This window comes from Camellia sinensis, chromosome 1 (assembly GCF_055761805.1).
Source record: "Camellia sinensis isolate YWXY chromosome 1, ASM5576180v1, whole genome shotgun sequence".
NCBI classification, from domain to species: domain Eukaryota; kingdom Viridiplantae; phylum Streptophyta; class Magnoliopsida; order Ericales; family Theaceae; genus Camellia; species Camellia sinensis.
The window spans coordinates 20,797,271-20,941,449 of record NC_138961.1 but is presented as its reverse complement, the minus strand read 5'-3'; the positions used below and the strand labels follow the sequence as shown (position 1 = coordinate 20,941,449).

Here is a 144,179-nt window from a genome sequence, read left to right as displayed (position 1 = left end):
TTTTGCGCACCGCAATCGCACTGTTTTGTGTAGTTTATCATTCACGCTATTTTGCGCACTGCCATCACACTGTTTTGTGCAGTTTATCGCTCGCGCTATTTTGCGCACCACAATCACACTGTTCTGTGCAATTTACATTCGCGCTATTTTGCGCACCTCAATCGCACTGTTTTGTGCAGTTTATCATTCGCACTATCTTGTGCATTTCAAATCAATCGTGCTGTTTAGCGTATCGCACTGTTTTGTGCATTGTATCATTCGCGCTATCTTGCGTGTCCCACCTGCACTTGTTAGTGCATTACATTTCACTCGCACTATTTTGCGCACCGCATTATTTTGTGCCCATTACTTGCATTGTGCATGCATTTTATCGCGCTATCTTGCGCATTTCACCTGTACTTGTTAGTGTATTGCATCGCGCTATCTTGCGCCGTGACCATTACTTGCATTGTGCATGCATTACATCGCGCTATCTTGCGCACCTTATCTGTATCGCACTGTTTTGTGCATTCACCCTGCTCGTACTATTTTGTACACCTTTAGCATCGCACTATTTTATGCATCTGTTTAGCACTGTTTTGTACATTCACTCTGCATCGCACTGTCTTGTGCACATTGTATTTTTGCATCATTTGCACTGTCTTATGCACTCTTCGGTCTAAGGAGACCTTAAATCCTGCATCATCACTCGCACTGTTTTGTGCATCGCACTTGCATTTATTCGCATTGTCTTGTGCACTCCCCGGTCTAGGAGACCTTAAATCCTCTAAAGGTGCAATTCCTTTGGTGTTTGTCGTGCCCGAACGACTCCCAGTGGTTTGGTATAGCCACTTACCTATGTTAGCAGTGAGTTCCTAGGAGATCAACTGAGACGGTGGAAATTAGAATTCGAATGGCTCTTGCCTAGAACGCAAAGGTTCGGGATTTTCGAGACTAAAGTCTAGTTTAAATACCCAGGGGTATATCCTCGGCTTGAAATCTGTATGGCAGCCCCATAGATTGAGATAGCATCTGTATGCACCTCAATTCTGGATACTGATCCAACCTAGTCTGTCACCCTGTTGGAGAATAGGGAAAGCTGCAACCATAGTCAGGGAGAAAAGTAGTACATGTGGTTCAACTGAGAAGAAGAAGAAGATTCCCACATCAGCATGAGGTAGGACATTGCCGAGGTAAGTCATTACCAATTGCCCCTGTAAGATACCTTTACCTCTTAGCTATTACATTGCATCTTAGCCACTACATTGCAGTGCATTGCATGAGTCCCCAATTTTCAAACCGGCTTCGCGTAGCGTATAAGTCCAATTATCAAAATCTTCCTGCATATCATTTTGCATCTTGCCCCCCGCCTGCGGGCACATTTCTTTGTTATCTAGTATGTTTGTCTAAGTCTTCGGCCTTGTCAAAAATGGGTCGTCTCTGGGCTTTGACATTCACTCCCGTCACTTACGACTTTCGAGTTCTGTCAAAGAGAGGCAACTGTAGACACCCCATTTTTGACCGACCTTAAGACTCAGACGTCACTGATTGAGCGCTCGGTGATGTTGCATATTGTGCTCGTTCAGAGGTCGCGGAGCCTCGGCCGTGAGCCTTGCTTCCGGACTTCCGGACTCTTTTGTGCTTTGTCTCAGTTTGCGAACCAGGTCCCGTTTTCTCCGTCTTCTCTTCCCGAAGGGAGCGAGAGTCTCGTAGATCATCTCTTAGTGGCCGTAGGCTATGTTTCGTGGTCGTAGGCCGTTTTTCCCGTTTCGGAGCCCGGTTCCCGGTTTTCGAAACCGTCAGCCGTGTGCCTCGGTTCGGGACCGCTTAACCACCTCCGTTTGCTCCGGTTTTTGGTATACACCCCACCACCATCCATTCCAACGACTTGGAGCTATTTTTCAGAGCTTAGGAGCATCATTTCTCAGACCAAGAGCTACTGGTCCATTGGTCTTCAAGGGTAAGCTTCTTTTCCTCTTTTTTGTTCCTATCTTGCTCTATATCTAAGCCTTACTTGCAAGCATTTTTGGGCTCCGACCCAAACTGTAAATAGTCATATTTTGAGCTCCTTTTCATGTTTGATTAAGGACCTTTTGCTGTTTGAGGTCTCCTACTATCACTTGCCTCTTTAACTCTCTTTTAGGCCTATTTTTGCATGGTATTTTAGGCTTATTTGTGAGCTGTTTCGTGGCTTGATGTAAACTGTAAAGTGTCTTGTTTTGAGCCCCTCTTCAACTTTGTTGAAGGGCTCTCTTCGGTTTGAGGCCAGCAGCTACCACTTGCCTCTTTATCTCTTTTTTAGGCCTATTTTTTGGGGGAAATTTGAATTGATTCCCCCCCCCCCCCATTTACCCCCCCTTTTCCTCCATTCCTCCCTCTATAAAACCAGCAGCTCCAGCTGCATTTTGGGTTAGAAAAAATTTTTGTTTAAGCCTCCTACATTTAATTTTTCTCTCTCTATATTCCAAGCATCAAAACCCTTTTGTTTTTTTTTGGCCCCTTTCTACACCACCACATAGCACCACCTCCCCACCATCCTTTCCAACACTTGGAGCTGGTTTTCCAGAGGCAAGAAGCACCTTTTCTCAAGCCAAGAGTTGTTGAAGTATCGGTCTTCAAGGGTAAGTCTTCTATCCCTCTCTTTGGCCCTATTTTTGCTCAATATATTAGCTCCTCTTACTTGCATATTTGGGCTCCGACCCTAACTGAAAATAAAATTATTTTGAGCTCCTTTTCATGTTTGTTTAAGGGAGTCTCCCTGTTTGAGGCTTCCTTTTTACACTTCCTTCTTTACCTCTCTTGTATGCCTCTTTCTTGCATAGTATTTTAGGCTCATTTGTAAATTGTTTCGAGCTTGGTTATGAACTGTAAAGTGGCTTATTTTGAGCTATTCTTAAACATTGTTGAAGGGCTCTTCACTTTTTGAGGCTTCCTTTTGTCACTTGCCTCTTTATCCCTCTTTTGGCCTTATTTTTGCATGTTTTGTTAGCCCCTTGTGCTTGTATTTTTGGGCTCCGACCCAAACTTCAAATAGTCATATTTTGACCCCCTCTTCATGTTTGATCAAGGGTATTTTGATTTTTGAGGCTACCTTTTTACACTTTGTGTTTAAACCTTCTTTTAGGCCTATTTCTTGCATAGTATTTTAAGCTTACTTGTGCACTGTTTTGGGCTCGGCCATAAACTGTAAAATACCTTGTTTTGAGCCCCTCTTCAACTTTGTTGAAGGGATCTTCATTGTTTGGGGCCAGAAGCTGCTACTTGCTTCTTTATCTCTCTTTTGAGGCCATTTTTGCATGTTAACTTAGCCATATTTGTGTTCACTTTTTGGCCTTGCTTAAAACTGTAAATATGCATGTTTTGGGAATTCCTTGATTCTGTCTTTATTCTTCATATTCAAATAATGCATGCTTTGTATAGCTATAAGTCATTCCATGCGCCTAGTTTCGAGTTTCGGGTCTCATTTCATGCATCGGGTGCCATGTTTCCATGTTTCGGGGCTGTTTTGCATCATATTTTGGTACTGAAATTTGCATGTTTGCATATCATGTTTCATACCTTGCCATGCTTTGTTAGAGTGGCATTTGTGCCTTAGGTTCGGTCCTCGATTTGCGTGCACGTGTGCACGCATCTCGAGTGTCTCATTTTCATCTAATGGCCATTGATGTGAGTGCGGCTGAGGTCCACTCATGTTGGTGTAAGTCCATCGTGCATTGTGTACGCCATTTCAATTCATAGCATTGCGTATGTTAGGTTGTATGTTAGAGCATCGTGTATGCCATGTTACATCGCGCATTGTGTATGCCATTTCATAGCATTGCGTATGCTGGGTTGCATGTTAGAATTGAATTCATGCATGTCATGCATATTGCATTGTGTTTGGGATAGGCGTTAGCCCGAGCACGGGAAACGAGGGACGTTTCGTACTCCGAGTGACGGAACGTGTCTCAATTCCCAGTCACCGACACTCCGGATTATCCATGATGGAGTTTAGGTTTTGTTGTGTTTATATGTGCATTCATTTCATATTGAGTCGTGCAATTCAACTCCTCGGCCATCATGCATCGATATGCGTGATTAGTGGCACGAGGACCGAGGACTACACTCCTTGAAAAGTAGTCATGCATACATATGTGAAAATACTTTGCCATGCCCCTTTGTTGCTCTCTGTTGCAGCAAATCAGAAATCGACAGCCTTCTGGAGCTTGGCACGCATTCCAAGAACAATTACAAACAGAGGCAAACCAGGGCATCGCGAGAGATTCTCCGCACAAGGCGACTCAAGCATGCATCATCCATTATCTGGAGCAGAGTTGAGGCAGTCCCTGACTTGCATGCCAATTTATTACTTTCCTAATTTAATTTGTTAATTAATTAGGGTTTTGTACATATTTGGACTGTAATATTCATTCCGGACTGTATATTATTTATTCGGACCCTCTGCGCGAGGGCAATGTTGTAATAAGTGTGCGTGTGTGTGATGTATGTCTTCCAACCCCACGTCTTTCTCCCTTTTATTTACCCGCTTATGATGGTTAGATTAGGGCATATTTCAATTAGCATACAGTATGATAGCATGTTTGCATTCATTCATCTGTTTTGCTTGCACCGGGCTCGGCGCATCATACTAACTGCATTGTATTTTCAATTCCAAGTTGAATACATGTTAGCTGTAGCATTTCATATGCCATGTTTAGAATAGCCGAGCCTGCTATAGTTACATTTTTTCATGTATTACATTAGGCACTTCTGTATAGTTAGGATCATGCATGGATTTCTAATCAGCTTCTGTTTCCGCTTGGAGTACTCGGTAAGTTTTATGCTTTAGCATCCTTGCATGCGTGTGAGTGACTGCCATGAACAGCATGCTTACCATGAGGCTAATTGCTTATGTGATATAACTGTCTGAATGCTTGTGGGTGAGGGTTGGGTAATTTGAATTGGAACAATTCATCAAATGTGTGTTTTAAAGGCCACTAGATAGTGGCAAAATCATGTTTTTCTAAAGCCCACCCGAGGGTGGCAAATCCACGTCTTAGCCTACTTGCGGGTAGCACCATCAAACCATTTTCAAACAAACAAACATGAAATGTTTTGTTCCAATTCAGGCGATCCAGTCTATACTTGTATGCTGTGCGCATCACATAGTAAATCTAGGCTAATAACCGGAATAAGAACGCATAATGTTTTCAAAAATAGATATCATGGTTAGTAGAGGCCAATCTTTGATTGAGCGAGCGGGGGTACTCACGAAGTGACCTTCCCCAATCATACCCAAGTTCCCGAGCCGAGGCAACTTTGGTGATGACAGACACGTGGCCTTAGGCAAACGAGTCAGGTTTCCTAAATTTCTCCAAAATAAAATATTTAGGTGGCGACTCTGTATCTGGCAAAGCAGTCCATGTTTGGCACTTCTTTCAAAATCTGTTTTCTCAAAACGATTTGCCGGATTTGGACTCTTTGGTTCAGATTTAGAACCGCGACAAATTGAGAGTCCGAACTGTAGTGAGCCCAATATTGAACGGAACGGGGGACTCGTTCCTCCCGGGGGCGTTCGGGGACGTCTACAAATAGGACAAGGAAATCCTACCCCACTATAGGGGTGTTTTGGCTCTCACTTGCTTGATGTGTGCTGTTAGGGTGTATCTCTACAGGATATATGTATTAGTTGCAAGTCTGAGTATCGGCCTGAGGGTATCAGTTTACAGGCAAAATTTTGGGCAGAATTCAGTAAAGAGTGCAGTCATTCAGTTGTGCTCATATCTGTTTTGGTAAAATCAGGCTGAGATGCTGTCTGTTTTCTCTTTTGCAAGGTAGTCTTGGAACCATAGCTTCAGAAGGCTCCAATATCCCCCGGCTACACCGAACTTGTGTTGATAGACTTTGTCAGGTCAGAGATTCAGTTCAAGGGCAACCAGTGTTTTCTTCGCTGAGGCGAGGCAAGGCAAAGAAGGGCCAGCCAGGGCTCACCAGTTCAACAGATCCGATAGTCACCAGTCACATCACCTCCGTTCAACTCACCGGACTCGTGATGACACAGGGTTCGAAAGAATTTGTGGCCATGATAGCCGCATTAAACCAGGGAATCGCCATGCAGGGTGAGGTCAATGCTAAAATGCAACGCCCATCTGGGGCACCTACCACACATCTAGCCTCAGGACCCCAGCCGAACTTTGACCCACTTCCTCCAGCTAAAGATTTGCAGGGTCCAAATCCCCGAGAAAGGTTGACTCAAGCTCAGGTGTTCAGACCCCTAGTGCAGCCTAATGAGAGGCTTTCTCCCCTTGATGTTAATGAGCTCAATCCGACTGCAGTGAAAATTGCGAACCTTGAGAAGCAATTCAAAAAGGCACAGGGCCTTACCTTCATTCCCGACATTGAGGATGGGTACACCGAGGCTGCCATACGGCTCCCAGACAGATTCAAAATGCCACACATTGACCGTTTCGACGGGTCTAGAGATCCTATGGTACATATTCGGCTTTTCTTGGATGTCCTGAAACCGATGGGTCTGATTAAGCCGCAAAAACTTTCTCTGTATGGAAGAACCCTGTCGGGTGTAGCAGCCACTTGGTACGCCAAGTTGAAGGATACAGTGAAGCAGAACTGGGAAGGATTGGCTGAGGCCTTTGTTGATCAGTATTTTTACAATACCCAATGTAGACACCCCATTTTTGACCGACCTTAAGATTCAGACGTCACCGATTGAGCGCTTGGTGATGTTGCATATCGTGCTCGCTTAGAGGTTTCAGAGTCTCGGCTGCGAGCCTTGCCTCCGGACTTCCGGACTCTTTCATGCTTTGCCTCGGTTTGTGAACCAGGCTCTGTTTTCTCTGTTTTCTCTTCCTGAAGGGAGGGAGAGGTCTCGTAGATCATCTCTCAGTGGCCGTAGGCTACGTTTCGTGGTCGTAGGCCATTTTGCCCGTTTGGAGTCCGGTTTTCGGTTTTTCGGAGCCGTTGGCCGTGTGCCTCGGTTCGGGACCGCTTAACCACCTCCGTTTGCTCTGGTTTTTGGCATGCATCTTATTTGCTCCATTTTGAGGGACACTGTGGCTCGAGAGACCAACTTCGTGGTCGAACACCACTTCCGATGCCTAACAGTCAGTTTTCGGGGCCTCGGGCTGCGCGTTTCGGCCCCCGAACCTCCATTTTGCATCGTTTTGAGTTCATTTTTGGCAAGGACCTCTGTTTCATTGTTAGGAAGGTCGTAGAAGGGTGGGAGGCCAGTAATTTTTCTGACAACCAGTTTCATTCCTCCATCGCCCTCCGTCGCCCATTTTTTTCACTTGAAAGCCAATGTTGACCACCCTAAGGCCACTTTTTCTTGCCCCAAACCACATATTTGTGTTGTACACACCTGGGAGGCCACCAATATCATATGGCCAGCCAGTAATTCTGTGTGACCCTTTTGAACCCCTCCAGTTTTTTACCACACGGTTGCGTTGTGCACACATGGGAGGCCACCAATCTGGGGTGGTCGGCCACTAATACTGCTTGAACCTTTTGACCCTTGGCCGGCCGGCCATGGGGAGAGCCGGCCGGCCACCTAAACCCTAGGAAACCGGCCGGCCATGATCCTCTCTCCAGGTACACTACAAATATGTATTTTGTTTCCCCCCAGATTGTGTATCCGGGAGGGGCCAACTTTTAGGGAGAAACTTGAATTCCATTTCCCTCCTTTTTTCCTCCCTCTTTTGCCTATATAACATCACCTCCAGCTCCCATCTAGACGGTTACAAAATTTGCTTTGAGGCTCCCACATTGTATCTCTTTCTCTATACACTCCAACCCTCAAAATCTCCCAAACCCTACACCATTCCTACACCACCACCTAGCACCATACCACCACCATCCATTCCAGCCACTTGGAGCTGTTTTCTAGAGGCAAGGAGCACCTTTTCTCAAGCCAAGAGGCTGTTGAAGTTTGGTCTACAAGGGTGAGCCATACTTTCCCTCTTTTTGAGCTTATTTTGCATGGTTTCTAAGCCATACTTGCTTCCATTTTTGGGCTCCGACCCTAACTGAAAATAGCATTATTTTGAAGTCTTTTTCATGTTTGTTTTAGGGTCCTTCTATGTTTAAGTTCTCTAGCTACCACTTGCTTCTTTACCTCTCTTGTATGCCTCTTTCTTGCATAGTATTTTAGGCCTATTTTTAAACTGTTTTGAGCTTGGTTATAAACTGTAAAGTGGCTTATTTTAATCCCTTCTTCAACATTGTTCAAGGGCTCTTCACTGTTTGAGGCTTATTTTTGTCACTTGCCTCTTTATCCCTCTTTTGGCCTTATTTTTGCATATTTTGTTAGCCCCTTGTGTTTGTATTTTTAGGCTCTGGTCCGAACTGTAAATAGCCTTATTTTGACCCTCTCTTCATATTTTATCAAGGGACTTTTGCTTTTTGAAGCTCCCTTTTTGCTCTTTGTGTTTAAACCTCTTTTTAGGCCTTATTTTGCATAGTATTTTAAGCTCGCATGTGCACTGTTTTGGGTTTAGTCACTAACTGTAAAACACCATGTTTTGGGCCCCTTTTAAACTTTGTTGAAGATCCCTCCTCTGTTTGAGGCTAGAAACCATCACTTGCTTCTTTGTCTCCCTTTTGGCCCATTTCTTGCACAATAGTTTATCCATACTTGTGTTTGTTTTTGGGACTTGTTATCAACTGGAAATATGCATGTTTTGGGACTGCCTTGAATCTGTCTTCATTCTTCATGATCAAATAATGCATGCTTTGTATAGCTATAAGTCATTCCACGTGCCTAGTTTCGGGTTTTGGGGTTCATTTCATGCATCGGGTACCATGTTTCCATGTTTCGGGACCATTTTGCATCACATTTCAGTGCTGAAATTTGCATGTTTGCATACCATGTTCCATGCCTTGCCATGCTTTGGTAGAGTGGCATTCGTGCCTTAGGTTCGGTCCTCGGTTTGCGTGCACGTGTGCACGCATTTCGAGTATCTCATTTTCATCTAATGGCTACTTATGTGAGTGTGGCTGAGGTCCACTCGTGTTGTGTAATTCCATTGTGCATTGTGTATGCTAGGTTGTATGTTAGCGCATTGTGTATGTCATGTTACCTCGTGCATCGTGTATGCCATTTCATAGCATTGTGCATGTTAGGTTGTATCTTAGTTGCACTCATGCATGTCATGCATATTGCATTGTGTTTGGGATAGGAGTTAGCCCAAGCACGGGAAACGAGGGACGTTTCGTACTCCGAGTGACGGAACGTGTCTCAATTCCCAGTTGCCGACACTCCGGATTATCCATGATGGAATGTAGGTTTTGTTGTGTTTATATGTGCATTCATTTCATATCGAGTCGTGCAATTCGACTCCTCGGCCATCATGCATCGATATGCGTGATTGGTGGCACGAGGATCGAGGACTACACTCCTTGAAGGGTAGTCATGCATATATATGTGAAGATACTTTGCCATGCCCCTTTCTTGCTCTCTGTTACAGCAAATCAAAAGTCAGCAGCCTTTCGGAGCTTGGCACGCATCCCAAGAACAATTGCAAACAGAGGCTAATTGGGGCATCGCAATGGATTTTCGTGCAAGGCAACCCGAAAATGCATCATTCATCATCCGGATCAGAGTTGAGGCAGTCCCTAGCTTGCATGCCAATTTATTACTTTCCTAGTTAAATTTGTAAATTAATTAGGGTTTTGTACTTATTCAGACTGTATTATTCATTTGGGACTGTATATTATTTATTCAGACCCTCTGTGCGAGGGTAATGTTGTAATAAGTGTGCATGTGTGTGATGTATGTCTTCCAACCCCACGTCTTTCTCCCTTTTATTTACCAGCTTATGATGGTTAGATTAAGGCATGTTTCAATTAGCATAGAGTATGATAGCATGTTTGCATTCATTCATCTGTTTTGCATGCACCGGGCTCGGCGCATCATACTAACTGCATTGTATTTTCAATTCCAACTTGAATACATGTTAGCTGTAGCATTTCATATGCCATGTTTAGAATAGCCGAGCCTGCTATAGTTGCATTTTTGCATGTGTTGCATTAGGCATTTCCGTATAATTAGGATCATGCATGGATTTGTAATTAGCTTCTGTTTTGGCTTGGAGTACTCGGTAAGTTTTATGCTTTAGCATCCTTGCATGCGTGTGAGTGATTGCCATGATAGCATGCTTACCATGAGGCTAATTGCTTATGTGATATAACTGCCTGAATGCCTATGGGTGAAGGTTGGGTTATTTGGATTGGAACAATTCATTCACTGTGTGTTTTAAGCCCACTAGATAGTGGCGAAATCATGTTTTCTAAGCCCACCTGAGGGTGGCAAATCCACGTCATAGCCTACTTGCGAGTAGCACCATCAAACCATTTTCAAACAAACAAACATGAAATGTTTTGTTCCAATTCAGGCGATCCAGTCTATACTTGTATACTGTGCGCATCACATAGTAAATCTAGGCTAATAACCGGAATAAAAACACATAATGTTTTCAAAAATAGATATCGTGGTTAGTAGAGGCCGATCTTTGATCGGGCGAGTGGGGGTGCTCACGAAGTGACCTTCCCCAATCGTACCCAAGTTCTTGAGCCGAGGCAACTTTGGTGATGACGGACACGTGGCCTTAGGCAAACGAGTCAGGGTTTCCTAAATTTTCCCAAAATAAAATATTTAGGTGGCGACTCTGTGTCTGGCAAAACAGTCCATGTTTGGCACTTCTTTCAAAATCTGCTTTCTCAAAACGATTTGCCGGATTTGGACTCTTTGGTTCAGATTTAGAACCGTGACAAATTGAGAGTCCGAACTGTAGTGAGCCCAATATCGAACGGAACGGGGGACTCGTTCCTCCTGGGGCGTTCGGGGACGTCTACACCCAAGTTGAAATGACCACTCAAGAGCTAGAAGCTACCCACCAGAATCCTACAAAGCCTTTTGTGGAATTTGTTGCGAGGTGGAGAGCAAAGGCAGCACAGATGACAGATCGCCCTTCTGAGAGGGATCAAGTGCGGAGAGTGGTGCGAAACCTCGAGCATGATATGTTGCAAAAGTTGATAGTCGCTCCACTATTCACTTTCAAAAGTTTGCATGAACTGGGGGTTCAGATCGAGAATGCAATCAACACAGGGATTATCCCCAGAACAAGTGAATCGATAAGGAGGGTTTTTGCAGGGAGTACCAATGCTGGTAGTAGCACTATTCCCAAACCCACTGAAATCAATACAGTCGCCACAGCCGACCCTTTCGCCAATCCAAGCCTACAAACAGCCGGCCCAGCCCGAGCTCAGGGTAGAACTTTCATCCCCCTCTATATGAGCCTGACTAGCGCACTAAAAGTCTTGATGGAAATAGGGTATCTTAAATCCCTCGATCCTCAACCTCTGCCTGACCTATTCCCGGCCAGACATAACCCCACCAAATACTGCGTGTATCATCAACAGCGCGGTCATGGCACCGATCGTTGCTACCGTCTTCATCATGAGGTCCAGAATCTCATCAACAACCAAACTATAGCTCCACCTCAAGACCCCAATGACCAAGTAGCTCATCCACACCTCAATCTAATCAATACAACGCCATCTGGCTACGACCCCAGCATATACATCACCCCAGCCCATTTATCCAAGCCGGAGGTGTTCATTCTAGTCAGCATGGACTTATGCATGATGAATGCACTCGAACCGCAATCATCTCAAACCCGTGAACCCACTACTTCTGAGCTGATGAGAGTGATCGAAGATCTTCAGAGAACTGTGGCAGATCTGGCCTTTGGGATATTGGCTCCGTCATCGACCACATCACATGCCAGAAATTTCACGCCAAGAGGCTCTCCAATCTTGGGGCAAGCTGCAATTAAAAATGGTCAACCTGAAGCTATCTCAGATCTGGGTTGTGGCATGTCGACAACAACAAGGCCCCACTCTGATATAGCAACCCAATCCTTGGCAAAGTGGAGGCGAATGACAAGAACAAGGTAGGGGTAAGCATTGGTCCCCATGAACACCTTCAGTGGGCTGTTGAGGCTTTGAAAGCCGAAGACTGAACAAACAGCAAGTGCTCGCAGTTGTTGCAAAAACTGTGGATGACACTTTCGCCACTCAGAATGAGAGCAGTTTGAATCAAGGGGCAAGCCGGGAGAAGAGTCGTCGTACCAGAAACGTTCCTTTAAGCTCTAATCTGGCACTCGGAAGAGATCAGCAAACCCAGTCAGTGCCCATCAATCCTTTTACTGGTGCATCCAGCAAAACTCCACAAACCTCGAAGTACCAACCCTGAGGTCAGAGGGTCTTCCATGCCCTCTACATGACTTTATCCAAAGCTTTCCAAATCCTCGTTGGACAAGGCCATCTCGAACCCCTTGAGCTGCAGCCATTACCGAATAAACTTCATCTCTCCCACAACCCAGCTAAGTCCTGTGCCTTTCGTCAACAAGCCGGCCATGACACTGACATGTGTTTTCGTTTTCACCACGAAATACAAGATCTGATTGATAAAGAGGTCATCGTCGCACCAAGTCCTGCAAAGTCTATTGGCACTGGATCGATGAATGTGGGGGATAATGTGATGTGATCGGGGAATGAACCGCCTGTTGATGGCGCTTAGATTACTCCAGCTGTGATAGATGGCACGCACTGTTTTGAGTAACGTGCAAATGCTAGCTTTTGTACTTTTTAACTTGGGTATTGGGTCAGTTTTGCTGTGTTGTATTGAGTCTATCTTGTTGTATCGAGTCAGTCTTGTTATGTTAGAGTCAGGTGATTTCGGGTGTGTTACCTCGGACATCACCATCTTGTTTTGTGTTTGTCTTTTACACTCTTTCTTTTGAGTCTGTTTCTACCTTAAGCCAGTTGTGCTAGAAGATTTGAATGAAACGACAGTGCTTTTCACCTACTTTTCTGTGCCTTGAAATCATTGCATTGACCTAAGTTTTTCAAAACTTTTTGAACAATGTAATGAAAACAAAGAGGGAGGAATTCCTCGGGATTTGTAAAAGTTTGATCAATTGAGAAAAAGAGAGGCATGCTAAGCCCTTAATGAATAAGATCATGTTTGTTAATGTGAGTACTGAGAAGGATCCTGGCTTGATCCAGATAGGTTCCGCATTGTTTTCAGCGCGAGCGACTAGTCGCTTTCTTAAAAGATTTCAAAAAATGTTTTGCGTGGTCCTACGAAGACCTGTGTGGAATTGCTCTTGAGATTGTGTAGCCTAGAATCGCTCTCAGCCTCAAGACTTGACCCATTTTGCTTTCAAACCTTGAACTTGGATTCAGAATGTTCAATGATCAATCACAACATAAGGCTTGTATGGCCAGATCAGAAGCAACCGTTAGACTAGGGGCAAGAAGGTCAGATATGATCAAAAGAAAGCTTGCAAAGCTGGATGAGAAGTAGCCCCTGAACTAGGGGCAAAAAAATGTCAGATGTGCTCGAAGAGTCAAAAAATTGGGGACATTTCTCAAGCTAACGAAGATCGGCAAGAATGCCAAATCCCAGAAGGGAGGAAAGAAGAAAGTATTGTTGAAGGATAATTGAGTTCTTATCCACAATATTGGGGGCAATTCAGCCCCCATTGGATGGACTCCTACATCATCATCGAACAACAGTCATTCTCCTGGATTCAGATGGCTTCAAGATCTCAAACCAATCAACATGGACAAAGTTACACTTTTTTTATCCTTGAGAGGCTCGTTGGGCCGAAAACCCAAAAGGGTGACCCAGGCAAAAGTTAGAGCAAGAGAAAAAGAGCAAGAAAAAAAAATGAAGAAAATGAAAGAAGAAAAGAAAAAAAAAAGAATGAAAAGAAAAAAGAGAAGAAATGAAAAGAAAAGAAAAAGATAGCTCGCAAGGTTGAAAACCCAGAAAGGGCGGCCTTGGCAAAAGTTAGAGTGCAAAAAGAGAGGTTAAATACCCGAGTGTACCTTAACCCCGGAACTAAGTCAGACTTGATTCCCATCTTGGGGATACGTAGGCAACTTCATTCTGAAGTCCAGCCGTAAAACACTTCAAATTTAACTGTCCTGTCTATGAGATTGAATGGGTCATCTTTGTCTTCGTTGTACCTGAGTGTTCGGTGGTGATTGTCACTATGAGAACTGGTTACAGTGTGCTGTGGTACTATTCAAACAACGGACAACTTTTCGTTGCCATACAGTGTGTTATGGTGCTATTCAAACAAAGGGCAACTTTCCGTTGCCGTGCAGTGCCATTTAGACAAGAGGCAATTTTCCATTGTTTTGGATCTGAGGTTGTGCATCTCAAGAGTAAATTCTGTGTTGGTCGAGCAGTGGCCATTGGTAAAAATAGTTTTTGAGAATTTTTAATGAGGTTGACTAATTTTCTCGAAAATTATTTCATTTTTTCCAAAACTGGACCATTTCTTGGACCCAAAAAAAGAAAATTTTCAATACTCATAGCTTGACTTGTATGATTTCAAATCAGAAAATCGAACAAATATGTTAATCTAACTCTCATATTGGTCAAAATTGTTTTAGTGGAAAGCAAAAACAAAAAATGGTCAAAATAATGAACTAAGGGCGCAGTTGAGTCAGGCTTTCTGTCTTTTCCCCATTGTCAACATACTTGCCAGAAAGGGCACCATTGAAGCTAACAGCAAAGGGCTGAAAGCTCTCTCATCCTCCAAGTAGCGAGGTATCAACCTAAGTGCGAAGCACGAAATAGAATGGAGTAGGATGTTCCACTCCCTCGTCTGGACAGATTTGATCACATCCAAACTGGCCAAGGGGATCGTCAACCGATGTCAATTGCAGATCTGCTGCACATCCAGTCGCATCACAATCCCTCTGTGGGAGAACTCACTAGTTGTGAGCGAAAGAAGGAGCATCTAATAGAATACTAGGGGCAAAAGCCCACAACTTCCTGTTTATCCGTCAACCACCCAGGAGAGGGATAAAAAAAAAAGAGAGATTAAAGAATAGAGAGATGTGCGCTGAGAAAAAAAGTGAGAAAATGGCTTTTCAGAAAAACAGAGCCTGAGGGCTAAGTGATGTGAGAATCACAAATAAGGAAGGATGGGAAACATTACCTGGAGAAGCTATGGGCTTCCCGTAAACCAAGAGGTCTCTCGCCTTTGTAACACATCCGAGTGGTGTGTGTGTGTGTGTGTTTGTTTGTCTCGATTCTTGTTTTGAGTCGTTTCGAGTGTCAATAGATGTGTTTAGGTTGTTTACCTTTGCCTTTCCCTTTATTGAGTCGTTTTGACTGTGGTCAGTCGTAGGCTCAATACCCGGTTAAAGACTCATTCTCAATTTCAATTTCAAAAAGGAATCGTTTTATGCTCAGAGTGCTGTGTCGTTCTCCACATATGTGCAAAACAGGATTTGTTCTTTCATAAAACTACTTTGTTCAACCCAGGTCATGTGAGAACAGTAGAACAAGGACCTATCTGAAACTATATAGGTTCCGGACTGCAAAGCAAAAGAAAAGAGAGAATATTTAGAGCATCTTAGTGTGTTTCAACTTCAGCAAATTCTGAGACTGCATTCTAGGTGCACCTTCTCAGGCCTCGCCATTTCTCTGGAGTATGAGTGTATCTCGACCCCAAGCTTAAGCCTGCTTCAAGTCAGAATGGCAGTCCAAGCAGCACTTGTGGTTTTCACATGCAGATGTTATCTCTCGCCAATATAGACAGGGTGTACCCTTTTTGAGCTGAGCGTGTTGCAAAATCCTCTGAGAGGTAAATCGGAGGCACCAAAGTACATATTTGATGCCCCTCTATTGCATAGAATGTGCACTTTCATATACACTTCTGTTGCATGCGTGCCGCGCATCGTTATGATTCATGCATAGAATATGCTTTGCTTTCAATCATGCATAGAATATGCTTTCAATGTTGTATAGAATATGCCTGTCTCATGCATAGAATATGCTTTCCATTTTGCATAGAAAATGCACTCTTCCATACTTGAATAGAAAATGCTCGTATCTTTCGCATAGAAAATGCACCTCATTTGCATAGAACATGCAATTCATCGCACTTTTTGTGCACCTTACTTGCATAGAACATGCATTCTATCGCACTTTTTTGTGCACCTTACTTGCATAGAAGATGCATGTTATCGCACTTCTTTTGTGCACCTTCCTCGCACTGTCTTGTGCACTTACACTTTGTATCTCACTCGCACTGTCTTGCTCATCTTGTGGTTGTGTTTCACTCGCACTATCTTGTGCATTGCATTACACTCGCACTGTTTAGCGCATTGCACTATTTAGTGCATTTCAAATCACTCGCGCTGTTTAGCGTATCGCACTTTTTGGTGCATTTCAAATCACTCGCATTGTTTAGTGTATCGCACTGTTTAATGCATTTCAAAATTACTCGCGCTTTCTTGCGCATCGCACTATTTTGTGCAATTTACACTCGCGCTTTCTTGCACGTCGCACTATCTTGTGCATTTCATTACATGCTCCTATACTTACATAGAAAATGCTCATATCTTTTGCATAGAACTTGCTCGCGTTGTTTTGCGCACCTTACCTGTTCTTGTTAGTACATTGCATCGCACTGTCTTGTGTATTTCAACCTGCATCGCACTGCTTTGTGCATCTTCTTCGCACTGTTTTGTGCATTCACTCTGTATCACATTGTCTTCTGCACATTGTATTTTTGTATCACTCGCACTGTCTTGTGCACTCTCTGGTCTAGGAGACCTTAAATCCTCTGAAGGTGCAATTCCTTTGGTGTTTGTTGTGCCTGAACGACTTCCGATGGTCTGGTATAGCCACCTGCCTGTGTTTGCAGTGAGTTCCTAGGAGATCAACTGAGACGGTGGAAACTAGAGTTCGAATGACCAATGCCTAGAACGCAAAGGTTCGGGATTTTTGAGACTAAAGTCTGGTTTAAATACCCAGAGGTGTATCCTCGGCTTGAAATCTATATGGAAGCCCCATAGGTTGAGGTAGTGTGCGTGCGCCTCAATTCTGGATACTGAACCAACCTAGTCTGTCACCCTATTAGAGAATAAGGAAATATGCGACCATAGCGAGGGAGAAAAGTAGTACCTGTGGTTCGGAAATGCAAGATGCAGAAGAGGAAGATCCCCAACAGCATAAGGTGAGTCATCGCCGATTGCCCCTGTAAGGTACTTTCGAGAGCATCGCTTTCTAGCTGCATCATCGTATCTATCATAAGTGTTGCATAACATCTATCGCATTGCATATAACATCTATCGCATGCATCTATTGCATCTAGTGCATTGCATCATTTCCATGTTAAGCCTGGTTTGGCATGCGTCCATACTTTCCTTCATTGAAGCATGGTTCTGTGTTAATGTGTATGTGCCTATTCCACTAAGAGAATTGTGGTCTGAGGGTGTCGGCACCTTTTTTGTGTCAGACGTGGTCTGTTTTGTGTTCATGCCTTTTTTAGGCAAAATGTGGTTCGGTCGCGCGCCTTATTCACTTCATCCGTTTCATCTATTGCATCGTATTTTGTTTTGTTACATTCAGCATGTAGGATCACGATCTTTCCTCAGTAAATCATTCTTCGCTTATATCATCCCACCGAATTACTTGTATCTTGTTTTCTTTCTGCGAAACACATAGTTCTGCATGTGCATGCACCTATCCCACTAAAGAGAATTGTGGTTTGAGGTTTCTGGCACCTTTTCTGTGTTAAACGTAGTTTGATTTTGTATCTCCATCCCATTATGATATTTGTGTGGTTTTGCACTGCTTGTGGTTTGATTATTTCATTGCATTGTATATCATTTGCATTGTTTTGTTGCATTGTGTATCATTTTGCATTATGCCCCCTGAACTACGCTGGTTTGATTCCTTGCAAAGAGATATGTAGGCAGCCTGTGGACACAATCATTTATTTATCTGCATTTTGTTTGTTTGTCTAAGTCTTTGGCCTTGTCAAAAATGGGTCATCTCTGGGCTTTGACATTCACTCATGTCATTTCATGACTCTGAGCTCTGTCAAAGAGGGGCAACTGTAGACACCCCATTTTTGACCGCCCTTAAGACTTGGGTGCTACTGATGGTTTACTTGGTGATGGAAGTTGTGCAGTGCAAAGGTTTGATTTCTTCGACAAGGAGAGAGTCAAATCCTAACTTCATACCCCTTTTGGACCAAAACAATCTTGATCAAAAGATTTTAGACCTTGAAACTCTCTCTTTCAAATAGTGTTTGAAAAAGTTCCTACGATGTTCCAACGCTCGCATTTTGTTAAATGTTGCGCTTTTCGGTAAACCGAGCAAAAACAAAGTGGAATAAATGAAGAAGAGGTGAAATCTTTGAAAAATATTTCAAAACACCTTGTCTAGGGGTTTGAAGTTGAAGAAAAGAGGAGTGGAGGGAAGAAACCTAGTTGAGGAAGAAGTTGGGTATGAATCGTTAAGAGAAAGACGAGCAGTCCTCGCTAAATCAGGCCTATCCTTTTGTATACTTGGATTTAAGCTATGAGGCCACCACCGTTGGAAATAAGACTTCCGGGGCTTCATTTTACACTTAAGGATCTCCTAAAGCCGAGTCCAGATGGGGGAGATATGATTGGTTGAAGTTAGGCATCAATCCAATTGAACCGAAAATGATCAGTCTTCACTAAAAGAGGGATTTCTCTAAGCACACTTGGAATTTTTAGGTGAGGTTGCCACCATTGGAAATCTTACTTTTGTGGCTTCATTTTAGACACAAGAATGACCTGCAAAGGAGTTCATATGAAGGAGATATGCCCATTTGAAGTTGGACCTGTAGAGCAGAATTTGCAGTCGGCCACAAATGTGCACAGTCGGCCGTGGAGATGGCCGGTCGGCCATCACAAGTAGCAGGTCAGCACCAAAGATGGCCGGTCGGCCAAGAGTGACCCAAATTCATATTTTTTTGAAGATATTTCTCCTCCAACTGTTTCCAGCTTGTGCCAGCTGTCCTAACTCAGATATTTTCGACCAAGCTCTTGCTTTTTGCTATATATGAAGCCATATCTCATATATTCATGAGGTTAAAAAAAAACATTTGGAAGGCTTAGAGAAAATTTGAGAGCTTCTCACTCCAGAATCCTCTCTCTCTAGAAGCTTTGTGAGCAAATCCTCTCATTTCTCTAGAATTCTCCATCTCCCCTCTTGATTTAGGCTTGAAAGTGAGAATTCCTTACATTTTTGCATACACTTCCTTCATCAAACTTGAATATCATTGGGCTAAGGTCCCTTGGAACTTATTTTTGGGTTGTTGAAGGATCATTTGAGCCAAGAAAGAGGCTGTTTTGCTGCTGTGCATCAAGAGATATAACTCTCCTCTTTTGTATTTGTTTTGCACACTTGCTTCACCATCCTTTTTCCATTGTTTTGGACTGTTTTTGGAGTGGTGTTGAACTACAAAAAAGTCTGATTTTCAGTCCTAAAAATGTTGGTTTAAGCCTTGACTGGCTAGGGGGTGTTTCCTCCTTTTTGCTTCTTGGCTTGTAAGGCCTTTTGAGCTATCTTTCAAGCTTTTCAAACAACTTCTTCTTGGCCTTAAAACCACTAAATTCCAGAGGAATTTCAGTGGTAGAAAACTTGTTTTGAGGCTCAAAATAGAAGGGAGTGGTCCCCCCTCCTCTTATCTTGTTAGCATGTGTTGTTGGCCTATCAAATGAGCATGTATTTCTCCCTTCTTGAGGCTAAGTTTGAGCATGTTGTTGTGCCTTTTTTAACATGTTACAACTCTGTTTTTAGTTGGTTTGATCACTTGTTGCATGCTCCTTACACTTGTAGTGCAAATCCTCTTTGCTAGCCTTGCATGCCTAATGAGTTAGCTTGTTATTCGAGCATGCGTTGGCTTAGTCTCAACAAATATTTGGTGTTATTTTGGCGTGTTATTTTGGCATGTTATAACTATGATTTTGATTGGTGGACTCACCTCTTGCATGCTTTATGCACTTGTAGTGTAATCCTTGCTAGCTAGCCTTGCATGCTTGTCTCTTTAGCCTACTATTCTAGCTCATTTTGGCTATACTCCAGCATGCTTTTGTTCATATTTTGACATACTTTAGATCTGTTTTGATCCTTCTTGGTCGTATGATGCTTGTTATGCATGCTTGTAGTGCAATAACCTTGACTAGCTTTGAGTTTTGAGGTATCTTGCATGCTTGGCTTGAGGTATTTGCATGTCTTGGCATCATTTGGTATGTTATTTCAGAGCATATAGTGTTGTCACACTTCCATATTTTTCACTCTTTAAGTGCTCTTGAGAGTTGCACCTTTATGCCTTGTTTGTGAGCCATTGCATGAGCATCGTTTTCTTGCCTTTCATGCTATCATCTCAGCTCATTTTGGCCACTGTTTTGGCATGCATGAGGTCTGTTTAGGGCTGGTTTAGTCCATTGAGCATTGTATTGCATAGTTCTAGTGTTGTGTTCTTCACTAGTTTCAATGTTTAAGCCTTCTAGCATGTTGTACTTGAAGTGTTTGCATGTTAGAGTCTTATTTATCATGCCACTTTAGCACTGAAAAATCTGACATCTCCCTCATTTCTTCATTTTTGATTTGTTTTGAGGATTGGTTAGTCTTGAGGTTGTGTTTAATGCTTGGGATTGAGGTCTATGCTTAAATGGCTTCAACCCTCTTTTGAGGGTTACTCCTAGTCAAAGGCATTGGTTTCTTCCATGCTTTAAACCATTCTCTTTGATAGACCTCTTTCTCATTAGAGGACTCTCATATTTGGAGAAGTTGATTGATGAATGGATTGGTAATATTAAAATGTGTAAACAAAATCAATCAAGTAAAACATGCCAAGATAACATGTTTGTGTTACATTGCATGTGTTTAGATCGGATGTTAATCCAAACATGAGAAACGAGGGACGTTTCATACTTGAAGTGATGAAACGTGTCTCATTTCTTAGTCGTCGACACCTTTGATTGTGCATGATAGGGTGGAGGCTCATCGAGTCTATTTGTGCATTCATTGACTTGTACAAACTTGGCTTCTCGGCCATCGTGCATTGCGATGCTCGGTTGGTGGCTCGAGAGTCGAGTGCCACACTTCTTTGAGCTTGAGGCATGATAAGGAGTGTGGTGGTACACACATTCCCTTGCAAATACACTATCATGCCCATGTTTGTGCTCTGTTGCAGCAAAATGAGAAATTACAGGAAGCAGTGGCCGACCGACCATCAAATTTGCCGACCGACCACCAAGGCTGCCGATCGGCTATCAGAAGTGGCCGATGTCTATCAACTCTGGCTGATGGCCACCATCTCTGGCCGATCATTCCTCAGCATGTTCCTGAGATGGGTCAAAAGCAATCTAGGAGTTGGCACAATTTTCAGAAGTCCAAAAGAGTGCAAATAGAGGCAATTGGTGGCATGGCAATGGATTTACAAGCCAGGCAATCGAGCATGCATATCTCCCTCCCCTCGAGGTCATTTTAACTGCTTTGTTTAACTAGTTAATTAGCTGATTTTGTAATTAATTAGTTAATATATTTAGCTAATTTATTTCATCTTTGTAATATTCTAATTAGCTTAGTATAGCTAGTTTCAATTCGATTTGTAATTAATTAGCTTAGCGTAGCTAGTTAGTTGATTTATTCGGACCCTCCGTCGAGAGGGCAAATGTTGTAATAAGCGTCCGTGTATGTGATGCATGTCTTCCAACCCCACGTCTTTCTCCCTTTTACTTATCCGCTTTTGATGGTTAATTTAGGGCATGTTTCAATTAGCATACTCATGTTTACATGCGTGCATCATTCATTTTGTTTTGCATGCACCAGGCTCGGCACATCATTCAAACTGCATTGAATTTCAATACTTACTTGAATACGTGTTTCAAAGCATGTTATCAAGTGTTGCATTCATATGTCATCTTAGAATAGTCGAGCCTACTTAGTTGCATTTTGCATATGTTGCATTAGGCATTGTTGACATAGCTAGGATCATGCATTGATTACTAACTAGCTTTTGTTTTGGCTCGGAGTACACTGTAAGTGTTTATGCTTTAACATCTTGCATGTGTGTAAGTGTTGCCATGATAGCATGCTTGCCATGAGGCTATTTGCTTAACTGCTATAACTGCATGAATGTCTATGAGTGAAGGCTTGATTGCTGGAATTGGAACAACTCAATGATTGTGAGTTTTAAGCCCACTTGAAGTGGCAAAATCATATTTTTCTAAGCCCACTTGAGGGTGGCAAATTCGCGCTTTAGCCTACTTGCGAGTAACACTTTCAAACCACTTTCAAAAGCAAACATGAGTTTTTTTGTTCCAATCTGTGTGATTAAGTCTATACTTGTATGCTGTGTACATCACACAGTAATTCTAGATTAATAACCGGAATAAGAACACATGTGTTTTCAAAAACAACATATCATGCTTAGTAGAGGTCGATCCTTTGATCAGGCGAGCGGGGGTGCTCATTTCATAACCTTCTCCCTTCGTACCCAAGTCCCCGAGCCGAGGCAACTTTGGTGATGACGGACACGTAGCCTTAGGCACGAATTAGGGTTTCCTAAATTTTCTAAAACAAAATATTTAGGTGGCGACTCAGTAATCTAGCAAAGCATTTTATGTTTGGTACTTCTTGATTAAAATCGATTTTCTAAAATAATTTGCCGAATTTAGACTCTTTAGTGATTTGTCAGTCTTACATTGCACTTTGTGAGATTAGATTCAGAACCGTAACAGGAGTCCAAACTGTAGTAGCTAAGAACTACAATTCGCGCCTTCGCGCGGAGTGGAGTTTCGGGCGGTCTACACCATTTAAGTAGCAAAACTGAGATTATGTAAATAAATAACTATAACCACGGTACCGAACAGAACAGAACAAAGGTCACAAGAGTGATAGTCAGAACAAAGGTATGGATTCAAGAGGTGGCTCACACAATAGTGTAATACTTATCTCCGCACAGCACTTTGCTCCGCACAGAACAGAAGCCAATAGATCCATGACAATAGAAGGCCACAAAGTGACCAAACAGAAACCAATGGTTATTTAAGTCCCCCAAGGCGTGGTACTTATAAAACATAATTGTTTATAAGGTTATAGTCAAATATTCTTTAAAATATAAATAAATATATCCATGAGTTTCATTTTAAACAAATAGGGGCCAGGAAATAATTCACGTAATCAAAATATTAATATAATTTATAATAATTTATAAAACATAACTTGTATAAAATAAATATGGTAAGTAAAAATATACTTAAAATATATTATGGTAACTCAACGTATAATATAACTCACCTTAACTTTAATGCTTCACTCTTTTTTTCCACTATCAAAAACCCTCTCAACTTTCATTATTTTTTTTTCCTTTTCTTCTTTTCTTTCCTTTCTCCTTCCTCTCTTTCTTTCTTTTCCTTTCTTTCTTTCTTTTAAGACCGTGACCCGCGTATCTTCCCTAGATTTGATTTATAAATTATATAAATTTATACTTATTTTTAATAGATATTTAAGATAATTACACTTTGACCTAGTTTTCTAATATAATTATATAAATAAATTAATCTCTAATTAAATTATACTCTATCGTATACCAATAGTAAATTAATTATTTGTTTTACTACTATACCCATTATTATTATTATTATTATTATTATTATTATTTATTTAATAATATATTATTACATATAACCATAATACTAATATAAAATTTAAAGGACAACTTAAACTTTCGAATTGTTACAAATAGGATACCATTTAACATTAACAATAATACAAAAGCTAAGAAATCAAATGTTTAAACTAGTCACATTCTAATATATGATATAACAATAAAATAGAGTGAATTATAATCATAATAAATTACAAACGCATAATTAATACCAAAAAAAAAAAAAAAAAGAGTAAAGCATCAATAAATTCGAAATTGTGATCTTATGAATTATTTGATCCTCTCTTTTTTTTTTTTTCTCTTATGGATCCAAAGGTCCCATTCTCGCATGCATTACATAAAGAATCAAATATAAACGCGCTTGTATTCTGTATTGAGAAATAAATGAAGATTTTCTTATAATGTAGAAATTACTAAACATAACACTTTAAAAAAACTCTGTACTGTACTTTTTTCTAAACATAACACTTCAATGTAACACTTCAAAAATGTAACACTCTAATGTAATACACTAAAAACTCCTTAGTGTATTTTTTAAAAACATAACACTCTAATATAACATACTAAAAACTCCTTAGTGTACTTTTAAAAAACATAACACTCTTATGAATGTAAAACTAAAAAACTCCAGTGTACTTTTTTCCAAACGTAACATTTCAATGTAATACACTAAAAAACTTATTAGTGTACTTTTCTCAAACATAATAACGAAACATTTCAAAAAAAAAAAAACTCCTTAGTGCACGCAACACTCCAATCAATGTAGCACACAAAAATTTCTTAGTGTATTTTTTTCAAACGTAACAACGTAACAACGTAACACTTTAAAAAAACTTTTTGTGTATTTTTTTTTAAACGTAACACTCCAATCAATGTAATACACAAAAAAAAATTAGTATACTTTTTTTAAACATAGCACTCTAATGTAACCACTTTAATATAACACTAGAAAATTACACTAACAAAAATATTGTAGATTTTCACACTTAAAAGAATCTTCCACAATCTCACATTTCCATTCCTATCCCAAAAGTGAATCAGAAAATTTAAAAAATGAATCACAAAAAAGGTATTCACTTAAACTTTAATGACACCAAATCAAATAGAAAAATGGTAGAAATCCCGAATATTTTATCAATATTTCTACCAAATGTCTCATGTGGGTATAAGACCGTACCCATGTAAGATATTTGGTAAAAGGGTCATGATTGAGACCCCCTCCAATCACCACCCTCACCCCCTCCCCACGCACATACGTGGCAGGTGGTGATTGGAGGAAAAAAAAAAAAAAAAAAAACTGGCCAATCATGTTGAGACGGGGTCAAAGGGAGTGGGGGAAAAATGGGGTCTGGAACATTATTGTTGGTAAAAAATGTTAGTAAAATATTTAGAATCTCTAGTATTATTCAATCAAATAATATAACTTTTCACGTATCCATGTGAGATATTTGATAAAAATATTAATAAAATATTTAGAATCTCTAACATTATTCAATCAAATAATATAACTTTTCAAAATAAAAATAATTAATTGGTTCATAAAAAAACCCATAGAATTAAATGGATCAAATTCTCCCCTATAAAATTTATGAGTAAATTTTTCCAGAAAAAAAAAATAAATGAAAGAAAAAAATTCTAAATAAACATATGAGAAGTAATAAGATCATATGCCAAAAAAGATTTGAATCTCTGACGTCATTATGAGGCATAGGCTTTCTCCATCATACTAGCGCAATTGGTTATTCACATTCAATTAGAGTACCAACTAGTAGTCACCCGTGCGAGGCACGGGATTTTAGAAAGTCAATAGTCATTAAAAAAAAATTTGTTATTTGATTGTATTTCTTAATATTTTTATTTAGTTTGTGTATAAATCTTATATCACATCATTAAAAATATTAAATATATCACATTATTACAAATTTTAAAAAACTATCATCTATTAAGTAAATCATAACATATATAATAGCTAATTTATCTAAGAATTATTTCAGACAATCAAAAATAGAGTAACAAAGGCATATTATAATTAATCACAATAACTAATATATTAAATAAAAGTAACACTAATTTTGTTTAATCAATAGTAGATATAATATAATAAATTAAAATAAAATTAATTTTAATTCCCATTATATTCAGTTAGTGGTTAAAATTTTTTTGCATGCTATTTGTTTTTTTGGTTATATTGATTCATTAAACACAAATGGTTTGGAATGATTAAAAAAAAAAAAAGTTTGGAAATGCGTTAAACTTGAATTGACAAACATAAAGAATATAAATATTTAAATTATTCAAAAAAAAATTAACATTTTAAATATGTGATATTTTTCATTTGCTCAAACTCTGAATCTAAATAAAAATAAAAATAAAAATAAAATAAAATAAAAAAAGAAAAAATTTGTGGTTTGGTTCTCAAAGGAAATGAGTTCCTAAAAATAAATTTAATCATAAGTTATTTTAACAGGATAATCAATAATAAAAAATCAACTGATGAATACATTTAAAGTATAAACCCATATCCAATAAATTTTGATGTGTTCTTCATTTTCAATCTAACATCTGCACCAAAAAAAATTAAACACAAATAATCAATAAGTGAGAGAGTTACAAATTGATAACAGTAGCGCTTTTATAAATATATTAAAAAAAATCTCAATTAAATGATACATTATTAACAAAAAGAAAGAAATAAGGAAAATACAGATTGTAAGAAAAAAATTTAAAAATAAAATAATAATATCCATTTACATAAACTCACTTTCTCACAAATGCAAAAACTCATGTAAGTACACAATTCAAATGTAAAGCAAATATTTAAGATTTTTAGGCACCGAAAGGGATCAAAAATGGCTCAATGTTGGTTGTTTTCCTCCTAATCTTCTGTTCATGGTTTCTTTTGCAGGAACTTGTTTTTATATTGAAAAGATTATGCTTAAACAAAATATATATATATATATATATATGTGGAATTCTATCATTTTTAAAATTTGTATGGATAATTAATTGATGGTTTTAAAAGATAAATATTAAGTTCAACTTGAAGATAAACTTTCAAAAGATTAAGTTGAAATATATGAAAATTCTATAACAAACTAATAAAAGATAAATATAGATCGTTAAAAAAATTATCTTCTTTTTTGGGATATTTATATCCCAATCTTAATATTTTTATTTAAATATTTTGTTATTTTTTATTTGAATTTTCATTTTGCAGTTCAAATCTAAATAGTTATATTTTTATTTTTGTATATTTCTTCATCTCTATTTTTTTTATTTGACTCTTTATATTATTGTGTGGTTGAAATTTGAATAGTTATCTTTTTAATTTATTTTACTTTTTATATTTTTATCTCTACCTCTTTGTTGTTCATATCTAAATATTTATCATTTTATTTAAATATATATAAGGGGAAATCGGTCTAAGGTCCCTATCCAACTTTTAGTAATAGATTAGGTCCACATTCTGTTCTTTTGTAGTCTAAGGTCCCTCACCCCATTCCCACTCCTAAACTCACCCATCTCACACCACTCTCACCACCACCACCACCGCCAGAATCTCGCTACTTTCTTCCACTCCTCCAAATCCCCATCACCGCCTCCAACCTCTCTCCCCCAATCGACATCCTAATCTTGTCCGGATGCATCTGAACCCTCCCGCCTTCACAAATCGAGCTCCGCAACGTCTCACTGTAGAAGCACCGAAACCAGCCTTCAGTCCGGTGATCGGAGAGCGAGGATTTGAGGAGATCGATCCGACGAGTGAAGCCGTTGCCGAAGTAGGATTCGCAGGATCTGAAGGGGACGTTGGGGTTGAGAGACCATGGGAGGTACGACGGAAGGATTGGCCATGGTTTTGAGAGGGAGAAGTTGTGGGGGTTATCCGTGAGAGTGTGGCCGTTCCCGGTGAGAGATTGGTGGTTTTCCGATGGGGGAGAGTGAGGGGAGTGGTCGGGGTGGGAGGATAAGTAGAGGTAGAGAGAGATTGAGTTGAAAGCGAATAGGAAGATGAGGAGTCCAAGCTTCGTTCTGCTCATATTCTTTCTTTCGATGAGGAGGATTACAATTTACAGTCTCTCTCTCTCTCTCTACTCTCTCACTACATTACAGAGCTTCGTTCCGGTGTGTGTCTTTGTTCAGATAAATTTCATTTTTCTCTAGAGAGAAGGGAAATTTCTCTGGATTGGAGAGGAAGAATTTCTCTGGTTTGGGTTGGAAATGGAGAATTTCTCTGGGTTAATTGAATTTCTCTGGATTGGAGATGAGATTTTCTCTGGTTTTCAGTGAATTTCTCTATGCAGTCCAGAATTTCTCTGGAAATTTTTTTTGAGAAGTTGCCTTTCTTTCTCACCTTTGAGAAGCAAGGAAGTGAGTTGAGGTAGGGGAATTCCTATGTTCAAAAAAAAAAGAGCAGAGAAATTTAGAAAGTTTAGGGAAGTCCGAAACCAATTTTCTCTGACTTGAATTTTCTCTGGACCAATTTTCTCTGGATCAATTTTCTCTAGATTGATGTTGAGGGGACCTTAGACATCATGAAAATATTTGATGTCCTTTATAATGTAAAATCATAATATCAGGGACCTTAAAAAAAATACCCCTATATATAATCCTTTTGGCTTTTGCAATTTAGATAATTGACAAATGATTAAAAATTAGAAAAAGTGGGAGAGGAGACTTGAGAAGTGACACATAGGAGAGAGAATCCATAAGAATTTAGTATTAAGATAATGAAAAATTCTCATACTTCACCACATTTAGTATAGATTCAAAATAAAAAAGAATAATATGTGACAGAATGAGAAAAAAATATAAGTAAATCAAAACAAAGATTTAGATAGATATGTTTTTCATAGATAAAGATTAACAAATCATATATTTATTTAAATTTTATTATTTTAATTTTTGTAAATCAATTATTTAATCTTTATCTTTATCTATAGGCCACGAAATTAATTTTTATGAATTATTTATCAATTTTTATATGTTTATTTATCTATAAGTCATGAAATTAATTTTTTTAAATAATTGTTTTAATTTTTTTCTTTATCTCTAGGTCATGAAATAATTTTCATAAATTATTTATGAAATTTTATATGTTTATCTTTTATTTTTTTAAATCAATTTTTTAACCTTTATCTGTAGGTCATGAAATTAGTTTTTATAAATTATTTATCAATTTTTATAAGTTCATTTACGGGAAGAAATTTTAAATTATCTATAAGTTGTGAAATTAATTTTTTTAAATTAGGTATTTAATTTTTATCTTTATCTATAGAACATGAAATTAATTTTCATAAATTATTTATCAATTTTTATATGTTTATCTATATGGAGAAATTTTGAAATTCAAATCTTTATCCATAAACCATGAAATTAATTTTCATTTTAATTAGTCAAACAAATAGAAAATAGAAGAAAATAGAAAATATGAAAGACAATTAAAGAGGGTTGCCACGTAGGAAAAAGAGAGTTTTAAAATTATGAGAATTTAATAATGAATATTTAGAGACTTTTTCCAATACAACTATTACAAAATGAAGGGCCAAAAAAAAAAAAAGAGTAATTTCATTTTTTTAAATCAATTTTTTAACCTTTATCTGTAAGTCATGAAATTAATTTTTATAAGTTATTTATCAATTTTTATAAGTTCATTTTTGGGAAGAAATTTTAAATTATCTATAAGTTGTGAAATTAATTTTTTTAAATTAGTTATTTAATTTTTATCTTTATCTGTAGACCATGAAATTAATTTTTATAAATTATTTATTAATTTTTATATGTTTATCTATATGGAGGAACTTTGAAATTCAAATCTTTATCCATAAACCATGAAATTAATTTTCATTTTAATTAATCAAACAAATAGAAAATTGAGGAAAATAAAAAACATGAAAGACAATTAAAGAGGGTTGCCACGTAGGAAATAGAGAGTTTTAAAATTATGAGAATTTAATAATGAATATTTAGAAACTTTTGCCAATACAACTACATTTGATTGAAATTTTAAATTATCTATAGGTTGTGAAATTAATTTTTTAAATTAGTTATTTAATTTTTTTCTTTATCTGTAGACCATGAAATTAATTTTCATAAATTATTTATCAATTTTTATATGTTTATCTATATGGAGGAATTTTGAAATTCAAATCTTTATCCATAAATCATAAAATTAATTTTCATTTTAATTAATCAAACAAATAGAAAATGGAGGAAAACAGAAAACATGAAAGACAATCAAAGAGGGTTGCCATGTACAAAAGAGAGAGTTTTAAAATTATGAGAATTTAATAATGAATATTTGGAGATTTTTTCCAATACAACTACTACAAAATGAAGGGCAAAGAAAAGGAGTAATTTCATTTTTTTTAAATCAATTTTTTAACCTTTATCTGTAGGTCAAAAAATTAATTTTTATAAGTTATTTATCAATTTTTATAAATTCATTTTTGGGAAGAAATTTCAAATTATCTATAAGTTGTGAAATTAATTTTTTTAAATTAGTTATTTAATTTTTATGTTTATCTGTAGACCATGAAATTAATTTTCATAAATTATTTATTAATTTTTATATGTTTATCTATATGGAGGAATTTTGAAATTCAAATCTTTATCCATAAACCATGAAATTAATTTTCATTTTAATTAATCAAACAAATAAAAAATGGAGGAAAATAGAAAACATGAAAAACAATCAAAGAGGGTTGCCACGTAAGAAAGAGAAAGTTTTAAAATTATGAGAATTTAATAATGAATATTTAGAGACTTTTGTCAATACAACTACATTTGGTTATATATATAGTATAGATACGATATAAAAATAAATAAATAAAATAAAATAAAAATCTCTCGCCAAGCACACTCCACACAAAAAAATAAAAAATAAATAAATAAAAATAAAAGAAAATTACTTAGCTTTGGTTTGACATAAAAAGTTTAGGTTAAAATAGTCAAAAAAAAATATATATATATATATATTAAAAGACTAATAAAATAAAATATCATATTTAAATTATAGTCACCTTATTTTTTTCTCACAGATATAGAAAAGTCAAAAAACCTATTCAAACGATACTTTTTAACTCTAAATTAAAATAATAAATAAATAAATAAAAATTAACTCACCTTTTAAATGAAAACTTATTAAGGACTATTTTGAAAAGATAATTATAATTAATTTTTTGATTAAAAGTTACTTATAAGTAATTTTTTTTATAAGAGAGGAAGTGGGTTATAATCCGACAAGTGAATTATAACTCACTTTCCAAAAGAGGCATAAATTGTGATTTTTTCGTGTGTGGTTAGGCCAGCTCCATGATGAACAAGTGTTCCCTCCACAGTCCACACATCTAATTCACTGATTAGTCCAAAACACCATGCTCCTAATTATGTTTTACTTTTTCTATTTCCCTTTTTCAACTCATTGACAAGCCACATTTCTCTTGATGTGCTTTACGCTTCGTTTGGAAAGTGGGTTAATTTTTTTAATTATTTAATTTAGAATTAAAAATTTTGATTTGGAAAAGATTTTTAATTTTTTTGTGAGAGAAAGAATATAATGATTATGAGTTAGATGTGATATTTTATCTTATTAAATTAAAAAGTCTATTTTTTTTTTATGACTATTTTAACCAAAAAAATCTTCAAACCCAATTTCCCAAACATAGGCTTAATGATACTATAGTTCAGTTAATTTATCATAAAAATCATTCTTAATTACTATAAGCAAAAAAGGCATCACAAGCTATTGAAAAAACTTATTTGCAAACATATATCAAGAAAGTATTAAAAAATAAATAAGTAGGACTTTAAAAATAAATCATTTATGTTTTTAAAGATAAACGCGTTGAAAGCTTGTTACTATAATTATTAAATTAATTTAATTTTTATAAATAATTTATACACACAAACTTTAAAATTTGACAGATTAAAACCATGATAGAGCGCACAAACACGACAAAATAGCAGATTGGAGAGAAACCCAGTTAATGTAATTAATCATAACAATAGTTTTATCAAAAGTTCCTAATTTTCTATTTGTTACATGAATTGTTGTTCAGTAAATAAATATAAAAAAATAGCGTTGAATATAAACAAGTATAATGAAAAAATTAACATTTTCTTTAGTACACCAGTTTGGTAAAGTTTGTTTACAATTTATTTAGTTTAAAATTTAAATTTTTGTGCTTAAATGTTATTATACTTTAAAAAGAAAGGATGCTTGATAAAAGTTCTTATATTATTAGCTTATTTATTTTCATAAGCTCAAAACAAATTTAAACATTTTTTCATTTATAAAGCACATAGTTATAAATTAATTACAAATTAATAGAAAACTTCTACTAGTTAATTGCACTACATAATTTTCACTCATAGTGGGAATAGTTTTACTTGTATTTTATTAATTTTGATTAGTTTATTCATATTTCATAAAAATGATTTTAAAAATAATAATAATAATATCAATTGAACAAGACTCTCCATTTCGTTTTTATACACTCAGGCCTCGTTTGGCAACCGAATTTTTTAGCCAAAAAATTATTAAATTAGTCAAAAAGTTAATAATTCATACTAAAAAGTTAAAGATTCTCTTTTCTCTTTACTTTTTGCACATCTTTTCATAAAAATTCAAAAAGTCATCCAAAACATACTAATTTTTTTAACTCATATTTTGGCTAAATAGTTACTAAATTAGTCTGTTCCCAAACGAGGCCTCAGGCCTTATTTGACATAATTTTAAAAAGTTAAAAAGTCGCTATCTTATCTAGGTTACATCACCTCTTATCACATTATTTCAAACTCAATCCATATTTTATAAAAATTCAAAAAGTACATTTATTTAGATCATCCCAAACCACCCCTCAATTTCTTGTTTCACTAAAAACAAAAAGATTAGAAAGTGTAAAATACTATAATTATTTTTTAATTCTAATAACCTAAAATAAATCTACATTTACAAATGAGAAATCTGACACATATATACACATAGGGGTGTTTGGAAAGAAAAAAAATAACCTAATTTAGGTTAAAAATTCTAAAAAGATAAAATAGGCTAAAATAGTTAATAAGACAAAATATCACATCAAACCCATAATCATTTTACTTTTTCTCTCACAAACATCACATCCAACCACAAAAAAATCTAATCATCTTCCCAAACACAAAAATTTTAACCTATTAAAATAGTTAAAAACTAAAATAGTCTACTAAAATAGTCACTTTCCAAACGAGGCCTAATGTGAAGTCCATATTATTATTATCTTATACTTTTCTTCCAACTTCCTCTTAGGAGGATTTTTAATTATTTTTATTTAAATTTATTGGTTAAAATATTTATTTAAAATATTTATATATAATGTTTATTTTTTTAAAATAAATATAATTTAAATATATAATTATTAATATTTAATCATCTTAATTTTTTATAAAAATATTTTATTCAATTAATTTAAAAATAAATATATAATTATTAATATTTAATTATCTTAATTTTTTATAAAAATATTTTATTCAATTAGTTTAAAAATAAACCATAATTAATCCACAATTTAACCATCATTCTATCTTCTCTCTCTCTCTAACCTTTCTTGTGTGCACAAGAAGAACTTCGTCTGTACATGCATATCTCTTCTTCACCGCCGTTTTCTCTCTCATCCCATCCACTTTGAATTTAAACCAATTTCCTCAATTAGGTCTCTTCCATTACCCTCAGAAACCCTAACTTCATGGCTTTGATCATCTTATAGACTTTTTTTTTTCTATACCCAAGGATTTTTGGGCGAGTCAATTCGACCCACATAAAAATTGTCAAAATTCGACGAATTCTCTCATCTGGGTCTCTCTCAATTGCCTTCAAATCTTAAGTTCTCGGGGTTTTCTAGTGATTTATAGCTTGTGATCCATATGGGTCCGAATCATCCGATGGAGGACGATCCAAAGGACACGTTGGTGAGTCAACTCGCTGTAGCCATAAAGGAAATCTCTGGGTCGCCCGAGTGCCAGAACTCTTCTAAGAAGATGTACAACAACTTGGTTCGGAGAGTGAAGCTATTGAGCCCTTTGTTTGAGGAATTGAAGGACAGCGAAGAAGAGCTCGGACTCGATGAGGTTCGAGGTCTCGAGTCGTTGAAGGTCGCTTTGGACTCTGCTAGAGAGATTCTCCGATCTATCAATGAAGGCAGCAAGGTCTTTCAGGTACTTTTAGTTGTTGTTTAATCTGATTTTGGGTTTTGATTGTGATTTTGTTTAGATTGTGGTTTGTGATGGAAGTGGTCTGTTTGGTTGTTGAGAAAATTGAGGACAAGAAAGAAATTCCATACCCATGATTCTAGTTGTTTTGTTTTCTTAGAAACAGAAACAATAAAACCTTTTAGGATTTGTTCATTTACCTGCTTCACACAAAGATGGGTTTTTTGTATGAAGGCAGAAAAGTAGAGAATTCTAGCTTGATTTTACTTGATTTTTCTGCTAATTTCTAGGCAAGTTTTTGGTTCAAATTCTAAGTCAAACTCTGTGTGTGTGTGTGTGTGTGTGTGTGTGAGAGAGAGAGAGAGAGAGGCAGAGGCAAACTGGAATGTGCTAGTTATCCAATCCTGTGGTAACTTCTGAGGCAGAATTGCAGTAGGTGTGGAGTCATAGACGGTAATTCAATTAAATTAAGGATGTTTCAGCATTATGGGAATTAATAGCATTGAAGAAATTTCGGCATTTTCTATCACAGGTGCATCGACCAAAGGGTCATTTTGATCCTAGAGATATGCATTTGATTCATTTTTCTTTTATCAGGCTTTGTAGGAGAATTTATGATATTTGTTATGCGGGAATTAAGTGATAAATTTTTTTGATAGAGGGCTATCACAAAACCAGTTGTCACTCTCAATAAACAACAATGGCCGCCCTAAGCAGTTCCATTTCATGTCTTTGCAAAGCTAAGGGATTTAAGATTTCTGAGCTTACATTTAGGTCTCACTATTCTTCAGCAAGTTTAAGTTCTTGGACATCATCTGTGGAGGTTCTTTTGTGCAGTGTTAGTTTTTAAATCTCCAATCGACTCTTTCCTTTTTTAATCCAATCTTTAACATTTAACAAGATTGATAGTCTTGTGATATCTATCTATTATCATTCTTTGTGCTTAAGTTATGTGATTGTCTTGTTTACAAGTCTCTTGTCTAATTAACATTTTAGTTTTAAGGTAAGTTGTATTTTCCATGTCGCAGGCTCTGCAGAGGGACAAAATTGCAGCTGACTTCTTACAAGTGACAGATCAAATTGAAGAAGCATTGAGTCAGATTCCTTATGATAAACTTGATATATCAGAGGAAGTTAGAGAACAGGTAGTTTAGGATCAACCTGTTTGAAGATTTTTATTGAAAATAATTCAACATCTATCCACGCTATTTGTTTATTTTACTGATTGTGGGTATGATTTGTTTTAATTTTTCTATTAGATTGAACTCGTGCATGCTCAATTCAAAAGAGCTAGAGGAAGATTGGACTCACCTGATCCACTACTAGAGATGGATTTAGCCACGGCACAGAAGGAGAAGGACCCTGACCCTGCAATTTTAAAACGGCTTTCAGAGAAGTTGAATATCAGGAATTTAAATGATCTGAAGAAAGAGTCACTTGCTATCCATGATATGGTTATCTCGTGTGGTGGAGTTCCTGGGGATTGCTTAGAGGTGGTGTCGTTTCTGCTTCGGAAGCTGAAGAATTTTGTAGCGAATGAAAATCCCGACACTGATACGTCTGTGGTTGAAAAGGGCTTGATTAAGCACCGATCTCCTGTTATCCCAGATGATTTCCGGTGTCCGATATCTCTTGAACTGATGAAAGATCCTGTGATTGTCTCTACTGGACAGGTTTAAACTTCTCTCTGTACTGGTAGCCATTTATTTAACAAACATGATTGATTGAAACTTAATTCAATTCGTACAATTTGACACAAGTTTCAACCGAAACGATTATATTTGTGCTGTTGAATCTTAATTTGAGTGAATCATACAATTCAATTGCAATTCACTTTGATTTATTGCTATTCAGTTCTGTTTGTATAATGCATGAAACAACTTTTTCGCAAAATAAAAAAAAACTCTTTAATATATGTGATTTTATATATATATACATATACGAAATTAGTTATATATTGATATTAATTTCATTTAAAAAACTATGTATGTGTTTTTATATGTATTTACATACATAAAATTGTATATTACACTAAATAAGCGAATCTTACGATTCATGATTTATTATTTTAGCAAAACAATTCACGATTCAATTCACGATTGACAACAATGTTAACAAAGATTTTATACTTTTCTTCCTTTTGTAGACGTACGAAAGATCATGCATTCAAAAATGGCTGGATGCAGGGCACAAGACCTGCCCCAAGACTCAGCACACTCTGTTGCACACAGCTCTAACACCCAACTATGTTTTGAAGAGTTTAATTGCTTTGTGGTGTGAGAGCAATGGTGTTGAGTTGCCAAAAAAGCAAGGGAATTGTGGTAACAAAAAATCCGGAACCAGCGGTTCAGACTGTGATCGAGTCGCTATTAATGCCTTGATACATAAACTTGCAATCGGGAATCAAGAACAGCAAAGAGCAGCAGCAGGTGAGCTGCGGTTGCTGGCAAAACGAAACGCAGATAACAGAGTCTGTATTGCTGAGGCGGGAGCTATTCCGCTACTTGTAGACCTTTTATCGTCTACGGATTCTCGGACCCAAGAGCATGCCGTTACGGCACTTCTCAACCTTTCGATAAACGAGGCAAACAAGGGAACTATTGTGAATGCCGGAGCTATACCTGATATAGTAGATGTCCTAAAAAATGGATGTATTGAAGCAAGAGAAAATGCGGCCGCAACCCTTTTTAGTTTATCTGTTGTTGATGAGAACAAGGTAGCAATTGGAGCAGCTGGGGCTATCCCGGCTCTTATTGATTTGCTCTCTCAGGGGACTCCAAGAGGAAAGAAAGATGCTGCCACGGCAATTTTTAACCTTTCAATCTATCAAGGAAACAAGGTTAGGGCTGTTAGGGCTGGGATTGTGGTACCGCTGATGAGATTCCTGAAGGATGCTGGGGGTGGAATGGTGGACGAGTCACTAGCAATACTGGCCATACTTGCAAGCCATCCAGAAGGGAAAAGCGCGATCGGTCAGTCTGATCCGATCCCAGTTTTGTTGGAGGTGATAAGAACCGGTTCGCCACGCAACCGGGAAAATGCTGCGGCTGTTCTATGGTCATTATGCACCGGTGATGCGCATTATTTGAGTATAGCAAGGGAGCTCGGGGCAGAAGAGGCATTGAAAGAACTTTCAGAGAATGGCACCGATAGGGCCAAGAGAAAAGCGGGGAGTGTTTTAGAACAACTCCAACACGTTGACGTGCCAGTCCAACCATAAAGTTTCAGGTGAAATGTTTTTATGATTGAAACTATGTAATTTACAGTAGACATTAGAATGTTGAACCAGAAGATCAGGGATCTGTGTGAAGTACATGAATCTACAGTTGATAATTTCAGTGTTTTCAGTGTCTCGCTTTGCGGGTTTTCTGTACAGAAGGATATACGATGGAAGTAGGTGTTGTGGTAAGTTTGTATGTTAGAAATGTTATGCAAGTTACGAGGAAGCGAGAACGTCCTTCATTGAAAGCGGGAAAAGCCACCAATCTGTTTGAGCTTCCAAGGGTGGACTTGCAGACTTGGGCTTCTGCTGCCAGGTACTGCTCTACTTCTTACATTTTCATTAGTTTTTGAGTTCAAAGTTTGTAATGTTGTGTCGATGATATAAATGAACAAAATGTATGACATGTACTTTCCTGTGCTTGAAGTTTTTGATTTGTTCTAAGAGGATGTTATTATACTTTCAATTGAACTTCATTAGTCATTAGTGGAAGAGTAACTAGCATTTATTTCTTTGCATCTACAAACTGTCTTTGTTTTGATCAGTACATTTGTGATAACCTTTCACAATATCTGCATAATTTTACCTTATCAGACTGGTTGATTCCCGCACATTATGCGACAGTTGATGAGAATTACCAATGACATAAATTGATTTCTTTACAGAGTAGATAGTAAACCTTGACATCGCGAGGAGTGTTGTTATGTTTTGAACATGGATCATTCATCAAATCAGTAGAGGGGAATCATTTCTAGGGTTGTACTGTCTAAAACTTGCCGGTTGTGCTAAATGATTGGTTTTATACTGTTGTTCTTGTATCTTCCAACAATTTTTTTTTAAAAATAAAATTCGTATGCAGTTTCAGCCTGATATTTAATTTCTGATTGCTTATTTTGTAGCCTCAAAAAGGAAATGAATATGTTTCGAACACTAGACAAAAGGTTTTTTGAACAATGCATAAAAATCAGGCTCCAATTTCACTTATTTCTGATTAGTGATTAAGAACTCACCACAAGAACAAAATTTTCTGGACAATTGTGTTTTACAAAATGCAGCATATGGCTGACACAAGACCCTATCTCGACAATAACCATAATTCATAACATCATCAAGTCAAGCCTGCTTGGTTCCGAGTTCATATTCATTGATCTTCTGTAAAAGTACGTATAGAATGTTAACGAGTTTGAACCAGAGAAAATTGAAAAATAAATGATAAAAAGACGAGACGAAACAAAACAAAACGGCGACTATTTGCTTTTGTACAATACCAAAACAAGAACAATTATAAGGATAAAAAAAACAAGAAATGATGCTTGGGAGTGTTGGCATAGAATTGGTCGAAACTTAAAACAAAATTTGTTTAAAAAATATATATATCATTTACAAGTCATTCCAAGTTTTCAATGAATGTTTCAGTCTAATTAATTGATGATTTTTGGTCGGTCAACAATCAAGTCATATGCCATCCCTGCAAAACAAAATTACTATTTGAAGATGGAAGAAGAAGATGGAATGCTTCAGATCTTCATATGGGCTTAAATTTGCACACTGGGGTTCCAGCCTTCCACCATGAACGGGGCCAAATTGATCTTTTTGGGCTCAAAATTGGGCTTGGATTTCCTTGTGGCCCATGGTCATCTTCCTCTTATCTACAATTCTATTTTTTTGCATGTATCCATGTTTATTAAGAAAAGAGTATTGCTACATAAGATTAAAAATTAGATTTAATTTTCAATTTCAATTTTGTGACAATGAATTAGAATATTAAAAGTAATACTTTCTCTCATAAATTTTCTAATCATCAACCAATCATATTATTTACACATCATTAAGTTAAAAAATGAGTCTAGAAAGTGAATTTCTATGTTATTTTCCTTAAGAGACGGGTTATGTATTAACTTTTAATTAGTTACAAAAATTGTGAGTTTCTTACGTTTCTGATTTATTAATTTGGACAATTTGTGTAAGAAGTTTCTATACTTTATTCATTATGTTAATTTGGTATCTATAATTTCAATTAACTTGATTATAATCTTTCTTTCTTTTTTTTTTTTCTTTTTTTTTTTTGTGTGTGTCTATTGACTTGATCCAATCTATAAATCAATTCAATTTTTTTTTTTAATAGAAAATTAGTCACATATGCAACATATGACCATTTTTCAAAGATAATATGGACATTTTCATTACTTTTTTTTTTTTTTTTTTGAACACATCATTACTCTCTCTTCATTCTGTCATTTTCTTCCCTTTTCTCTCTCTATGCAACGCCCGCCCCCCAACACCAAATCCAAATCCACCGAACAGGGGAAGAAAAAGATAAAGGATTGGTCTTATAAAAGAAAAAGATAAATGATTTTACAAAGAGAAATAATCCATGTAATTGGTCTTATATTCATTTTGAAAAAATGATTAAAAGTTAATTTTTTTTATTTTTTTAAATTTTTTTTTATAAAAAATGTAAAAAATGATAAAATCAAAATAAATTAAAAATTAAAAGATAACTTTTAACTATTCTTTCAAAATAATTGTTCAAACATTACTGTCAAATACAATTTGACAATTCAATTCAACATATTTATTGTTCAATCACAGTTCATATTTTCCAACCTCTTTCTTTCAAACTGTTGCGACTCTTGTGACCAAATTGATGATCACAAGATACAATACAATATAAGGGTAAGAATGTCCAATTAACTCCAATGCATTGCCATAATGGTAAATTCAAAGTCAAATTGTATTTTAATATTTATAATTTTAATTTTATTTAATTTTAAATTTAAATTTATAATTTTATATTAATTAATTATAATTTGAATATTTTTTAATAAAAAATTCGTATATAAATGACCCGTATCGTAAAAAAATTATAAATTTATTTTATTTAATTAACTTCAATCATTTATGTGATAAAAAAAATTTTGGTTAAAAATAATAACAATATTGACCTATTTTGAGAAATAAATTAAAAGTTAAATTTTAATTTATTTTTAAAAAAAAAATGTATAAAATATTAACATTTAATCAAGGTGACAAAAATAGGTCAATACCAATAAAAGAATAATGTTATATGTATTAATTGATGATATAATATAATTTAAGAAATTTTTAAAATTTATAATATGAATAGAATCGATAATAATATTATAACTAATATTAATATACTAATTAATACATTAATTAGTATATGTTATACCACCCCATAGATAATAAATTATCGCCACGAGTTTCCTACTCCCAACGCAAACTTTTTATATTTTATATTTTTTTTTATAATTATTTTCGGAAGTCGAGACTACAGAATTCTTGGATCCATATCTCCGAAACATCCATCGCCATGGCCACCTTCATTCGCCTCCACCGCTTCCGCGCCGCCGCCGCAGTCGCCGTCGCATCCGGCGGCATTTACGCTTGCCTCCGAGACCCCTCCGTCTCCGCCGCCGACCGCGGCGGACCTGCTCTGGAGGCAGTCCAGAGGAAGATCGCCGACCCCTACGCCGTCCTTCCTCCGAGGACCGTACAGGAGTCTGCTCTGATCGGCTCCAGCCCCGCCAATCCCCTCGACATTCTCGTCGTCGGCGGCGGCGCCACCGGATGCGGCGCTGCTCTCGACGCCGCCACCAGAGGCCTCCGTGTCGGCCTCGTGGAGAGAGAGGACTTCTCGTCTGGTACTTCGTCTCGATCGACAAAGCTAATTCATGGAGGTATGTGTTTCGATTGCATGTAATCTTTGAATTCCTGAGTGTTGAACCTTTGAGCTCGGTTTTCACAGTATCTAGAGATTAGAGTACCACTCATTATGCTAGTATATATGTATAATGTATTGATACATACATATGTTGATGTAGAAAGTTTGGCTAGGGCTTTGAGTTTTGAAGAAGCTCATTGTTTGCTATCAAAAGTAATTATTGTTAGGTCATTGCTATTTGATACCAGATTTTTTTGGCATTTAAAAAATTTGAAGTTGAGTTTCTTTAGTTGATTAATTTGATATGTTTTGCACTTTTTCAAAGTTTTTGCTCTGACTTGGAAGAAACAAAGACTTTATCAAGGCACAAAGCCAAAAGAAGGGAGGATAAGGCATCAGCTATAAAAGATTATAAGTGAAAAATGACAAAACAACAAAAAGAGACAAAATCCAAAACAAAGAAAGCACCACATATCACAAACTGGCACCCAATTTGCTACAATCAAAAAGAGAGGAATTCCTTTGAACAAAGGATTTCCCGACACTCAAAACGAAGCTAAAAATCAACACCCCAAGATACTTACTCGAAGACGCGCCCGTTTCTCTCCAACCAGATGACCCAAAAAATCGCAAAGATAGCAAAAAACCAAAGCACTTTGGCCCTCTTCAACCAGCCCAATACTCGAAAATCAATTAACATCATTTGTGTGCTCTCTTTTGGACTTTGTTGGGTTGGGATTACTTGAAAAGAATTTAGTATTGATGCATTTGTTAAATATTGTGGGAATGACATAGCATTTTGGCCTAAGTATAGGCATTTGTTGTGCTATAACATCATCATATAAGTTCTGTACATGATGCACTTGAAATCGGTTGTTATGGTTTTGAGTAAATTCATTCTAGTGCTATAATTTATTTATTGTTTGATGTAAAATAGATTATTAGATATCGTGGTAAAGTGCTACATAGGCAATGTTGCATTTGGATAAATTTATTTAGAACTAGAATAGTAGTTATGTTATAAAAAATTGCTAGGACTCAGAGATTTTATGGAGAGCCATAAAAGATTGTTTAGAAAATGTAGAATAAGGGCTAGATTAGTTTTGCCTTGGTTGGAAAATACAAAACCAAGAAAGTTGGATGAAGTTTGTGGGAATCTAAAAAATGGGGGACTCAATGCACAAGGCTCTCATTAAAGCGTTTATTAATTTGTCAAGACCTTTTTCGTTTTTCTCCTAAGAAGCCATTTTGAGGGAATACAAAAACCCTAATGACAAGTAATAAACATATAAAACTACCCTACCTAATATGGATTTAGGCCTAAGATTTTGATCCTAAAATCGTAAAACATCTAAAAATGTTTTCAAACACTATTAATAGCTCAAGCCTCAAGCTTTTGTCCCTTAAAACCTAAGGACATTTAGGCTAAGTTTGGCATGATTGAAAAAAGACAAAAAGTCAAAAAGTCACTATCCTATTTAAGTCACATCATCTTATTTAAATCACATCACCTCTCTAACACTTCACTTCAAACCCAACCCAAACTCAACCCATATTTCATAAAAAGTCAAAAAGTGCACTTATTTAGTCTTCCCAAACTAGGCCTTAAAAGTAAGAAAATAAAGCAATATATTTTGAATGACTTTTAATCAAATTCTAATGACTAAATTGACAATCTTCGTGTGAATATTCCACCAACCACCTACGTCATGAATGTGGTCGTGGACTATGTCTCAAGAAGGCTGAGATCATGAGTTGGAGCCTAACTTCTATAACAGGCCAGCTTATGGGGTCTTCATGATTTAGTTACAAAGGGGAAAAACAAATCAAGGTTTTGAAACCCGGACCGGACCGGCCGGTTCAACCGGTTGACCGAATGGGGTTCCGGTCCGGTTAGCTCTCTTAAACCGGCCAATTGCAAAAACCGGACTATTTATTGAGAACCGGTGAACCCACCGGTTAAACCGGTGAACCGGTTGACCCGGTCACGGGTTGATCGAACCGGTCTGGCTCCTTTTTTTTTTTCAGTTTTTTTTTTTTTTTTTTCTTTCTTTCTTTCTTTCTTTCTCATTTTATATATATAATATTTATATATATAAAATATAAGAATATAAGAAAATTTTAATTTGAAACTCTTTTTTAAGGGTCTCCTCTTGTGAGGAATCCCATTAAGAGTTTTGATGAAATTATTGTGAAAGTTTTCACCTATTTATAAGAAAAAAATTCTTTCAAAAAGACTCAAAAAATCCATGTAGGATTCAATCAAATGTATTGGAGGGAATATTGAAATTTTGATATCCCTCCAAAATTTTTGCTCTCCTTTCAATCAAATTATTTGAATTAAAATCATATGGAGGGAATATTAAATATTTGATTTCATCTTCCAAAATTAAAATTAATAATATTTCAAAATATATTATTATATTTTTCAGTAAAAAAAATATTAAGACAAATATTTAAGATAATTTAATATTTTTAATTTATAATTTTATTACTTATATTTTTATTTAAATATAATTTTAATATATTTATTACGTCACGGTTCAATTCCGGTTTAACCCGACGGTTGAACCGGTGACCTGTCCACCCGATCCTTTTTCCGGTTCGTTCACCGGTCCGGTTTTTAAAGCATTGAAACAAACATCGTAATGGTGTCATAGTATCTGGCATCGGGCATTACGCTTTGTATATGTGGATTATCTAGTCATTATTTTTTTTTTAGTTGTTCTTGGAACTGCTTTATTTTGAAGTGTCAAAACTAACATTGATTTCTTTCTCTTTTGCACTCTAATATATTGCTTTTATCTATAACAAAATAAATTATGAATGTAGTGAAAGTTGTTCATCTTCTACTAATAATTCTTTATTACTCAGGAAGTTTTTATTCATATCGTTCTTGTATTTATTTTGTTGTTGTTTGTTAACATTCTTTAATATTGTCAAATTCATCATTTATTGTTAATACTCATTTAAACAACATTTTTAGGAGTTCGGTACTTGGAGAAAGCAGTTTTTAATTTAGACTATGGACAATTGAAGCTGGTATTCCATGCTCTCGAGGAGCGTAAACAGGTTATTGAGAATGCTCCACACTTATGCAATGCTTTGCCATGCATGACACCGTGTTTTAACTGGTTTGAGGCAGTGTACTTCTGGATGGGCTTGAAACTGTATGATCTGGTCGCAGGACCACGCCTCCTGCACCTGTCCAGATATTATTCTGCGCAAGAGTCTGTTGAACTGTTCCCCACTCTTGCAAGGAAGGGAAAAGATAGAACCTTGAAGGGCACAGTGGTTTATTATGATGGACAAATGAATGACTCGAGAGTTAATGTTGGGTTAGCATGCACTGCTGCATTAGCAGGTGCAGCTGTGCTTAACCATGCTGAAGTCATATCCTTTCTAAAAGATGAAGGTAGCGACCGGATAATCGGTGCTCATATTCGAGACAATCTGACAGGTATGATAAGCACTATGTTTTGGCATCTTATTGTCAACATGAATATATGAACTTCTAAACTTTGTCTCATTCTTTTTACCACTGTGAAATACAATAATGTTTCAAGCCTCGAGATTTGCGCCATTATGATATTTTGTCACCATTCTGCTTCATGATTTCCAAGTATGTTTCACTCAATCACATTTGACCCTGCCCTATGGATGTAGCAACATGCAAGTTTAATTATTAATTTTTTTGTTTATCCTATTTTAGTATGTATGTCAAGACTTAGGGGTACCAACTACATATCTGGATTAATTAAAGAAAATCATTAACAGCTTCTATATGTGCGTGAGGTGTTCTTCACACGTGGTGATTATGCTCTTTTGCATATTGTTATTCAACATTGTTTTGGAAGTGGCAAGAGTGTTTGAGCTTTAACTTATTTGGAGAAAATTAAAAGAAAAAAAATATCCCCTTCTACACACAAATGATTGTTGCTTGTTTATTTAATGGTTCTCTCCCTCATTGGTTTGTTCTTGCTTTTGTGTTCATGGTTTCAATGCTTAGAATTTTGGTTTAAATAGGGTAATCAACATGATTAATTCAATTTTATATGATCCTTATTGCTCGGTAAATTGTGCAGGTAAAGAGTTTGATACATATGCAAAAGTTGTTGTGAATGCGGCTGGGCCATTCTGTGATTCTGTGAGGAAAATGGCTGACAATGATGCAAAACCTATGATCTGTCCAAGCAGTGGTGTACATATTGTGCTACCTGATTACTATTCTCCCGAGGGAATGGGTTTAATCGTTCCCAAAACAAAAGATGGACGTGTTGTCTTCATGCTGCCGTGGTTGGGAAGAACGGTTGCTGGCACTACGGATTCCAGCACCACCATTACAATGCTTCCAGAACCAAATGAGGATGAGATTGAATTTATACTGGATGCCATCTGTGATTACCTTAATGTTAAGGTTTGTGCATTTTTTTTCGTTTTGTGTGTGCACGCTCATCTATAATCTGCATGGAATGCTAATTTTCCAAATATTTGTTGTTGTAAAGTTATTTTTTGTGGGATTCTTGGTGAAGTTTGTTCATAATAATAAAAAATAAAAAAATAAAAAAAATTCTGGTCATCTCGGTAAATCTTTGTGGAATTATGAATAATAAAGCCTGAAGATATACCCTATTATCTGGTTGTCTCTGTGTTATCGTATTCTAAATGGAGTTGGACTGAAGACTATAAAGTTACTTTCTTTTTGTTGGTTGAAGTTCAACTTTTGCTATCTGTCTGATATCATTTTCTTTGATGGGAGCCTCAAATTTTTGCGTCAAGATTATGCTGTGCAGTCCTTACCATTTGGACTGTAGGCCCAGCTTTAAATGTTGCTACCTGTCTCTTATTTTTAATGCAAACTCCATGGGACTTAAGGCTTGGTTTGGTTTGGTTTTTAAACTCCATGGCAGATGTCTTTTGATCCCATAGCATAATGTAGCTTATTGACTGGAATGCTTAAGATATGCATCTCAATTTTTATTTTTTATCAAATGAAATGCCCATTGAAACCTCAATATCCACTGTTGATGCTGAAATGTTACTATGTAGAGGATCTTATAGTAGTTTTTTTGCAGTTTGAACCCTTTCAATACTTAAATATCTCCGAGTGATGAAAGTTGATAGATTCAGTAAGCATCTCCCTCACCATTTTATATGGCTAAGGCTTCCTAGTCTTTGGAAACATGTTGCACTCACATATTAAACAAATGCCAGCCATTTCTGTGCAGATTTAGCTTAAGACATGTCCTCCTTCAATCCGTTCAATTTGTATGTAATTGGTATGCATTTGAGATAATGTAACCTAAATATTTTGCACCTACATTAACCAAAAGAAAATATTGAAGCATAGCTAAGGATGTAAGAAGTATGCAAGTATGTGTTGGCCTGTGTAGCCTTCTGAGCATTGTCCGACTCTCTGCATCTTTGCATGTGTTCTTGCTGACACTTGTAGGTGTAAATAGTTTTGTAATGCTATCCAAGTGATCCAAATACTCATTGATTTATAGTTTGTCACAGAAGATGAGAAGAATATTCTGTGGTTTTTCCAATTTTAGTAGCTCCTTCCCATACTAGAAACCTTCTCAAGTCTAGGCTAACCTCAAGAAGTTGGGATCTCAAATTTATGAATTAACTTGCTTATTTGGTCTGGTTGCCTTCCAGGTCTGTGGACCAATTAGTTTTTTTTGTATTGGTGGATATTTGCCAATACAATCATGCTGTTAAGAAGCAAAAGCAATAATGGTTGATGTTTTAAATATTTTTCATATACATGTCAAGACATCATCACAAATTCATTAGTTTCTTGCTTCAATTTTGTTTTCTTAGGGAGACTTTAGTATTCTTCTGGTCCATTTATGTTGATGTGACTCAACCTAGGTGTCATCTATTTTGTTTAATTATTCAGTTTTTAGTGGATACTAAAACTATAGCAGGACAATTTAGGTACGGCGTGTAGATGTTCTTTCTGCTTGGAGTGGTATTCGCCCATTGGCAACAGATCCTAGAGCAAAGAACACTGAGAGCATTTCCAGGGATCATGTTGTATGCGAAGATTACCCTGGTTTAGTCACGATTACTGGTGGAAAGTGGACTACATATAGAAGGTACATTTTATATTGGCTGATCTGGGTTTCCCTATAGGTTGTAGAATTTGTATCAGTTTTTGGAAACTGAAACTTGTATGCACTGGGATCTTCTTTTTTATGCTTTTGTACAATCATGTACCTGAATTTAGTTAAATACTTATTGTGCTAGCACTTCTAGTTCTATGCCCCTTCTTTATGGCTTATTTGTTGCAGATATAACAGCATGTTATGTTACCTTAATTTATAGTGAAATCAACATTAGAAGTGTGAAGCAACTTTTTCCTCAGTCTATTTTAACGAAACTTCTGTTTTCTTTACATGAGTAAGCATGGCAGAAGATGCAGTTGATACAGCTATCAAGTCTGGTAAGCTGAGTCCTACCAACAAATGTTTGACATACAACCTACATCTTATTGGTGGAGATGGATATGACCCTGCATCTTTCACGGTGCTTGCCCAACAATATGTCCGCATGAAGAAGTCGTACAGTGGTAAAGTTGTGCCAGGAGTCATGGACACTGCCACAGCAAAGCATTTGTCCCATGCATATGGTACTTTGGCTGAACGGGTGGCTGCCATAGCTCAGGTTTGACACCCTTGGTTGATACTTTTTCCCGTACTTCTAGCATTCTTTTTCCCTATGAAGTCTTAGGCCTCGTTTGGGAACAGGCTAATTTAGTAACTTTTTGGCTATTTGGCTAAAAAGGTAGGTAAAAAAAACTTGTATGTTTGGGATGACTTTTTGGCTAATTACGAAAAGATGTGCAAAAAGTAGAGAGAAAAGAGAATCTTTGACTTTTTGGTATGTGTTGTTGGCTTTTTGACTAATTTAGTAACTTTTTGGCTAATTGGCTAAAATAGCCTCTTGCCAAACGAGGCCTTAGTTGTTTACTGTAATTTTTTCTGCAATTTATTTTATATTCTTCTAGAAGTTTAATCTGTTAGTCTGACGTAACTTTGGCAATTGATATTTGTTGTACTTCACTATTTTTTGTTTAAACACTTTTCAATAAATAGATCAAGATATTCTACTCAATTACACTTTTCAAAAACTAGCACATGAGAAACACTTTTCTCATAGTTTCTCGTGTGCTAGTTTTTTTATGGGAGATACTCACATGCAGAAGAAAGAAGTGGTTTGAGTTGATTTATATGTAGTTCATTAATTTTCTTGGAATTATTTAAGCAGAACTAGTGATATGATTCTCTACTATCTGTTTTCTCAGTCATCAAGAAGCTTGGCTAGAAATTAATTGTTTGTGGATTGATACAGAACCTACATGTAGCATCTTAGATACGTTCCCATCCATTTTCTCATGATGTGGATATAACAAACTTCATATTGAATTGTTTCTAAATTCAGATCACTGGCTAATGAGTGTGGTGGTGGACACCTGGGGTTTATACCTGGATTCATTTACATTTCAATTAATGGTTTCTTACCATTAGAATATGGGGTTTCTAATTATTTATCTTTATGGGGTAGCAAACATCATGTTGACACTGGCTCATTCTCAATTTATTTGTTTTGCATTGGAAGAATACCAAATCAAGTTCAGGTGAATTTTTTTCTTTTCTCTGTTTTTGATGAAATCCTATCTATAGATAAATCCCTTTAATTCATTGAGCTGGAATACTTCTTATAATTCCGTAATGACAATCCTATGCAATACTTATAGTTATGCATGACAATCCTGCTAGCAGAGTTAGATCAGTTTCTGGATACTTGGGGTGTACCGTGATGGAATTGTATCTCTGATGCATATAATTTGTGGTTCCTGCCAATTGACTGTGTAAACCCTTTATTTATTTATTTCTAGAATGAACATTTGGGAAAGCGACTTGCCCATGGATACCCCTTTCTAGAAGCTGAGGTGGCATATTGTGCTCGGCATGAGTACTGTGAATCTACAATAGATTTCATCGCTAGGAGATCTCGGCTTGCTTTTCTTGACACTGATGCAGCAGGCCGGGCATTACCCCGCATAATTCAAATACTGGCTGCTGAACACAATTGGGACAAGTCAAGGCAGAAGCAAGAAGTACAGAAGGCTACAGAATTTTTGAAAACTTTCAAGTCATCAAAAAATGCTCAGTTCTATGACGGGAAACACAATTAGTAAGTATAACTGTCTTCCATTAAAATTATTGTCTAATGATTCAACAAATTGATCTCGTGGTTTACATTCACTTTCACTCTGTTCCAGGTCATGCACACGTTGCGTTGAATGTTTGAGGAGCTGGATCATTTCACCTTAAAGTTTCGGGGAATTTCCCCAGCTTGCCCTTTTGATAAGAAAATTCTTCTTCTTCTTTTTTTAAATAGCCAGCTAGGTGATTATTGACTCCTTATGGTTATTGCATACACATCTTTGGAATGATGTTTGATTCTCTTAAACTTAATAAATAGCAATCAGTTATAACAATAATAATTTTATTTTTTAACAATTGATAGCTGCTGAATGCTTCAGAGCTTTGGTGCAAGGAGCTTTAGATTGCTGAGAATTTTACATAGATGCACACTTGAAAAAACAGTGTGCTTGCTGGTTTATATTTCATATGGTTGAATAGTTGATCATCTTTTGTAAATTTATGGAACAGATTTTTTGTGGTTTATATTTCCTTTTTTTCGTAACATAAGGTTGTGCTTGGATCTTGATTTGCGAAGGAAATAGATTCCCTTAACTTGTAGGATTCTTTCTTCTGTAACTTTGCAAAGTGAATTTTACCATTGTTTTTTGTTTTTTTTTTGTTATGCAAATAAAGTAGGGTTCTTTCCCGTATCCCTACCAAGGAAATGTTGGCTAACATCAACTACATTTTAGTCATGTTTCTCCATTTTTCCTTCCCTAAATTGACATGGTGATCTCACTGTGAACCACCATGGCATTTGAATTTATTGTCTATTAAATGATTTCCCTCTCGTGTCTATGAATTTATAGGCATACTCATTCTCAATCTCTAATCTCATTGTGCAGGTTTTTTCTTGGTTTTTTTTTTTGGATTAAAAGTGGATTCACTCGGATATCTTGGATTTGACTCCTATTGTCATACTAGGTGCTTAACTGATACTCTTGGTTTGACAAGGATTCTAAGTATTCGAAATTTACTTGTTAAGCTAAGTTTTAAAGAAAAAATTGATGCCGAAGTAAAGCCTATGGACCTCCCCAAAGTATCAACACTGTTGCAAAGTTGAAAATTTAATAAAGTATGATTTACAATCCAACCCCCAAAAGTGCCAACTATGCAAAAGGTTCAAAGGTTTAATAATCAACTCCTCCCTTCCATAGAAAGATCTTTGGTATGAATTATTTGAACTTGTCTTTATCTGAATACGGTTCATAAAAGTGTAGCTAAAGAGTTTTGTTAGCATGATGATCCTTGAACTCAAAGCAATCAAATCTGAGGGGCTTTTGTGCAATTTTCTCATACTCCTGCAATACAGTGCTTGAAGGTACAAAGAAGATTCTGATCTGATAGAATATAAATTGTGTTGCAGTGCTCAGCTGTGAATTATTGGGGATGTGGGTCCCAAATCTATATACAAGCAATGTTTTGAAATATTTTTAAAAAAAATATTTAAAAAGTTTGTATCAAAATTTTAAATAATTTTTCTAAAATTTCAAACATTTTTTAATAGAAGGGCTTTACACTCGGTAGAATACCATGTGTACGTTGACTATTAGGGATGGTAATTTAAACCTGGCCCGACGGAGACTCGACCTCCCGTCCCCGATTACAATGGTTTTTTCTCGAAAAATATTCCCTACGGGCCAGGAATGGTATTAAAAAATACATTCTCGATTAGTTTCGGGCCGGGGACGGGGATAGCTTTCCCGGCCCCGGACTCGACCCGCTCCGTCCCCAAGGCCCGCCCCGTTTCCTCCCGGAAATAAAACTACCTTTATGCTCCCTCTATCCATTTATATATATATATATATATTTAATATAACCCTTCCCTCACAGATTTGCATCTATCTCAGATTTGCATCACTCTCTAGACTCTATCTCACAGTCACAGACCTGGATCACTCTCTCTCCCTCTCTGACCTCTGTCTCTCTCTCTCTCAGACCTCTCTCTCTCTCGAAGTCGATCACAACTCCTCTCCCTCTCTCTCACCCGCTGCTCCACCCCACCACCGCCTCTGCCATTCCACCACCACCTCTCGAAGTCGATCGCATCTCCCTCACTCACTCACGGACTCATGCAGACTCAGAACAGATCTGAAGAAGTGAAACCGATCTGAACAGATCTGAAGCGAAGAAGCCCTCCGTCGATCCACCACCGCCTCTCGAAGTTGACCGCATCTCTCTTTCTCTCTCACTATATATATATATATATCTGTTGTTGAAGAACATTTTTTTTTTTTTTTTTAAAGTTGTTATATATATGTTGTTGATTGATGATTGCTGTGATCTGAAAAGTTGTTGTTGTGTGTGTGTGTTGAACAGATCTGTTGTTCGTCCATTATACAGATTTTTTTTTTTTTTGTATTGAACAGATCTGCCGGGGATGTTTCGGGGTCGGGGAAACCCGATCCCCGTTAGGAGACGGGAGTGGGGGAGGTGATGGGTTCCCCGCCGGGGATCGGGGGCGGGGACGGAGATTTTTCTACCTTCGGGGATCGGGGACGGGGAGTGTCATCCCCGGCCCGTTGCCATTCCTATTGACTATTACGGTCTCCACAAAAATTAAGCGACTTGTTTGGCAACTCTCTAAATAAATTATTTATTTATTTATTTATTGTATATAAATTATCATATTATTATTTTTTTTGTATATTTTCTTGTAAAAAATTTAAAAAAAAATATCAAATAAATAAATTCCAAACCAGCCCTTCATATGAAAATTGACCTATTATATGTATCATCACTTTTAATCGTTATATGTTTAGAAAATAAATCTGAATCATTAATTTGAACATCCTTCCAATTGCATGAGTATCATTGCCCAAGTTAATAAAATTATGGGCGCTTTATACGCAAAGTTTAAAATCCATCTAATCTCAAAACAAAATACTTGTATTAATTAATTTTACATATTTTTAATTGTTACCAAATATTTTATTTTTTTTTATAACTTTAAAAATGCTATTACATCCAACGATTATTGTCAGACTCACCGAAGACTCGTCAGAATATGCAACATCACCGGGAAGTCGCTGGAGTATCACCGGAAGTTCGCTAGAGCGTTCTAAACATCACTGAAAAATGTCAAGAACATCATCGGAGACTTATCGAAATATTCAGAATATTGCCCTAAAAAAAAAATAAATGGAGAAATTATAGTTAAAAAACATGACAACAACAAACAATAATGGGAAAAAGTATATATATTATTTTTTAATTTTTGTAGAGTTTAAGCAAATAATCTGTAATATTGATCAAACTGAAATGTAAACTTTGAAACTATAAAATGTTACAGTTTCAAAATATTATTCTATTAAGCTGGAAAACATGTTATGAAACCGCAAAATTTTACAATTCTAAAGAATGTTATGAAACTGTAAAATTTTGTAATTTTAAAGCATGATTCATTGCAACACCAAGCTGAAACTGTAAAATTTTACAGTTTTCACCGCTTGTAACTAAAACTTAAAAACAACTTATTCAGAATTTGAAAATTTTCTCCATTAAAATAGAAAAATAGACGTGTGTAACAGAGAAAAGATAGAAAAATTAAGAAATCGAAGGAAAGAATAGATATAGAAAGAATATTGTACTCTGGCAACTATTTTTTGTTTAAATCTAGTCGGATCTCATGTAGATCTACTCAAATCTAATGTAGATCTTATCTTTTTCGCCATCAATGAGAATGAAGTCACAAGTTGATGTTGGTGGTTGGTGGTTGCCGATGAACGCCAATCAATGGTAGTTGTCGATCACCAGTGACTATATATTAGAAAGAGAAAGAGAATAAAAAAAGTGTGTTCATCGGTCGTTGGCACGACAAAGAAAAGGAAAAGAAAACCCAGAAGAGAGAGAGAGAGAGAGAGAGGAAAACGTAAAGAATGAAACAAAGAGCAGAGAGAGGAAAACATATAGAACTTTTGAGTCTACTCAAAAAGTTGTTGAATTAAATAGTGCACACATTTCAAACAAGACCTACGAATAATTTCCCCTAAAATTATATACACATACCCTTTAAACATTTAATTATATATGAAAATAATGTATGTGTTGAACAATCTTCAATGTATTCAAATAAATGATTAAAGAAATGAGAGAGACTGTTTGATTACAAAAATCAAATCAGTATATAAAAAAAAATTAAAACAACAAATTCTTATTTTGTTACAAAAAACAAAATCTGAATCTGAAAATGGAAAAATAATAAAATAGAAAACCAAACTAATCACTTACCTTATTGTTTTCTCAAACAAAATTCTGATCAAGTTTAGTGTTGAACATTGTTTCCTTAAGACAGATTCGTCCTTTCTCGGGTGCTAACGGATTATGGACGTCTATCTCCCAAGATAACATGATCAACAACGAACAGTAGCAGCACTACAAACTATTCACATAACGAACACGCTTTGTGTTTATACATTTTCTCACAGAAAAATAAATGCAGCAGAATAGAGATTAGCAGCAGAGGCATGGACGAAAATTATTGAGTACAAAATCCAAGTGAGGGACTGTATACTTAATAAAAAACCTGGTGGCTTTTTAGAATAGGTAGAAAACCTGTTCGAACAGGTTTGAACAGGTACAAAACCTGTTTAGTTTGAATTAAACAGATACAAACCTGTTCGGTTTAAATTTAAACAGATATGAACCTATTTGGTTTAAATTTAAACATGTATAAACCTATTCGGGTGGATGAAAAAATATGGATAAGTGTGTTGGACCAAAATGCCAATTTGGAGTTGAAATTCAAATTCCAAAAGGTAACAATTTAATTTTAGAAAAAATAAAATTCAAATGTTTTTGGCTAAAAAAGACATGCAGTGGACTAGACAAGCCCAACTCAACCTCACATCCCGCGCCCGAGGCTTATAAACCTAACAATGTTAGGTTAGCCGAACAATGTGGGACAAGCTTTCATTCCTCCAAATTTGGGAAACCCACCACAACACCATTTTTATGGAGCTTACTTTGGCATTAATTTTTCATTCACTTAATAATGGTTTTGAATAACAAAATATACTACGTGAATCACAACGCAGCATAGAACATATTACTACCAATACCCGCCAACCTCAGCACATGAGTCCCAATTAAAAATTAGACCAAAGTTTTAAGAAAAATCTATTTTTGCCAAACTATTTTTCCTTTCCAAACCATTTCTTACAGTATGATGGTTGAACACAATAATATAGTTCATAAAATCTACACTAGCTAAATTATAAATTCAGCCTTAAGTCATTACACATTTGAAAAAACAGATTGAATCTCTTTATATAGAAAGATATGACACATTCAAACTGAAGAAAACAAAGAAGTTAATGACTTGTTGAATGTTTCACCCATTTGGATTAAAATTATGTGTGCAAGATGATGCAAATTTGAACATGGCAAATTAGCTTAAATTTTTTATCAAGACCAACTCCATGGATTCTAATGGGCTACTTGTTCGGGAAGGGCACATATGGAAGATTTAGAATATATCACGATTAGGATGATGATTTAGAGTATATACTATGGTGGGGATGAAACATTATAATATAATTGAATGTTCAAAATAAAATAAATAAAAATTATTGTCTCATCCAGTTACTATTTCTAATTTAATTTCAAGAAGCAATGATGCATTGTCACTTGTAAATGTGTTATACCTATGAGGTAAGCCAAACCCAATTTAAAAAGGATTCAATTTGTATCCAGTTTTTAGTGTTTGGATATGTGGATCCACCATGGACTCCATTTTATAATATGTTATTCAAAAATTATAAAATTGATCCAATAATTATAACCACATATAATTTCATCACATTTGTCTTGAAAAAATTTGATGGTAAGTGTGATTTTAAAAATAGCTATTCATTTTTTTTAATATGAATATTATTGAATCCTGTGGCTACATTAAGATCGATTTTATTTTATTTTTTTATGAATAATCTATATAGATGCCTAAAAGATTAACAAATCGAATTATTAAAATGGGACTTGGACTGAACAATCGGGTTCTCAAAATGAATTGAACAGAAACATTGTCCATTTAGAAACATCCATCTCCCAACTTCAAAATAATTAATTTTTTAAAAACTTAGGTTATATTTATAACAGAAGTTGTAAACATAAGTTAAAACACACATAAAAAAAAAAAAAAAAAATTATAGTATTAATTTCAAACTGCACCATACAGACAGTGATCTATAGTAAAATGTAATTAACCACTCTAGGAACTTATAAAAGGAATTCAGAAATCTACTATTCAGAATTAATAATTAAAGATCAAGATTTGTTCATGGTGTGACTCATAATAACAATTTTAAAAGCATATCATAAATTTAAAAATGTTGAATCATTTTCTAATTTATTTTTTAGGTTAATAGAATTTCTGAAATGTGATAGTCATATGGTAGAAAATGACACAAAAAGCTAACGCCTGCATGAATTGTGAGTATGACCATAATTGATTGGAGCTCTTTATTATTTTTGGAGATATGAACAAAAAGGTCACTAGTCATAAGGAAGGTCTTTAATAACTTTCAGTTATCTACACTCCATTGCGTATTGGATTGTTTGACACTCATTTTCAACCATTTTCTCATATTTAAATTATTATTTTTTCAAAAAGGAGAGAAATAACACCGAATATTCTTGAAATTCAAAAAATATATATAATGTCTCATAAATTAATATAATTTCTTTTTTAAGAAGATTGAAACAACTAAAAGTAATACATAATATGAAAATACAGAGATAAATAATGTAAAATATGTATTCAATACGTGAAAGGCATTGAGATGTTTTATTGAATTCAATGCAGCTTTTGCACCCCAATTCTAATACTAAATAATATCCCAAGAATGTCATTTAACAAATTAAAAATCACAGGACGTTCTTTTTATATTTTTTTATTTGAATAAATTTTCTTAATTACATTGAACTGGTCATATCCACTACCCTTTAAACTTCAAAAATAAATAAATAAGAGATGGTGATGTTTTTTTTTTTGACATCCTGTTGAGGACGGCAACCCACGTTGAAGCTCACATGTGCTGCTACTCTATATGTATATGTATATGTAGGACGACAAGAAAAAAACACTCATAGAAGATTGGATTTTGATTAGTTAACTTTGTTAGTTGTTGTGTTGTGGCAAACTCATAATCCCAAATGGTTTCATGACTGGCAAATCCCCTTTTTTCAATAGTCAATTTAGTAATGCCAGGGGTTCTCAATTGTCATTATTGTCCTACTTGAGCTTGGCTTTACTAGTTCCCATTAGGGGTGAGCAGCGGATATATCGATCCGCCAAAATCGACCGAACCGAACCGATCCGCCGCAATGTGGACGGATGCGTGATGACGAGCGGACGGTTGCGGATTGATCTTCTCCAATCTGCCAATTTGGCGGATGGATGGCGGATTTGAGATTTTTTGGCCGCAACCGAACCGCCAAACCGCCAAATCGCGAGCACCCCTAGTACTTTATAAGACTTTGTATTTTCAATTTGTTTAAATATTATGTTTGTGTTTTCAATTAAAAAAGAATTTAAATATTCTGTTGAAAAAAAGTTTTCAACTTGAATATATTTTTTGAATTGAAAAAAATAAACGCATTATTCATCTATATTTTTTAGTTTTTAAATCTAACTCTAAAAATAATAAATAGAAAATATGATATATGCTGGTTGGTTTTTGTTTTCAAAAACATATGTAGATGTAACAATACAGAGACATTCAATCTCTACTACTGCTCTGTTCATGGTTTTGGTGGTTTGAATTGTTATTATATTTTAAGAATCACAGATTGTAATACTTTATGGGGATGAATCATGTTGTGATTGTAATATGTGGATGAGGCATGCAGTGATCATGATATTCTAAAGTTTCAAACTTTCTTTCTTTGGATAAGGCATACAGTGATTGTAATACTTTTTTAAATCATTGACTGTAATACTTTTTTTTTTTTTTTTTTTGAGGAAGTATACAAGTTGAATTATGTTGAAAATTTATAAAATTTTAAACCGCTAAACCGATTCGCATCCATCCGCCAAACCACCAATCCGCTCAATCCACATCCGCCGGATTGGCGGACGGATGCGGATTGATTTTCTTCAATCCGCCAATCTGACGGACGGATGGCGGATTGGAGGTTCCGTGGCCGCAACCGACCCGCGCCCACCCCTAGTTCCCATTATTCTAATAGAATATACCACCAATATATATGTTAGTGTGTGTATATATATAATGTATAAATGAATTAGAAATTAGATTAAAATTATAAGTCATCTTATAAAATGAAGAGTACTTGGATTAAGATGTAGTTTAATTGATTGATATATGATTACTTTAAAAATCATGTGTATTGCAAAAGAAACCGAGATGACACAATGGAATCTTTTGGCAACAAGCTAAAAAAATCAGCTTTTTGTCTTTTTAGTTTTTTTAGCTAAAAATATCAGCTTTTTGTCAAAAAAGTCAAAAGTCAAAAATCTAACTTTTTACCAATTTTTCAAAACACTCCAATATAAGGACATTAAGGCTAGTTTTTACTTTTATTAACGATGTTAATCTTGCATTTTAATTTGTATCTGTATGGGACTTATTTCATTGTTTTTGACCCAATGAGGGTATAGTGCTCCAAAATAATATTTTGGTAGAATGAATTTTGTTCTACAATTTTAACAAATAATTTAGAAACAAATGCCAACAAAATGTTTTGACCAGTTGAATAAAGAAAAAAATAAAAATTAAATCTTAAAATAATTATAAATCTCAAATGTTACGACCTAACCCTTACTAAACTGTCTAAGCTAATTTCATTAAATAAATTTAAATTTAATTTTTTTTTACAATAAGTCAATTTAAATTAATTTCATATAAAAACTTTACGAGTTTAACCAGATACTTACCAATTTGACCAATTTGAATGGCCACGGTCACACAAAACCATGTGTTTGATTATCATGAAAAAAAACAATTATTGGACTATGATCATGATCAACTTTACTCTTTGTACCAACTATGATCATGATCAACTTTGCTCTTTATACTTTTAATTGGTTGTTAACTACATATTTGCTTTATACTTTTGATTGGTTGTTAACTACATGTTTGCCGCCCTCTTTAAAAAAGGTCTTCCGAGTTGACTCAATATCCCAAATTTTGATATTTTTGCATTTGGACCACAAGATTGGAACCTACTTTTCAGTGGGGCCCCTTGATTCACCAGATGTGAACGAGACAAGATTCATGATGGGATAACAGGTCATTGTCATTGTCATTGTCAGCCAAATCACGGGCACAAACATAGTTACAGGAAGTTCTAGCAATTCTTCCAAAATCTGGGGATCCAACATTAGTTTATAATTTACAAAGTTACTCCAATGTTAATCAAATTTGTTGCTTAAACCAATTTTTTAATAGGCTTGTTTGGAAAGAGAGTTAGGCTATAAAATAAATAAAAATAATTTATAAAATAAAATATTATATTCAATCCATAATTATTTTTTTTTCTCACAACCATCAAATTAATTATTAAAAAAAAAAATCAATCAACTTTCAAAACACAATTTTTTTAGCTATTAAAATAATTAAAAAGTCAAATGACCAACTTTCCAAACAAGGCCAATAACAGTAACACAAAACAAACTATTTAGTTTTCGTTTGGCATTGATTTTTTTGTGTTGAGACTTTTTTAGTCTTGTTTGGTTTGATTTTTTTAATTTTTTTAACTTTTGTGAAAGAAAAAGTATAATTGAGCCAATTATAAACCGAACTTGTGCAATTTGATTTTTTTTAAATATATATAACTTAATTGAATCATATATTATTTAAGGTTAAATTGAAAATTTAACAAGTTTTAAATTGTATTAAAACTTAATTTATGTAATGAATCGATTTTAAGTAATCTTTTAACGAGTTGAACATAAATTAAACTCAAATAATTTGGTTTATTTTTAAATTTTTTTTACTCTAAACTCATTAAGACTTTGATGGACAAATTATCATCTTTATATTAAAATTTTCAAATAAATTCCAACTTGATCAAGTGGCTTTTCAAATGAACAATATCGTAATATGTGTTAAAGTCTGATGACTCGATTTGAAATTTAAAAAGTTAGGGATGGAAATGAAATTCAGCTAAAAGTTAAGATGAAAAAGTAAAATTTTAAAAAAATACTATAAATTTTAAATAATTTATCAAATTTTTTATTAAAATGAGATTCACATAAATTTACATGTGTATAAGTCTCACATCTATGTAAAAAGTTTGATAATAAATTTAATAAATTATTTAAAATTTATAACAAAACCCAAAATTTAATCCTAAAATAATTTGCCGTCTTGAAAACCCATACAAACCGACAAAGAACCCAAAAAAAAAGAAGAAGAAAGAAACGCGGGAAAGTATTTATTTATTTATTTATTAGAGCAATTTTGTTTCAATCGTGCCGTCCTCAAACCCCTATACAATCTTTCTCTCCTCTTTCTCTGTCTAGATTCCTTACTATTTCATTCATTCAGTACTCTCTCTCTCTCTCGCTCTCTCTCTCTCTATGCCTATGTGTTGAGTCTTGGGCTACTAATGGCGTCGTCGAGTTCTGCGTTGAGGTCTTCACAGAGGTCCGAGAGACAACACATTCCTCACGGACGCTCTTCTTCTGCTCTTTCTCGAAGCGTCGATGGACAACAGACTAATCTCTCTGTTCGCCCCAAACCCCCCGCTTCCCGGCGCTCTGTTACCCCTAATTCTCGAACTCGCTCTCACGACGATGACGACCCAGGTCTCTCTCTCTCTCTCTCTCTCTGTGGATCACTAAATGGGTATGAACATTCAAGTTCATTAGTGTAATCCCGTCGTTATCAATTTCAAAATCTTGATTTTATTGGACTTCATCTAAGCAAGTATAATGATTCACACAAGTTAAAAATTCTTGTAAATTTAATCTCCAAATGGTGTATTTGCTACAATGAAAGACTTTGACAGGGTCAATTCCCTTTTTGAGAGGAGAGGGCAAAATAATACTGGTTCTGCATTAATTTTCCTAGCACCACTGTGAAAATGGATAATGATTAATATAAATATATATATATATATATATATTAAGTTGACATAATTACATTGACATCTCTCAATGTTTTAATTCACATAACACCTGCGCCCTTTTTCATTAGTAATTAGTTAGTTATCTGAATAAAAAAAATTATATTATCACCTCTTTCCTATTATAATAAATATTTATCTTTGTTTATTTGAGTGCCTACCGACCATTGGCATTAGTTTCGGTGGCTTTAACCATACTAAAAGAGAAGTTAGTGTAATTATGTCAAAAGTGTGAGGCTACTGTATTTTCTCAGGACCTCATGGGAGGTGAGTGTAATTTCCCCTATTAAAGTTGTTCAGTTTAGGTAGAAGGGTGAGGTATCATCTCATAGATTTCCAAATTTGGTTTAGCTAGAATTATTGCTTGAAAAGTCTTGAGAAGAAAGCTTGTAGACTTTAGTGGACATCTAAATTTTTTTATTGGTCCAGAAATTGGTATATAACAAGTTTAAGAAACCCATATTAGTGCCCCAAAGAGTCATTTTGGAAGAAAAATTACATAAATTATTGAGAGAGATTTGATTGAAAAACATGTATGGTGTTTGTTTAAGAAACACAGATACTTCTAAGAAGGTGCCGTGTTTGTGTTAGATTAGTTTTGTTTTTATTTTTAAAATTGGGCACGCTTCAGACGCTGGGGGGACACACATATCAATCACTTAAACACATATGACATGCATTGCTAATTTAAAGAAAATAACTTAGGATCGAATAATAAAATAAAGATAATGTGGGCTAAATATTCAATCACCTTTTAGACTTTTTACTTTTAGGAATTTAGAGCTCAAAACTTCCTATTTATTTATGAATAAAGCCTTTTAAAATAGATATTAAGATTTTTTATTCACACTTATTTTCCATAAACAATTTCTAACTATTTAGCAGTTTGGAAATTCATTAGGTTATTTATTTCCTGTGCTTTATTCATTCAATTAAATACCATGGCAGCATTGTGGATATGACACTCTATTAGTACTTATTGCGAATTGGATTAATGAAAACTTGTATGAAGGGTCTAAGTTTGATATCTACCATACCACAGAACCTGGAAGAGTGAGAGTTGCAGTCAGACTTAGACCAAGAAATGCAGAGGATCTTCTTTCAGATGCTGATTTTGCTGATTGTGTTGAAATACAACCAGAGGTGATTGATTTATGCTGCTAATTTGTCATCAACCCAATTCCTGAACATTGATGTGAATGAAAACATACTTGGTAGTTGATTTCAGTTGATTGCAAGGATATACTTCTCATTATTAGTTTCCCCTCTCTTACTTGCATGTGCATGCTCACATTTCAGCAGTGACCAGGACCTTTAAATTAACATTTTTTTTTTTCTTTTTTTGGGTCCCCTTTATGTAGCTCAACAGGTTAAAGTTGAAAAAAAACAATTGGAATTCTGAATCTTATAGATTTGATGAAGTATTTTCAGAGAGTGCTTCTCAAAGGCGTGTTTATGAAGTAGTAGCAAAACCTGTAGTTGAGGTAAGTGATAAAATAGCTCAGTCATATCCCAGTTAAGAGATAGTTGTTTCTATATATGTATAGGTTTGTATCTAACATATTTATAATATTCATATGCCCTGTTTAATGTTGAAGCTTTGAGATGTTGTAACTGCTGAAAATCTTAATCCATATATGTATAGGTTTGTATCTAACATGTTTATAATATCCATATGCCCTGTTTAATGTTGAAGCTTTGTGACATTGTGACCAGTGCTGAAAATCTTAATCTCAATGACAAATGACCTAGTATTTTATCATCCTATAATCTTTGTAAATTATATGGTGCATTTGGAAATTCTATATGTATGTCAATGATGAATGTGTATGTGTATGTGCAGTTCTGTAATTGGTAATTTTGAAGCAAATATTTTCTGCTATTCTCATTGTTGAAAAAGAAATGATTACTTTTGGATGGTATGTTGATCATATAAAGCTGACTTTGATAAACTTTTGCAGAGTGTATTGAATGGGTATAATGGGACAGTTATGGCTTACGGTCAAACAGGTACTGGCAAGACTTACACTCTAGGAAGACTGGGTAAAGATGATGCTTCCGAGCGTGGTATTATGGTTAGAGCTATGGAAGATATACTTGCCAATGCATCTCCTGTATCTGATAATATTGAAGTCTCATATTTGCAGGTACTGAAATTAGTTTTCTGTTTTTTTGGTTAGTAGGTATGGAAATTAGAAATCAAGATTTACTTTTATATTTGAATTAAGTAGGCTTCTACTGACTGTTGAAGTACTTTATCTTCATCAGTTGGCATGGATGAAGTTACGTTTTGGATTGAGTTCATCAGCTGAGAAATGAAAATGTTCTTAAATAGAACAAAATGTTGTATAATTCTAGAAACTTATAGAAAACATGAGGAACATAAAACAGGATGTGTATAGATAAAAAAATATGAGAACTGACCAAGACATTCATCCGTGTAGTAACACAACCATGTAAAACACTAAGAGGCGATACACTTCATGCTAGTTAAAAATTTAAAATTAAAAAAAGCAAAAGCAGACCTTTTGTTTATTAACAAACATAAAGCTGTTAAAAATGGATTTCATTAGTCAATTTAAATTTTCACCTTACTAATATTATATGTGGAACTAACCTCATTACTTTTGTAACCGTGAAAATAAAGCAAAAATTGCTTAATACTATCTCTTAATTTCATCTTCAATATCTAGAAATGAGCCCATAAGCAAAAATTGTTTTCTTTCGAGCTTAACTTGTCATCAGATTGTTTATGTAGTTTGAAACCTATTCATGTTCTTTTTTTCATGAACTGTATCAATTTAATTTCCATAATAAAGGCATTTTGTTTCTGTACCAGTTGTATCTGGAATATATACAAGATTTACTTGCACCAGAGAAGATTAATATCCCAATTGTTGAGGACCCCAAGACTGGAGAAGTGACATTGCCTGGTGCAGTGGTAGTTAAAATTCGAGATCTTGATCACTTTTTTCAACTACTTCACACTGGTGAGGCAAACCGTCATGCAGCAAATACAAAGATGAACACAGAGTCTTCTCGTAGTCATGCAATTCTTATGGTGGGTCATGTCAGATTCTAATTTCTTGATTTAATCCTCAAGTGTATAGAGTATAATCAACATACTTAATGACTGTTCTTGAAACTTATTACCTTCCATATCCGCTTTTTTTCTTTTCCTCTCCCCCCCCCCCCCCCCCCTTTCCACTGTTCCAATAGGTTCATGTTCGGAGAGCTGTCCATGAGGAGGACAATGATGCTCCTTTTCATGAAAAAGACAGTAAAAGGGATTTATCTAATGGTCACGGCATTCCTACTGTACGAAAAAGCAAGCTGCTGATTGTGGATCTTGCTGGATCTGAGAGATTGGACAAATCTGGTTTGTTGTCATACCACAAATCTGAAATACTCCTTGAATTTCAAACTGCCATTTCTGCCACTGTTGTTCTTCTCTCTCTATCTCTTGCTTGTTTTTTCCCCTCCCATTTGTTTACTTCCAAGTGTTCAAATGTATCTTCATGTGGGTTAATAGTATAAAATTCTAATCCTTATTTTTACCCACTGAAATGATAAAATAGCAATGTGCTCTATTGAGCATTGAGTTAGAGTCTTTGTATGGTAGAATGGTGATTTGCTTTTATCTAATATATTATTTTTCAGTACTTGATGCTCATTTTTATTTGTGCAGGCAGTGAAGGCCGCTTGCTTGAAGAGGCTAAGTTTATTAATCTTTCTCTTACTTCCCTGGGGAAATGTATAAATGCATTGGCTGAAAACAGTCCTCATATTCCTATTAGAGATTCTAAACTAACGAGACTGCTTCGTGATTCATTTGGAGGTCATTCTGACAACTCTCACTTTCATATGCCTTTCTAAGCACAATAGACTTAAGTAATCATGATTTAACAATATATAGGTTTTTGAATGATATAAACTTAATTCACTTAAATTCCTTGATTAAGCTAATCTTCCCATGTTAGGGTTTCTACACACCAAAGAATGGCGTATAAATAGCATGTACTTAATCATCTTCCAACAACATCATAGAGCATTTTTTCATATGAAATATAACATGCCCTAACATGCAATGGAAATACTAATATCTAGGATATCACAAAAGGCGAGTAAATCGACTGACCTTGAAACACTAAAAATTAATCATTATTGCTATAAAAAAAGGCTCATTGTATCTTCGCTACATTTACGAAGGTTTGTACAGATGGAACATGGATGTAAGGAAATTAACAAAAATCTATCCAAATGCCCTTTGGATTTTGCTGAAGCATTCAGACTAGTGATCACCACCATGAATGTCAAAATGAGAGCAATGATAACATTAGTAGAAAAAACAAAAATGACTGCACTGAAAGCATTGGTTTATCAAAGACTGGAGAGGCTGACTAGAATTTATTTTCCAACTCCAAACAATAGTGTTACGCTAATAATCATTCGCACATTTTATGTTTTTGTAATTCTACAACCTGGTTTCAGTTCCCATTGTGAGACTTGGTTTACAAAAAAAAAAAACTCATTTAATTGATAGGGGATTTTATTGAAGTAGAGTATATCTCAGTTGTTTGCATTCTGTTTATGTTGGTTTCTATGAAGATTTATCTTTATTTAATGAAACAGGCTCTGCAAGGACATCACTTATTGTAACAATTGGGCCGTCTTCTCGACATCATGCTGAAACCTCAAGCACCATAATGTTTGGACAACGGGTGAGTTAGATAAAGCACTTCATCATTCAAATATAACCTTTACACCTCATTTCATGTCTTTGTTCACTCACTCTCTTTGCATCTCGTTGACATTCTCTTGATTTTGAGCTTTCAAATAGTGTGATACTTACAACTTAATATTTGGCATTATCTGTTTTTAACATAAAACTTTACATCCTCCAGGTTTCTTGCTGTTTCCATCTGTTTGACATTCACTTGTTTTCTATTTATTTGACCTCTCAATCCAGTGCTACATGTGTGTGTTGCCACTGACTGTCTGGTGTTGCTAATTTTGAGAGTAGACAGAGGATAATGTCATCTGCTGTGCCATTATTGGTCTAATTCTCTTTGGAGAGGAAAGTGTGTTTGGAAGGGAAATATGCATTGCATTGCCAAGGTTGTTAATGATTATGGTGTTTTGCAGACAAGAAATCATTTGAGTTGCTATTTAGGAAATAGATTAGAGAACCAAGCAACTAAGTTACTTAACAAGGTACTTCAACAAGAGGAAACCTTTCTAGAATGGGGAGTGGAATGGAAAACTCGTAGAGAAATGAAAGCAAAAAAATTTGGTAACAAATCATGGGAAATAGGAAGCTAACTGAAATTTGATACTAAATGGCATAGAAAAACTTCCAGAGAAAAGTCTGACAAAATTGATATGAAACACTGTTAATAATGTAAATTGTGAACTGTAAGGAATAACTGAGAATAAAAAACAACGCCCAATTAGCACACATTAATGTGTGTTTGGGAGGGAAAAGATTGAGTACACACCTTACCATTGGCATAAGGAATAACTAAGAATGTTGCATGAAAAATTATTTTTTACTATTGAGAAAAGGTGTTGGAAGCATAAAAACTAGAAATATAAGGAAATGCGTTCCTCATAAGTTTCTTTTGTGTTTCCAAATAGCTTCTGAAAGTTTCCTACAAGATTTTCAAAATTCCCAAAACCTTCCTTAATTATTCTGATAAAAGTTAAGAAAATTCCTTCTTAATTTCTAAAAGAAGATAGGAGGAAACAGGGTTTTTCCCCCTTGAAACCAAGGTTTCTCTGCAACTTTGATTGAAGCTTTCTCATTGTGGAGGCCAGAATAAATACAATTTTGGAGGCCGGAGTTCATTCTACAGCAATAGAGCCTATTTATCGGCTGTAAACAACCCTAAAAACTCATGGATACATTTGCGAATCAATCCTACCTAACATTGATGCTGATACCTAATAAGATTCAAACCCTGTCACTAAAGCTATTAAAATGTCCTTAAAGAAATAAGAAAACAGCAACATTAATTGAAAGAATCCTAATGTATCATCAATGTATCATCTTTAGTCATCAATGTATCATCTTTCCGTGGGTTCCATATCAATTGAGCTGCATCAAGCAGCCTCTTTTCTTTTTTCTCCCCCTCTATGTTTTATGGCTAAAAGGGTCCTTTGGTTGGTGATGTAATGGTAAATAGTCTTTCAAATGTATGACATCTACAATCAAATCAAAAAGAACTTAGAATATAGTTTTAAATGTTTGTTATGGATATTTTTCTTTTGAACAACTTTGTAGAATAGTTGTCTTAATCATGGAAGCTTAATGTTTATTGCTTTTGCAGGCCATGAAAGTTGTAAACGTGTTAAAGCTTAAGGAAGAATTTGATTATGAAAGTTTTTGTCGGAAGCTTGAGAATCAGGTGGAGCATCTAACTGTGGAGATTGATAGACAACAAAAGTTGAGGGACAATGACAGAGTTGAAATGGAAAAAAACCTCAGAGAGTGTCAAAAATCATTTGCTGAATCTGAAAAGAGTTTAGTTACAAGGTCTGAGGTAGTTGTCTCTCTTGTTGGTATATGTTTTAGAGTTTGGATTTGATGATATTATGGCTGTGTTTCAGTTCACACTTTCCACCTTCTAGCTTATTCATTTTATTTGGAGCTATTGGTGCTCTAGTTTTGTCCTTTTTAGGTGTGTATGTGTGCACGCGTGCACGTATGCGTGCGTGTGCGTATGGCAATATGTTCTGTTCACCAGCATTCTTTGTTTATTTTTTAAATTACTTTCTCTAAATATGTTGCACTTGTTTGCAGTTTCTAGCAAAAGAGAATGGTCGTCTGGAAATAAAGATGAAGGGCATATTAGATGAACTGAAGCGTCTAAAAGATCATAATGATTTTATGCATGATGAAGTTGAACACTTAGAAATGAGTCTAAAACACAGCAAGGTATATGAAACACAGAGTTTCTTGTTTTTCTTTTCTTCTTTTTTCCTGCCCTTTTTATTCTCTGTATATTCTAGTCTTCTGGTAAACTATGAACTAACCCCAACTCCCAATTTGAGTACACCTTGGTGCTTAGGTGTTTCAAATCCTTTTTATACAGTTCTCTCTTACTGCCCAGTTAAATTACTAGAAGAAAAGTAAACTTCTGATCAATTTCATCTATATGGTAGTCAAGACCTTTGCTGTGTGCAGGTTTTCTTATTGTTTCCTAGTTTTAAATTGCATTTCTTCCTTGGATCTAAAGTTTTGGCTTTACAGTTTAGAAAACAGTTTATTTTTGGTTACTATTATTTGGGTCTACATGTGCACAAACACTAACTGTGTTGGCTTGTCTGCTAGTAGCAATACCAGCTTGACAGTTCTACGTATCAGAAAGTACTTGCAGATACCACCCAGATGTATGAGAAGAAGATAGCAGAGTTGATGAAACAATTAGAGGAGCAGCAGGCTCACTCTGAAAGTGCTGAAGAACAGTTAGATGTGATGAAGAAGTTGCTAAGTGATCATCAAAAGACAATGCAGGTTAACCATCTCATTAAATATGGAAGGACGATGTTCCTCTTAGCCCTCTAATTCCAATAATCAATTTATAATGAGTCTTCATTGGTCTTTTTAATCTTGTAAACAGATTAAAGCAGTGATTTCTTGGTACTTTAAAGTTTCAAATCAATATTTACCGCGAGAATTGTTTATATGCATTTTAACACGACAAATCTCTTCACAATAGATTTTAAGCCAAGTCTGGTAAAATTTTAAAAGCAGTTCAAATTTTTGTTGCTCCTAGAATCCTAGTTTCAGCTGACAAGAGTCTTTAGTTCTGATGTTTTTGTTTCTCTCCCCTCTCTCTCTCTCTCTCCCTCTCCCACCAGCAATATCAAAAGGAAAATTCTACATATCAGAAGGCTTTCTCAGACACCAATCAAATGTATGAGAAGAAAATAGCAGAATTAAAGCAGGAACTAGATGATGGGCATGCCCGTTTTAAAGGTGTAGAAGAAGAATTGGATATGACGAAGACGCAATTAAGAGATCATCAAAACTCAAACCAGGTCAAGTGTATTAAAATATGTGAAAAATGTATTAAAAAAAATATAAAAATGTAACTGTTTTTTTGCATTTTGTGATTCTTAATGAACGCCCATTGGGCAGTTGTTAGTAGGACCCCATAAGGTAAATCAACTGATTTATGATTCAGTTTTTGGTCCATGATTTTTATATTTGTTTTATTCTTAATAAAAAATAAAATAATAAAAATAACAAGTTCAATATATGGATCTATGTTATACAAAACAACCTATGTAGTGCTATTCACCAATATTTTCCCTAAATGCCATAAAAAGGTAATGCTACATGAGTCCACTTGTGCCTTGTCATTAAGCTCCCCTACTATTTACCATATTTTTGGACTTTGATTTAGGGAGAAGAGTGAGGATAAATATTTCAACAGATGAATTATTCAAGAAATATGATAACCAAAACTTGTTGCTTTTAAATAATATTAATAATAATAATAATACCTAACAACTTTTTTTGTTAATAATTATTACAGCTATTGTTGCGATTGTTATCATTGGTTACTATTCACTGATATTTTTCTTCTTTTTCTTAATTCCAGATTCAGGGGCAAAAGGTGATTGATGAGCTTAGGCTGAAACTACAAGAAAGTCATCAGCTGCATCAGAAGACTGTGAATGAACTTGACTCTTTGAAAGCAGAATATAAAGTTCAATTGTCAGACAAGGTATGGTTGACAAATAGTATTTCCATGTGTAAAGTTGAAATCAATGTACTTTTAAGTATTCTCATTTAGACACTCTTCTATGGTATGAGTTTTTTGCCTAGCTGAAATGCTGATATTGTACTAACAAGACTTCTTTTTTCTTCCCTGTAAATTTGGAATTATTAAGGCAACATTGAAGGAAGAACTTAATGCTGTGAGGCAGAGCCTTCTAATTGAGGAAAAACAAAGGAAAGCTTTTGAAACTGAGCTTCTTAAATCAAAGATGCTTGTGCCTGAAAATCATGATGACTTTGAGGTAAGTGGTTCAATGTTCTGTATTCACGGGATATGCCGTCCATGTTTGTTGAATTGTTGATTACCAACTCATCTGAAAGCTTAAACTATTAGAGAGAGGGACAACTTTATTGCTTATATCCTCAACATGCCCCCCCATGTGGCTAGGCTCTTCTTCATAAGTGGCCAAACACGTGCAAATATTTTTTAATTATCGGGTAGGTGGTGAGATTTGAACACAGGATCTATTGCTTGCTTTGATACCATATTCAATTGTTGACCACCAACTCATCTAAAAGCTTAAGCTATCAAAGAGAGGAGAAACTTTATTATTGATATCCTCAACAATGTTCTAAGGATTTACACCTTATGTTCCACAGGACAAGAAATCATACATGAAAGAGAATATGGTTAAACCACTGGGTTTACATAAATCAAACCAATCAAGGGAAACAATTTCCGGTCAGAGGGCCACAATTGCAAAGATTTGTGAAGAAGGCAAGAAATTTTATGTTTTATTTATCTCCATTCACCCTATGCAATAGTTAGGCATTAATTTTAGGTGACCAAGGTGCTAGGAACACTTGAACCCAAGTTTTTGGTATGGCATTCAAGAGATTGTGTACATGTAAAATAACTTTTTGTTCAAATAATGCCAAAGGTTACATTTGCACCCATTCCAAGCCTCTTAGGGAAATTTTTTTAAACCATATAAAGTTCAACAATTCCTCCCTCCTTTTTAGGTAACTTACAAGATTTTCTACTTCGTGCTTCCAGTTGGGCTTGAAAAAATATTACAATTGTTAACATCTGGAGATATCGATGTCCAAATCCATGCTGTAAAGGTGGTGGCTAATCTTGCTGCTGAAGGTACATAACAGATTACTGTTTTTGAGTTGTTTCTGTGTGTCCTAAACTTGCTTGTTGCATGCATGTATGTGTGAGTGAGTGACTTGATGCTCACTGTGTAGTTCTGCACAATTTACAAATTGTTATGTTTCGATTCAAATGAAATATCAGAATAAGCATGTACACAACATATTTAACTATGAAGTACAAAAAATTATACAAATTTTGAAGTGTTAAAAAGTTATTTAAAATTTCTTCTTAAATGAATTTTGATTTTTAGTAACTCAAACAAGTGCTCATTCTTCTTTGAAAACTTCAAAATCAGTAAAATTCTGTTTACTTCTTTACGGGCTTTATTTGTGATATTATTGTGGTTTGAGCAGCTAACTAATCAGAGCTTACTTACCAAAATCTGGATTCTTCTGCTCTTAACTAAAACTAAGATATATTCAACGCCTTGAGAAATGTGAATGACAAAAACAAAGATGAATATACACATTACACAACTCTGCTGCTATTCATTCTAGCCTCATTCCTATTTCATAACCTTGGTGCCTTTATCTTTCTTGTATCCTTTCTCTGTTGCCATGTGGTACGATGTAAAATATTAAATAGTCAACATGTCAGAATATTGTTGGGGCATAAGATAATCTGTACTTTTTTAGTTGTCATGAAAGGCTCTGCTTTAGACACTCTGATTCCCCAATTAAATTGAAAGGTTATATAAGAACTTGTTACTGCTATACTCATTTTCTTCTCAAGGTAAACATTCGATATATGAAAAATCTCATTATCATATCCCTCCCCCCCAAAAAAAATTTTCATTTTCTTTTTTGCCTTTTCAGATATCAATCAGGAAAAGATTGTGGAGGAAGGTGGTCTAGATGCACTGCTCATGCTGTTGCGATCATCCCAAAATACAACCATACTTAGGGTGGCTTCTGGAGCTATTGCTAATTTGGCAATGAATGGTACTGTGAATGTTTGCATTCTCTTGGTTTAATATTTTCTTCTTTCCTCATTGGGCATATAGATTGTTTTTAATATGCGTTCAGTTGGTTTTAAATTTAATTAACACACCCATATACAAGACAAACCAATTTAATTGCTTTCCCCAACATAATAAACCTTGATCTATTGTTAGAAAAAAAATGTTCTTAAATCAAAGATTTTGCCAAATAATTGCAATGGTAGCATAAGCCTTGTTCCTGCATTTGAAAATGCCTTGTAATCCCTCAGAAGAATGTATTTGTTTTGTAATAACACCTTTGATTAAACACATACTAACACATGTATCCTTGAGCTTTTGTTAAGTGTCTTTCATCTTCTCTCTTCCCAGAGGCAAATCAAAGCTTAATAATGAATAAAGGAGGTGCTCGACTCTTGGCAAATACTACGTCCAAAACAGATGATCCCCAAACTTTAAGAATGGTAGCTGGAGCCATTGCAAATTTGTGTGGAAATGGTAAGCTCAAGGTGATTCTGCAGTTGATGTATCGAAATCATGTTGTAGGATGGGTTTAGATACGTAATGTACTTCAATCTCATCTCTAATGCCTTGATTAATATTGCAAGTCATATGAAACGTTTTGTTATATTAAATACTTGGTAAATTTTTAAAAACTTGTCATCACCTGTCATGTTGAGATACTTCTGCTCTGGTCTTATATACTGCATAAACGAATTGTTGTTTGGTGTCTTGTATTTACTGTACACTCAAGAGTACTGTAAGTCCTGAAGACTAGGTGGTATATGTTGTAGTTATCGGGTCGGGTTTCATAGTGTTACAGAATACATAGCTGCGTTGAGAGGTTGAGAGTCATGTAATCCTTATTGAGTGTGGTAGATTTCGTTTTCTATCTACCATGGATGTATGCATCCAGTCAAACTATGTATATCTTGTGTTCTTGTTTTTTGTGTGCGTGCTTGTTATTTTATTTACTGCTCTATCGTGTGATTGAAACCACGATTTTGCACAACACAAAACCACCTGTTGCTGAAGTGTTTCATGAGCATTAGAAAAGTAATAGTATGTGGAACAGAGTCTTTAATATTGATGCAGAGCTCTTTGTTTCATAATAGAGAAGTTACATGTGATGCTTAGAGAAGATGGAGGCATCAAGGCACTCTTGGGAATGGTTAGATCTGGGAATAGTGATGTCATAGCACAGGTTGCCAGAGGAATAGCTAACTTTGCGAAATGCGAATCCCGAGGAATTGTTCAAGGTTTGTCGAGGTTGTACTTCCATAATACACATATATTAGATATATATGTTATCATTTCTAAACACGAACATGGATGTTTTTACCCACTGCAGGACATAGGAGAGGCCGTTCAGTCCTAATGGACGATGGTGTGCTTACATGGTTGATTGCCAACTCTAATTCTGCTTCAACTTCAAGTCGACGCCATATTGAGCTTGCTCTTTGTCATTTAGCACAAAATGGTATGCTACTTTTTGGTGTTTTTTGTTTATAATTTAGTTCCTTTTTCTTTTCTTGTTTTCAATTTCTTTTTAAGTACCCTTAATATTTTGACACTTCTAATTGAACTAATGGAAGAAGCATAACACTTGGGGTTTACTTTATAAATTTGTTTGTCCAAGAATCCATTTAATAATAAATAAATAAAAAAACTTGGAAATTAAAAAAATCCTATAACTATTGAGTAGAACATATCAAGACTCTTCTGAATCTCTGTGATTCAGAATAAGTTTCAGTTTTCTATTTTGCTTTTGTGATCTAAGACCTCATTTTCATTCTTTTCCAAAGAGAAAAGGCACTATTCATATATTTTTTCCATTTTTTCCTATTTTAATTTCTATGGTCTCTATAACATTGTAAAAATTAATGTATTATTGATTGATGTTTATATTCATGATGTATTACAAGATTGATCTTGATTGATCTTTTGTATTACAAATCAGAGTGGCATTATATAGGAGAGGGTTTGGGTAGTAGGTGAAGAGTAGTGGAGTGTAGTAGGTGAGTGTGAGTAGTGGAGTGTAGTAGGTGAGTGTGAATGGTAAATTCTAACAGCCCCCCGCAAACTCAAGGAGGAGAGAAACTAACCAACTTGAGTTTGGAGAGAGTAACAAAACAAGAAAATACATAAAAATAAAAAAGGATAGGAGACACTGTATGGTCGTGTCAGACCGTTGGTCAAGACACTGGATGGTGGTGTCATAACGTTGTAGAGGACACTGTATGGGGGTGTCATAACCATGTAGAGGACAGTTTATGGGGTCATGTCGGACCGTTGTAGAAGACAGTTTATGGGGTCATGTCGGACCGGTGTAGAAGACAGTTTACGGGGTCATGTCGGACCGTTGTAGCAGACAGTTTACGGGGTCATGTCGGACCGTTGTAGAAGACAGTTTATGGGGTCATGTCGGACCGTTGTAAAAACTAACCGGAATCAATGTCGGGACAGTTTACAGAGTCTTGTCGGACTCTTAAAAAGTTGCACCCTCAAAAGGTGTGCCCAATTTTGTCAAAAGGCGTGCCATCAAAAGGCGTGCCCAATTCATCAAAAGGCGTGCCATCAAAAGGCGTGCCATCAAAAGGCGTGTCCACTTTGTCAAAAGATGTGCCATGAAAAGGCGTGCCAGTTTGTTGGGCGGCAAGAGGCGCGCGATACGCGCGGCTGCCTCGGCTATTTAACCAAGACGAAGGCTGAGGCTGAGGCATACCATTCTGAAACCTCTGAAACCAACCCTTCGCTGAAAAAACTCTGCCTCTGCGGAGAGAGAAACTGTGGAACACTTTGTTGCCATTCTGTCACCAACCCTTCCGAACATTACCAGTCTGAAATTGCTATTTCGCTGAAACACTCAGCAACCCATAACATGGCCTCGTCTTCCCGTTCAGCTACCCAGAATATGGCCTCTTCGTCCCGTGGTCTGCTCACTCTTTTTCCCGACCTCAACGAGTCAACAAGAGAGATCACTGGTGCGGTGGCACTGGAACCTCAACTAAGCGCCCCGGAGTTTGCTCCATTAAACTTTCCGATGCGGTCTGTGGAGCAAAGAATGGCAGTGCAGTCGGATGTGGAAGCCAATCAGTATACATTGAAGTCATGTGTGGAAACCATGACTGCGGTTACAAACTTGTCGAACCGGCTGCAGAGTAGGGCAAATGAGGTGCAGCAGTTAAACTCCCAGCTGGCTCTGCTCCAACGCATGTATAAGGATGCGCGAGCAGAGATAAGTGTGCTAAAGGCGGAAAATAAGGAGCTGAAGCGGAAGGCCACCGTGATGTTCCGTTTTGGAGGTCCGCCACATGCTGCAGTGGAGGAGTATGGGGGAGTGAACGTGCTCGGTGGACTAGGAAGCACGGAGGCAACACCGGCAAGGGCCACCCAGGACGGAGGCAAGAAGAAAAGACCGGCGGCTGAGTAGAGAAGAAAAATCCCACTGTGGGTGTGGTAGTTTTGTTTTTGTTTGGTTGTTTTTTTTTGTTTTTTTGTTTTTTTTTTTTTTTTTTGTGTAAAAGTGTGATCGGGGTTGTTCCCTGAGATAAATAAAATATGATTGGTTGTGCAAATTTGTAAATGGTTTGCAATGGTGTTTGGTATTTTTTTTTTTTTTTTTGTTTTAATAAGAATAATAATAATAATAATAATAAATAGGTATCATGGAGTGGGCGGTGATAAAAATATGATTTAGAAAAAAAGAGGAAGGTGGTGGAATGATGGGTCAAAAAGTAGAATAAAAGAGAAAAAAAAAAAAAGGTGCACATGAGTTGGTATGTCAAAAAGTAGAATAAAAACAAAAGTGCACATGGGTTGGAAAGTAACATGACCTCGTCAATTATTTGTCCATAACTAGTTCCTTTCTCCTTAAACCAGTATGGGATTTTTCTCTTGGTAAATATGATGTTATCATCGGGGAGACCCGGCAAAGCAAATGTCTCTGTAACATAGAACAAGAACCTGGGAATGCCGAGGCGAGCACCAAGGTCGGCAGTCCAGGGATGGAACATGTCGCTGACGATGCAATCAGGGCGGCGTCGTTTGAAATGATCGCCGATGACCTGCGATTTTGGACGCCGATCACGAGGTTGAGATTTTCTGGCGAGGAAAAGAAGCAGAAGCTTCCGAGATCGCAGGATTCGCCTCTGATGGTGACGACGTAGGCGAATTGGACGGCGATGATGAGAACACCGAAGACAAAGAGTCGAACCAGAATGTTCCTCAGTAAGCTTGGCTTAGACTCCATAGCTCTCTGTATATACTAAATCTAGAGAGAGGGAGAGAGAGCCGTGGGTCTCCTTGGTTTGATGCCAGGAGAGTGTAAAAGAAATTGAGAGAGAGATGTGGAATTTGTGGCAGCGGAGTGAAGGAATGTGTGGAGGTCCGGCGGGCGGCCAAGGCGAGGCTGCCGCCCGCCGGTGAAGTAGAATTACTAGCTTCTTAACCTTGCTCTGATACCATGTAAAAATTAATGTATTATTGATTGATGTTTATATTCATGATGTATTACAAGATTGATCTTGATTGATCTTTTGTATTACAAATCAGAGTGGCATTATATAGGAGAGGGTTTGGGTAGTAGGTGAAGAGTAGTGGAGTGTAGTAGGTGAGTGTGAGTAGTGGAGTGTAGTAGGTGAGTGTGAATGGTAAATTCTAACAAACATGGATGTTTGTGGATTTTATTTTCATTTCAATGTATCAGTCTTTTTTTTCTTTATGGAGTCATTACTGGATGTTTAACTCATAAAATAAAAATAAAAAAATTGTGTAGATTGATAGGACCCAATCTCATCCCCCCCTCTCTCTCTCTCTCGCATTTTCAAAACCTGGTATGGAAACAATGCTAGAAAATTCATTTCTAATAGTTAATTCTATTTAGAAGTACCAATTATTGATGGCTATTGCAGAGGACAATGCCCGAGATTTCATATCTAGTGGAGGGGCAAAAGAGCTCGCACGAATATCAGTTGAGTCAACAAGAGAAGACATCCGCAACTTAGCAAAGAAGACTCTGAAATCAAATTCGACATTCAAAGCAGAGATGCACGCAGAATGGTAGTAAATTGTGCAGAATTGAGATATACAATTCTTTTGTTCAAGTTATTTACTCTTTCTAGAACTCTCATATGTATATTTCATGCCAAAGTAGGTTCTTGGGTTGGCACATGTATGTATGTATGTATGTATGTATGTCCATGATTGGCTTCTGTTGTCTAATTGGGCACACTGGAATCACATATATTTGACGGTAAACTCCAAATTTTGAATAGAGAAAAGTATATGGAAAGTGTCAATACTTAAGAAAATTGTATGTTTTACATCAACATTTATGGTGGTTTTTCTACATGATTTGGTGAAAGTTTGTGAGATTGATATACTTGAAGAGTTTAGAAATAGTTTGTGATGATGTATTGTTCGTATAAAATGAACAAATACTAATTTAGATGTTAATGTTATGAAGAAAGATCAATGAATGTATACCATCTTAAGGACGAAGAAAATAGTTTTGCCATCGAATGACAGTGTGATTGAGGGTAATGGGAAGCTTCAATTTTCGCACCACAAGTTATCAGTTCACACGCGTGATACATACTTTACTTCACACCATCAACTGCATATTGCGAACCTCTACCACCCTTGGTCATGAACAATAAGAGAGGGCGTTGGGGTTGCTGGGGGAAGAGGTGGTTGCAGGGAAGGGGTGACTGGCAACTTAGGGAGGGGTTGGAAGAGATGGTTTGTAGTGGCTGTGATTAAGATTAGGGAAATTCTATTTGTACACCACAGAAATTCTTAGCGCATATTATTCGTGTCGTTCATATACTTCTTTCGTTCCAAAATAATAGTCTCTTTTAGATAATTCAACTTTTTTTGATAGTACAATTATTGCATTTTAAAAATATTAATTTTTCAAAATTATTCTTTGATAGTATATTTTTTTTAGAATATCAATTGTCATAATTATATTTTTTGTGTTGTTAATGAATTTAAAAGAAGGGCAAAATAGAAAATTCATTTTAGTTCTTGAATTTTGAAAATGGACTAATATTTTGGGACCATAAAAAATAGAATAAGAGACTAATATTTTAGAACGAATGGAGTATAAATTATCAAATATTCAAATATAAATTTATGAATAAAAATGTGTGTTTGGTTTGAGTTTTTTGGATAAATTTTTTTGAAAACAGAGTTTTTTATTTTTATTTTTATTTTTTAAATTTTTAGTGAATATTTTCAAAATTTTAAGCATTTTTTTTACCTTTTTAGATGCACTTTACTAAATATATCTAAAAAGTAAAAAATTTGTGAAATAATATTTTAAAAAATTAATAAATACATAAAAATATGAAAAAATATACTGAATTCTCGTATTTTTTATTTTTATTTTTGGTATTTAGTGAATTTTTAAAAGAATTTTTCACAAAAAATATACTTTTTATGTATATTTATGTTAAGTGTGTCTAAAAATTAAAAAAATTATTTAAATATCAAAAAAATTCAATAAAAACAAAAAACACGAAAAATAAGAAAATAGAATTTTCTGAAAAGTATTTTTAGAAAACTAAAAACAAGCAAGCTTTAGTTTTTTGGATACAAACAGTCGAATGGACACAAGACAATTTTTTTATTAAAATCCAAATATATTTTATTAAATTTTAATACACTTTTTACTAAAATTAAAATAATTTTTTAAACTTTTTCTTCTATATTTAAGACATTTTTCACTTAAATCCTAATGTTTAACAATATCTCAAAAAAATTCATCAACATTTATCATTTTCGCATGTGTGTTGCTATTTGATTTGAGCCCCGATCAAACAAGCATTTTTTTCTTGTTTTTTTTTTTTTTTTGCAACTTGTATATATTGACTTATTTTTATTTATATTTTTAAAAATTTAAGTCAATTTTTTTTAAAGTTTTCTTAAAATAGACAATTTAAAAAAATTAAAAAAATATATTTAAAAGTCATTATTTTTGTTTTTAGTAATTCTTTTTAGAAATACTTTAAAGCTTAATTCAACTTTTTTTGGTAGTACAATTATTGCATTTTAAAAATATTAATTTTTCAAAATTATTCTTTGATAGTATATTTTTTTAGAATATCAATTGTTATAATTATATTTTTTGTGTTGTTAATGAATTTAAAAGAAGGGCAAAATAGAAAATTCATTTTAGTCCTTGATTTTTGAAAATGGACTAATATTTTGGGACAATAAAAAATGAAATAAGAGACTAATATTTTGAGACGAATGAAGTATAAATTATCAAATATTCAAATATAAATTTATGAATAAAAATGTGTGTGTTTGGTTTGAGTTTTTTGGATAAAATTTTTTGAAAACTGAGTTTTTTATTTTTGTTTTTTTTTTAATTTTTAGTGAATATTTTCAAATTTTAAATTTTTTTTTTTTACCTTTTTAGATGCACCTTACTAAATTTATTTAAAAAGTAAAAAAATTGTGAAAAAATATTTTAAAAAATTAATAAATACATAAAAATATGAAAAATATATTGAATTCTCATATTTTTTATTTTTATTTTTGGTATTTAGTGAATTTTTAAAAGAATTTTTCACAAAAAAATATACTTTTATGTATGTTTATGTTAAGTGTGTCTAAAAATTAAAAAAATTGTTTAAAATATTAAAAAAATTTAATAAAAACAAAAAACACGAAAAACAAGAAAGGAGAATTTTTTGAAAAGTGTTTTTAGAAAACAAAAAACAAGCAAGTTTTAGTGTTTTGGATATAAACAGTCGAATGGACACAAGACATTTTTTTATTAAAATCCAAATATATTTTATTAAATTTTAATACACTTTTCACTAAAATTAAAATATTTTTTTAAGCTTTTTCTTCTATGTTTAAGACATTTTTCACTTAAATCCTAATGTTTAACAATATCTCAAAAAAAATCATCAACATTTATCATTTTCGCATGTGTGTTGCTATTTGATTTGAGCCCCGATCAAATAAGCATTTTTTTTTTTTTTTTTGCAACTTATATATATTGACTTATTTTTATTTATATTTTTAAAAATTTAAGTCAATTTTTTTAAAGTTTTCTTAAAATAGACAATTTAAAAAAATTAAAAAAATATATTTAAAAGTCATTATTTTTGTTTTTGGTAATTCTTTTTTAAAAATACTTTCAAATACTTTGTTGAACTCAAAATTTAAAATAAAAAAATAAACCCCAAAAACAAGCCAAGGAAATTTCACAACTGAGGCGCGAACGCGAAGTAAATACCTCGTATTAAATTTTCTCGGCAACCAAACACTACAGATCAACCATGCTCTTCTTCTCTATTCATATCTACAGAACCCAACCTCTTCACAGTAATTATCAGTGAAAGACCAAAAATGAACCCATCAAATCAACCCCCTCCTCAACACACTCCTTCCTTATCTCCTTACCCTCTCAATCCCTCCCAATTCACCCCTCCTAACCCTAACCCTAACCCTAACCCTAACCTTAACACTAATTCGATCCCAATCCCCACCCCTTACCCCGATCCAAATTCAATCTCCAACTATAATACAAACCCTAATTCGAATCCTAATGCGTTTATCAACCCTAATTGGAATCACATTCTTCCATTATATGTGCCAAGAAAGCGAAGACGAGGTAGGCCTCGCAATACGACGCCTTCGATTCCTCATCTGAACCAGGTATATCATCATATTTCATACTTTCCAAACAGTGCAATTAACCCTAGCAATGGGCAATTATCGATTCCTTCTTCTTCAGTTCCGATTATCAAACCTAATGTGGAAAATTATGTTTCTTCGAATGTTAGTTATGCGAACCCTAATTTTTTGACGCAAATTGTCCCTGATGTATCTGACGAGATCATTGTGATTAACAAAGAAGCCACTTCCGAGGCTTTGATTGCGCTTACTTCTGGGTTTCCGGCCGATACCCTTACCGATGAGGAAATAGATGCTGGGGTTGTGTCTGTTGTTGGTGGAATTGAACAGGTTAATTATATTCTTATTAGGAACCACATTATTACCAGATGGCGTGAGAACGTGTCGCATTGGGTCACGAAGGAGATGTTTGTTGATGTTATACCTTCACATTGTAGTAAACTTTTGGATTCTGCTTATAATTATTTGGTTTCACATGGGTATATTAATTTTGGGGTTGCTCCGGCGATAAAGGAGAAGATTCCATCAGAACCCAACAAGTCGAATGTGATCATTATTGGGGCAGGATTGGCGGGTTTGGCTGCTGCACGGCAGCTAATGAGGTTGGGGTTTAAAGTGACTGTTCTTGAGGGCCGAAAGCGTGCAGGAGGACGGGTATATACCATGAAAATGGAGGGAGGGAGTAAGGTTGCTTCAGCAGATTTAGGAGGGAGTGTGTTGACGGGTACACTTGGGAACCCGCTTGGAATTTTGGCTAGACAATTGGCTTATCCTCTTCATAAGGTGAGAGATAAGTGCCCCCTCTACAATTTGGATGGAAAACCTGTTGACCCAGATATGGATTCAAAGGTGGAAACTGCTTTTAACCGTCTTTTGGACAAGGCAAGTCGGCTTAGGCAGTTAATGGGGGAGGTTTCACAGGATGTTTCTCTTGGGGCAGCATTGGAGACATTTAGGCAGGTTTATGGGGATGCTGTAAACACAGAGGAGATGAACTTATTTAATTGGCATCTTGCAAATTTGGAGTATGCAAATGCAGGTTTACTGTCTAAGCTTTCACTTGCATTCTGGGACCAAGATGACCCTTATGATATGGGAGGGGATCATTGCTTCCTTCCTGGAGGGAATGGGAGGTTGGTTCATGCTTTGGCTGAGAATGTACCGATCTTATATGAGAAAACTGTGCACACCATCCGTTATACTAGTGATGGAGTGCAGGTTGTTGTTGGGAACCAGGTATTTGAGGGTGATATGGTGCTGTGCACTGTTTCACTAGGGGTTTTGAAGAGTGGTTCTATTAAGTTTATTCCAGAGTTGCCTCAAAGGAAGCTTGATGGGATAAAGAGGTTGGGATTTGGCTTGTTGAACAAGGTTGCAATGCTTTTTCCTCACGTGTTCTGGGGCACGGATCTTGATACCTTTGGCCACCTCACTGATGATCCGAGCCGTCGAGGGGAGTTCTTTCTGTTCTATAGCTATGCAACTGTAGCTGGTGGTCCTCTTCTGATTGCTTTAGTAGCCGGAGAAGCTGCACATAATTTTGAGAGCATGCCTCCCACTGATGCTGTGACCCAGGTTCTTCGAATTCTGAAAGGTGTGAATATGTATACATATATATGTGTGTGTGTGTGTGTCTATTTATGCTTCGTTTCAATCTTTGAGTTTCAAACCTTTCTTCTTCTTTTTTCACTAGCATATTATGAGAACTTTTTGTTAAATGGATTGAGCCTATAAATGATGCATAATTGGATAATGTACAAATTATCCTCTTGTAAATTTGACGTGGCTAATAGTTCCTAATGGTGAACTTTGGAACTATTCCAGATGACTTTTCAGTGCTCGGTGCCCACATAATTTATTTGGCAATGGATTTGCTTAGTTCCATTGCCTTTTTCAACCTGAATTTATTACTGAGTTCAACGTAGTTGTTTTTTATATATATGTATTTATGTTTGTGTTTGTTTTTTGAAGAGGTTAAATTCTCAATATGCTTGGGGTAAAATTATTCCCTTGATTTGAAGTATTTGCGGGTAGTATCACTTATTGATCATTAGTACATTGAGATTCTGGGTCCAATGCTTGCAGGTGTGTATGAACCAAAAGGAATTGATGTCCCAGAGCCTATCCAAACTGTCTGTACCAGATGGGGTACTGATCCTTTCAGCTTAGGTTCTTACTCTAATGTCGCAGTTGGGGCATCAGGAGATGACTATGATATCTTAGCAGAGAATGTAGGAGATGGAAGAGTTTTCTTTGCAGGGGAGGCAACTACTAGGCGCTACCCTGCAACTATGCATGGAGCCTTTCTGAGTGGGCTAAGAGAAGCTGCCAATATGGCTCACTATGCTACTGTCAGAGCCTTGAAGCAAAAAGTAGAAAAGAGTCCATCAAAAAATGCACACTCTTGTGCTTCCCTTCTTGCAGATTTATTCAGAGAACCTGATTTGGAATTTGGGAGTTTTTCTGTAATTTTTGGTAACAATGCTGCAGATTCTCAATCTACAGCAGTTTTAAGGGTGACATTTAGTGGCCCACGAAAGAAAAATCATGAAGGTCCAAAGACAGATCAATCGTACTCTAATAAATTACTTTTTCAGCAGCTTCAGTCCCATTTTAATCAGCGGCAGGAGTTTCATGTTTACACTTTGTTATCAAGACAACAGGTGCTTGAGCTGAGGGAAGTACGAGGGGGTGATGAGATGAGGTTGAACTACCTTTCCGAGAGGCTTGGCGTGAAACTGATTGGGAGAAAAGGTCTAGGGCCTACTGCAGATTCAGTTATTGCTTCTATTAAGGCCGAGAGGGCCAATCACAAGTCTGCTTCAACATCTTTGACTGTTAAATCTGGTAGGTGCTTTGAGATTAACTGAATAAATTTTAAGATTTGGTTCTTGTTCTAGATTGTGAAGTATAGTTCATGAAACTTGAAATTAACATTTTACATTTTCTTTTGAAAAGGGATATCCAAGCCAAAATCAGCTACTTCAAAACAAAAATTGGTTAGGTATGATATGAATATCTTAATTAATATCAATTATGTTTCTTCATCTCAAAACATCTATTGGTTAATTTCAGGAAGGCTAAAGTAATGCGCTTCAACAATGAGTCTACTCCTCCGAAATTAGGTGGGGGAGCTATGGTGGTGGCGAATGGCATCGGGTCTCTCTCTTCCCCAAATCAAAACTTGGGCTCTAAAATAGTTGGAAATAGCAGTAGCTCTGCCCCTTCTGTGAACACACTTGTGGGTGGTTTGCATGGCTCACTTTCTCCTCCCAGTTTAAATATGACAAATGGTAAAATGACAGAACAAATGTAGGAACAATTGTAGAGAAAACGTTGCAACTAGTTACTTGATTGAGCACAATTCCAGCTTTTTTGTGTCAGGTAATTTGAAATTTTCTTGAAATGCTCAATTCAATTTGGTGCATATGAAAGTCAAATGCAAATTTACTTCTTCATGTCGTGGTTTACTAGGGGGATTTTAACCAAGTAAATTGTGATGTAAGAGTACCCAAGGTTAAGTTTACTCGTTCATATTTATAGAGTATCTTCTGTGTGCATACATGTGTATTTGTGTACGAGTTTATGTTTGTTTTATTTTATTTCATCTTATTTAAATTTGTGGTATAGATTACAGTAATGGAGATATTCCAATCTCTGAAACATTTATGTGTGTTGAAAAACCTATACTTTTTTAGCATAAACTTTTCCAATAGGAGTGGTCTTTAAATATTGATTGTTACTTTCTGGTGGAAGTTGGTAGTTGCACCTTGTTTAGTTTTTCCATTTTGGCAGACATATTCATCCTTTAGGTGCTATAAGAACAACCAAAATTATTCCTTTTTATTAATTTTCCAACATACAATCGGTACAAATAAAACTACACCTTTCTATTTGAAATATTTAAAATGCTACTTAGAAAGGGGGTAGTTGTAAAACAGAGACTCAATCCATTTAATTTGTACACAGCTGCCTAAAATTGTGTATTATTCTATCTGCATGGAAAATAATCCCCTTAGTCCAGAAGTAAAATTGGGTAATAAGACAAGTTTAGAGAGGCCCATAAATTCGTGTACTTTCCCTGGTTATAGCTTTCTAAGTTAATTATGTTGCGACTGTTTTAACAAAAAGGTTTCCCATACTTATTTATATATGCAAATTTATTTTAGATTTTGTTTGTTTATATCTTTCAAGTTTCAAAGCCCATGTCATGTTCTGATCTATATATGGGTTTGTGTTCATGTCTCTAGATCTTTGAACAGGGGCCATCTTGAAAATTTTCTGACCAAGTCTCTGATGCCTGCACCATGAAGGTTGTACTTATGATAAACATGTTTGTGGTCTTCTGCAGGATCACCACTGTCACCAAGTACTAGAAGGTATGCTTGTGCATAATATCAACAAATGCAATGTCCATTGAACAATGGATCAAGAGTTTGATTGGGATCTTCGTTGTTACCTCATGACAGAGCCTGTTTAAGTTGGAGTTACTTGTGTAGATGGAATGCATGTCCTTTACATACCTGTTGCCCATTTTCCTGATGCAAGATGTCTGAGGAAAGACTGACTGCATGCTGTCTCAACCTATTGGGTTCTGTTATTGCCGAACCCTACGAGGGCTCTGGACGAGACAAGAGGTGTAAGGTTGTTATATTACTTCTTGATGGGGTTTTAATGGCACATTGGCCTTCTCAAGTGAGGATCTGACAAGGTGGTGATTGTTGGTATCTGGTGCTAGTGGCTGAACAGAAAGATCTCCATGGATGTGCATGCTGACAATATGGGAAAAAGATCCTGGGGTAATGTATTTTGGTGGTGGTGATTGAAGAAAAATTGGGGTTCAGGCCTCAGAATTAAAGCAAAACCATGTTCTTGAAGAATGCTGTATGTGGGCATTTTTTTGTTTTTATCAGGGGGTCTCATATGGGCCAAGTTTTCATATTGTGTGTTGATGTTTTCTATAAACGATTGGCTTCACTTTCTGTTTCATTTCAAATGCAGTAAAGCTTGTTCATCCATAATTTGCCTTGTTTAGCATTGCTGGATTTCATATTTTATAGTGTTCAAACATTGTTTTAGAGCTGTGGGTAAGCAGTGGAAGGTGAAAATCAAATAGAAAATGTTTTTAATGGTCAACAAAAAAACAAGCTTATTTGGACCCAAAAAAAAATTCAGTTTTAGAAGGTGAAAATGTTTTCAGACTAAAGTTTTGTCAATGTCACAACACTATACCAATGCCGCCACCACACAATCACCTCCACCAGTGGTCCGCCACCACCAATACAACTCAAGTGTTCTGTTAAGGCTGTGAAAGAAGCTTACATTTTATTAACGAGTTACAATCAAACATAACAAAATGCAATGTAAGGAATGCATAAAGATCATTTAGAGGAAAAAAGAAGAGTTCTGCTTCAACAATCCTGCCAGAAACGCATTTCAAGAATTTTACAAGGAATTTTCCACTCTGAAACATCTCAATGGATTAACTACTACTACTTTTAGCACCATGATCTTATTAGTGTGTTGTGATGCCCAAGCATGATAATAATTATACAACAAAATATAATTTACAAAAAACCTTATGCAGCATTCAAAGAGTCGGTGAGCTGAACTCCTGCTTCAGTTCCTCCAAGCGACGACCATCCTCTTCATCGGTCCCTCCCAACCACTCAAGTTTTGCTTCTCTCTCAGTCGTGAATTCATCATAGTTCTCTGAAAATGAAACTAATTGATGATTCGACGCACTTTCATCAACTGGGAGTTCTTGTTGTAGCTCATCATCAATCTGACTTGACACAGGCAATTCTTCAGCTTCTGCATCTGGCAGAGTAGAATTCATGCATCTTGTTGAAGGCGAATGGCAGTTCATCACTGGTTTCGCTAAAGTTATTAAGGGAATAAAGTAAAATAAGAGAAAAAGAAGAAAATGTTTCAATACATTAGGAAGTTCTATATAATTTTATTGTTAATGCCCAAAAAAATCTTACATCAGTCCAAATTATGTAATATATAATCACATGAGCACATATGAAAATATAGGAGGCAGCAGTAATCACACTTCAAAACGGTGGTAACAGAATCTGTGATTTCACTTAATCACTCTCATTTGAGATTTTAGATTGTAGAAGATTTTTAACCAAATAAATTTTTTTTTTAAGTGGCCAGTTAAACAACTATATGTACAAAAGTAATTTCATTATTTTTCCTCCAACTAAACAATGTCTTTCCCTTCCTCCCATTTCTTTTTTTTTTTTGAGCATCAACAAAAATTTTATTAAAAAAGAAAAATGAAAGAGGACGTGAAGTCCTCATACATAGAAGTAGAAAGAATGTTTGGCAAGAAAAATTTTAGCCCTCTTAGGCTAAAATTTACAAAAAGACAAAATATGCTAAAATAGCTAATAAGACAAAATGTCACATCAAACTCATAATTATTTTACTTTTTCTCTCACAAGCATCATATCTAACTATAAAAAAATCCAATCATCTTTCTAAACACAAAAATTTTAGCCTACTAAAATAACAACTTCCTAAACACCCACAAAAGCACAAAACTCCTAGCTCTAGGGATGACAAACAACAGTCTAATCCCTAGAGATCAAGAACAATGGAACTCCTTGAAAACGAGGTGATACAAATGCCCAAAACGAAGCCAAGTGTACCACCATATCCCACAAAGCCTTTACGTTTAATTCCTTGCCATCAAAGAGTCTTGCATTTCTCTCCAACCATATAGCCCAGAAAATCGTAAAGACAATGCTTAACCACAATGTTTCGGCTCTTTTGGTGCCCCCAAACCCTTTGAACATAAAAAGAAGCATTTGAATGCAATCCCGCAAAGCAACCCACTGATCATCAAATAAGCCGAAAAGACATTGTCATAATACAAAAGCCACTGGGCAATGAAGGAAAACATAATCCGCTACCTCCGAATCTCTATTGCACATCACACACCATTGAGGGCAAAGAGAGTGATTAGGCCCTCTTCTTTAGAGAACATCATTAGTTGTGACACCTTTTTGAGCTAAAAACCACATGAAGAACTTCACTTTATGAAGAACAACCGCTTTCCAAATTTTCTAATGAATAGGAAACAACAGAATAGAGGGATTATCAATAAGCTTATCAAAAAAGGATTTACCGGAAAAGACCCCTGCAGAACTAAGATTCCATCCCCTAATGTCACAAGAGGAAGAAAGAGAGACCCCATGAAGCAATATCAACAAAGTTGCCAACTTAGCCGCCGCCCTATCATTTAAGTTCCTAAGGAAATCAAAATTCCAAGAGGTGGGAGCCATAGAAGAGCATGCCACCGACGCTATTGAAACATTCCTAGAACGAACCAACCGATAAAGAAGAGGAAAAGCTCTATCAAACGAGATATCCCCTACCCATACATCCTCCCAAAAACGGATGCTCACCCCATTCCCCACTCTTAATGAAAGGAAATTAGACACAAGTGGATACAAGTGAGAAATGGACTTCCATGGAAAAACGACAATTGCCTCTATTAACCACGTTAGAATCGGTATCATTGGGTTGAACAAAATAATTGCTCTTAACAACTAAACACCATAGTGAATCACTTTCAATAGGAAATCTCTACAACCACTTGCCCAAGAGAGCAATGTTCCTAGCAATGATATTTCCTATAGCTAGACCCCTTTTATCCCTAGGGAGTGAAACAACCTCCCACTTAACCAAATAAACCCTTTTACCCTCTTCACACCCTTTCCAAAAGAAAATCTCTCATCAATTTCTTAATTTTCCTCGCAATGCCAACTGGAATCTTGAATATGAACAAGAAATAAATAGGAACAGAGCCTAAATAAAGATTGTACCAAAGTATATCTCCCTCCCTCAGACGACAAAGCTTGCTTTTATCCTTAAATCTTTTCTCAAATTTGACAAGAACAGGCTTCTAAAAGGACACCACTCTAGGATCTCCCCCCAATCGAAGCCCAAGTATTTGAGAGGAAATAATTCAATGGAACGTCCCAACATATCTGCCACCCTTTGCACATAGCTTTCTTCCAAATTAATACCCACAACACTACTCTTGTTAAGATTGACCTTGAGGCCCGACACAATTTCAAAAATTCTCAAAATCTTTAACAAACTACCCACCTTACTTTCCTCATTTGATGAAAAAAATGTAGTATCATCCGCAAACTGTAGATGAGTGACGCCAATCCTATCCCTCCCTACTATAAATCCCTCAATAACACCCTTACCCTAAGCTATATCAATTATTCGACTCAACACATTAACAACTAAAATAAACAAAAATGGTGATAAATGATCACCCTATCTTAGACCCCTAGATGCCCGAAAAGAGTCCCCAACCTTACCATTCCTTCACAATGACCGACATATTGCAAGATGACAAGCACCCCCCAAATCCACATTCTCATCTAGATCTAAACCCCTTCATTTTCAAAACAAAATCCACAAAGTCCCAATCAACATGGTCATACGCCTTCTCAAAGTCAACCTTAAAGACAACACCCTCCTTATGTAACCCTCTATACTCCTCAATAACCTCATTTGCCACTAAGATTACATCTAATATTTGTTGTCCCTGCACAAACACACCTTGTGCAGAAGAGATGGTTTCCTCAAGGACCACCCAAATTCTCTCAAAAAGCACCTTTGCTAGAATTTTGTACAGTGATGTAACCAAGCCAATGGGTCTAAAATCCCCAATCTTGACCGACTTCCTATTCTTGCGAATTAGACAAATGAAGGACGCATTGGTGCATAAGTGACCTCCCCACTTTCAAAGAACTCACCAAACACTCTCATAAGATCCCTTTTCACAATGTCCCAACAATCATGAAATACGGCCATTGAAAAATCATCTGGACCTGGAGCCTTATCTTTCTCACACTCAAACATTGCATGTCTCACCTTACATTTGTCAAAGGGTCTCTCAAGCCAATTGGCTATTGTTGACTCCACAGGAGCCCAATTAATGCCTTCGATCCTTGGATAATCCACTCCCCCATTAGAGTAGAGATTTGAATAAAAATTGAAAATCTCCATAACAATAAACTCATCCTTACTCACCACCACACCCTGCCTTACCTCCAAATTTTTAATAAAATTCTTCATCCTCTTTCCCAACGCAACCCTATGAAAAAATCTAAAATTGGTATCACCCTCTTTAGCCCATTTCAACTTAGCCCTTTGTCCCCAAAACAAGCTTTTCCAACTTCATCCTAAGCAATGATCTCTTATCCCTTAAAGCCCCAGATAAACCCTCCCTAAATTCCTCCGCATCCAATTTCTCAATATCTTGAACTAACTCCGCTTTCACCTCATTTAGATCATCAAAACTTTACGCTTCCAAACCTTTAAATTATCCTGGACTCCTCTCAGCTTTCTCATAAACTTAAAACCCTCCCACCAAATGGACTTTACTGCTTTCCTACCAATCCTTAAAATTCTCCTTAAAATATCGATTTTCCAACCACGTATTCTCAAATCTAAAGAGGGTAGGACCCCATTTAAAAGGACAGCTCTCAAGTTTCACCGGGCAATGGTCTAATACAATTCTTGGCTCTGCCTCTTGCCTTATATCTAGAAGCAACTCCTCCCACCCTAGAGTATGAAGTAACCTATCCAACCTACAACACACAAGATTTTACTGAAGATTAGACCAAGTAAACTGAGCATTACTCAAGGGCGGGTCAAGCAACTCACACCCCTTTATAAAAAAGTTGAAATCCCGCAACTCGTATTTATGGAAACCCTATTAAGTTTTTCCGAAATAAGCCGAACCACATTGAAATCTCTGCTCACACACCAATTAGGGGAACAAAGCCCAAATAATCCCGCCAACTCCTCCCACCATTCCTGACAACTACTAGGCCCATTGGGACCATAAACCCCCCGTCAACCACCATTCCTTGTTATCCTGATTCCTAAATCTAATGGACAATGAAAACACCCCAACAACTATTTCACACTCTGATACAACTCTCTCATCCCATATAATCAAAATTTCCCCTAATCTCCCGCTCGAAGGTAAAACAGTCCATCTCCTAAACCTAGTCCCCTAAACATTCCTAATGAAACTTCTATCACAATCCTCACTTTGTCTCTTGAAACATCACTATATCTAGTTGATGAATTTTCAAAACCTCTTTAATTACCATCTTTTTTCTACAAAACCGTAGTCCTCTAACATTCCAACTCAAAATCTTCATCGAGAACCAACATCACTCATTGTCTTTTTCACCGGCCCCTCATAATTAATGCCACTTTCAAGGTTTCTTAATTCCTTCATCCCTTTTCTCTGCCCCAAGCTTCTATGACTACTACCGCCCTTAGATGCAAACCCCACACTCCTAGACCTAGACTTCTTCACATTCTTCCTAACTAGTGACAAACCAAGAGTGTCAAGTAATTGTGTAAAGTGAGGCACATCTCCCTTCTCCAAGGGGAAAGACACATAATCATTTTTCTCAACCACTTTTTAGATTCATCATTGTCATTCCCAAGAACATCGTTCCTCTCAAGCCTATGATTAGTAGACATTTCCATCGAAAGATCATCCCTATGACTTTCCTTGTTAATTGCATGTGGTTTCAAACTATTGTGAATTATGTATGTAGTTTATATTATTCATTAAGGATAGTTTAGTACTTTAGATTATTAGGGATTATTAGGGTTTCATTTATATATTTTGTAATTCTTTTGATTAATCAATATACACAAGTTTTGTCATCTGTTATCATGGTATCAGAGCAAGGTTACAAACAGTAGCATACCTCGCAGGTCATCATCGACCATCGCAGCTCTGTCTCTCATCGCACATCGCAGCTCTCTCTCCTTCTATCGCAAGGCCATCGCAGCTCTGTCTCTCTCTTCGCAAGGCCATCGCAGCTCTGTCTCTTTCTTCGCAAGGTCGTCATCGAAGCCCTAGGAAGCTTCCATCGCTGGTCCCTGGTTCATTCGGAGACCTAGGTTGGGTATCTCGCTGATCTTCTCTCTATTTCGACCTAGCTCCTGTAAACGGTGAACCTCCATCACTGCTCTCTGGTGTATAGGTTGCCGTGGTTATGAGAAGAGTGCATTGCTACTCTTGACAGGTCATTCATCTCTCTCTCTTCTCTGCTGCCTTTCACTCTGTTTTGAATGTACTGTAGTTTGGGTATACAATATGGCTGATGATAAATTGCAAGCTATTACTACTAAATTAGATGGTACCAATTATTCTTATTGGTCTCATGTGATGAAAAATTTTATAATGGGTAAAGGTATGTGGAATTATGTTATTGGTACGACTATTAGACCTGTGGAATCTCAAGAAACTGAGGCCGATGTTGCTAAATGGGATAAGGAAAATGCACAAATTCTTACTTGGTTTCATAATTCAGTTCAAACTACCATTGGTATGAATTTTTCCAAGTATTCTACTTCTAAACAAGTTTGGGACTATTTGAAGACTATGTACCTTGAGTCTAACTTTGCAAAGCAGTATGAACTTGAGATGTCTATTCGCAGTGCTAGTCAGAAAGATAAGTCCATTCAGGAGTTCTACAATGAGATGACTACTTATTGGGATCAGCTTGCTTTGATGGAACCGTCCGATTTGCAGTTACTTGACAGTTATATCAAGTATCGGGAGAAACAACATCTTGTTCAATTTCTCATGGCCCTTCGTGATCAATTTGAGCCACTTCGGGGAGCTATTCTTCATCGGTCTCCCTTGCCTTCTGTGGATGGTGCTGTCCGTGAGCTTATTGCGGAAGAAACTCGGTTTAAGGTGGCTCATGGTACTCCTGCTTCCCAGTCAGTTTTTGCCACTCCTCCGCTTTTGCCCACCCCATCTTCTCATTTATTTCAAGTTACTGGTAAGCCCAAGCCTCGGGTTTCCATGGATGAGTGCAGCTTCTGTCATCAAAAAGGCCATTGGAAACATGCATGTCCTAAACTTTTGCAGCCCAAGGGTCGTTCATCTGGTTCACCATTCGCTAAGCCGACATTTTTAGGATCTCGCTCATCTGCCGCCTTTTCTGCACCAGTTTCTGAGAATGATCCATCTTCCAATATGCAGTCTATGTTTGAGCAGTTCAAGTCTTTCATGGTGGCCAATCCAAATCTTTCGTCCCAAGCCTCCGCTATGACTACCACTCAGTTCGGTATGTCTGGTTCATCCTCTTCAGGTAATATCCTTACTTCGTGGATCTTTGATTCTGGTTGTTCACATCATATGACCCCTGTTGCATCTCTCCTCAGTAATTGTGTCTCTCCTTCTTCTTCTATCACTATTGCTACTGCTAATGGTTCTTCTATGCCTGTACACTCTGTTGGTTCTATTTCCTGCTCCCATTTGTCTCTTTCTCCTGTATTTTATGTGCCTCACCTCTCACTCAGTCTTATTTCTATTAGTCAATTATCTGATTCCGGTTTTGATGTTGTTTTCTCTTCTTCTCATTGTGTTGTACAGGACCGGGTATCCAAGAGGCAGATTGGGATCGGGCGTAGAGTTGGAGAACTATATATCTTGGAGAGCTTGCATGTTCCTCTAGAAGTGTCTTCTACTGCATTGTCTTCTTTTTGTTTAAACAATAAGTCATCTTTGTTTTATATTTGGCATTCTAGGTTAGGTCATCTGTCGAGTGATCGGTTGAGGATGTTAGTTAGGTCTGGACATTTAGGCAATTTTCCCATTAATGATATTTCTGAGTGTCGTGGTTGTAAACTGGCTAAAATGTCTGCTCTTCCTTTTAATAAAAGTAGTTCTATTTCATCTTCTCCTTTTCAATTGGTCCATACTGATGTTTGGGGTCCTTCCCCTATAGTTACCAAAGGTGGTTCGCAATATTATGTAGCTTTTGTGGATGATTACAGTCGGTTTACTTGGGTTTATTTGATGACTCGAAAATCTGATTTTTACAAAATATATTCTAATTTTCACTCCATGATTCGCACTCAATTTTCTACCACCATTAAAATTCTTCGGTCTGATTTGGGGGGTGAGTATTACTTGTCTGAGTTTGAGGAGTATTTAGCTACTCATGGAACTATTCATCAGTCTTCATGTTCTGACACTCCTGCACAAAATGGTCGAGCTGAGCGCAAACATCGCCATCTCCTTGATACAGCTCGCTCTTTGTTGCTCTCATCTTTTGTCCCTTCTGTTTTCTGGGGAGAAGCTGTGCTCACTGCTGCATATCTTCTCAATCGGATGCCTACTCCTCTTCTCTCAGGCTCATCTCCGTATGAGCGTCTTTTTGGTGTTACTCCCAATTATTCTCTTCTTCGTATTTTTGGTTCTGCATGCTTTGTGCTCCTTCCTAAACGGGCGCGCTCCAAGCTTAGTTCTCGTTGTGTCCTATGTGTCTTTTTAGGGTATGGCATTAATCAGAAAGGTTATCGGTGCTATGATCCTGCCACCAAAAAGCTATATGTGTCTAGGCATGTCACTTTTTTAGAAAAACTACCCTACTATACTATACCTTCCACCCCTGTTCCTATTACTAAGGATGAATTGGTTCATGTTGACCCATTTCCTCCTAATGTTTCTCCTGATGAGTTTGTTTCTGACCTTGAGGTCTCTACTTTGCCTCTTACTAGCACTTCTAATACCTCTCCAGCTACCTCATCTCCAGCTCCCGCTTCTTCTGCTCCCACTTCTCCTGCTCCTCTTATTGTTTATCAACGCCGCAAAGCACTTCCGAGCTCACCTGTCTCTAGCTCTACTGTCCCTCCAGCTGTTTCTTTGGATCCCGCTCCTTCTGCACATCGCTTCCCAAAGCGAGATCGTCATCCTCCGAACTGGTATGGTTTTGGTAATACATGTTTTTCCCTTTCCTATCAGTCTTTTCTTTCTTGTCTTCATACATATTTTGAGCCCAGGTCTTACAAGGAAGCTTGTCATGATCCCAATTGGATTGCTGCCATGAATGATGAGTTAACTGCTTTGGCTAACACTCAGACTTGGGATTTGGTTCCATTACCTGTTGACAAGAATGTTGTAGGCTGTAAATGGGTCTATAAGGTCAAAACCCTTTCTGATGGGTCTTTGGAACGGTACAAAGCTCGTCTAGTTGCCCAAGGCTTTTCTCAGGAGTATGGAATTGATTACGATGAGACTTTTGCCCCCGTTGCCAAGATGACTACTGTTCGTACTCTTATCTCTGTTGCTGCTGCCCATCATTGGCCCTTGTTTCAACTAGATGTCAAAAATGCTTTTCTGAATGGGCATCTTGCTGAAGAAGTGTATATGCGCCCTCCACCGGGTCTCTCTCACCCTCCTGGTGTTGTTTGTCGTCTTCGCCGTGCTCTATATGGTCTCAAGCAGTCTCCTCGTGCTTGGTATGAGCGATTTCACTCTGTTGCCCTTCAGCTTGGTTTTCGCCCTAGTCATCATGATTGCGCTCTCTTTGTTCGACGCACTTCTGTTGGGCTTATTCTCCTTCTCTTATATGTGGATGATATGATCATCACTGGCTCTGATTACAGTACTATTGAGGAGGTTAAGCATCAGTTGTTTCAGGAGTTCGAGATGAAGGATTTGGGATTTCTTCGGTATTTTCTTGGTATTGAGGTTGCTACTTCTCCTACTGGTTATCTTCTCTCTCAGACTAAATATGCCCGTGATATTCTTTCTCGTGCCAATCTCACTGATGAGAAAATTGTTGACACTCCTCTTGAGTTGCATGCTAAGTTTTCTGCTTCTGATGGCGTTCCTCTTGAGGATCCCACTTTGTATCGCGAGTTGGTTGGGTGCCTTGTTTATCTCACCGTTACTCGTCCGGATATCTCCTATGCTGTGCACATTCTCAGTCAGTTTGTTTCTGCTCCTCGTTCCACACACTGGGCTGCCTTACTTCGTACTTTGCGCTACCTTCGTGGCACTTTGTTGCAATGTTTGCTGTTATCTGCCTCTTCGGACTTGACTCTCCGTGCCTATGCTGACGCTGATTGGGCAGGTGACATCTCTGATCGCAAATCCACTTCTGGTCTTTGTGTTTTCCTTGGCGATTCCCTTATATCCTGGAAGAGTAAGAAACAATCTGTTGTTGCTCGTTCCACTGCTGAGGCTGAGTATCGTGCCATGGCTTATGCTACTTCCGAGCTCGTTTGGCTTCGCTGGCTTCTTTCTGATATGGGTGTCTCTCTTTCTGATCCGACTCCGTTGTATTGTGATAATCAGAGTGCTGTCCAGATTGCCCATAATTCAGTCTTTCATGAGCGGACAAAGCATGTTGAAATAGATTGTCACTTTGTCAGACAGCATCTTCAGGCTGGCACTATTACTCTCCCTTTTGTTCCCTCATCTCTTCAGTTGGCCGATTTTTTTACGAAGACTCATACTGTTGCTCGTTTTCGTTTTCTTCTTGGCAAACTTTCGATGCTTTCTGCGCTCGCATCCTTATTTTGAGGGGGGGTGTGAATTATGTATGTAGTTTATATTATTCATTAAGGATAGTTTAGTACTTTAGATTATTAGGGATTATTAGGGTTTCGTTTATATATTTTGTAATTCTTTTGATTAATCAATATACACAAGTTTTGTCATCTGTTATCAACTATCACTCGTAGAGGACCTACTAGCAGCTAACTAAGACAAATTGTCATTCTTGGTAGAAACCACTCTGCTAGGATGTGAGAAAAAATGACCCAAGTGTGACTCCCCCCCAGATACTGATTCAGAAAATTCTTCATCCTCTTTCCCAACGCAACCCTATGAAAAAATCTAAAATTGGTATCACCCTCTTTAGCCCATTTCAACTTAGCCCTTTGTCCCCAAAAAATATGCTCCCTAAAAACAAGCCCTCCCAACTTCATCCTAAGCAATGATCTCTTATCCCTTAAAGCCCCAGATAAACCCTCTCTAAATTCCTTCGCATCTAATTTCTCAATATCCTGAACTAACTCCGCTTTCACCTCATTTAGATAACCAAAAACTTTACGCTTCCAAACCTTTAAATTATCCTGGACTCCTCTCAACTTTCTCATAAACTTAAAACCCTCCCACCAAATGGACTTTACTGCTTTCCTACCAATCCTTAAAATTCTCCTTAAAATATCGATTTTCCAACCACGTATTCTCAAATCTAAAGAGGGTAGGACCCCATTTAAAAGGACAGCTCTCAAGAATCACCGGGCAATGGTCTGACACAATTCTTGGCTCTGCCTCTTGCCTTATATCTAGAAGCAACTCCTCCCACCCTAGAGTATGAAGCAACCTATCCAACCTACAACACACAAGATTTTACTGAAGATTAGACCAAGTAAACTGAGCATTACTCAAGGGAGGGTCAAGCAACTCACACCCCTTTATAAAAAAGTCGAAATCCTGTAACTCGTATTTGTGGAAACCCCATTGAGTTTTTCTGAAATAAGCCGAACCACATTGAAATCTCTGCTCACACACCAATTAAGGGAACAAAGCCCAAATAATCCCGCCAACTCCTCCCACCATTCCTGACAACTACTAGGCCCATTGGGACCATAAACCCCCGTCAACCACCATTCCTTGTTATCCCAATTCCTAAACCTAATGGACAATGAAAACACCCCAACAACTATTTCACACTCCGATACAACTCTCTCATCCCATATAATCAAAATTTCCCCTAATCTCCCGCTAGAAGGTAAAACAGTCCATCTCCTAAACCTAGTCCCCTAAACATTCCTAATGAAACCTCTATCACATTCCTCACTTTGTCTCTTGAAACATCACTCTATCTAGTTGATGAATTTTCAAAACCTCTTTAATTACCACCTTTTTCCTACAAAACCGTAGTCCTCTAACATTCCAACTCAAAATCTTCATCGAGAACCAACATCACCCATTGTCTTTTTCACCGGCCCCTCATAATTAATGCCACTTTCAAGGTTTCTTAATTCCTTCATCCATTTTCTCTGCCCCAAGCTTCTATGACTACTACCGCCCTTAGATGCAAACCCTACACTCCTAGACCTAGACTTCTTCACATTCTTCCTAACTAGTGACAAACCAAGAGTGTTAAGTAATTGTGTAAAGTGAGGCACATCTCCCTTCTCCAAGGGGAAAGACACATAATCATTTTCCTCAACCACTTTTTAGATTCATCATCGTTATTCCCAAGAACATCGTTCCTCTCAAGCTTATGATTAGTAGACATTTCCATCGAAAGATCATCCTTATGACTCTCCTTGTTAATTGCATGTGGGTTCAAACTATCACTCGTAGAGGACCTACTAGCAGCTAACTGAGGCAAATTGTCATTCTTGGTAGAAACCACTCTGCTAGGATGTGAGAAAAAAGAACCCAAGAATGACTCCCCCCAGAAACTGATTCAGATTGAATGCACTGAAGATGATTAGGAAGTGAAGAGTTCATGTTATCCTTGTCAAAAGAGTCACATACCTTTTTCCCAGAATCAAAGACTTCCTCACCCTCAGTCCTCACAGTGTGCATACAAGAAGAAAACGATACCTCATCTTCATGGAATAGCCAATTTAGGTTCAGATCAAAGGCTTCAACCCTTTCCTCCTTGTTACAGGCTTCGACCTCCTCATCCGGACCCGAATATTCCCCTTCCTCCCATTTCTCTCTCTACCCTTTTCTTCTGAGCCCATCGAAGACAGCCATCAAGCGCACATCCAATGGCGACCATCATCACCACCTCACCAACACTAAATCTCCATCGCCACCATCGCCACCACAACCATAATCACTTCCTAAATTTATTTATTTTTTTTTTTTTAAAAAAAAAACCCCCTTAAATCACTGTCAAAACCCAAATCCTGTTTGTATCTTTGAAAAACTTGAGTGGAATAGAAAATAAAGTTCCAACAACTTCCACTGAAACGATGCTTTCCCCGTCATATGTGCACCTTGACTAGATGACTAAAAATTCTTGTCATTGCTCTTGATAAAAAGCAGATTGAGTAAGACTACAAGGGAAAGTATGGAGTAGCCAGACAAACCACAAGACCAGCTAAATGTTAATAATCTAGATTACAACCTAACCTGTCAAGTACCTTTAGAATCATGTGAGTACTCATCATCCCCCAAACTCCAAATAAGTTTGCATTTAGAGCTCATTAGCGCAGTATGATAGTTTTTCTAATTTTTAATAATCATTATAATAGTAATACAACACAAGACATATTATTTTTGATTTTTTTAAGGACAACAGTTAGCTTATTATTTTCAAATTTACATATCTTAACACAACTTAACAAGCTATTACAAGTATCAAGAATACGAATCATTCTTCTCCTTCCTCTGATTATTTTGTTCTAAGGCCATAACATGTGTTGGACCCCAGATCATCATGGCGCTCACAACTTTGATCCACATTCGTTTAGTATTTAGACCTCTCTCTTATCTTTCTACCATCTTCAACTTGAACAAAGTAAAAACCTATTTGGTTCTCCACAATCAAGACATTCAAAGAAGTAGAAAAGGAATTTCTTTCATCACAACTGGTATACCTGCTATAATTTTTGTATTGGTCACAGAGTAATGTTAATAATGTAATTTCAACCTTAGGTAGCAATCCTAGGCCACCCTAGTCAAATGATTTCTAGAACAACGGCCAATGGTTTCTAAAACCAAGAAAGTTGGACAAAGTTTGTGGGAATCTAAAAAATGTGGGACTCAATGCACGAGGCTTGAATTAAAGCGTTTTTAATTTGTCAAGACCTTTTTCATTTTTCTCCTAAGAAACCATTTTGAGGAAATACAAAAACCCTAATGACAAGTAATTAACAATATAAAACTACCCTACCTAATATGGATTTAGGCCTAAGATTTTGATCCTAGAATCGTAAAACATCTAAAAATGTTTTCAAACACTATTAACAACTCAAGCCTCAAGCTTTTGTCCCTTAAAACCTAAGGACATTTAAAAGTAAGAAAATAAAGCAATATATTTTGAAAGACTTTTAATCAAATTCTAATGACTCAATTGACAATCTTCATGTGAATATTCCACCAACCACCTACGTCATGAACGTGGTCAGGGACTATGTCTCAAGAAGGCTGGGTTCATGAGTTGGAGCCTTCCTTCTATAACAGGCAGCTTATGGGTTTTCATGATTTAGTTACAAAGGGGAAAAACAAACATCGTTATGGTGTCATAGCATCTGGCATCAGACATTACACTTTGTATATGTGGATTATCCAGACATTATGGTTGACAGTTGTTCTTGGAACCGCTTTATTTTGACGTGTCAAAACTAACATTGATTTCTTTCTCTTTTGCACTCTAATCGATTGCTTTTATCTATAACAAAATAAATTATGAATGTAGTGAAAGTTGTTCATCTTCTGCTAATAATTCTTTATTACTCAGGAAGTTTTTATTCGTATCGTTCTTGTATTTATTTTGCTGTTGTTTGTTAACATTCTTTAATATTGTCAAATTCTTCTTTTATTGTTAGTACTCATTTAAACGACATTTTTAGGAGTTCAGTACTTGGACAAAGCAGTCTTTAATTTAGACTATGGACAATTGAAGCTGGAATTCCGTGCTCTCAAGGAGCGTAAACAGGTTATTGAGAATGCTCCACACTTATGTAATGCTTTGCCATGCATGACACCGTGTTTGACTGGTTTGAGGCAGTGTACTTCTGGATGGGCTTGAAACTGTATGATCTGGTCGCAGGATCACGCCTCCTGCACCTGTCCAGATATTATTCTGCACAAGAGTCTGTTGAACTGTTCCCCACTCTTGCAAGGAAGGGAAAAGATAGAACCTTGAAGGGCACAGTGGTTTATTATGATGGACAAATGAATGACTCGAGAGTTAATGTTGGGCTAGCATGCACTGCTGCATTAGCAGGTGCAGCTGTGCTTAACCATGCTGAAGTCATATCCTTTCTAAAAGATGAAAGTAGCGACAGGATAATCGGTGCTCATATTCGAGACAATCTGACAGGTATGATAAGTACTATGTTTTGGCATATTATTGTCAACATGAAGATTTAAACTTCTAAACTTTGTCTCATTCTTTTTACCACTGTGAAATACAATAATGTTTCAAGCCTCGAGATTTGCGCCATTATGATATTTTGTCACCATTCTGCTTCATGATTTCCAAGTATGTTTCACTCAATCCCATTTGACCCTGCTCTATGGATGTAGCAACATGCAAGTTTAATTATTAATTTTTTTGTTTATCCTATTTTAGTACATATGTCAAGACTTAGGGGTACCAACTACATATCTGGATTAATTAAAGAAAATCATTAACAGCTTCTATATGTGCGTTTGGTGTTCTTCACACGTGGTGATTATGTTCTTTTGCATATTGTTATTCAACATTGTTTTGGAAGTGGCAAGGGTGTTTGAGCTTCAACTTATTTGGAGAAAATTAAAAGAAAAAAATATCCCCTTCTACACACAAATGATTTTTGCTTGTTTATTTAATGGTTCTCTCCCTCATTGGTTGTTCTTGCTTTTGTGTTCATGGTTTCAATGCTTAGAATTTTGGTTTAAATAGGGTAATCAATATGATTAATTCGATTTTCTATGATCCTTATTGCTCGGTAAATTGTGCAGGTAAAGAGTTTGATACATATGCAAAAGTTATTGTGAATGCGGCTGGGCCATTCTGTGATTCTGTGAGGAAAATGGCTGACAATGATGCAAAACCTATGATCTGTCCAAGCAGTGGTGTACATATCGTGCTACCTGATTACTATTCTCCTGAGGGAATGGGTCTAATCATTCCCAAAACAAAAGATGGACTTGTTGTCTTCATGCTGCCATGGTTGTGAAGAACGATTGCTGGCACTACGAATTCCAGCACCACCATTACAATGCTTCCTGAACCAAATGAGGATGAGATTGAATTTATACTGGATGCCATCTGTGATTACCTTAATGTTAAGGTTTGTGCATTTTTTTCGTTTTGTGTGTGCATGCTCATCTATATCTTGCATGGAATGCTAATTTTCCAAATATTTGTTTTTGTAAAGTTATTTTTTATGGGATTTTTGGTGAAGTTTGTTCTTAATAAAAAATAAAAAAAATTCTGGTCATCTCGGTAAATCTTTGTGGAATTATGTAAATAAAGCCCGAAGATATAACCTATTATCTGGTTGTCTCTGTGTTATCGTATTCTAAATGGAGTTGGACTGAAGACTAAAAAGTTTCTTCCTTTTTGTTGGTTGAAGTTCAACTTTTGCTATCTGTCTGATATCATTTTCTTTGATGCGAGCCTCAAATTTCTGCATCAAGATTATGCTGTGCAGTCCTTATCATTTGGACTATAGGCCCAGCTTTAAATGTTGCTACCTATCTCTTATTTTTAATGCAAACTCCATGGCAGTGTCTTTTGATCCCATAGCATAATGTAGCTTATTGACTGGAATGCTTAAGATATGCATCTCAATTTTTTTATCAAATGAAATGCCCATTGAAACCTCAATATCCACTGTTGATGCTGAAATGTTACCATGTAGAGGATCTTATAGTAGCTTTTTTGCAGTTTGAACCCTTTCAACACTTAAACATCTCCTACTGATGAAAGTTGATAGATTCTATAAGCATCTCCCTCACCATTTTATATGGCTAAGGCTCCCTAGTCTTTGGAAACATGTTGCACTCACATATTAAACAAATGCCAGCCATTTCTGTGCAGATTTAGCTTATGACATGTCCTCCTTCAATCTGTTCAATTTGTATGTAATTGGTATGCATTTGAGATATTTTGCACCTACATTAACCAAAAGAAAATATTGAAGCATAGCTAAGGATGTATGAAGTATGCAAGTATGTGTTGGCCTGTGTAGCCTTCTGAGCATTGTCTGACTCTCTGCATCTTTGCATGTGTTCTTGCTGACACTTGTAGGTGTAAATAGTTTTGTAATGTTATCCAAGTGATCCAAATACTCATTGATTTATAGTTTGTCACAGAAGATGAGAAGAATATTCTGTGGTCTTTCCAATTTTAGTAGCTCCTTCCCATACTAGAGATCTTCTCAAGTCTAGGCTTACCTCAAGAAGTTGGGATCTCAAATTTATGACTTGACTTGTTTATTTGGTCTAGTTGCCTTCCAGGTCTGTGGACCAATTAGTTTTTTGTATTGGTGGATATTTGCCAATACAATCATGCTGTTAAGAAGCAATAATGGTTGATGTTTTAAATATTTTTCATGAACACGTCAAGACATCATCACAAATTCATTAGTTTCTTACTTCAAATTTGTTTTCTTAGGGAAACTTTAGTTTTCTTCTGGTCCATTTATATGGATGTGACTCAACCTAGGTGTCATCTATTTTGTTTAATTATTCAGTTTTTAGTGGCTACTAAAAATATACCAGGACAATTTAGGTACGGCATGTAGATGTTCTTTCTGCATGGAGTTTGTTGTGGGAATTGAAAAATATTTCTCTTAAATTAATTTTATAGAATAATATTTAAAGCAAAACAGATTCTTTTAAAAAAAAGGTTTTCACAATTCAATATAAACTACACATATAAATATATAACAGAATAAGTAAAAGATGAAAGAATTCAGAAAGTAGCCTGTGTGGTTGTGAGAGGCACGTCAAAGACGCTGTCCTAAAGTCGTTATGTGCTCCCTCCGTGCAGGTTCTAACGATCACAAACGACTCCAAGATACAACCCAAGAATCCACAGGAATCTGACACAATGCACAGTTGTACCAGAAGAGTTTGCCAAGAATGTATCAATTGCCCAGAAAATATGAAATATAGAATATTGTTTAGAGAAGAAGGAGAGAGAGAGAGATCAGAGTACGTTATCTTCTTTTCTTGAGTAAGAGTCCTATTTTAAATAGGCTCTTTGGTGTCTGTTTGGAACAGACACACCTTTTCATTTAAAACCAAAACCAAATTTAAAATTCAAATAAATAAGGTTATAAAAGGAAATAAATAAATAATAAAATATAATAATAAAATAAAAATAATTAAAGTTTTGAAGCTTTTAGGAAATCTCCAACAATCCCCCACAAGATTCAAAACTTTGTAAAACAATCAAATAATAAAAAAAAATATGGGCAACTTTAAAACCATACAATAGGTGTAGGTGTTTTTCAAACTTGAACCTCACTTAGTGTTAACAGTTTCATTCTGAAAGAATCTTAGTGAACTAGGTCTTGAACTAAATCCTTTTACCAGAATTCAACATGTCACACATATGGTATGATACATAACTGTGGCGCGGGTTAGCACTATTAGCAGCCATGTGCTCAATCTTGATTCTCATGAGAGTTTTAGGAAATAGCCCTATTTCCACGGTTGCGGCTTCACAACGCTCTCACTTAGGTGAATCCTCCAAAGATAGAAGTGACGGATGTCTATCTTGCGAGAGTTTGCCCGCCTCGGATTCATTTAGAGTAAAAATTCTTCCTTAACCATCACATTTACATCAGCACTAATATCTTAGGGATGAGCAGGAGAATAAAAGTCTCCTTTAAAGTGCTGGAATACAAGTCACACTATAAGGATTGTTCCTACCCATTGAACTTCCTTCATGGGATCTCCAATCACAGAAGTTGGGTTACTTCCTTAGTTGACTTCTTATGGGCTTAGACCCATCCCCCTCGATAAATCTAAGACTACACTCTTAGATAAACCTTTTGTTAATTGATCAGCAATATTCTTTTCGGATTTCACAAAATTCAACGATACAACATTTTTATTCACCAAACTTTTAATAGATTTATACCTCACTTGCATATGCCTATTCATCTTTTTATTAGTATGTGCTTGTCTCACAAGTTCTATTACAGCTCTATTATCACAATGTATAGAAATAGCAGGTATAGGATTTTTCACAAGTGAAATATCAAGGAGTAAATTTTTAATCCACTCAGCTTCAATACACGTAGTGTCTAAGGCTATAAGTTCTGATTCTGTTGTACTTCTAGAGATAACGGTTTGTTTTTTAGAACCCCATGATATTGCTGCTCCACCTAACATAAATATATACCCAGTAGTAGACTTAACATCTAAGTTATCTGTTATCCAATTAGCATCGCTATAACCTTCTACCACATTAGGAAAACCACTAAAGCAAAGTGAATAATCTAGAGTCCCTCTTAAATATTTAAAAACTCTTTCCACAGCAATCCAATGATCTTTACTAGGATTATGAGTATGTCTACTTAATCTCCCAACAGCATAGGCAATATCAGGTCTAGTCTTATTAGCAATATAGAGAAGTGATCCAATAATTTGAGAATATCTAAGTTGAGATACAGGTACACCATTATTTTTCTTCAAATTCATGCTAGGATCAAAAGGAGTTGAAACAGGTTTGAGATTATAATAATCAAACTTTTTTAACATTTTCTCTAGGATTCTAGATTGATTCAATATAATACCTTTGGTTGTTTTCTCTAATTTCATACCCAAAATTATATAAGCTTCTCCTAAATCTTTCATATCAAATTTTGAAGATAAATAAGATTTCACATTATTAATTATTTCTAAATTTGTTCCAAATAATAAGATATCATCAACATATAAACACAAAATAATACATTCCCCACTATCGTCTTTATAGTATACACATTTGTCATGATCATTGATCTTAAAACCAAATTCTAGAATTATCTTATCAAACTTTTCATGCCACTGTTTAGGAGCTTGCTTAAGTCCATACAAAGATTTAACCAACTTGCAAACCTTATGTTCTTGTCCTTTAACCACAAAACCTTCAGGTTGCTCCATATAAATTTCTTCATCTAAATCTCCATTCAAAAAAGCAGTTTTAACGTCCATTTGATGAATTTCTAAATTATAAATGGATGCTAGAGCAATTAAGATTCTAATGGTTGTGATCCTAGAAACAGGTGAATATGTATCGAAAAAATCTATTCCTTTCTTTTGTGTAAATCCCTTAGCTACTAATCTTGCCTTATATTTTTCTATACTTCCATCAGGTTTTAATTTCTTCCTAAATACCCATTTGCAACCGATAGCTTTACTCCCAGGAGGCAGGTTAGTCAACTCCCAAGTATTATTTTGAAGAATAGATTCAAACTCACTATTAATGGCTTCCTTCCAAAATGGTGCATCTAAAGATGATAAAGCTTCTATAAAAGTATTTGGTTCTCCCTCAGTTAGAAAAGTATAAAAATCAACTCCAAAGGATTTCTCTATTCTAGTTCTCTTACTTCTTCTAGGTTCTATGTTTAGATGTTCAGAATCATCTCTCAAAGGAATAACACTAGTACTAGTAGTAGAAGTTCTATTTATAACCTGATTTGTTATCCTAGTTTTATATGGAAAAATATCTTCAAAAAATGTAGCTTCACGAGATTCAATTATTGTATTATTGGTAATTTCATTAATTTCAGAATTTATTACTAGAAATCTATTAGCACTACTATTTTGAGCATATCCTAAAAAAACAGTATCCACAGTTTTAGGTCCTATTTTCTTACGTTTAGGTTCTGGAATTGCTACTTTTGCTAAACACCCCCACACTCTTAACATTTTAAGATTAGGTACTCGTTTTTTCCAGATTTCATAAGGTGTTTTATCATTGTCATTTACAATTACTTTATTTAATATAACACAAGCAGTGAGTATTGCTTCCCCCCACAAGCTCTCCGGTAAACCAGAACTAATAAGCATTGCATTTATCATATCCATAAGAGTTCTATTTTTCCTTTCAGCTATCCCATTAGATTGTGGAGAATAAGGTGGGGTTACTTCATGAATAATTCCATGTTCTTCACAGAAAAAACTAAGGGTACCTACATTATATTCACCTCCTCTATCAGATCTAAGTTTTTTAATCTTTCTTTCTTGTTAGGTTTTATTTCTTGGCAATCCCGTTTGACAAAACTCCTTTGAGTTGTAATTTTATTCGCATTTTTATTTCAGTGAGGCTATGAGTTGTTAGATGCGAATCCAACCCGAGTCAAGCATTTCAGAGAAGTTTGTGATGATAAAGCTTTCAAGATTGCCACTTCGCTGATTATGACGGGGATCGAGCTGCCCGGTCAGCTCGCGGGGGTCCAGGGGGCAGCGCCCCTTGGCGGGTTCGGGGCAGCGCCACGGCGGGGTTGAGGGGCAGCGCCCCCGAAGCAAAATGCAAAAATGCATTCAAAGTTGCCATTCGATCATGTTTTATTTTTCCAGATTTTCCAGTTTTGGCCTGTCCGCTCGAGCGGGACATCGGGCGCTCGAGCGTGGATTGGAAGCTCTCAGCATCTCTGCAGTCGCCTGTAAAAATACTGGAATGTGTGATTTTACGCTCGAGCGGATGCTCCTACGCTCGAGCGCATCTCAGTTACGCAGTTTTTGGTCAGTCCGCTCGAGCGGGCTGTGTTGAGCTCGAGCGGAGATCGCGGGACAGATTCTATAAATTCGCGTATTGATTCAGATTTTGAGGATAACTGCTCCAGATCTTATTTTTGGTTTCTAGGGTTTATATCTGGGGATACTTTGGGAGTTTTCTTTGATGTTTTTATTGAGTTTTCAACTCATGATCTAAAGAGAGTACATCAAAGGTTTGTTTGCTATACACAAAAGAGAGAGTTATTCTTCAGTTGTGGATTCTGAAGAATTCGAGCCTGAAGCTTTGGTGGAATCCGGAGTGGCTCATCAGAAAGACAATTCCGTGGTGAAGATGGGGTTGGAAGAGGCACATAGAGGTTGGTTCAGTTAGGCGTTGTGGATTCGCTAGGTAATTGAGAGTATACCTGTGTAATTCCTTTAATTCTTCTTAGTGGATTGTTCTTGTGGCTGTTGCCCGTGGTTTTTTGATCACAGTTGGAGGTGTCCAATTGTGGTTTTTTCCACGTTAAATCGCTGTGTCTCTTTGTCTTGATTGTTTGATTGTTTGATTGGGATTGTTATATTCTGCTTAAAATTGATACATAATCACAAATCAACATCTAGGGGATTTCTAGATTTTTCATTTCTAATTGATTTTCTACTTCAGCTTTATAAATTTTAAATTTACTAAACACTTCATCTTTGGTTTTAATTAAATATAAGTAACAAAACTTAGAACAATCATCTATAAAGGTTACAAAATACTTATTTCCTGCTCTAGTTAGTGGTCTATTAGAATCACAAACGTCACTATGTATAAGGTCTAAAAGTTGTGAATTTCTTTGTACAGATTTATAAGGTTTCTTAGGTTGTTTTGCTTGCACACATATTTCACATTTGCGTTTAACATCAATAGATGATTTAGGTACTAATTCTAAATCCATCATTTTCCTAATTTTCCTTAAATTCACATGTCCAAGTCTTTTATGCCATAAATCACAAACTTCAATATTAAAAATATTATGAGAGATATAACTAGCTTCAAAAAATACATTCAATTTAAATAAACCATCACATATAAAACCTTTACCAATAAAAATATCATTTTTACTTATTACAATTTTATTCGATTCCATTACAATTTTGTAACCTAACTGTACTAAACACGATCCACTAATAAGATTTCTTCTAACTTCAGGAACATATCGCACATCTCTCAAAGTTAAGATTTTTCCAGAAGTCATCTTCAAATCTATATCTCCAATGCCAAGTATTGGTGCAATTGATCCATTTCCCAAAGTTACACTTCCTCCACTTGATTTCTGAAAAGTTTTAAAATAATCACAAGCAACACACACATGTATATTAGCCCCAGAATCTAACCACCAATCTTGATATTCAAACGTAGAATTAATTTCAGGATTATACCTAAAAGATGGTTCGGCAATTTCTTCTTTTCCCAAAACCATATTCACTTGAGCATTATGACCTTGACTTCTTTGCTTATTGTTGAACCTTGGTTTATACTCATCAGTCTTCTTAAAAAAACAATCCTTAGCATAATGATTGGCTCTTCCACATACATAGCACAACCTCTTGCCACTCCCTTGTCCCTTAAAATTATTAGCACTGGCTTGGTAGTTGTTATTATGATGTTTGCCATTTTGACCTCTAGATCTAAACTTAAGGTTGTTCTTGAAAATTCTACCTTTAGGTCGAATGTTATTTCTATTGTTGGAACTATTCTTATTCCCATTCTCCACCACATTTACCTTAGGCGTTTTCTCTTTTCCAGTTTCTAGATTTGATCTATGTTTCTCTTCCACCCTAAGTGTATTGATTAATTGAGTTAATGACAGATCTCCTTGTTTGTGCCTAAGACGCTTAGCAAAGTCATTCCAAGATTGAGGTAATTTATCGATAAGGCAAGACACTTTAAACTCCTCATTAAAAGTTGTCCCTTTCTTTTCTACTTTTCTAAGTAGTTCTTGAAACTCATGAATTTGGTCTCCTACAAGTATGTCATCTTTCATTTTATAACCATTAAAATTAGAGACAATAAACCTATCAATACCAGCATCTACAGTTCCATATTCGGCCTCTAAGGTTTTCCATAGTTCTTTTGCAGTCGAGGTGGTTGACTGATATACATCATATAAATGATCAGATAACACACTAAGGATTCTATTATAACAATGAAATTCGATTTGTTCGGGTGACAACCAAGATCCAACAAAATCCTGATCTTCTATGGCAGACATAAGACCCAACACGGTCAACCAATATTTTGTTTGTTTTTGCCATCTTTCAAAATTGTTACCATTAAATTTTTCAGGTTTCACACTAACAGTTTCTTCTAAATTAGCCATTTTAAATATTTAAAGAACAAGAGTGCCAAGGAGTATCTTAATCTGTGTGAGACAATAATGAAACAAACACAAATGTTATTAAATTTGAAATTGAAAAGTAATTGCTAATAATTTAGGAACAGGTAAAATGTGACAATTTTTTATATAGATCAAATTTATACACAATAATTTATAACATGAACAATGCTAATTAAATATCATGAATCTAAACAACATAATTTATCATGTGAAATTTTTTATTTACTCAACAACTTTTCTAAAAATAAATAAATAAATAAATAAAATAAAACTACACATTAACAACAAGTTTTACAACTACCCTGATTAATATATATATATATACATATATGTAAGTCAAGATTTGAACACTGTTTCTGGGTAAGGAAAAACGCACCCCACAAGGTAAGTCAATGTTTGAATTTTGAAAACAATAACTTTGGAAAAACAACTTCCGTTGTTGAGTAAAAACTTCTGGAAAAAACTTACGTTGTGTTTAAAAATATATATATATATATATATATATATTATTTATTTTAACTAACAGATTTGTTCAAGATCAACAAGTGCAATTATGAAAACACAAAAAAAAAATTAAAAGATTAAATATGTTATACACATAACGACTTTAGATTGTTGTGGGAATTGAAAAATATTTCTCTTAAATTAATTTTATAGAATAATATTTAAAGCAAAACAGATTCTTTTAAAAAAAAGGTTTTCACAATTCAATATAAACTATACATATAAATATATAACAGAATAAGTAAAAGATGAAAGAATTCAGAAAGTAGCCTGTGTGGTTGTGAGAGGCACGTCAAAGACGCTGTCCTAAAGTCGTTATGTGCTCCCTCCGTGCAGGTTCTAACGATCACAAACGACTCCAAGATACAACCCAAGAATCCACAGGAATCTGACACAATGCACAGTTGTACCAGAAGAGTTTGCCAAGAATGTATCAATTGCCCAGAAAATATGAAATATAGAATACTGTTTAGAGAAGAAGGAGAGAGAGAGAGATCAGAGTACGTTATCTTCTTTTCTTGAGTAAGAGTCCTATTTTAAATAGGCTCTTTGGTGTCTGTTTGGAACAGACACACCTTTTCATTTAAAACCAAAACCAAATTTAAAATTCAAATAAATAAGGTTATAAAAGGAAATAAATAAATAATAAAATATAATAATAAAATAAAAATAATTAAAGTTTTGAAGCTTTTAGGAAATCTCCAACAGTATTCACCCATTGGCAACACTGAGAGCATTTCCAGGGATCATGTTGTATGCGAAGATTACCCTGGTTTTGTCACAATTACTGGTGGAAAGTGGGCTACATATAGAAGGTACATTTTATAATGGTTGATCTGGGTTTCCCTATAAGTTGTTGAATTTGTATCAGTTTTTGGAAACTGAAACTTGTATGCACTGGCATCTTCTTTTTGATGCTTTTGTACAATCATGTCCCTGAATTTAGTTAAATAGTCATTGTGCTAGCACTTTTAGTTCTATGCCCCTTCTTTATGGCTTATTTGTTGCAGATATAACAGCATGTTATGTCACCTTAATTTATAGTGAAATCAATATTAGAAGTGTGAAGCAACTTTTTCCTGTCAGTCTATTCTAATGAAACTTCTGTTTCCTTTACATGAGTAAGCATGGCAGAAGATGCAGTTGATACAGCTATCAAGTCTGGTAAGCTGAGTCCTACCAACAAATGTTTGACATACAACCTACGTCTTATTGGTGGAGATGGATATGACCCTGCATCTTTTACGGTGCTTGCCCAACAATATGTCTGCATGAAGAAGTCGTACAGTGGTAAAGTTGTGCCAGGAGTGGACACTGCCACAGCAAAGCATTTGTCCCATGCATATGGTACTTTGGCTGAACGGGTGGCTGCAATAGCACAGGTTTGACACCCTTGCTTGATACTTCATTCCATATTTCTAGCATTCTTTTTCCCTATGAAGTCTTAGTTGTTTACTGTAATTTTTTTCTGCAATTTATTTTATATTCTTCTAGAAGTTTAAGCTGTCAGTCTGTGACATAACTTTGGCAATTGATATTTGTTGTACTTCACTATTTTTTGTTGAAACACTTTTCAATAAATAGATCAAGATATTCTGCTCGATTACACTTTTCAAAAACTAGCACACGAGAAACACTTTTCTCATAGTTTCTCGTGTGCTAGTTTTTTCATGGGAGATACTCACATGCAGAAGAAGGAAGTGGTTTGAGTTGATTTATATGTAGTTCATTAATTTTCTTGGAATTATTTAAGCAGAATTAGTGATATGATTCTCTACTATATGTTTTCTCAGTCATCAAGATGCTTGGCTAGAAATTAATTGTTTGTGGATTGATACAGAACCTACATGTAGCATCTTAGATACATCCCCATCCATTTGCTCATGATGTGGATATAACAAACTTCATATTGAATTGTTTCTAAATTCAGATCACTGGCTAACGAGTGTGGTGGTGCACACCTGGGGATTATACCTGGATTATTTACATTTCAATTAATGGTTTCGTACCATTAGAATATGGGGTTTCTAATTATTTATCTTCATGGGGTAGCAAAGCAAACATCATGTTGACACTGTCTCATTCTCCATTTCTTTGTTTTGCATTGGAAGAACACCAAATCAAGTTTAGGTGAATTTTTTCTTCTCTCTGTTTTGATGAAATCCTATCTATAGATAAATCCCTTTAATTCATTGAGGTGGAATACTTCTTATAATTATGTAATGACAATCCTATGCAATACTTATAGTTATGCATGAAAATCCTACTAGCAGAGTTAGATCAGTTTCTGGATTCTCGGGGTGTACCGTGATGGAATTGTATCTTTGATGCACGTAATTTGTGGTTCCTGCCAATTGACTGTGTAAACCCTATATTTATTCGTTTCAAGAATGAACATTTGGGGAAGCGACTTGCCCATGGATACCCCTTTCTAGAAGCTGAGGTGGCATACTGTGCTAGGCATGAGAACTGTGAATCTGCAGTAGATTTCATCGCTAGGAGATCTCAGCTTGCTTTTCTTGACACTGATGCAGCAGGCCGGGCATTGTCCAGCATAATTCAGATACTGGCTGCTGAACACAATTGGAACAAGTCAAGGCAGAAGCAAAAAGTACAAAAGGCTACAGAATTTTTGAAAACTTTCAAGTCATCAAAAAATGCTCAGTTCCATGATGGGAAACACAATTAGTAAGTACATCTATGTTCCATCAAAATTATTGTCTAATGATTCAACAAATTGATCTCGTGGTTCATATTCACTTTCACTCTGTTCCACGTCATGCACATGTTGGATTGAATGTTTGAGGAGCTGGATCATTTCACCTCAAAGTTTCGGGGAATTTCCCCAGCTTGCCCTTTTGATAAGAAAATTCTTCCTTTTTTTTAATAGCCAGCTAGGTGATTATTGACTCCTTATGGCTATTGCATACACATCTTTGGAAAGATGTTCGATTCTCTTAAACTTAATAAATAGCAATCAGTTATAACAATAATAATGTAATTTTTTAACAATTGATAGCTGCTGAATGCTTCAGAGCTCTGGTGCAAGGAGCTTTAGATTGGTGAGAATTCTATAGACATGCACACTTGAAAAAACAGTGTGCTTGCTGGTTTATATTTCATATGGTCGAATAGTTGATCATCTTTTTTAAATTTATGGAACAGGTTTTTTGTGGTTTATATTTCCTTTCTTTCGTAACATAAGGCTTTGTTTAGATCTTGATTTGTGAAGGAAAAAGATTCCTTTGTAGGTTCATTTCTTCTGTAACTTTGCAAAGTGAGTTTTACCATTGTTTCTTTTTTTTTCTTTTTTTCTTTTTTTTTTTGTCATGCAAATAAAGTAGGGCTCTTTCCCACATCCCTACCAAGGAAATGTTGGTTAACATCAACTACTTTTTAGTTATGTTACTCCATTTTTTCTTCCCTAAATTGACATGATCTCACTGTGAACCACTATGGCATTTGAATTTATTTTCTATTAAATGTTTTCCCTCGTGTCTATGAATTCATAGGCTTACTCATTCTCAATCTTTAATCTCATTGTGCAGGTTTATTTTTTATTTTTTATTTTTTATTTTTTATTTTTATCTTTTTAGGATTAAAAGTGGATTCACTCGGATATCTCCTGATATGCAAATAGAGAATTTTATTTTTTATTTTTTAATTAAAAAAAATCAAGCCTTATCACTCTGGATGGACATTTTTTAGTGAAAATTTTCTGGTTTGCGTACGGTTTTCCTTAATTGCACCATCCTTCATCAGCATCATATAATATAAATCTACTTTAGATGATGCTATAATCTTCCTATATAAGGTAATCAAACTAGGGGTGAGCATGGTTCGGATTGGACCGGATTGAGGTAAAACCAGGACCAATCCGTTATCTACGGTTCCTGAAAAATTGGAACCAATCCAATCCGTTTAAATCATGGAACCAATCCAAACCAATCCATTTAAATACGGATTGGATCGGTTTAGGACCACGGATTCACATAATTAACTAACAAAAAAAAATATATAACACTTTAATTTCATAAAAATATAAACATAACGCTATATTAGTTCCACAATAGCAACATCTATTTCTATAATAGCGACATACTGTGCTAGAATTTAAACAATCATAAGAAAACTGGTTTCACCATAAGTATTTAGACCATTACAAATTAAAACTAAAATCTAACAAATAAAAAGTAATAAAAGAAGATATTATACGGTTTTAGGTTTGAGTTTAGATTTTATATAGAATAAGAGAAGATACTATGGAGGAGGATGTATAATAAAAATATATACTATTTGTATACGGTCCGGATCGGTTCCAATCCGGAACCGTGAGGTTCAATCCGGAACCAATCCGTGTACTACGGATTTTTAATTTTTCAATCCGGAACCGAACCACGGATTCAAAAAATCAATCCAAACCTATCGGATTGGACTGGACTGGATCGGATTACGGATTTCACGGATTCCTTGCTCAGCCCTAAATCAAACACTATTAAATACAAATCACTGTGTTTGATTTGAATTTTCTGGATTAAGTTTTTTGAAAACTAAATTTTTTAATTTTCGTGTTTTTTTATTTTTAGTGAATATTTTTAAATTTTTAAAATTTTAAACATTTTTTTTACTTTTTTAGATGCACCTTACTTAGATGTGTCTAAAAAGTAAAAAAATTGTGAAAAAATATTTTAAAAAATTAAGAAATACATAAAAATACAAAAAATGTACTAAATTCTTGTATTTTTTTTTTGTATTTTTGGTATTTAGTGAATTTTTAAAAGATTTTTTTTACAATTTTTTTACTTTTTAAGTGTATTTATGTTAGGTGTGTCTAAAAAGTAAAAAATTTGCATAAAATATTAAAAAAATTCAGTAAAAACAAAAAAACACGAAAAATAAGAGTGTAGAATTTTCTGAAAACTGTTTTTAAAAAATGGGAACCAAGCAAAACTCAACAATGGCTCAAAATGACAGGACAAACTAATGGCAAACAAACATTTCTAACCCAAAGGAAACCAATTTCCTTACATGAGCTTTCTGATGTTATGTGCAACATTAAGTTGTAATTATTAGTTTCACCAAACTTCATTAAAAAATAAATAAAGAAAAGAAGAAGCAGAACACATGAGATCAAACTGGATTTATTTAAAGATTAATGACAGCACCAGTAAAATGTCTGAAAGAGGAACAAACATGAATAAAGTTCCCCAAGAGAAAAGACAACATGAACACATGATGTTTTTAATCATCTCCAAGAAACTAAGCTCTGTGCTCAACATAGGAACCTGAAAGTCCAGAAGTCCCCAGAACTGTAACCTGCAATCAAAACAGAAACTGATTCAATAATTAAACAAACAAACTTTATATTCTTCACAATATTTGCACAAAAGAATGGTTACAGGCATGAGTCATAAAATTCATGACAGCTGATATTCATTTGGTGTAATTAGTGGTCAAGACATTGTCACACCATACCTGCATTTAAGGATCTAGACCAATTTCATAAAAAGGGTAGCCCAGTACACAAGGTTCCTGCTAAAGCGGGATCTCGAAAGGGCAAGATGTACACAACCTTGCCCCATTTTTGGAGAGACTGTTCTGTGACTAGAATCCATAGCATCAAAGACGCTAATGGTAAGCATTACCGTTGGGCAAAGCTACCCTTTCATCTAGACCAATTTCATGTACAGCCAAAAAAACGGAGCAGCTCAAGGCTACTAACTTATTTCAGTATGTAAAGTTTTTTAAGACAACACAAAACAATTTAAGGAAGGGGTTTTCCCACAAAATAAATGATCAGAACAAATGATCTGAGTTTCCTGAAAAGATTAATCTTCATCTAAACTTGCCCAAACTAACACTATACACTATTGCATACGTGCAATTATGTACAGATCACGTAAGTTAAAAGACAAGCTGATTGTAAACACAATTTGATGTTTACTTTAGTGTGCTTTCATGTCTGTTTCAAAAGAACTATTATAATTGGTTAGGAGCCCACAATATGTAGCACCTTAAATCTCACACACCAAGCAAAATAGGCTCTCATAAAACTTACATATTGTGGTATGGCTGGACTGGAGTGCTCTAAATAAACATAGTGACAAGAAAGCAATGCAAAAACTACAATACCTTTCCCCACTCAGAACCAATACCACTGCACCTCATCTTTAAGTGTATCATTTTCGTTCCAAGCTCAGTCTCAACTTTCTTACGCAAATAGGTCTCGTCTGGCCCAAAAGCATCCAAATATGCAGTATATCTTTGATAGACTGTACGCAATGCGTTCACAAATTCCTCCGGCAAGGGTTTTACATCCTACAATAAGTAGTAAAATTTTAAATCATTAGACCACAAGAACTTGAGAGACAAAACAAAAAAAGTCATTTTTCCCACATAATTTATGTCACCTCGCCCCCCAATCCAGTGCTATCATCAATTGCCATCCTCAAAGACACGAGCATCCCACTAAACTCCTCAACTGCCTCAGCTGCACGGAAAACATTTGCCACAGCTTCTTGGGCGGCCTTGTCGTCTGTATTTTTAGACAAAGCCTTATTTGCATCACTGATGAGTGTATCTGGAAGCTCATCCCAACTCGCAGCCATTAAGTCCTTAAAAACAAATAGAATTTCAGGGTCTTTTATGTCAGGAAAGTGGGTCACATCTTCACTAAAAAAGCGTATACTTCCAATGGCCATTGTGAAAGGAGGCAGGCAATCTGTATGTCACAATATGAGACCATAATTCAGAAAAGGGAAGTTGAATATGAAAATAACATATAAGCAAAGATGTACAGAAACTAGCAGTGAGGCAGCATAGGAATGCACATGAACCAATAATAAGATGTTATTTGGTTTATCAAGGAACTCTCTCTCATTACTTATCCTATCAGCTTCAACCATGGAACTAGTGCTACCATAAAACGTTAATACTAGGGTGTGTCACACTATGGAACACGCGTTTTGAAATCCGGAATACTTTTCAAAAAATGATAACTTTAGTTAGTGATCCAAAGTGATTCTATTTTTTTATTATTATTCTTTTTCTTAAATTTTTTCCTTTCACTGAGGCATCTTCCTAAATTTGCAAGCATATAAAAATGTAAAATAGGATGAAAAAATACAAATATAAAAGACAAGAAATAAATGAATTAAATGAAAAACATTAAAAAAATATTAAAAAAAAAAACCGCAAGCTAATGGAATGTTTGGGTGCTGGATAAGAAAGGAGGTAATTCCACCTAAATAGAAAAATAAAAGAAAACAAAAAATAGGAACAGTGGACATTAGATTAGAGTACACCAATAGGTCAACAAGACATATAATCAAACAGGTGAAGCGCTCAAAAAAATTGCACATTCAATTTCATAAATACATAAATTATTGCCCTAAAAAGAAGAATAATATGTGCAAGCATTCAGATCAGTCTCAATCAACAAAGCACCTGTTCAGATATATAGGTAAAAGCAAAAAGATGAGGAGAAGAGCGAGAAAGTACCGGAAGGGGATGGTTTTGGAAGAAAATGGAAAGGAGGAGGAGGAGGGGAGAGATGGAAATAGCGGAGGCCTTGTGGGAGGTGTTGACGGTGGTTGACGGCGGCGGAAGAGGAACAGAGAGATCTGAAGCAGATCAAGCGGTACAACGACCTCATCATCGCCATTTTCACTCACTCTCTTTGCTCGTTGACATTCTCTTGATTTTAAGCTTTCAAATAGTGTGATACTGACAACTTAATGTTTGGTATTATTTGTTTTTAACATAAAACTTTACATCCTCCAAGTTTCTTGCTGTTTCCATCTATTTGACATTCACATGTTTTCTATTTATTTGACCTCTCAATCCAGTGCTACATGTGTAAGTTGCCACTGACTGTCTGGTGTTGCTAATTCTGAGAGTGGACAGAGGACGATGTCATCTGTTGTGCCATTATTGGTCTAATTCTCTTTGGAGAGGAAAGTGTGTTTGGAAGGGAAATATGCATTGCATTGCCAAGGTTGTTAATGATTATGCTGTTTTGCAATCAAGAAACTTCATTTGAGTTGCTATTTAGGAAATAGATTAGAGAACCAGGCAACTTAAGATACTTAACAATGGACTTAAACAAGAGGAAACCTTTCTAGAGTGGGAAGTGGAATGGAAAACTAGAAGAGAAATGGAAGCAAAAAAATTTAGTAACAAATCATGGGAAATAGGAAGCTAACTGAAATTTGATACTAAATGGCATAGAAAAACTTCCAAAGTCTGACAAAATTGATATGAAACACTGTAAATAATGTAAATTGTGAACTGTAAGGAATAACTAAGAATTATTTTTTACTATTGAGAAAAGGTGTTGGAAGCATAAAAACTAGAAACATAAGGAAATGCGTTCCTCATAAGTTTCTTCTGCGTTTCCAAATAACTTCTGAAAGTTTTCTACTAGATTTTCAAAATTCCCAAAACCTTCCTTAATCATTCTGATAAAAGTTAAGAAAATTCCTTCTTAATTTCTAAAAGAAGATAGGAGGAAACAGGTTTTTTCCCTTGAAACCAAGGTTTCTTTGCAACTTTGATTGAAGCTTACTCATTGTGGAGGCCAGAATAAATTCAATTTTGGAGGCCAGAGTTCATTCTACAGCAATAGAGCCTATTTATCAGCTGTAGACAAGCCTAAAAACTCATTAAAACATTTTCGAATCAATCCTACCTAACATTGATGCTGATACCTAATAAGATTCAAACCCTATCACTAAAGCTATTAAAATGTCCTTAAAGAAATAAGAAAACAGCAACATTAATTGAAAGAATCCTAACAAGACTAACTACTTTAGTCATCAATGTATCATCTTTTCATGGGTTCCATATCAATTGAGCTGCATCAAGCAGCCTCTTTTCTTTTTTTCTCCTCATCTATGTTTTATGGCTAAAAGGGTCCATTGGTTGGTGATGCAATGGCAAATAGTCTTTCAAATGTATGACATCTACAATCAAATCATAAAGAACTTAAAATGAAGAAGGGCAAACTAGCTAAGAGAGAGACAGAGAGGGCAACAAGCTATCAATGAAGAAGGACAAACTAGCTAAGAGCAAATTAGCGAAGAGTAAATCAAAATGTAAATCTGCTAAGTGCAAATCAACCAAGGTCTCCTTGCAGGAGTTTGATAATCAAGTGGATGCTCAAATATCTACCGATGAGATGCCTACTGTACTCCCCCCGCAAATCTACACGCATCCGAGGAGCCCCCAAATTTCTCATAGCTGGAGATTTTGTGGGACCATGGCAAGGGCCCTCGAATGAAAACAAAAAGGGTTTAAGGGATGTGGAATCGGAGGATAGCTCAATCGAGTGTCGATTTATGTTTGTGTGGAAATCTCGGTACACCACGGTTGCAATTGAATGTGGAAATGCAAGCCTCAACTGAGCTATCATCAAAGCAGCATCAAACACCTAATGCATGGAACACACCAACTAGAGTGCTAACTGATCTTGAGCAATGGCCAAAATTGGCCATTGTTTTCCCACTGCCGGCAAATGAAATGATAATGACAAATAAACTTGGCTCACCCATTGTTGATCAAAGGAGAGAAGTAATTGGCACCAAGCAACAGAAGAGTGTTGAAAATGTGCGAGCTTGTAGAAAAGAAGATTTAGTTGAACTACATATGGAAGACACACAATCTGGCAAGGGTGAATGCCTTGATGGTGGTACAACTGCTATATCAGGTAAGCCTCTACAAGCTTGAAGCTCTTTGCTTAAAGAAGAGATTAACAAGGTGTCAAAAATAAAGCATAAAATAGGTGCCCATAAGATTGAGAACCTAGTAGATGGCATGTACAATGTCCCTACAGAGATCTCAAAAAAAGGCTTTTCTCATTGGGAAAATACCTTGCTTGGATACTTCATTGATAAAAGATTCTCTTTCCATTATGTGAAAACTTGGGCGGAAAAACTTTGGGAAAATTTGCTTGAAGGTGTTGTCTCCATTGATAATGGGTTTTTTATTTTTAAAGTAAAAAGTGAAGAGACTATAGACAAAATTTTGAAAGATGGCCCCTATTACGTTGGGGCTAGATTGATTGTTGTTAAAAAATGGCAACCTAGACAAAAACTAACAAAGTGTGAATTTTCAAGTGTGCCGTTGTGGGTGAAATTGTATAATGTTCCTTTGGAGCTTTGGACTGAAGAAGGTTTGGGTTACATTGCTAGCATCATGGGAACTCCTCTTTATTTGGATGAGCTTACGTTCAAGAGAAGCAGACTTACGTTTGCGAGAATATGTGTTGAAGTGCCAGCAAATAAAGAGATCCCTAAGTCTTTCAAAATAAATCTTGGTTATGGTGACCCATATGAGATTCAAGGTGAGGTTCCATGGAAGCCTCAAAGGTGTGATGTTTGTAAGACTTTTGGTCATACCACTAATTTGTGCCCTCAGAAGCCAAAGACTTTGAACCCTCCATCTTCCAAACAAGAGTGGAGAGTCAAGGAGACTAACATACAAGTTCCAACTAAGTAGGAAGTGGTGAAGAAAAAAGGGAGAGATGATGGGCAAGGTTCAACGACAGTGATAAACAAAGAGGGAGAGACGCAACATTTCACCCCATCAACATCTAATGCTTTTGATGTCCTTGAATCATGTGATATGGGAGAGTTGAGGAATGGAGAATTAAATCAAGAGTTGTTGTGTCAAACGAAAAACCTAAAAAGTAGAGGGAGCCCATCTCCAAGTGATCCCATTAATGGAGAGGCTACAAAGGAGGATAACAGAAGAAAACTCAAAGCGAAACTTCATTACTTGAAGAGTGCTAGAGGGAAATTTTGAATCCTTTGTTGTGTATGTTGTGTTTGTCATCTATAGGCTTAGTTTGTTTCTTTTGAGGGAATAGTTTGTTTTTGTTTATGTTTATTCTCCCTACAAAAGATGTGTATTGAACTTCATTGTATATCTTTCTTTTTTTTGTTATAATATGACTTGCTTATCCAAAAAAAAACTAAGAATGTAGTTTTAAATGTTTGTTATGGATATTTTTCTTTTGAACAACTTTGTAGAATAGTTGTCTTAATCGCGGAAGCTTAATGTTTATTGCTTTTGCAGGCCATGAAAATTGTAAAGGCGTTAAAGCTTAAGGAAAAATTTGATTATGAAAGTTTTTGTCGGAAGCTGGAGAATCAGGTGGAGCATCCAACGGTGGAGATTGATGGACAACAAAAGTTGAGGGACAATGACAGAGTTGAAATGGAAAAAAACCTCAGAGAGTATCAAAAATCATTTGTTGAAGCTGAAAAGAGTTTAGTTACAAGGTCTGAGGTAGTTGTCTCTCCTGCTGGTATATGTTTTAGAGTTCGGATTTGATGATATTAGGGCTGTGTTTCAGTTCACACTTTCCAACTTCTAGCTTATTCATTTTATTTGTAGCTATTGGTGCTCTAGTTTTGTCCTTTTTAGGTGTGTGTGTGTGTGTGTGTGCTCGCGCATGCGTGTATGCGTGCATGTACGTATGGCAATATGTTCTGTTCACCAGCATTCTTTGTTTATTTTTCAACTTACTTTCTCTAAATATGTTGCACTTGTTTGCAGTTTCTAGCAAAAGCGAATGGTTGTCTGGAAATAAAGATGATGGGTATATTAGATGAACTGAAGCGTCTAAAAGATCATAATAATTTTATGCATGATGAAGTCGAACGCTTAGAAATGAGTCTAAAACACAGCAAGGTATATGAAACACACAGTTTCTTGTTTTTCTTTTCTTCTTTTTTCCTCCCCTTTTAATTCTTTGTATATTCTAGTCTTCTGGTAAACTATGAACTAGCCCCACACTCCCAATTTGAGTACACTTCGGTGGTTAGGTGTTTCAAATCCTTTTTATACAGTTCTCTCTTACTGCCCAGTTAAATTACTAGAAGAAAAGTAAACTTATGATCAATTTCATCTATATGGTAATCAAGACCTTTGCTATGTGCAGGTTTTCTTATTGTTTCCTAGTCTTAAATTGTATTTCTTCCTTAGATCTAAAGTTTTGGCTTTACAGTTTAGAAAACAGTTTATTTTTGGTTACTATTATTTGGGTCTACATGTGCACAAACACTAACTGTGCTGGTTTGTCTGCTAGTAGCAATACCAGCTTGACAGTTCTACGTAGCAAAAAGTACTTGCAGATACCACCCAGATGTATGAGAAGAAGATAACAGAGTTGATGAAGCAATTAGAGGAGCAGCAGGCTCACTCTGAAAGTGCTGAAGAACAGTTAGATGTGATGAAGAAGTTGCTAAGTGATCATCAAAAGTCAATGCAGGTTAACCATCTCATTAAATATGGAAAGGACAATGTTCCTCTTAGACCTCTAATTCCAATAATCAATTTATAATGAGTCTTCATTGGTCTTTTTAATCTTGTAGAAAGATTAAAGCAGTAATTTCTTGGTACTTTAACGCTCCAAATCAAAATTTATAGCAAGAATTGTTTATATGCATTTTAACACGTCAAATCTCTTCACAATAGATTTTAAGCCAAGTCAATGGTAAAATTTTAAACGCAGTTCAAATTTTTAATGCTCCTAGAATCCTAGTTTCAACTAACAAGAGACTTTAGTTCTGATGTTTTTGTTTCTCTCTCTCTCTCTCTCTCTCTCTCCCACCAGCAATATCAAAAGGAAAACTCTACATATCAGAAGGCTCTTTCAGACACCACTCAAATGTATGAGAAAAAAATAGCAGACTTAAAGCAAGAACTAGATGATGGGCATGCCCGTTTTAAAGGTGTAGAAGAAGAATTGGATATGACGAAGATGCAATTAAGAGATCATCAAAACTCAAACCAAGTCAGGTGTATTAAAATATGTGAAAAATGTATTAAAAAAATATAAAAATGTAACTTTTTTTTTGGCAATTTGTGATCTATGTTACATGGACTCTTCAAAATAAATCAAGTACCCGTGTCGGACACCCGACACTCGGACAAGGGTATGGGATATGTGTCGGATACTTTTCAACGGATACTTCTTATATAATTGTATATAACACTATTATTATATGTACATATTGTTGTATAATTGCTATAAATGTCATTTTGACACTATAAGTTAAATATAATACCATTTTATCTCACATATTAGATTAAAAATATAAAAATATGACATTTTTTTGCCGAGTCCGCGTATCCTTAAATTTATGATTTGATGAGTCCGACCTCTAGATACATACCCGTACCCGACACCCGTACCCGAGTCCATGTAACATAGTTTGTGATTCTTAATGAACACCCATTGGGCAGTTGTTAGTAGGACCCCATAAGGTAAATCAACTGATTTATGATTCAATTTTTGGTCCATGATTTTTATATTTGTTTTATTCCTAATAAAAAATAAAATAATAAAAATAACAAGTTCAATATATGGATCTATATTATACAACACAACCTATGAGTGCTATTCGCCAATATCTTCCCTAAATGCCATAAAAAGGTAATGCTACATGAGTCCACTTGTGCCTGGTCATTAAGCTCCCCTACTAATTACCATATTTTTGGACTGTGATTTAGGGAGAAGAGGAAGGATAAATATTTCAACAGATGAATTATTCAATAAATATGATAACCAAAACTTGTTGCTTTTAAATAATAATAATAATCATAATACCTAACAACTTTTTTTGTTAATAATTATTACTGCTATTGTTATCATTGGTTACTATTCGCTGATATTTTTCTTCTTTTTCTTAATTCCAGATTCAGGGGCAAAAGGTGATTGATGAACTTAGGCTGAAACTACAAGAAAGTCATCAGCTGCATAAGAAGACTGTGAATGAACTAGACTCTTTGAAAGCAAAATATAAAGTTCAATTGACAGACAAGGTATGGTTGACAAATAGTATTTCCATGTGTAAAGTTGAAATAAATGTACTTTTAAGTATTCTCATTTAGACACTCTTCTATGGCATGAGTTTTTTGCCTAGCTGAAATGCTGATATTGTACTAACAAGACTTCCTTTTTCTTCACTGTAAATTTGGAATTATTAAGGCAACATTGAAGGAAGAGCTTAATGTTGTGCGGCAGAGCCTTCTAATTGAGGAAAAACAAAGGAAAGCTTTTGAAACTGAGCTTCTTAAATCAAAGATGCTTGTGCCTGAAAATCATGATGACTTTGAGGTAAGTGGTTCTATGTTTCGCGTTCACGGGATATGTCATCCATGTTTATTGAATTGTTGATCACCAACTCATCTAAAAGCTTAAGCTATTAGAGAGAGGGACAACTTTATTGTTTATATCCTCAACACGCCCCCTCACGTGGCCAGGCTCTTCTTTGTAAGTGGCCAAACACGTGCAAATATTTTTTAATTATCGGGTAGGTGGTGAGGCTTGAACACAGGATCTATTGCTTGCTTTGATACCATATTCAATTGTTGACCACCAACTCATCTAAAAGCTTAAGCTATCAAAGAGAGGAGAAACTTTATTATTTATATCCTCAACAATGTTCTAAGGATTTACACCTTATGTTCCACAGGACAAGAAATCATACATGAAAGAAAATATGGTTAAACCACTGGGTTTACATAAATCAAACTAATCAAGGGAAACAATTTCCGGTCAAAGGGCCACAATTGCAAAGATTTGTGAAGAAGGCAAGTAATTTTATTTTTTATTTATCTCCATTCACCCTATGCAATAGTGATCCAAAGTGATTCTAATTTTTTTATTATTCTTTTACTTAAATTCTTTCCTTTCACTGAGGCATCTTCCTAAATTTACAAGCATACAAAAAAGTAAAATAGGATAAAAAATACAAATATAAAAGACTAGAAATAAATGAATTAGATGCAAAACATTTTAAAAAAAAAAAAAAAAACCGAAGCTAATGGAATGTTTGGGTGATGGATGAGAAAGGCGGTAATTCCACTTAAATAGAAAAATAAAAGAAAACAAAAAATAGGAACAGTGGACATTAGATTAGAGTACACTAATAGGTCAACAAGACATATAATCAAACAGGTGAAGCGCTCAAAAGAATTGCACACTCAATTTCATAAATACATAAATTATTGCCCTAAAAAGAAGAATAATATGTGTAAGTATTCAGATATTCAGATCAGTCTCAATCAACAAAGCAAGCACCTGTTCAGATATATAGGTAAAAGTAAAAAGATGAGGAAGAGAGCGAGAAAGTACCGGAAGGGATGGTTTTGGAAGAAAATGGAAAGGGAGGAGGCGGAGGAGGGGAGAGATGGAAATAGCGGAGGCCCTGTGGGAGGTGTTGACGGTGGTTCACGGCGGCGGAAGATGAACAGAGAGATCTGAAGCAGATCGAGCGGTACAACGACCTCATCATCGCCATTTTCTCTCTCGATTTCTCACTGGAATTTGGAGCTTTCTTCGGGTAGAGTTTCCACGGGGGCTTTGTATTGGTTTGTGCAAATAATGCTTCTACTTTTTATTTAAACAAGGATAAGTTAAGTTAATTTATGTAATAGTCCTACGTTTAATTAATTAATTACTTTTTTCTTTGTTTTATTTTAGATTTGATTGATGTAAAATATTATAATCAACCTTAATGAATTATAATCATAATAATAAAAATCAAATATAAAATTTAATTAATACACGAAGAATAAGACCTATCGAATTACTAACCTCCTATTCAGGTGTAAGAATTTTAACCAATCAAACTTATCCGATTTATTTGAATCATTAATTGAAAAAATCAGCCATTACCCTTTCAATTATATAGCACCTTATTCCAAATTAACTTCAATTTAATCAAATTAAGTTCAAAATAATTATTTTATTATTTTAATCAAATCAAACAATTTAATTGTCTAGCCATTATAATTAAATCAAGGGGTACACTAATAAATCCTATATCCATGACGTATGAATCATTTAATCCTATAAATAATTTTTATAGACTTATAAGATTAAAATATCTCAAATGAAGCATACCCACATTTGGAAGCATAATAAGACAATAAAATTAAATCAATTGAACCAAATTCATGAGACTTACTTTTTTTGATATACGATTTTACTTGTCATTCATTTTTGTTTTATTGAACTAAATCAACCATTTGTCCACAAAATATGATTTAACTTGTCATTCAAATTTTTTTTTGATGCAAAAAATAGATATGTAAATAGGTTACTCCACATCCTAGTCAAGGAGTAATATCTCTTAGCACCCCACAGCACATCTATAAGAGTATAACAAAATTAATTAGATGAGACTAAATGCTAAGTAATATGAGATTATGGTAAGTTTTACCATACTAAATAATCATATTGAGTGGCAACTACGTACTACAAACGTCCCTATCGCTGTTCTTCTTATAGTAAATATACAAATTGTGTGGGTGAAAATCTGACCACACTGCCCGTTTAATGATCAGCTGGAGAGCACAAGCAGAATAGATGGCTTAAGCAACCTGTAACAGAAGGAAAAAGCTCCGGCGGTGGTTCTTCCACCCGGGGGCACTCCGACGATCAAGTCAGTATATCTCTCAAAGATAATCAAGTACTAAATTGAATACTCAAAGTATATATTACATACCTTAGACCCACGGGGGTGCCTCTCTTTTATAATATACTCAATCCAAGTCCCATTAGAAGTATGACTTCTATGAACTCTAGTTCACTGCTTACTCTGGACTCTTTTAAGTGATAAAGATAAACTCCCTAAGAGTTTAATCCTTATCTTGATTCAATCCCCTTTGCCTTAGGATTCTCACCCCTTATCTCGGACTCCGACATCTTCGGAGATGACCTCGGCTTCTCCGATATTACCTCGGCTTAACTACCAGGGCACGTGGCACCTCGGCTGACACGTCGGCGTCACCATGCCACGTGTTGGTATCCTGAAAATACATCCCCACAACTGCCCCCTAGGTTCTATTACCTCGGCATTCTGAGGTGATGGAACCTATTCCGAAATTTTGTCACTTCTATTCTGAGTAATGGCTCAAAAACTATTTTGCCAAGATTATCTATTTTCAGCCGACGTGTTCTCTTCGGATAACAAGGCTTCGATCGTATTCTCCCATGCGCATGAGCTATCATGCATATCTAACTGTTTCTTTTACGTGTTTCATCTTTATTGGAGCGTGTCGGTGACGCGCCTGAAGCTGTCTGTTCATTTCGTCTGCGCCGCCTGACGCGTGCGTTACCCTAGGCGTAATGATTACCCTGACTTTGCCGCCGTTTCACATTTTTGACAAAACTTTTCTTTTGCCTCTATCTTTTCTTCACTTTTTCATTCCGTCTTCTTGCTCTTTCTCTCTCTGAAAGCTCATTCTTCTTCGAATCTGCCATCGCCTTAATCTCTCTTCTGGATTTGCTTTTAACCCCTCATTTTTGCAAAGCCTTCTTTGCTGTTGCAACCGGTTTCTGGGTTTGGTGAACATTGTCTCGGCTTCCTTTGTCCTGGTAAGATCATTTCCTTTAATTCTTCCATTCTTTTTATGTGCTTTTGTCTGTCTGTCGCCATTACTGATCTTTGCTCGAAGTCTTGATTTTATTTGTATCTCGAATTTGTGGCTATGCCCTGAACTTTTATGATTTTTCATCATTCTCTTTGCCGCTGTTCTTGATTTGTTTCTGAGAACTATACCTCTGTTCTTGAATCTGAAACTTCGTCTTTGTTTTCTCTTTTTTGTATCTGCCCCAGATCTGTGCCCTCGATTTTTATCTTCATACTTCATTGATTTGGGATTTGTCTATAGAACCCTTAATCTTTAGGGAAACCTGAAAAACGCCCATCTTCTGAAACATATTCCTCTTAGTTTAATCCAACATAATGGGTATGTGGAGGCATAGGGTAAATACCCCGACAAAACTTGAATACTTTAGGCAAGAATTCTCTATCCCAGCCGACGTTCATCTTAAATTGGCTGGGGATAATGATACCATCGTGCCCACAGATCATACAATGCCTTTTCCAATAGTTGCTTTTACCGAATGTGGACTTCGGCTTCCACTTGATCCCCTTTTTCGTCAAGTTCTCCATTTCTATAAGCTGAACCCTATGCAACTTACTATCAATTCCTATAAGGTAATTAACGGTATTATTGCCTTAGCTAGGCAAGAAAACCTTAGAATCACCCTAGCCGACCTTCAATATTGTTATACCATGTGCCCTCTCGATCTGAAGGATAGGGGTTTTGTCTATTACCTTAAGCCGAGATCCACTCAGTACAAAATTATAACCGACCTCCCAGACTCCAACAAGGGGGCTGGAGATGATTTTCTCATTGCTTCTGGAAATTGGGAATTTGGCCCAGATGAAGATGTCCACCTCTGCCCTCTTCCCCGAACACTTACAGAGGGCAAGAGTAAGAGCCCTGAGTCAACACTTAGTTGTTTTTACTTAAGACTTTAATACTTTATTTCTGACGCCTGTTTCTTTGCAGATTTTCATCAGCCACCGAAAAATTTTCGCCAATCCTTCTTCCCAGGAACAGATCTGAAAACACTTCTTGGCCTCCCAATCCATAAACGAAAAGCCCCAGTATTACTAAACTTCATCCCTACATACAAATCCACCTTACCCGACGCCCCAAGAAAAAGGAAAAAGAGCCTTTCTCCACCTACAGCCACAACCTTAACTGCTTCTACATCCCGAACAGATCAAGAATCCACATCTGACCCAGCCGATCTTCCATCAACTTCGGCCCCCTACTTAATACCAATTCCTGAACGTAAACGCCGAAGAAAGCTTGTAAAAACAGCCGAAATGGTTCGTCCAAGGCCTGTCGTCCAAGATCTTCTCGCCGACCTTCCAACTGACGCCGAAGCCGCACCAACGCAATCAATGCTTCCACCCAAACCAAAGAGGGTAAAAAAGGCTCAGCCTAAGGCCAAGGCTACAGATGCCGAGGCTGAGGATGCTCTGCCGATTTCGAAGCTAGCTGAAAGCAAAAAATCAGCCTCTACTTCAACCAAAAGGTCTGCTGAGGGCCAACCCTCAGGGTCTACACAAACAAAGAGGCCAAGGTCATCGTCTGCGACGACCTCGGCTTCGAAGAAGCCCGACGTCCCCTGGGCCCCTGATCTATCCCTGGAGGATAGGCCTATCATGGCTAGTGAAAGTGCTGACGACATTAATGTTGCTGTCGCCCTTAGCACTGCTCTTCTTCTACCAAATGACTTGGAGCGAAATAGCAAGCTTAGTGAGTATGAAAATTATGCTCTTATGCTCCAACATTCTGCTCAAGTAAGTATTTCTGTTTGTACTTGTGATTTTTTTTTCTTCTGTTCTTCACTGAGAGTACTGTCTCACATTTCTGTTTTTCTGCAGGCCATTCAACATGCCCACTCATTTGCCATGCAATCCTTTGAAAATCGTCAAAGGTTGGTTGATATGAAAAGGGAAGCATCTTCTATGAAGAGAGAGATCAAGTCTCTTGAAGCAAAAATGAAAAAGTTGGAGGATCAAGCCGAGGCTGCAACCAAAGTTCAAACTTTAGCTCTTGAGAAAGCCGAAGCTGCTGAGGCCGTTAGAAAAGTTGCTGAGGCCGAGAGAAGAGAGGCCGAGGTTCAGAAGGCCCAAGCGGAGAAAGAACTCCAGCAAGCTCTGGCTACAAAAGAGGCCGAAATCAAAGAGGCCGACGAAAAGGCCTATGCTCAAGGTATGGCCGACGTCGCAGAAGACTACAAGCTTCAAGTCAGGCAGGCATGCAACAGGGGATTTTCCCTTGGTTGGATGTCCTTGATAAAGAAGCTTGACCTTCCTGCTGACTCGCCATTGCGTCAGGCCGACGCTATTCCGTTACCGTTTCCTCCTCCTCCTCCTCAAGGTGAATCAGAGTCTGAGGCCGAGGCCGTTGATGAAGATGAAGAAAAAGATGATTGTGACGCCTTGGTGAGAAGACCCAAGAATGCTGCCGAAGCCAAGTCCCCTCCTCCTGCTAAGCAGGTTATGGACTTGACTTTGGATGAGGAGGGTGATGGGGCTGAGGGGGCACCCAAGGAGACTACCACTGGGCAACTATCATCCAATCTTCTGTTGGTAGAAAGAAGTGTTGAGTTAACAATCGCTGAGATTGATGCCGAGATAGAGGCGGAGAAAGTGGCCGAGGAGGTACCACCAGAGTCATCTGAGGTCCCAGTCCCTACAGTGGCTGATGCTGAAGAATCTTGAAAAAATTGTCCTTTGTACTTTTTTCCTTCTTCTTTTTTTCTGTTTTTTTTTTTTTTTGCGCTTTGTACTTTTTTACTTTCTGGGTAATGCAAAACTCTTTCTTTTGGCCGACGTGGTTTCTTCTATATGTAACTGCAACAGTTCTTCTTCTGGATTTTCCAATCTTGTGATATTCTGTTGACTATTTCTGCATAGTCTTGTACTTATGAAATTTTTGCATATTTCCTCATGTTGCTTCCTTTGTGCAATCTCCTCGGGGTTTCATACCTCGGGTATAACCATAAAACTTTGACTTCGGCAAGATACTATCCTGCAAACTTTTCATAGATTTCAACAAGTATAGAACATATAGAATGTAAACTTTGCAAGCTTCTTCTCAATTAAGTATTAAATGATAATCTTAATCTGACCCACTTGTAAATTGCTACAAATTTTTAACAAGTAATGAACAATATACTTAGCCTTTATTTTAACCTGTAACTTTCTGTATACCTCGGCGGTTGATCATATGTCGGCTTAACATAAACTTGTAAATTGCTACAAATTTCAACAAGTGTTAAGCATCTTCCCCAGGGTTTAAACAACCCACATATTGCTATGAGAACTTAAGCAATAACTTCGGCTTATCTTCGTTTCGTAAATTGCGACAAATTTCAACAAGGGAAGACAAGGAATCAGCTTAATTTCAACTTGTAAATTGCTACAAATTTCAACAAGTGAATTAAGGAATAACATCGGCTTAACTTCAACTTGTAAATTGCTACAAATTTCAACAAGTGAAGATAAGGAATCAGCTTAATTCCAACTTGTAAATTGCTACAAATTTCAACAAGTGAATTAAGGAATAACATCGGCTTAACTTCAACTTGTAAATTGCTACAAATTTCAACAAGTGAAGATAAGGAATCAGCTTAATTCCAACTTGTAAATTGCTACAAATTTCAACAAGTAGATTAAGGAATAACATCGGCTTAACTTCAACTTGTAAATTGCTACAAATTTCAACAAGTGAAGATAAGGAATCAGCTTAATTCCAACTTGTAAATTGCTACAAATTTCAACAAGTGAATTAAGGAATAACATCGGCTTAATTTCAACTTGTAAATTGCTACAAATTTCAACAAGTGAAGATAAGGAATAACATCGGCTTAACTTCAACTTGTAAATTGCTACAAATTTCAACAAGTGAAGATAAGGAATCAGCTTAATTCCAACTTGTAAATTGCTACAAATTTCAACAAGTGGATAACATCGGCTTAACTTTGCCTGAGTTTGATATGTCTTCGAAAACATCCATGCATCAATCGAACATGTTGAAAGGATTCTGAAAAGACTTTATTGATAATATCGGCCAAACAATGATGTTTATCTAATGATAGAAAAATTTCAAATTACAAGTATTCCAAGGTCTGGGCAATGCTTTGCCCTCATTGTCCTCAAGCCGATATGCTCCATTGCCAAGTACTGAAGTAACTCTGTAGGGTCCTTCCCAGTTTGGGCCAAGCTTGCCCTCCTTGGGATCCTTCTTGTTCCCGACGACTTTTCTTAGGACTAAGTCGCTAACTTGAAAATCTCTTGGATTGACTCTCTTGTTGTAAGCTCTGGCAAGCTGTTGTTGGTATACTGCGAGCTGAATTGCAGCCTTCTCTCTTCGTTCTTCCAATAAATCCAGGTCTCGGGCTAAGAGTATGTCATTGGTGCCATTCTCTACTCCCTGGGTTCTGATCCCTGGGATGCCGATCTCCAATGGGATGACTGCTTCTGTGCCATATGCCATGGCGAATGGGGATTCTCCTGTTGATCTTCTCGGCGTAGTCCGATATGCCCAAAGTACGTTGGGCAATTCGTCCACCCACTTTCCTTTTGCTGCCTGGAGCCTCTTCTTTATTCCATCCAGGATTACTTTGTTGGATGCCTCTGCTTGCCCATTGCTTTGAGGAAAACTTGGTGTTGAGAAATAATTCTTGATCTTGAATTTTGCACAAAAGTTTTTGATAAGTTTGCTGTTGAATTGTGTTCCGTTGTCGGCAACTATAGCTCTTGGAATCCCAAATCTGGTGATTATGTTTCTCCAAATAAAATTCTTGACATCCACATCTCGGATTTTGGCAAGAGGTTCTGCCTCTATCCATTTTGTGAAGTAGTCTGTTGCTACCAGCAAGTATTTTCTCTGCCCAGTTGCCTGGGGAAGTTGTCCAACCAGATCCATGCCCCATTGGGCAAACGGCCAGGGGCTGGATACTGGGTTTAGGTCGGCAGCTGGCTGATGTATCAAAGGTGCAAACTTTTGACATTGTTCACACTTCTTTACATAAGCTTCGGCATCCTTTTGCATGTAGGGCCACCAATACCCCTGGGTAATGGCCCTGTGGGCTAACGATCTGCCCCCTGCATGGCTTCCACAAATTCCTTCATGAATCTCGTAAAGGAAATCTTCAACCTGCAAAGGATGTACGCACCTTAAAAGTGGTCCAGTGAAGGACCTCCTGTAGAGATGGCCTTCCGCTGTTAGACTGAATCTGGCCGATTTCAGCCTAATTTTATGTGCTTCTTTATGGTCTTCTGGCAGCTTCCCTTCTTTTAGGAATGCAATGATTGCATCCATCCAACTTGGTCCAAGGCCCACGCACATTGCTTCTTGTTCAATGCTCTGTTTATCTATGCTCGGGGCCGACATGTAGTCGATCATAACTGTCCTTGTTTTTCCAGTTTGAATTGAGCTGGCCAAGTTTGCTAACGCGTCGGCGTGGGTGTTGTCATCTCGGCTTACTTGGAGTAATCTGCAGTTCTGGAATAGGGCTGCCAGTCGGATGACTTCCTTTGCATATGCCGACATTCTTTCGTCTCTGGCTGCAAATTCTCCTGTTGACTGGTTAACAATCAATTGTGAATCACAAAAAACAATTACCTCGTCTGCCTCTGCTGCTGCTGCTAGCTTTAGCCCTGCAATTAATGCTTCATATTCTGCTTCGTTATTGGAGGCTTTGAACCCCAGACGGATAGACTGTTCTACAATTTCTCCATCTGGAGATATCAGCAGTACTCCTGCTCCTGCTCCCTGGCGGTTTGAACTTCCATCGACGAATAGTCTGAATGAATCGCCGATGTAGATGCTGCATGGTCTGAGCTTTTCTTTCTCTTGCTTTTTTGTCTTTGACTGGAATTCTTTTTCCTTGTCGGGCCGATGCTTATCTTGGCTCGACGGAGCCTGAGGTGTGATGGCTTCCGGTGTGAGTTCTGCGACGAAGTCGGCCAAAACTTGGCCCTTTATTGCTGTTCTTGGTCTAAATTCTAGGTCAAACTGGCCTAGTATTACTGCCCATTTTGCTATCCTTCCTGTTAAGTCTCCTTGATGTAATAAGGACTTCAGTGGGTGCTCTGTTAGGACCACAATCTTGTGTGCCTGAAAGTAATGGCTCAATTTCTTTGAGGCCATTACCAAGGCTAGCATTAATTTTTCCAGTGGTAGGTACCTTGTTTCTGCGTTAGCCAGAGTCTTGCTTACATAATAGACAGCCTTCTGTTCCCCTTTTTCCTCTCGGATTAGCACTGCACTGACTGCGTGTTCAGAGACTGCTAAGTACAAAAACAATTCCTCCCCTGGGATTGGGTTAGAAAGGACCGGGGTTGTGGTCAAGTACTTTTTTAGGTCGGCTAAGGCAGCTTCACATTCTTCCGTCCATAGGAAGTCTGTGGCTTTTTTCACCAGGTTAAAGAAGGGTCTGCACTTGTCTGAGCTTCTGCTGATGAATCGGTTTAGGGCTGCGGCCCTTCCAGTGAGCACTTGAACTTGTTTTGCCGATGTTAGACTCTGTAATTCCAGGATGGCCTTGATTTGGTCTGGGCTGGCTTCAATGCCTTTTATTGTTACCAGATATCCTAGAAATTTACCTGACCCAACTCCGAAGGCGCACTTTGAGGCGTTGAGTCGGAGCCGATATCTTTTGAGTATGTCAAAGACCTCTTTTAGGTCGGCAAGATGACCTTTTGATTCCTTGGTCTTTACGACCATATCATCGATGTAAACTTCTACCGTTTTGCCAATCAGGTGTTTAAACATCTTTGTCACTAACCTCTGATAGGTTGCTCCTGCGTTTTTCAGCCCAAAAGGCATTACCCTGTAACAGTACAGGCCTTTCGGGGTGATGAACGCGGTCTTCTCCTCATCTGGAGGGTACATAGCAATCTGGTGGTACCCTCTGTATGCATCTAAAAAACTCATCCTTTCATGTCCCGAGGTGGCGTCTACCAGTTGGTCGATTTTGGGCAAGGGAAAGCTGTCTTTCGGGCAAGCTTTGTTGAGGCTGGTGAAGTCTACACAAACCCTCCACTTGCCATTCTTCTTTTTTACTACTACTGTGTTGGACAGCCACGTTGGGTACTGGACTTCTCGGATGGCCCTGGCTTCAAGGAGTCTGTCTACCTCTTCCTCGACTGCTTCGACGTGCATTAACGTCGGCCTTCTGGCTCGTTGAATCACAGGTTTTGCCGATCTGTCGACATTCAGACTGTGGCAAGTGACCTCGGGGTCAATGCCAGGCATTTCATAAGGTGTCCAGGCGAACGCCTCTATGTTTGCCCTTAAAAAATCTTCCAGTTCTTTTTCTTCTTCTCTGGCTAAGCCTGAGCCGAGAAGAAAAAATCGTTCTTCGTCGCCCTCCTGGACGAGGATTTTCTTTAGCGCCTCTTCGCTTTTCTCGGCTGGTTCTTTCCCAACATCTTTCAGGACTTCCATGTCCTCATCTTCAACTTCTGCTTTTTTTGGTTCCTGTACACTACAGGTGGATTTTATTGCTGCCATGGAGCAATTTTTGGCTTGTAGTTGATCTCCTCTGACTTCTTCAATCCCATTCTCTGTTGGGAACCGGAGTAGTTGATGCAATGTCGAGGGGACTGCCCCCATTGCATGCAACCACGGCCTTCCCAAGATGATGTTGTATGGTGAGGGTGTGTCAATTACCAGGAATTCCGTCCTGATCTTCTTAGTGCCGGCTTGTACTTCTAAGCTTGTTGCACCCAGTAGCCATGTCGGCGTTCCGTTAAAGCCGACCATCGGGCCGCTTGATTGTTCCAGGTCATCGGGGTGAAGGCCTAGCTCTTTGTAACATCTGACATACATGATGTCACAGGAGCTGCCTTGATCTATTAGGATGCGTTTAACTTGGCACTCCCCGACCTGTAGGGATACTACCAAGGCATCATTATGCGGGTGTTGGACCAGTTCTAGGTCGGCTTCAGTAAAGGCTATTATTGGCCCTTGGCATTCTTCTGGCCGATGTCTCTTTTCCCCGACTTGATAAATATGCTGTAAATGTCTTACCCTCTGGGTTTCTCCTCTGATTTCGTTTTCATTGACCCTTGAGTGGATTACATTGACCACCCTTGGTTCTCCTGCTTGTGGTAGCTGTGCTGGTGGAGGGGGTGCTGCTGGTGCTTGGGGCAGCCTTGCCTGCTCTTCCCTTGTTCTGGCCTCATCGACCAGGTCCCTCAGAAGGCCTTGTCTTACTAGGTCCTCCAAGTGTGCTTTTAAGGCTCTGCAACCTTGAGTTGGATGCCCTTCTTCATTGTGGTAGGCACAACGTCTACCAACGTTCCTTCCCATGAATTCCCCTGGTGCTCTTGCCGGAGCCCTGAAATAAGGTTGATTTCGAATCCGATCCAAGATTTTATGGATTGGGATCCGGAATACTGTGGTTACCGCCTGTTTATTTCTTAATTCTATTTCTTGTTTGGTCGGCCCATTGTTGATTCGGCCTCGCTTTGGCGAGCCGTTTCCCTTTTCTTGTTTCACCTCTTTGTTTCCCGATGTATCTTCTTCGGCCCTGGCGTATTTCTCAATTCTTGCCATGAGTTCTTCCATGCTTTTTGGCAATGTTTTTGCCAAAGACTTCCGTAGAGGGCAGTCATCTTTCAGGCCGTTCTTGAAGGATACGACTGCTACTTCCTGGTTGCATTCAGGTATTCGGTTGAACACCTCGTAGTACCTCTTCGCATAGGCCATGAGGCCTTCTTCTTTGGTGATTCGTAGAGCCATCAAAGCATCAACCCTCAGGGGTTGCAGCTTGTTGGTCACGAATCTGGCCACAAACATCTCGGCCAAGCCTTCCCATGTCTTTATACTTCCTTTTGGTAACTTGTGGAACCAATCAGATGCAATTTCCCCAAAGGATGAGGGGAATACTTTGCAGAGCAACGGCTCGTTTCCGCTATATAACGCCATTGAATTTAGGTACAACCCAACATGAAAGTTTGGATCTGATTTACCGTCATAGATTTGAAACCTCGGCATACTGAATCTTTTGGGCGGTTCGAATTTGTCCAGTTCTGCCGAGAAGGCTATCTTCGGTTTCACTGGGGAGTTTACCTCGGCTTCTGCATTCTGTTGCCTCCTCTTGAGGTAGTCCCTCAAGTCTTCTTTGCTCCTCCCTGGAGCTCGGCTGTCTTTGGATTTTAGTCTTTTTGGTACACTGCTTTCGGCCTCGTGGTGGGGTCGTTTGGATCTTTCTTCGTGGGATGTGTCAAAATGGAGTACTTGCCCCTGAACATGTCGATGTTCTTTGGGGTCTGGATTCTTCATGTGGTGTGTCCGTCGGGACTCTTCTTGCCTCGGCTTTTCCCGTCCGACTTCCCTGGAAGGCCGGTGTGAATGCCTTCCGCTTCTGGTATGCTGAGGGACCTCGGGGATTGTTTTTCTTACCTCCTTCTGAGTGTTGTTCGCTGGCATCAGCGTATCTTGCAGCGGGTATGGTGGCTGCATAACATTATTCTGCATCATGAAGTTGACGACTGACTGGAGGTCCGCCAACTTGTTTGCTAGTTCTTTTACTTCCTCATCCCTCCGTAGGCACCTGTCCCTCCATACCTGGAGGTTATCTTCATTGTAGTAATTTCCTTGGTTAGCTCTTTTTGACGTGTCGCCTTCTGCGATGACGTCGTTCTCTCTGTGACCCTGGTCACGGGCTTCTGCATTGTGGTTATCTCCTTCGATATCAAGATCAATTGGGCTGTCACTCCCAGTGGGAGCGTCATCCCCAATATTTTGCTGTCCGTTACTGCCCATCTATTCTTCCTTCGTTCCCACAGACGGCGCCAAATTGTGTGGGTGAAAATCTGACCACACTGCCCGTTTAATGATCAGCTGGAGAGCACAAGCAGAATAGATGGCTTAAGCAACCTGTAACAGAAGGAAAAAGCTCCGGCGGTGGTTCTTCCACCCGGGGGCACTCCGACGATTAAGTCAGTATATCTCTCAAAGATAATCAAGTACTAAATTGAATACTCAAAGTATATATTACATACCTTAGACCCACGGGGGTGCCTCTCTTTTATAATATACTCAATCCAAGTCCCATTAGAAGTATGACTTCTATGAACTCTAGTTCACTGCTTACTCTGGACTCTTTTAAGTGATAAAGATAAACTCCCTAAGAGTTTAATCCTTATCTTGATTCAATCCCCTTTGCCTTAGGATTCTCACCCCTTATCTCGGACTCCGACATCTTCGGAGATGACCTCGGCTTCTCCGATATTACCTCGGCTTAACTACCAGGGCACGTGGCACCTCGGCTGACACGTCGGCGTCACCATGCCACGTGTTGGTATCCTGAAAATACATCCCCACACAAATACATATATATATATATAATAAAATATAAGTAATAAGTAGAATTATAATAAATAGTAAGTAGAATCAAAATTAAGTTGTAATTATTAGTTTCACCAAACTTCATTAAAAAAAGAAAAGAAAATAAAATAAAATAAAAAGCAGAGCACATGAGATCAAACTGGATTTATTTAAAGAGTAATGACAGCACCAGTAAAATGTCTGGAAGAGGAAAAAGCAAGAATAAAGTTCCCCAAGAGAAAAGACAACATGAAGACATGATCCTTTTAACCATCTCCAAGAAACTAAGCTTTGTGATCAACATAGGAACCCGAAAGTCCAGAAGTCCTTGTAAGAAATGGTTTGGGAAAAAATATGATTTTTCCTTAACTTCGGACCATTTTTTAGGTGGGACCTATACGCCAAAGTTGGCGGGTCTAAGTGGTAATGCATTCTATGTCACGTTATGATTCATGTAGTATATTTGGTTGCTCAAAATCATTATCGGGTGAATGAGAAATTGAAGCCAAAAAGAGCTCTATGGAAATAGTGTTTTTGGTGAAAATTCCTTAAGGTTTGAATAAAAGCTTGTCCCACATTGGTTTGGTGGGAAGAATTTTATGGGTTTATAAAGCTTGAGTTTGTAACTTAGGGAGGGCCCCAAGGGGCACCCCAAGTATGTAGAAGAGAAAAGTTATTGACAAATTGGGCCAGACTCATTAGAGGAGCAGCAGGCTCACTCTGAAAGTGCTGAAGAACAATTAAATGTTATGAAGAAATTACTAAGTGATCATCAAAAGTCAATGGAGGTTAACCATCTCATTAAATATGGAAAGGACAACGTTCCTCTTAGACCTCTAATTCCAATGATCAATTTATAATGAGTCTTCATTGGTCTTTTTAATCTTGTAAAAAGAAGCGTTCCTCTTAGACGGGCGTGGCAGACGAGATAACGGAGAAGACCCAGACAAAAGATGGTTGAGAATCCGCACTGCCATAACAACGGTGTTCAAAAAACCGATATATCGGATTCTGAGCGAAATAAAAGACGAGCCATTCGTCAAGTGGCCAGCCAAGCTAGGGGAAGCTCAGAAGAATTACGACGACAGATCTCGGTGCACCTTCCACAAAGAAAAGGGGCACCGAACTGAGAATTGCACGCCACTGAGACAGCACTTGGAAGAATTAGTGGCAGCAGGCCACTTGGACAAATACATTGAAGGAGGAGCGCAACCGGCCCCCCAAGAGCATAATGACCATCCCAACAGAATGCCAAACGATGCACCACCTCAAGGCATTATCAATGTAATTCATGGAGTTTTTGAGCCTGAGCGCGTATGCGAGCTCAGAGGTTCAATCAAGAAGGCAGAGCACTTTAGGGAAGTATTAAGTGCCCAACCTGCCATCAAGAGGGGGAGGACAGAGGCAACAAACGTCATGTCCTTTTCGGATAAGGACTTGGAACGAATTTACTGCCCCCATAATGATGCCCTGGTTGTCACTCTCCGTGTCAAGGATTTTGACGTCAAGCGGATTCTGATTGACCAGGGTAGTTCATGTGAGATCATGTATTACGACACATTCAAGCAACTGAAACTGCAAGACAAAGACTTGGCACCTGCAGTTTCTCCCCTGATTGGATTCAACTCCATGCCAGAGTGGCCTGTCGGCAAAATAATCCTTCCAGTCAGAGCAGGAAGTGTAACAAAACAGGTGGAGTTCTGGGTATTGAAGGTCCCCTCCACCTACAACATCATCCTGGGCAGAACATGGCTGCATGCCATGCGTTCGGTAGCGTCATCATACCATCAGGTAATGCGGTTCCCCAATGACGCCGGTATAATTGAAGAAGTCTATGGCGATCAGATCATGTCAAAACAGTGCTTCGCCACAGCGAATGGAAGCCGAGCTGCCAAAGGATACGTTCATTTGGTGGAAGAGCCAGAAAGTAATGAACTATTCGCGGACGTCGGCAAAGAGGCTGATCAGAAAGCGGTGGAAGACTTGGTGGAGGTAAAAATAGATGAGAAGAACCCGGATAAGTTCTTCTTGCTTGGCTCATCGTTGTCCAGCGCTGAGAGATTAGAGGTCTTGGAATTCTTGACCTCTAATATCGAAGTGTTTGCCTGGACACCTTACGACATGCCAGGCATTGATCCAAACTTCATCAGTCACCAACTCAATGTCCACCCATCCGCCAGACCAGTCATTCAACGCACACGCAGATCGGCACTCCACCACGCCGAAATAGTGGCAGAAGAGGTAGGCAACCTGCTGGAGGCAGGAGCGATAAGGGAAGTGTACTACCCAAAATGGATCTCCAACACCGTCGTAGTGCCAAAAAAGAATGGTAAATGGCGTGTCTGCGTCGACTACAAAACAGTCAACAAGGCGTGCCCAAAAGATAGCTTTCCTCTACCAAGGATAGATCAACTGGTGGACCTAACGGCAGGGCATAACCGTCTTAGCTTCCTGGATGCATACAGAGGCTACCACCAGATCGCCATGCATGAACCAGACCAAGAGGTCACCTCCTTCACAACACCAAGGGGGTTATATTGCTACAAGGTCATGCCTTTTGGCCTAAAGAACGCTGGGGCGACATTCCAAAGGATGGTCACCAAGATGTTCGAACCATTGTTAGGCAGAACAATGGAGGCTTACATCGACGACATGGTGGTCAAAAGCAAGGATGAGAATGACCATCTTAAAGACCTAGGCGAGATGTTCCAGATCCTGAAGAAACACAAGTTGCGCCTCAATGCGTCCAAATGCGCATTCGGAGTTGGATCTGGCAAATTCTTGGGCTTCCTGGTGACCAACCGAGGTATAGAAGCAGACCCCTCTCAGATCAAAGCAATCCAGGAGTTGGAGAGACCAAACTCAGTCAAAGAAGTGCAGCACCTCACTGGTATGGCGGCTGCACTCAACCGGTTCATAAGCAGATCGTCGGACAGACTACGACCGTTCTTCCAAGCTTTAAAAGCCAAGTTTGAGTGGGATGAAGAATGCGACCGAGCTCTGGAAAGCTTGAAGGAGTACATGTCTTCCCCACCACTACTTGTTACTCCAGTACCTGGTGAAGAACTCTTTTTGTACCTGGCAGTCTCTCAGCACGTAGTCAGCGCGGTGTTGGTTCGTGCAGAAGGAATACAACACTTGCCCATCTTTTATGTCAGCAAGACATTGTTGGGAGCTGAAACAAGGTACTTACCATTGGAAAAACTAGCATTAGCATTAATGATGGCATCCAGAAAATTAGCGCACTACTTTCACGCCCACACCATAGTCGTCCTCACAGCCTTTCCACTAAAAGCTCTGTTTGAAAGGGCGAACTTTAGTGGGCGAATTTTGAAGTGGGCATTAGAATTGGGACAATTCGACATCAAGTTCCAACCCAAGACCGCAATAAAAGCCCAATCGTTGGCAGACTTCGTCGCAGAGTTTACTCCTGGAAGTCATCATATCTGCCCAGTCGACCTAACTGACACAACCGAACTAGGGACGGAAATTGACGCCGGAATAGCGCAACCCCTAGTAGAAGGTAGTCAATCAAGCACCAAGGCAGACCATACTAAGGACAACAAGGAAGAGACAAACAAAGGCTCACCAACAGTTCAAACAGAGGACGAAGGACAGACAGCCAACATGGACTTTGAAGAAAACACCATCCTCGACCCCATGGCATCGTCTGATCCTTCCACTTGCTGGAAACTCTTCGTTGGAGAGATGTGGAAGCTCTTTGTGGATGGAGCATCCAACCGACATGGTGCAGGGCTTGGCATAGTCCTCATCTCTCCAGACGGCCTGGCTATAGAGCAAGCAATCAACCTTGGCTTCCCAGCATCCAACAATGAAGCGGAGTATGAGGCGCTTCTCGCAGGACTCAAGTCAGCACACTTCATGAAAGCAACCGAAATAATGGTATACAGTGACTCTCTGCTGGTGGTAAACCAAATTTCAGGCGAATACGAAGCAAAGGATGACAGAATGGCCAAGTACCAAGAGTTAGTCAGAACGGAGATCAAGAAGTTTGATGTGGTAAGGATAGAACAAATTGGCAGAGAAGAAAACAGCCGAGCGGATGAGCTAGCAGGCCTGGCCTCAATGGCAGATACATCAATCCCTCATCCATTACTCATCGACTTCTTACCAAGACCAAGCATAGAAGACCCCGAAGCAGAAGAAGTATGTTGCACAGAATTAGGCCCTTCTTGGATGGATCCCATCATCCTCTTCCTAAAAGACGGCATCCTACCAGAAGAGAAAAAAGAAGCCAACAGAATAAGGGCAAAGTCGCAGCGGTTTTGGCTATCTCCATCTTTGGCATTATACAAGAAGTCGTTCTCTGGGCCTTACCTCAAGTGCGTTCATCCCAGCAAAGTAGAAGCATTCCTGTTCGAAATACACGAAGGGGTATGTGGAAGTCATCAAGGGGGAAGGTCGCTCGCTTACAGGGCTATTTCACAAGGATATTGGTGGCCATATATCTAAGCAGACTCAGAGAAATATGTGAAGAAGTGTGAAAAATGCCAGAAATTCGCGCACCAAATACATCAACCAGCAAGAGAACTCCTACCCTTAACTAGCCCTTGGCCTTTTGCAATGTGGGGGTTAGACATAGTAGGACCACTTCCAACAGCGCCCGGGGGAAGAAAATTCTTTCTCGCAGCAACAGACTACTTCACAAAATGGGTGGAAGTAGAAGCATTGGCGTCAATCAAAGAAAAAGATGTGAAGAAGTTTGTCTGGCAGAATATCATCACTCGGTTTGGCATACCAAAAGCACTCATCTCAGACAATGGTACTCAGTTCGACGGCAGAATCTTCAGAAGCTTTTGTGAAGAATACAAGATAGAGTTCTACAATTCCACGCCGGCATATCCTCAAGCGAATGGACAAGCTGAAGCATCGAATAAAGTCGTCTTGGATGGACTAAAGAAAAGACTAGAGAAAGCAAAAGGCAAGTGGGCGGATGAACTTCCTCACGTCTTATGGGCTTACCGCACCACACCTCGGCGATCAACTGGAGAAACACCATTCTCCTTAGCCTATGGAATGGAGGCAGTGATCCCACTAGAAGTTGGCCTCCCCACAATTCGAAGCGAAAATTTTGATCCAGACTTAAATGGAGAAGCCATAGCCTTAGAACTCGACCTTGCAGAAGAAAGAAGAGAAAGAGCATTAGTCCACATCGCCTCATACCAACGAGAGTTAATCAGAAAATACAGCAAAAAGGTTCATCCAAGACAATTCAAAATTGGCGATTGGGTACTGCGCAAAGTAATGGGAAACACCTTGGTCCCAGGAGACGGCAAGTTAGGCCCAAATTGGGAAGGTCCTTATAAGGTGGTTGGGTTAGCCGGCAAAGGGGCATACCACCTAGAAGACAAGGATGGCAAGGCAATCCCTAGGCCATGGAATACGGCCAATCTCAAGTTATTTTACTTTTAGTTTTTTCTTTTCAAACATATGTAATTTTCTCTTCCTTCAATAAAATGAGAAATTCTTTTTAGCACGAATTATTCTTTGTAAAAGTTAGCTTGAAAGACTAAGTATATTACAAGCATTCTATTCTAAGTTAGCTGGAAAAACTAACTTAGAGGTTGGCTGGATTAAACCAACACCCTTCCTAAGCCCAGGATAAGGATCCAGGCTGCAGGACATTTGGTCGGAATAACCAAATACTATAAGTTGGCTGGAAAAACTAACTTCAATAGTTGGCTGGAATAAACCAACACTTGTTACTCTTCAGCCGAAGTAAGTGTATGGCTGAAGAGTGGTTGGCTGAAATAAACCAACTCTTGTTACTCTTCAGCCGAAGTAAGTGTATGGCTGAAAAGTGGTTGGCTGGAATAAACCAACTCTTGTTACTCTTCAGCCGAAGTAAGTGTATGGCTGAAGAGTGGTTGGCTGGAATAAACCAACACTTGTTACTCTTCAGCCGAAGTAAGTGTATGGCTGAAGAGTGGTTGGCTGGAATAAACCAACTCTTGTTACTCTTCAGCCGAAGTAAGTGTATGGCTGAAGAGTGGTTGGCTGGAATAAACCAACTCTTGTTACTCTTCAGCCGAAGTAAGTGTATGGCTGAAGAGTGGTTGGCTGGAATAAACCAACTCTTGTTACTCTTCAGCCGAAGTACGTGTATGGCTAAAGAGTGGTTGGCTGGAATAAACCAACTCTAGTTACTCTTCAGCCGAAGTAAGTGCAAGGCTGAAGAGTGGTTGGCTGGAATAAACCAACTCTTGTTACTCTTCAACCGAAGTAAGTGCATGGCTGAAGAGTGGTTGGCTGGAATAAACCAACACTTGGTACTCCTCAGCCGAAGTAAGTATATCGGCTAAGGAGTGGTTGGCTAGTAAGCATATTTTAACCAGCCAAAACCGTAATAACAGTTGAAGTAATTAGAAGACATTACAAAGCACAGGCATACACATCAAAACCGGAGTAAGAGTTGCGTAAAATTTTCATTCAGAAAAAAGTCATTACAAGGGGGCTTAGTTCGGTTACAAAGACGAAGCAAAAAAAGAAAAAAGTACAAAGTCAAGAAAAAAGATCTTCGATCTCGGCGTCGAAGGCAGCATCGGCGTCAACATGAAGACCGGTTTCGGGCGCAGGGACGTTTTCAGAAGGAAGAATGGTTTCGGCCGGAGCCACGGTTTCACTTGGTTGACCAATAGTTAGATCTTCCACCATGGGCTCCGACCGAACTACCTGATCTGCATTCACAACCGAAGTATCCTCAGGGGCAGTGTCTTCATCAGAGTCTTCATCGTCTGAGCCCTCAAGGAACTGCTGTTGCATGGCTTTGGCATATTCCATCAGGGAGTTCGGTATAAAGTAGGCTGGAGGGTCGAAAACCTCGGTCTGAGGATCATGACCGAGCTTCTCAACGGCCCCCCTCCAGCCGCACTTAAAGAAGAGGTCCTTGGCAGCATTGCATTGTTGGGCATAAGCATCCTCTGCCCTCTTGAAGCCTTGTTTGTCAGCTTCCTTTATCTTCTCCTTTATTTTGGCATCCTTCTTTCTTTCGAGCTTCACCAGCTCGCGCAGGTATTTGTCCTTAAGAGCTATGGCAGTCTTCTGCCTTTCTGCCTCAGCCGAACTAACCAGTCCGGTCAGCCAGCTGTTCTCAGCTCGAAGCTCGGCCATTTGCTTCTTGATTTCTTCTACTTCGGCCGACTTCATCTCGGCTTCTGCAACAGCATCCCTTGCAGTTTGTCTGAGTTCCAGCACCTTCTTGTGAGTATTGTAGTTCTTTTGAATTGCCTGGCAAAAAACGAGGACTTCCCATAAGCCGAGACAAAAGTTTACAAAATTGGACAGAAAAATGGACAGAGCAGCATACCAGGATCATGGACTTCGTTGCAGACCGAATGGACTTTAATTCGGTGTTTAGCTGCTTTCGGTGGTGCTCCATATCCTTGGGGAGGCACACTCCCTTGGCCAGATTAAATGCCAACTCATGATCTTTTTTGGCGACAACCGAATCAGCATCCTCGACAGCTCGGTTTTTAAAAGTCAATTTTGGTACCCAACGGGTGGTAGTTCGGTCGGTAGGTTCCGGTTGGGGGCTCGGTGGCAAGATTGGTGGAGTAATGGTCTCATCTTCATCAACCAAACTTGGTTCGGACTCGCTGGTTCGGGCGCGCTTAGTTCGGCGCGATGAAGACGGTTGTTGAGAGGGGAGGGCCACAACGGCAGGCTGCGACTGGCTTGGTGACGTTACTTCGGGCCTAGTTGTCTCGGTGAGAAGTGCCCTAACTCTGCTCCTCTTCGCCATCTCCTCTTCAGCGGTTAGTGGGACAAGTCTTATTTCGGGCAAAGTTGGGTCCGGCTCTGGGGCTTCTTCAAGGAGAAAGTCAGTTACTCTTGCTTTTCGGCGACCGCTGTACCGGTAGGTCGGCTCAAAGTTCAGAAGCTTTGCCCAACTTCTTTCTTTAATCCGTAGTGCGGCTCGCAAAATTGCAAGGTTTGGATAA

At 37.0% G+C, this 144,179-nt stretch overlaps 6 protein-coding genes and 2 pseudogenes across 10 annotated transcripts; 7 read left to right on the top strand and 1 right to left on the bottom strand.

Moving 5' to 3' along the window:
• Window positions 1–33,035: 33,035 nt before the first annotated feature.
• Window positions 33,036–37,427, top strand: LOC114310458 (U-box domain-containing protein 14-like). The gene is made up of 5 exons (XM_082873208.1): window positions 33,036–33,695; window positions 34,718–34,834; window positions 34,949–35,362; window positions 35,836–36,917; window positions 37,038–37,427. Exons 1-4 carry the CDS (start codon window positions 33,405–33,407, stop codon window positions 36,907–36,909), a joined length of 1,896 nt encoding a protein of 631 aa, XP_082729334.1. The 5' UTR covers window positions 33,036–33,404; the 3' UTR covers window positions 36,910–36,917; window positions 37,038–37,427.
• A 1,514-nt stretch (window positions 37,428–38,941) lies between these two features.
• On the top strand, window positions 38,942–49,128 carry LOC114310457 (glycerol-3-phosphate dehydrogenase SDP6, mitochondrial). Of its 2 annotated transcripts, XM_028256428.2 has the most exons (7): window positions 38,942–40,610; window positions 43,581–44,054; window positions 44,680–45,011; window positions 46,538–46,698; window positions 47,008–47,266; window positions 48,501–48,799; window positions 48,888–49,128. In XM_028256428.2, coding segments are annotated over exons 1-7 (2,043 nt in total). In that variant the 5' UTR covers window positions 38,942–40,093; the 3' UTR covers window positions 48,889–49,128. The 2 variants fall into 2 exon arrangements, 1 of the variants encoding a protein (XP_028112229.2); XR_014331917.1 differs by lacking the exons at window positions 48,501–48,799; window positions 48,888–49,128 and adding an exon at window positions 47,558–47,678 and having other exon boundaries at window positions 47,008–47,325.
• Window positions 49,129–59,238: 10,110 nt separating this feature from the next.
• MRH2 (Armadillo/beta-catenin repeat family protein / kinesin motor family protein) lies at window positions 59,239–76,037 on the top strand. Its single transcript, XM_082873197.1, has 21 exons — window positions 59,239–59,581; window positions 60,944–61,044; window positions 61,263–61,385; window positions 61,863–62,048; window positions 62,741–62,962; window positions 63,121–63,280; window positions 63,590–63,739; window positions 64,534–64,622; window positions 66,231–66,443; window positions 66,704–66,838; window positions 67,238–67,417; window positions 67,765–67,944; window positions 68,511–68,636; window positions 68,803–68,931; window positions 69,290–69,407; window positions 69,687–69,779; window positions 70,604–70,729; window positions 71,098–71,223; window positions 71,841–71,984; window positions 72,077–72,205; window positions 75,639–76,037. Exons 1-21 carry the CDS (start codon window positions 59,383–59,385, stop codon window positions 75,788–75,790), a joined length of 3,081 nt encoding a protein of 1,026 aa, XP_082729323.1. The 5' UTR covers window positions 59,239–59,382; the 3' UTR covers window positions 75,791–76,037.
• A 2,904-nt stretch (window positions 76,038–78,941) lies between these two features.
• On the top strand, window positions 78,942–84,404 carry FLD (protein FLOWERING locus D-like protein). Of its 2 annotated transcripts, none has more exons than XM_028256423.2 (5): window positions 78,942–80,977; window positions 81,469–82,230; window positions 82,342–82,387; window positions 82,459–82,767; window positions 83,735–84,404. In XM_028256423.2, exons 1-4 carry the CDS (start codon window positions 79,096–79,098, stop codon window positions 82,697–82,699), a joined length of 2,931 nt encoding a protein of 976 aa, XP_028112224.2. In that variant the 5' UTR covers window positions 78,942–79,095; the 3' UTR covers window positions 82,700–82,767; window positions 83,735–84,404. The 2 variants fall into 2 exon arrangements, with proteins under 2 accessions (XP_028112224.2, XP_028112225.2); XM_028256424.2 differs by having other exon boundaries at window positions 83,634–84,404.
• Window positions 84,405–98,363: 13,959 nt separating this feature from the next.
• Window positions 98,364–99,325, top strand: LOC114285509 (glycerol-3-phosphate dehydrogenase SDP6, mitochondrial pseudogene; annotated as a pseudogene).
• Window positions 99,326–99,878: 553 nt separating this feature from the next.
• LOC114310454 (glycerol-3-phosphate dehydrogenase SDP6, mitochondrial-like) lies at window positions 99,879–111,482 on the top strand (annotated as a pseudogene). Its single transcript, XR_014331906.1, has 6 exons — window positions 99,879–100,230; window positions 101,676–101,710; window positions 101,837–101,841; window positions 109,184–109,304; window positions 109,616–109,871; window positions 110,879–111,482. The product of XR_014331906.1 is annotated as a glycerol-3-phosphate dehydrogenase SDP6, mitochondrial-like (transcript).
• Window positions 111,483–113,614: 2,132 nt separating this feature from the next.
• On the bottom strand, window positions 113,615–124,536 carry LOC114285303 (succinate dehydrogenase subunit 5, mitochondrial). Its single transcript, XM_082873173.1, has 4 exons — window positions 123,635–124,536; window positions 114,900–115,210; window positions 114,622–114,807; window positions 113,615–113,805 (listed from the first exon to the last, which is right to left on the bottom strand). The coding sequence occupies exons 1-4, from the start codon at window positions 123,798–123,800 to the stop codon at window positions 113,749–113,751; spliced, it is 720 nt and encodes a 239-aa protein (XP_082729299.1). The 5' UTR covers window positions 123,801–124,536; the 3' UTR covers window positions 113,615–113,748.
• Window positions 119,643–123,099, top strand: LOC114285287 (kinesin-like protein KIN-UC). Of its 2 annotated transcripts, XM_028228348.2 has the most exons (6): window positions 119,643–119,778; window positions 120,049–120,183; window positions 120,584–120,763; window positions 122,194–122,319; window positions 122,486–122,614; window positions 122,973–123,099. In XM_028228348.2, the coding sequence occupies exons 3-6, from the start codon at window positions 120,638–120,640 to the stop codon at window positions 123,033–123,035; spliced, it is 444 nt and encodes a 147-aa protein (XP_028084149.2). In that variant the 5' UTR covers window positions 119,643–119,778; window positions 120,049–120,183; window positions 120,584–120,637; the 3' UTR covers window positions 123,036–123,099. The 2 variants fall into 2 exon arrangements, with proteins under 2 accessions (XP_028084149.2, XP_028084143.2); XM_028228342.2 differs by lacking the exons at window positions 119,643–119,778; window positions 120,049–120,183 and having other exon boundaries at window positions 120,406–120,763.
• Window positions 124,537–144,179: the final 19,643 nt, after the last annotated feature.

Excerpts from the sequence above, each read along its gene's own strand:
- LOC114310458 (XM_082873208.1), top strand. The coding sequence starts at position 33,405 with ATGGGTCCGAATCATCCGATGGAGGACGATCCAAAGGACACGTTGGTG. Across the intron at positions 34,835-34,948 it reads CAGAGGAAGTTAGAGAACAG|ATTGAACTCGTGCATGCTCA; the intron begins GTAGTTTAGGAT and ends TTTTTCTATTAG. Across the intron at positions 35,363-35,835 it reads TGATTGTCTCTACTGGACAG|ACGTACGAAAGATCATGCAT; the intron begins GTTTAAACTTCT and ends TTCCTTTTGTAG.
- LOC114310457 (XM_028256428.2), top strand. The coding sequence starts at position 40,094 with ATGTTATACCACCCCATAGATAATAAATTATCGCCACGAGTTTCCTAC. Across the intron at positions 44,055-44,679 it reads TATTCGAGACAATCTGACAG|GTAAAGAGTTTGATACATAT; the intron begins GTATGATAAGCA and ends TAAATTGTGCAG. Across the intron at positions 45,012-46,537 it reads GTGATTACCTTAATGTTAAG|GTACGGCGTGTAGATGTTCT; the intron begins GTTTGTGCATTT and ends AGGACAATTTAG.
- MRH2 (XM_082873197.1), top strand. The coding sequence starts at position 59,383 with ATGGCGTCGTCGAGTTCTGCGTTGAGGTCTTCACAGAGGTCCGAGAGA. Across the intron at positions 69,408-69,686 it reads TGCAAAGATTTGTGAAGAAG|TTGGGCTTGAAAAAATATTA; the intron begins GCAAGAAATTTT and ends TCGTGCTTCCAG. Across the intron at positions 69,780-70,603 it reads GGCTAATCTTGCTGCTGAAG|ATATCAATCAGGAAAAGATT; the intron begins GTACATAACAGA and ends TTGCCTTTTCAG.
- FLD (XM_028256423.2), top strand. The coding sequence starts at position 79,096 with ATGAACCCATCAAATCAACCCCCTCCTCAACACACTCCTTCCTTATCT. Across the intron at positions 82,231-82,341 it reads ATCTTTGACTGTTAAATCTG|GGATATCCAAGCCAAAATCA; the intron begins GTAGGTGCTTTG and ends TCTTTTGAAAAG. Across the intron at positions 82,388-82,458 it reads TCAAAACAAAAATTGGTTAG|GAAGGCTAAAGTAATGCGCT; the intron begins GTATGATATGAA and ends GGTTAATTTCAG.
- LOC114285287 (XM_028228348.2), top strand. The coding sequence starts at position 120,638 with ATGTATGAGAAGAAGATAACAGAGTTGATGAAGCAATTAGAGGAGCAG. Across the intron at positions 122,320-122,485 it reads AAGTTCAATTGACAGACAAG|GCAACATTGAAGGAAGAGCT; the intron begins GTATGGTTGACA and ends GGAATTATTAAG. Across the intron at positions 122,615-122,972 it reads AAAATCATGATGACTTTGAG|GACAAGAAATCATACATGAA; the intron begins GTAAGTGGTTCT and ends TATGTTCCACAG.
- LOC114285303 (XM_082873173.1), bottom strand. The coding sequence starts at position 123,800 with ATGGCGATGATGAGGTCGTTGTACCGCTCGATCTGCTTCAGATCTCTC. Across the intron at positions 114,808-114,899 it reads GCACTGGATTGGGGGGCGAG|GATGTAAAACCCTTGCCGGA; the intron begins GTGACATAAATT and ends TACTTATTGTAG. Across the intron at positions 113,806-114,621 it reads TTGGTTCTGAGTGGGGAAAG|GTTACAGTTCTGGGGACTTC; the intron begins GTATTGTAGTTT and ends TTTTGATTGCAG.